This window comes from Diadema antillarum, unplaced genomic scaffold (assembly GCF_040938485.1).
Source record: "Diadema antillarum isolate AM-2024a unplaced genomic scaffold, OU_Dant_1.0 seq00000378_RagTag, whole genome shotgun sequence".
NCBI classification, from domain to species: domain Eukaryota; kingdom Metazoa; phylum Echinodermata; class Echinoidea; order Diadematoida; family Diadematidae; genus Diadema; species Diadema antillarum.
The window spans coordinates 657,284-801,462 of record NW_027271377.1 but is presented as its reverse complement, the minus strand read 5'-3'; the positions used below and the strand labels follow the sequence as shown (position 1 = coordinate 801,462).

General features: G+C 38.8%; 2 protein-coding genes and 1 pseudogene across 2 annotated transcripts; 1 reads left to right on the top strand and 2 right to left on the bottom strand.

Annotated features, from left to right (window-relative positions):
- Nucleotides 1–16,720: 16,720 nt before the first annotated feature.
- On the bottom strand, nucleotides 16,721–24,921 carry LOC139731552 (LDL receptor repeat-containing protein egg-2-like). Its single transcript, XM_071642436.1, has 4 exons — nucleotides 24,803–24,921; nucleotides 18,615–18,703; nucleotides 17,344–17,613; nucleotides 16,721–16,935 (listed from the first exon to the last, which is right to left on the bottom strand). Exons 1-4 carry the CDS (start codon nucleotides 24,919–24,921, stop codon nucleotides 16,721–16,723), a joined length of 693 nt encoding a protein of 230 aa, XP_071498537.1.
- Nucleotides 24,922–39,131: 14,210 nt separating this feature from the next.
- Nucleotides 39,132–108,377, bottom strand: LOC139731557 (TBC1 domain family member 14-like). Its single transcript, XM_071642444.1, has 12 exons — nucleotides 106,430–108,377; nucleotides 88,697–88,951; nucleotides 82,485–82,567; nucleotides 70,104–70,221; nucleotides 52,380–52,486; nucleotides 48,714–48,800; nucleotides 46,557–46,642; nucleotides 45,769–45,840; nucleotides 44,550–44,678; nucleotides 43,559–43,668; nucleotides 41,681–41,784; nucleotides 39,132–39,353 (listed from the first exon to the last, which is right to left on the bottom strand). The coding sequence occupies exons 1-12, from the start codon at nucleotides 107,983–107,985 to the stop codon at nucleotides 39,151–39,153; spliced, it is 2,910 nt and encodes a 969-aa protein (XP_071498545.1). The 5' UTR covers nucleotides 107,986–108,377; the 3' UTR covers nucleotides 39,132–39,150.
- Nucleotides 108,378–116,567: 8,190 nt separating this feature from the next.
- LOC139731551 (uncharacterized) lies at nucleotides 116,568–143,714 on the top strand (annotated as a pseudogene).
- Nucleotides 143,715–144,179: the final 465 nt, after the last annotated feature.

Below are 144,179 nucleotides of genomic sequence, written 5' to 3'. Positions count from 1 at the left end.
AACTCATAATCATTTCTTTGGGTACTCCAAATTCATTTTGATATGAGTACAAGTATGCTTACCAAACTTAGTACTGATAATTGATACATATCATACTTTATAAAATATCATAGAACACAAGAACAAGGTCAAACTCAATGACTTCGAAGATAATTGGTCAACATCACATCAAATTACTATATACTTCAGTGGAAACCCTAGAGTTACTGTTTCCAATTTTGTCCAAAATTTATACACGATGGATGACAGACATCGGATAATATGAATGATTGCAACTAGTAGCTCACTTGAGCCTTTAACTCAGATTAGTAAAAAAAAAGCGGGAGCAGTTTGCAAATTCACGGGATTGCATAAATTGTTACAGTTCTACTGGACATTCACAGTAAAAAGGCTTTTGTATTTAGCTTATTTTCATACTGGACTCACACTCAACATATGGAAGACTGAATGTGAAACCAAAAGATTTCATGAATTGGATGCATAGGTAAGAGTTACAATGTACAGTGTGTAGTATTGCAACGCTGCATACTGGCACTGGTCAGACGGTCCCTGACCAGCACAAATTCACTGGCAGACTAATAACTTTTTCTGGATGGAATGGACTTGTCAAAATGGAAAAACTGGGTACAATGTACAAGTACCTACTGATGGGTTAGTGTACAGCCCTGTGTATTGCATTTTAAATCAAAGTTACTGTTGTTCACATTTATTTATTTTTATTTTTTGCTTAATTGAGAGTTACTGCATGAAAAATGGCAGCTAGGAAATTAAGTACAGAGTCTTACGAGAAACAAAATTCCAAGCAAAAGAAAATAATTCAAGAGCCATACTATTACTGTCTGTCATCATTCTGGATATGAATACTAATGAACACAGATGCCTAGCATTGTATTACATGCCTTGTATTTCTCTGAGACGTAACAAAGTTAATATGTGACTTTGAATTTTTTTCCCTAACTTGAGAGATTTGCACTCCTACGAGCAAATGTTCTGTGCAAAGATGATACAAACACCTTTTTACACAAGTGGGTGATCTACTGCAGCCGAAAGAATCCTTCCTGGATTAGCTGATTGGCCATGTCTGTGTTACGTTCGGCAGCAATCCTCTGACGGATTCTTGCTGCCTGATCTTGATTCATGCCAGTGTGTGCAGAGTGATAGGGATTATTGGGTTGGTAGGGCTGGTAGGCAGTGTTGTACGTATTCTGGTACATCGACTGACTAGGATTTTGCCAGTATGGAGCTGGCTGGGGATTGTAGTTGGAATAGCCGCGGAATGGGTAGGACGGGTATGGTGAGTATGCATGAGGGTGGTTGTTTGTCAATGGGAGGGATTGGGAATATGAATGAGATGGCAAATGTGGTTGAGGTCGTGTGGAGGGGACCAAGGGTGTCTTGAAGCGAGTGTCGGTACTGGTTGCAGAATATGGTTGGTAACGGCTCCCAGACTTTATCACCCTGCTCTTCAGTGATGTTGGATGGCTGTTGCCTTGCGGTGGTGATGGTGACTGCTTCTGAAGGTTGCCAACATCTATTGGTGCCAACTTGATGTTATCGGGAAGACCACCTCCAATCAAGGGGTGAATCTCGGGAGAGGCTTCTTCTGATCCACTCTTCTCTTCCTTGGACCCTGCAAGAAAGCCACTTGGTTTGCTGGAAGGCTGCATGTTCTCTGCTGGGCTTTGTCTCCTTTCAGCATCTATGGACACAGCAGAGCTTGGCAAATTGGTAGTCTTCATGTTTTTGGCTTCCAGCTTCTCTGCTCCATCATCACCAGGGGGAAGACTGATGTCGGAATCTGAAGTCACAGAGTCATCTTTCATTTTCCGGACAAAGCTTCTCATAGCATGGGCATCAGATGGCTCAAAGGATTGGTTACTCCCCTCTTGACAAGATTTGCCATGTCCTTTTTGTTGAGCCTCAACCATGACTCCCTCCTTCAAGTCCTGATTCGTGGCATACCTTGGTCCACTAACAGGGATTGGTGGTTCCTTGCCCGGCATCAGTGGCTTCTGAGATATCTGTAGTGGAGAACTTGTCTTTTCAAAGTCAAAGTAGAGACTGGGGTTACTTGTATTTGATGGAGGCTGATCCCTTCTGGGTGCGGGTGATGTCCATCCTCGAGGGCAACCCACACCCCAAGACACAGCAATGTGGGCGAGGATCAGGTTGGTAATTCTGCGGTGGGCAACATAGTTCCAGTGTGTCCCATCCCCTACCTGCCGGTGCATCTGGTGCTTGAAGTAGAAATGCAGATCCAAGATGTCAATGTCATAGTACCTGGCCAGCTTGTTGGCATAATAGTTCGCCTCCAGCACATCAAGGCGGATTCTCTCACTCATGTACTCCAGCTCTGGCAGGAGGAAGCCACCCCTGATCTTTGCAGCGACTGGTAGAGCCGTGTTCCACAGAATGAGCGTCTCAAGAGGCAAGATGCTGTTCAGGCTACTGAACAACTTCTCCAGGTTTTCTTTGTAAGAGACCATACTGTCTCGTCTCTTGTAGCGGGAGATGTCCCACAGGCAAGAGTTGATGATCACCACATCAGGAACAGGATTTCCTTTCAAATCAGGGAGTATGACCTCTTCCCAGTACTTGTTGAATGCTCTTGTTACAAAGTAAAACCTGCAAGAGAGAATGGTTGAACTTGTCATTGTCCTTTAGTATTTCATGTTGGATAGCAAAGAGGTGAAGGTGCAAGTTGTACATGTATACAGATAATACACAAGGAACATTTAACACATAAAGCAAATTAGCCTCATACATCAAAAATTCCCTAAAATGGTTTACTACAATTCAGAGTAACTTCATCCAACTTGTCTATGAACATCATTATGCTTATCACATCCAAAGTTCAAGTGAACTTTGTTACCATGCTATAACAAGATAGTCAGGACTGCAAGAACTTTTTCAGTGTAAACATGATCTTGTCAAAATGAAAGCCCAGAAATTGCTAACATAAATATACACATGAAGGACTGCAGATATTTGTGACACACTACTGTATAAGTGGTTTCTTTCGCGGTGGTTTTATTTTCGCACTTTTCGCGCTTTGAGGTTGAACCGCAAATTTAACATCACGCGAAAATGTTTTGAACTCGTGGCTTGTTACAACGCTATCATTACCGACCGCGAATTTAAACACACGCGAAAAAGTCGGCACAGATGGAAACCGCGAAAGTTTCTGTACGCGAAAGAGACCACTTTTACAGTAAGTGCTGGAGTCCCAGGTAGGGGCATATGTGTGTGTCAAATACAAAGAAGTTTGAACACACACAAGAAAATACATTTCTAGCTCACTGTATCCATTATATAAAGAGACATACAGTAGTTAAAAATCTCTAGTGGGAAAATCTTCTCACACCAATGAAATGCTGTATCCTTGTTCATCACATGGAGTTTGCTCCAGATAATACTTAGATTTCCATATAGCTTTGAAATAAACAAAGTTAATCAGATTAAATCTATTAATTCACTTAAATACCATACAAATCTGGGCAAGTAGTGATGAATCAAAATAACTTGCACTCAAACCAGATACACAGATTACTGCTGAGCAAGCCATTTCATGTACTTTAATAACATGACATTGGAGCAAAAATTCTGTTCTTTCCACCTCCCTGGTTGTACCTGACAAGATGAAAATCTGTGCGATATTGCCGGACTTCTCTGTAGTTGATGCCATTCGTCATTCTGCCATGTCGTCCACCTTCAAGGAGTTCATCCTTCATAAAGGAAAGCTCCCCCTGTTTGTGTAAGAATACAGTGTACTAACAATATAAAACCAGCACACAAGACATAGCTCGCTTATAATCAATACAGAGAGCAACAAGCCAAGTGAGCTCTGCTTTAGAAAGTGTTCATTACATTTACAAGTGGTATCTTCTTATACATGATACATACATACATTTCCATGTAAAGGGAAACTCATCATAACGAGGTTGCCGGTGGGAGGGGGGTTGGCCTCCCTTCGATGTTTCGCATGATTGATTATTCTGCAACACGTGATGCTCTCGCCGCCACATTTTATGACTTTTTTCTTTCAAGTATCACGCAACTTTTGAGACCAAACTTGTTGCTCCTCGGTATACCGTTTTGAAACCACAACGACCCAAAAATTGCTCAAAAACATGGTTTTGTGTACAAATCCAATGTAGCGTTTTTGTAATTGATTCATATAAAAACAAATATTTTTACTTTCAATGGCTGATGATTTATTTTAGCCTGATTTTACTTTAAAAAGATTCTGTGACAAATTTTGACGAAAAAACAACAAAAACAAAAAGTCAAAAAAGAAATAAATAAGAAATTCAATAAACAATAAAATACATAAGATTATGAATCGTACAATTATTCATTTCCAAAAGTAGAAGCAAACATCTGACATTTATTTTAGTATTATACGGAGTCGAATATTACCGTTATTCATTTCCAAAATTAAGAGCAAACATCTGACATTTATTCTAGCATCTTATGGAGCCAATTGTTACCGCTGTTCATTTCCAAAACTGAAGGCAAACATCCGGCCTTTTTGGTGGCCCGGCGTGCGTTTTTGGTGACCCCGGTCGCAAAATTAACCATTCGCGAAAAGACTCCGCTAAATATAAGGCATAGGTCGCTACACTCGGCAGGGGCTACGTCGTCCTTTCACTAGGTCTCGTTACAAAACCAAAATCTCGTGTGAGTTCTTGCGTTTCCTATCGTTAATTTGTGCTAGGGATCGTTACTCATCGTTACTACAAACGTTAATTTTCCCGATCGTTAGTTTGCGTTACTAACGATTCAGGCGAAACCTCTTGCATTAATGAAACGTTAATGCTTATTAACGCAAAGTTTCTTTTGGTATATACTGTATGTAAACAAAAACTGGCGTCTCGTGATTTTGACAGTGATTTATTACACAATAAAATCTTATTTGACTTAGGCACATTGAATTCAATGGTTTTTCCGTGAAAGTGTTCTTGGAATTTCATCGACTTAGGCGAGTATTCGACTTAAAAAATTTGACTTGTGAGTGAATTAATACATGTATTTTAAGTCAATGGGGAAAAATCAGGACTTTTTGAAATCATCGACTTGCGCGATTATTCGACATATGCGACGTCGACTTAGGCGAGTTTAACTGTATGCTACTATGGCACAAAGTCACGACACACTGCAAGTCACAAACTTTGTTTGACATACTTTCACAGGTCTGTAATACATTCAATGTGCCTTGCCACAACGATACTGAAATTTGACACTGCATTTATACCTGCCACACTGGTACTAATGTACCAACCATACACACGATACCAAATATTTCTTGAATTTAAAGAATTTGCAGAAGACAGTTATCTTCCACTGGATGTAGACCCCACACAGAGTCTGATAGTTACCTTTGCTTTCAAGTCTTTTGTTGACAAATATTCATTCCCCTGCAGCAGTGCCACAAGATCCTTGTAAATGCCTCTCTGAACTGCAAATTAATGGAAAACATATAAATCTCTTACAAGAACTGTCCAGGCATTAATTTTCAGGGTAATTTTTGAAGGAGATGTACAGTGTTTTTGCATGTTGACTTAAATATTGTACTGCGACACAAGGCATCTTTGTTTTGTTTTTTATGGGGTCAGACAGATGTACCCCTTCAACTATGACAGACTGTCACTTTATTCATCAACTTACAACAAAGGAGAACATTTGATCTTGATTTAACCTCATCTCTTTTTCTTCATAGGAAACCTATTGGTTAATGACTTTTTGTGATAGCAAGATGTAAAAAGATAGATGGACTAGCAGCCTGAAAACAAACAAATGTGTACTAATTTCAAGTGCAACAATATACACAAAGTTGCACAGATGGAATACAAGAGTTCTTGGTAGTTGCTAAGGCCTGTAGACATAAAAAGTACAATATATTTTTATACAAACAGGGTTTGACCTACATATAGGTGCTTTTAATATAATAATCGATACATGATGATTTGTCTGTAGAGACACAATCACTTCAAGTATGTAAATCCTAAACTGAATGTTGCTTTTAAAAATAGGTAAAATGTATAAAATAAGTCTTACTTGAATCACCAATCACAACCACAAACTTGTTGTACAGCAGCTTGGTGGTATCCTCACTCAAGAACAGAGTCAGTGGTGGCATGGTTACATCACCCTAAAAGACGCCAAAATTGTTGTATCAGCAAACCAAGAATATTGTTATTTTATCGAGGACAGATTTAAGTCTAAGAAACCAAACTATCATTGACACAAGAATCCACACATCTATCTTAGGTTTGCAAACATTATCTGATTCAAAGATGCATAATGGTGAAAGTTGCCTTTTATGCATGCATTCTTAAGAATAGGATGAAAATGTACAATTTAGGCCACAATATAGACCCCCCCCCCCCCACATGGTCCTAAGGGGGGCACCGAAGAAGCCATCATGAACAAACTAGAAACTACAGTCATCAACGTAGGCTACTTATTTATAGCACTTACACTTCTGGTTCTTGAGAAGAAGATTTTTAAAGATTCCTTAATTCGGAGGGTTTGGGGACCCCCTAGGCGTGTAGGGGCTGGGGGGGGGGGGGGTCATGGTGCCCATTTGAACAAATTGAGATCCTCTGCCCTTAGGAGTGCTAACCTACCATGTTTGGTGAAGGGGTTTTAAAAGATGAAAATGTAAAATGTTTATGCATGATGGATGGTGCAAGAGACACAACACATGCTGGACGCTGAACCTCGAGTGATCGCAATAGCTCACCTGAGCCTTTGGCTCAGATGAGCTAATGAAAGGTCACATGGAGATCTACAAACTTTCTTATTGTTGCTGTTGTTAAGCCACTGTTGTGACCACTTTCTTTTCAGCTAGGTATGCTATGCAGATTATACAGCTTACATCCTTCTACAACACTTGTCATTTGATAATTGAAGAGAAGCAGGCAACCGTTCATTCATTGTATAACCATGAATTTTTAACATCCTCTAAGCATCACATCTTCAGTAGATATTAAGTTATGATGGCAAGTCCAAGATAAGATACCCTGAGAAGGCAAAAGTTCATCTTTGCTCAATATCACAATGTTTGGTATCATTTTGAAGCTTATGATTTGAAGTTTGTAATTCCATGAGGAAAATAAAATGTTTGTGTTAATTTATGCAAATATCAAGGGTTCATTTGCAGAAATGTGAGATTACAGGATTATATATGGGACAATTATTAAAAAAAAAAATCATTATTTCTTTTTTATTCAAAGCAACACACCTAACATTTGAGTCATAGTTGGCATATGGAGTTCATCATATAGTTTGACTTTGTATCTTAGGTATTATGCAATAAATTATGCAAATTAGGTCGTGTCCTGTCAGTACATAACAAAGTAAACATGCTTTTTTTTGGGGGGGGGGGTTCTGAAATTATTAAAGTTATAGTATTGTGCCATTCTAGGAAGTTGTAGGTTTTTGATTTAAACAGTTAAATACCATAGAAAGGAATAAAAGTAAATATATAAACCGACTTTTAATTAAGCAAGTAAAAAATGTGACATATGGGACAGTTGTGTTACAGATGGCTTGGGACATCCTAATATGTATTACATGTGAATGTAAATTGTATCTAGCCAGGATGGTCTCTCAGCACATGGAGGGTCAATGAGCCTGCAGCTAGCATCCAAATCTTGCAACAACTTTAGTTAGACACTTGAGACAATACTTCATTACTCCAATCCAAAGGGGGGGGGGGGGAGGGAAGTGTGGCAAATTAACACATCATCAGCATATAGCAGAGACTATAATTTACAGGGAAATGAACCCAAATGTACGTATATGAAATGAGAGAATGCAGCAGTACGGAGAAGACAGCAATATTTTGAGGAAAATCACATAATCCACTCAAAAATTCAGAGATGCCAAGTTCAAAAAATTGAGTGAAGTTTTCATGACTCGGCATCCCCACGCACTGGCATGGTAATGTAAACAGATATCGCCACACACTCTCTGTGGCCAATCGATATCATAATACCGCGCTTAGGAAATCACTGCAGTTGCTGCAGCAACAAAGATGCATGCGTGATGTATGTACATGAATATCAATTAGTTTCTCCACAGGCTCGAACCCCTGATAGTTGTATTAAAGACAATAAGAAACATTTACAAATTAATTTCTTCGCATTTAGTTAGTTTTCTGAGTCCCAGTAAGGAGCTCTGTTATTGGCTAAAACCATTCTACAGCTCCTGGCCAAGTCTAAGGTCATTGGACGTCCTAGTTTTTGCCTAAATAAGGCACCCCACAAAAGTGATGGGGAATCATGCGAATGGGTTACTGTATACATACGCAATATCTTTCGCAAGTCTAAATTTTTGCGAACCGGGACTTCCCAACAATTTCATGAGTGGTTAAATTCGCGATCGTGGAGTAATGTACTGAAAGGAGAAATGTATACGCATACGTCACATTCATATTGGCATTGGAGTCAATATTTTCGTGTGTTTTTGATTTCATGAATAGCAGCTGTCTCGCGAAATTCGCGAAAATAAAAACCTCCCAAAATATTCGGCATATACAGTAACACACATGTAGGTAAATAACAAGTCAAGGGAATGTGTACACATGCACTTTTAATTAAAATATCAAATTTTGCAGAATTTTCTCATATTTTCTTTATATCACTGTACATGAATAATGTCATGAACTGTATATATATATTTTTTTTAATCCAGCAATTTTGGCAATTTCAAAATGTATACCTTTGAATGGCTTACCAAAAGTACCCCTATCTAATTTTGTTCAATATTTGCTGATGCTTTCTTCTACTGTAACATTGCTGCAGTCTTTCAATCTGAAGACATACCCATCTTTGGTTTCATTACCCTTTAAAATATCACAGGTCTCTCCTTAAAGGGATTGTATAGTTCTGGTTGAGAATGGGATTCTGGTTTTCACATTTTACAAGATAATTTTAGCAACTTCTTATACGAAATATAAAAGAGAATACAATTCTAAGAGGAATTCAAGCTTTAGTCAAGTGACATAAATTGGTTTTGAAATGGCTGAGACATTCAGAAACACTGTGTCCAAATGAAAAGTGGGTCCCATCTTTTATTAGGACCACTTTTACTTTGTTTCACTGTGTTCATTGATATCTCAGCCATGTCAAAATGGATCCTCATCAAAAATACTTTGAATTCCTCTTAGAATTGTATGCTCTTTAATATAATTTAATGAATGTGGTTCCTAATCATCTCATAAAAAGTTAAAACAAAGGTATACCATCCTTTTAATGCTAATTTACATACATTGTGCAAAATGTATTTTACTACCCCCCTTTTTTTTTAGAATTGAATAGTCAAGTACAAGTACATGTATTGTTTCAAGTGAATTCAAAAGTGGGTGTAAAGTTGGGATGTCTTCTGCAGGATCATCAACTATTTGTGTACTGAGAGACCTTCCTAGCTTACTGTATTTCACATGCAATATAGGGTTATGGAAATGTCCCATACATAACACATTTGTCCCATATGTAACATATTTCATTGCCTAATAAAAAATACCTTTTTTTTTTGCTATTTTTTCTCTTTCTATGGTATCTAACTTTTAACAATAAATTAGAACTTCCAAGAATAGCACTCCAATAACCTCAGCAGTTTAAGAAAAAACCTAAAAAATGTCCTCAATGTGTTACGTATGGCACATCTCATGATAGGACACGAACTAATTTGCATAATTAATTGCATGATCCCTAAAATCTTAATACCAAGTCAAACTCTTTGATGAACTTCTTATGTCCACATATTAATCAAATATCATTTGCTTTCCTTTGAATAAATATGAATTTTTATAAATGTCCCATGTAACACTGTATTTCACATATGCAAATGAAGCCCTTGAAATTTGCATAAATTTACGTATGATTTTTTTTTTCTTTATGAAATTCAAAACTTCAACTCATAAGCTTCAAAATGATACCAAACATGTCAATATTGAGCAAAGATTAAATTTTACCTTCTGAGGGGACCGTATCTTGGACTTGCCCGATAATACATTGAGAAATCATACACACTGAGAAAGTCTGCCCTGCAAAACTGAGTTTCCAATTTACAAGATGTACCCGTATGCCATAATTGTCTCTCAGGGTTTAGAGAAGAGTCATTCAGCACATGAGAGAAAAAATACAACAACAAAAAAAAATGCTCCTGATATGTGGCATTTGCTTGAATAAAAGCAACAAAATAAACAGAAAGGACCAGTGTAGATTTAAAACTTGGTAGTTGCACACTTAGTGGACAAATGTCAGATGATTTTGACCAATAAAATGATGTTGATCAGCAAGTGGAAGGCACATTGTTTTGTGTATAGTTCTCCTTTGCCAAAAGCTCTTGCGCCCCAATTACATCTACATACAATTGTAGTTATAGTAAAGCTTGGTACAGTAAAATTATGTACTTGGAAATTTTCATTCATATTTCAAGTAAAACCAGAAGTATCAGTTGTTGCAATTTGGACCACTGTTGTTCAACAGCAAAATAAAAATCATTGAAGGCAACTTTCTGGACTAGTTATATGGTGATGTCAAATGAATTGAACTACATGACCAATATTGGCAGGGCACATAATGATTTGTGACTGATGTGACTTGTTTCTCATCATGACAGCTAGTGCCTATCAAGTTTTCCCCGATCTAGCAAAACGGCTGTTTGAAACTACATGTATTTCAATTTGAGACAGCCCATTGTAGTCCTGTTACAGTGTTTATGACAAGTGTGAGATCAAGCAGGCAAGTTTTTCAAATTCAACCAGGCAAATTGTCTGGGATGAGATTGTAATAAGGAAAATTTTGACTTTATTTTCAAGTTTCAAGTTTCAAGTTTATTTATTCATTTGTCTTTCTTCCAACAATAAGCAATATAACAATAACACAACAATAACATTGACACTTTCTTTAAGGAGTATATAGGAACAACAACAACTAACACTAAAATTTTTTGCAAATACATAAATATATAATTACATGTGTATGTGAAATGATAAGGGTAACAATATTTTGAGAAAGGCAAACGAGGAGACCTGAAGCATAGCTTGCAAGACAAGGTCCCTCAGGAATAAAAGAGAGAAAAAAAAAATACATGTATATATATATATGTATACATAGTGGAAGAAAAAAAAAATAACAAAAATACACAATCTCAAACGAAAACAGGGAATAGACAAGGGAGGCTATGTGCGATGGGGTGAAGGGAAATTATTTACATAAAACAAGGGTAGGAATGAAGGGAGGGGGTGGACAGAAAAGATAAAGAGAGGGTTATGTGAGACAATAAAATACATACAGTGTACACAAACACACACACTCAACAAAAACAAAACAAAACAAAATAAAAAAAAACCAAAACAAAACATAACAAAACAAAACATGACAAGAAGACAACTGGGTTTCAATAATATTATACATTGATACTTTCTTTCTTTTTTAAAGGGAAGTCTGACATAAAAGTATATGCATCTGTAATGTAACATACAGGACTTACTTTCAGTTATTGACATTAACATTGTTTTGTAAGTCAACAGCAAAATGGTCTTACAAGTCCCAATTCAAGCAATATTAGGCCTATACGTGTACATCTTTGTACTTTGTAGTGTGCTTCAAAAGATCCCAAGCAGAGGTTAAACTGGAGAAAGCAGTGCATCAGGGTGGACTTAGTTTAGGGAAAGGTATTTTAAGACAGCTGTCTTGAATTTGCCTGAATCAGTTTGAGAGATTACCCTTTGGGGAAGGCTGTTTTATGTCCTTGTAATTTGAGGGATTTACAATTTAGTACCTCAAACTGGTTCTTTCTGTAGCTTACAGTATTTGTCGCTTCATGTATAAACTTCTGGAAGTGCCTTTCTATGCAAAAGAGTGTAAATGAAACACAGGTTGACATGGCAGAGGCAGGGTGTCAGTCACCTGCTAACAAACAGAATTGATTTATAAAGTTTGGCTCCAGTATACAGTTGTACAGCTACTAATGCCACCCTCATCTAGTCACCAGTCAAGAAAAAGATGAAGGTCAAGGAGGAAAAACAAAAACAAAAACAAAAAACAGATGATTCACTTCAAAATTGTCCATTAAAATTGGCCAAAATGCTGATAATAGCACTATAACTAGCACACTCTTGAATCTGAGTGAAAAAAAAAACCACAAGATGTTAGCGACTTTCTTGACTACTACTTAATTTAGTAGTAAACTGTAGACCCATAACATTTCTAGAATAGATTATCAGGAAATGCATTGTAGGATCAACAATGAACATGGTGGGAGTGTGAGTAAAATGGCGATTCTGGATTTATACTACACAAATACTTGAAGGACAAGTTCACCTTCATAGACATGTGAATTGAGTGAATGCAGCAATATTAGTAATAGTAGAGGTACTAGAACACATTAGTGAGAGTTTGAGGAAAATCGGACAATCAGTTCAAAAGTTATGAATTTTTGAAGCTTCTGCACAGTCTCAGCAGGATGAAAAGACATAGAGCTTGTGATGTCACATGTGTACAATGATATAAAGAAAGTATTTAAGAAAATTCAACATATTTTCACTTTTCTCGCATAAAAAAAGAACACTTGACTTCTCTCTTTCAGAAGGCAGAGGGAATAACATCACCCTTGATATACATGTCAGTTAATAAGTTGAAAAAATGTGCACGTTTTTCAAAAAGTAAAGTTTATATGAAATTCTATTTTTATTTTCTTTATATCGTTGTATGCATGTGACAGCATACACTGTAGTGTTCTACTATTATTGTTGCATTCACTTGAACCTTGAACCTTGAAGAAGTAATCCCTGTTGCAGCTTTTCGTGGGAAGCTATTGGGATGGAACACGGTGACATCAACGGCCGACGGACAGAGTGTATTTACAGATGGCACTCAATCCACATATGTATATGAAGGTGGACTTGTCCTTTAAATAATAGCCTGTAGGCAATGCAGCAGTTTGCTACTTTGGGCACAAGCTCACTCAAGCCTACATACTATTGACCAAGGTCAGAGGCTGTATCATCCTAAATCAGAATGCGAAAGTCTTGTAATGAGAAAGAGCTGGCAGAGCAGCCCTCCGTTTATCTACTCTGACCGAGTCCAAGATCTGAAACACAACTTCAAGGACAAGTCCACCTTCAGAGACATGTGGACTGGGAGAATGCAGTAGGCCTACAAATAGCCCTAGTAGTAGTACTAGTAGAACCTAGAACACATCATCAGTGAGAGTTTGAGGAAAATTGGACAATCCATTCAAAAGTTATAAGAATTTTTGAAGTTTTTGCTCAGTCACTGCTGGATGAGAAGACCAGATTCTACTAACTTTGTTACAACACAGGATGTCCCTACTAAGTAGTAGGCCTACTACTTGCTACCACACTAGGTGGCTAGACTAGGTCTAAAGAAAATAAAGAAAAAATATTTAACCGTTACTACTTTTCTTGCATAATAAAAGAACATAACTTGCCGCTTTCGGAAGGGAGGGGGAATTTATTACCCTTAAAGGGTGTGTACAGTTCTGGTCGAGGTGAAGATTTAGCTGTTTACGTTTTGTGAGATATTCAGAAACCACTCTATGAGATGTCAAAGAGCATGCAGTTCTAAGGGGTATCAAAAGTTTATTCGATGAAAGTCGGTTTTGAAATGGCTGAGATATCCAAAAACAAGGTGAAACAAAGAGATACTAATAAAGTTGGGGCATGTTGCCTTTTAGCACTTTTTTGGATATCTCGGCCATTTGAAAACCAATTTTCATCAAATACAGTAAACGTTGTATCCTTCTTAAAATTACACGCTCTTTCATATTTCATAAGACTCGTTAAGAGGCTTTTCATTATCTCACTTAGGAATGTTCCAAACATGAATCCCTACCTCAACCAGTACTGTACAGTCCCTTTAACATATATTATATGCCAGTGAAAAGTCGGGGAAATGTGCACTTTTTTCAAAAAATAAGAATCAAGATTTTGTAAATTCTCCTATCCTTTTGATTGACTCCTTGTTCTACACATGTGACAGCATACACTCTAAAAAAACTAAAAGCAAAAATCAGTCTTCTCATCCAGAAGTAACTGTGCAGGTACTTCAAAGAATCCTGACTTTTGAATGATAGTCCAATTTTCTCCAAGCTTTCACTGATAGTGATACATTCTACTCATATTGCTGGAATGCTGCATTCACTCAATCCACACACACGAAGGCCCTATGAAGGTGGACAAAATCCTTTCACTCGGTCATTGCCTATTCAGACCATCTGGATCCGCTCCCGTCTGAACCACAGGCACCACTTAATTGGCCATGGCTCGTGACCTTCAGTCATAAGTAACTCACCGTTGTTCTCCATGCGACATACAGACTACAGTATCACTCATCCAAGTTTCTCTTGATGCCCAAGTTTTTCTTGATTCAAATTCCACCTGTCTCATCACATGGACAACTCTTACCAACGCAGTTTACACAGCTTCAGAACTCTACTTATCAGTACGATGCAGTCTTTCTTGCCTACTACATGTACTACCACTGCAGTTGTCAAAGCAGTTTCTAGTTGTCAACAATGTGACAACGTGACTGCCCCGTTCAGCGGATTTCATCACGTTCACATACCGGACGTCGATGATACTGTACGTAAGTTCCCTACTAGTAGCTTGTGCACAAAATGACGGTGGCATAAATGTCCTAACACCATCTGCAAATAAACTGGTGGTATCCAACTCCCCCAACCACAATCACACCCACCTGCTACGCCTAGCTACGCCTAGCTAAAAGGGAAATCAAAGACTCACATCTTATCTCATACCTCTTTCTGTGTGAATTCGAAAATGATGGCGTACTCGATCGCGGTGCCAAAACGGATTATCATCCAGGGAAGGTCGCATCCAGGGGATCGATCACACACAGAGCAAGTTTGACATCCTCGGATTTGAGATTTAACCGGAAATTCACCGCGGCGCGTGCGCAGTATCATACGGCACTGGTATTATTAGCCAATGGCATCGCGCAGAGAGAATGAATATTGGAGCGCGTAGTAGACAAAATACTCAAGTAACCTCTTATAGCCTAATTAATCGAGTCTCGTTCGTTAGAAAACATCCTGTAAGACAATGAAATCATGCTTGAATTAATCGTTCGTCTACTGGTTTTGTGCATAAATTCATATTTAAAAAAAGTTGGTTAGCGACCTGTGCGTGCACCTGCGGCCTGCCTGATAAATAGATGTGGCGTATATCGAAATTGAAGAAGAAAGAATCCATGTGATGCTTGAATGGTGGTGATGAGCACAACTTTATTCTGAACTGAAATTATCGTCATAAATCATGGTTACATAATTACCATTTAGATCTCGTTACACTTTAATAGTGTAGAAACTTCGGTTTTTTTCGCTTCACCAACTTTATACTCTTTCTATCTTTAAAAAAGAATTAATGGAATACAAATAATCATAAAGAATTTGTCTCTCGCAAGTCTATACTCTCTTCGTCATAACCATACATATACTTTTGATCCATGGTTGAGAGTCTCTGTAAATCACACATTTACAACATAAAACATATTGATACATTACAATATTACAAACTAGGTACACATGTATTTAGATTACCGTGGCTATAGTGATCTTTACAACTCAATACAGAAAAATTGAAAAGAAATGTCCCTGTAATGTGCCAATCAGTCATTGTCAGTTTAATGCATCTGTCTCAGGACTGAGGGTTGTTGATGAATAACTTAATCCCTGGAATCATATTCTTCTATACGAATTTGCTTTCAGACCTAGCTCACATATTCCATACAATGAAGCCTTGTATAAGATGGATGCTCATACAAGACTTAAATCGAACATCATTCTTTTACCAAATATGCCAAAAGATTTATGTTGAATACCATCTACACTCGCAGTTTGATTACCCCTACCCGTACTTAATTATAAGGTTGTTCAACGGTTCCTACACTATGTAGTGACCAGGAAGCTGATCCACAGTGCACTTTGAAAACATGACATGTGAATTTGCATGCCCCTGGTTATAGATAAAAAAGCAAAATCGATGACAACCATACAAACAACGGCTATATAATTATAATAATAATATGACGAGGTGGACTGAGCATATAAAAGCTGCGGCTGGATAATGTTCAATACCAAATTGCGAAAATGCAAGGGCTGTGTTTCTAAGACATGCGACAGCTTCAAATGTAGCTGTAGTACACACTTCAATGAAAATTAACAGATGCAAGAACACATTCAATGCCTCATTATGCATGCGTCACATTGTCCCAACGTAGGAATTTACGGTGGAGTTTTCTCAAGCTGCTAACAGAAGATCGAATACTTGCTTGTTAATTTCGCGCGAAATTGAAAATTCCACATTTGTATGGCCATCTCGTGTCAATTTCGGGACAGAGTGACGCCAACCCACATGCAGGCGTCACGCTGTAACGAAGTTGAGAAAAGATGGACACACACGATAAAGGAAGTTTTCAGAATCGGCTCTGATCGTATAAACATCGGGGTATTCGTGCAGGCAGCATAAAGCCATCGCCGGTGGAGTTTATCAGGCTGCTAACTAAAGATCTATACACTTGCTTTGGCTTTTGATCGTTTTTAACCAAGTTCGGGACAAACTTCGGGCAAATTTGAAAATTTCACATTTGTATGGCCATCTTGTGTCAATTTCGGGACAGTGTGACGCCACCACTTTAGTTGATGATCCCGCTGTCCTGCACGACTAGAAGTATTGGCATCCGAATGGTTTTCGTCTCATCGCTGAACAATTCTCGGCCAGCTCGTCGGCTCCGTTCGGACAGTCGACGCGCCCATCGCACATCTGACACTCGGATACGCACATGGATGACCCGATCTCGTTTTTCTTGTTGCCATAGCAATGGAACGAGTCCAAGTAGTCGCCATCGACCTCCTTCTGCAGATCGTCCTCGCAATACGCTATCGAGGAAAGAGAAAATAAAAACGAACGGAGTGTAACAAAAATCATGATGAGTCTTTGGTGGAAAGGATATATTAGATGTCGTGGGGTCTTCTTGAAAGATTGTATAGTCTTGCCATCGGTGCATAAATTTGCCGTAACAATAAGAAGTAATAGTTATTACTATAGGCCCTACTGTCCATGCAAATTCTTGGCTTGCGGTTGAACTTGCAACAATACGACAGTTCATATATTTTACTTTGCTCGTACTGGAGCGTTTATCGTTTGTGTGATGTATTGCTGGGCAGTTGATTGATTTCTTTTGTTCTTTTTGTTTTTTGATAGTTTCTTATTATCCAGCATTGTTGTTGTTGTTGTTTTATTGTTATAAAAAAGATAATTATCACTGCTTTCATCCTTGGATTTACCCTTGTGCGGAGCGACGCATTCCGGTAGGGTCTCATCCGAGCCGTCTGTGCAGTCTACCCTCGAGTCGCACACTCGACTCATCGGGTCGAAGCTCCCTGGTCGAAGTCGAAGTCGACTGTCCGCCTGACGTCCGCGCGGTACGCACTCGTCCCGGTCCGGGTAGGCAGACTTCGTACAGTGGAAGACATCGAAGCCCATGTCGATCAGGACTTTGCAATCATCTGTTAAAATGGAAATAGAATTGAATATTGGATTGGATACGTCTGGTACTGCACATGAGAAACAGCGACAACCGGGGTGGGGAGGGGGAGGGAGAGGGGCAGTAAATGTTGTGTAGCATGACATGACAAATTGTGTGAAGAGAGGTTTGGTGACACCTATTGCGTTTCAGGTTTTCAAGGGGCGGTACTATCACCACCTTTAAATTTCGCTTCTGTGGGTTCAGGTTTTGTCTACTTCAGCGATGCGAAAGCATAGTAATTATCAACATTGTTCTAACTTCATTTTACTCGGATTTTAGATTAACAGACCATGACACCCCCATCAGGCATGTCCCCCATCGTAACATCAGCTACAATGTATCACATAAAGTCACGCGGCAATCATCTTTGATTACCCATCGTTCCGCCTTCTGCAATCTCTCTAAAAAAAAATCGAGTGAAAATATTCACTCTTAAAAGAGTGAATACAAAAAAGAGTGAATTTCGAGTGAAATTGGAGTGAATTTTGAGTGAAAATGCTCATTTTCACTCATTTTGGAGTGACGTCAGGGATCACTCCAAAATCTTCGAGTGATCCCTGACGTCACTCCAAAATGAGTGAAATGAGCATTCTCACTCAAAATTCACTCCAATTTCACTCGAAATTCACTCTTTTTTGTATTCACTCTTTTTAGAGTGAAAATTTTCACTCGATTTTTTTTTAGAGAGATACGGAATTTGATTTTTCGTTCAAAAGAATCGTATCTACTAGAGAATGTCAGCAAAATTAAGAATATTTCACTCTGTAAGGTGGAAATTTAATATTTTCCTCGAAATTGCACCAATCAAGTAAACAGAATTGAGAATACAAAAGTATATGCTGCTAGCTAGTCCTCCCATCAAACCAATTTGTGAACGGCCAATATAGATTACGTTCTTATCAGCCATTCGAGTAAAGCACAACTGCTATATAGCATAGCAAAATATACAACAGAGAGAATTGAAGGGAGAAACGGAGCAAAAGGTGAGAATTTTCTCTTATTGACGATTTGTTGTTTGTCCAAACATACCGCTGATGTCCTTCGTCGTGCTTGCCCGCGAAAATTGAACGATACTCAGCGAGCAGACGACCGCACAGGCGAACCATCGCAAATCCATCCTGCACACGATAAGGCATGAAAATAAAGTGTGTTAATTCATAGGCCTACTGGTTACTTAATTGATTCGGATATCATCATATGAAGCAAAAGGGCATTCTACCTGGACAAAACTATAAACATTAGCCTCAACGGATTTACAATTGATGATGCGAGGAATGAACCACGTTGGTGTTGGGACAAGGCTTTGAATTCTACTGCAAAATGAAATCTGCTCCAATGACTATCTCCGAAAGATATGAACAAACTGATGCCGGTCACGTAATGAAATCATCGATTGCGAAGTGCCCGCGGTACGACGCAAACTAACTCTTTGTCATTTTCAGACAAAAACGCGAATACCAACAAACAGCAACCAAAATGTTTTCACTATATTATAACTGCCTTATTACATTTCTAGAGAGAATCTACAGGTGGGTGAAAATGAAACATTGATTGAGGATGATCAGTCAGCGAAGACGTAGTTACCCGTGTAGATGCGATGAACAAACACTTTCCATTAAACGGAATTACTCATGGAATATGACAGCTTATGCGCAAGAACGTGCATGTAAAACGAATGCAACGTAACTCAGAACTATACTCAAAGACAGTAATACACCCATGTAAACAAACGAAAAACAAAAAACAAACGTACACATACACTGGGTAGGTATTCATTTAATACTAAAAAGTCAGACTGACTGTCAGTGTTGTTTGTTTGTTTTTTCTCTCACGTGAATACAACACAGTCAAACCTGCTTTTGACGCCACGTGTCTGTATAGCTTTCACATTTAATATTGATAATAGATAATATTTTGCTTCTTCTTCTTCTGCTTCTTCTTCTTCTTCTTCTTCTTCTTCGTTTTGTCTATGACGATAGACATAATCCGTATATATCAGGGCAATTACCCCCCCCCCCCCCCGGACAAAATTACCCCCGGCTTAATACTGGTTCGTGATAAGGTTAGAGTAAAAATTAGGGTTAGGGTAAGGTTTAGGGTTAGAGTTTGGGTTAGGGTAAGGATTAGGTTCAGGATAAGGTTTAGGGTCAGGGGAAGGGTCTGGGGTAATTGTTCAGGGGGTAATTGCCCTAGAACCGACATAATCATAAATATGACCCAGACGATAAGGATGCAGACAAGGCAAATGATGACGTGGAAGTCTGAGAGAGGGGGAAAGGTAAGCGGGGTGGAGTGTTGAATTGAGTGATGAACAGAGAATGAGTGATTCAACAAAGTTTTAGCTCTTTGTGATGGGCACTCCACTGCTCATTATTACTTTCACAGAGTAGGCTCGAAAAAAAAATCCATTGTAAAGAAGAGTTAAGCCTTCCAATTATACCCTCTTTAATGGCTATACGCGTCGGCAGATTGGCTGAATGGGCACAATTCGCTGATCGCGATCTTCTTGACAACAGGTACAAAGAACCTTTACTGACAAGTAAATTCTAAATAATACCTGTCAAAAGGGCACTTGAGCCGAGACAATTAATCAAAGTATCTTACTGTGGGGAATCGTTAGGTCCCGCTTCATTCATGGAGTGAATAGAGTCATTGGTGTACATACAAGTAGATACTTCAAATGGGCGTGCATTGTTGGGGTCCCGACGTCCTATAGGGTAATTAAAAAATGACGACAATGATGAAACTTACAGCCAGGTGCAAGCGCAACATAACCACTATAGACAGAAATCCAATGAGGACATCACGCGAGTAACACATGCTCCTTGCCCTTTGTGTAAAGAATGACTCAGAAACAATTAGCATAATAGGTTAACGTTTACTCGTCTCGTATTGATTGCATACTTCGTCATACATACAAGGCGAACTGTAACATATAGACCAAGACAAAAGGTCTACTCCACCTGCCACGTCCCCCAAATTATTGACTGAAAAAAGTGGAGGTGGACGCTATGAACCCACGAAGGCATAAAGATGTATGTTCACAATCATTGTTACAGCTGGTATTTTCAATATTATTCATCGTTATTTCATAGTTTTATTATGGAAATGATTTTTGTTAGCATTTTGGTTATTTCCATTGTCATCGCTATAAATGTCACTTTAGAATTTCATTCGTCTTGTGATCCTCGTATACAATTAAGCATTAGTGAAAAAGTAGTAGTATGTATAGTTGTAGTAGTAGTAGTAGTAGTAGTAGTAGTAGTAGGAGCAGCAGTAGTGGTAGTAGTAGTAGTAGTAGCAGTAGTAGTAGTAGTAGTAGTAGTAGTAGTAGTATTCCTTAATCTATCCAGTATCAAAGGTCCCTAAAAGTTCGGCTTTCCTTCAGGATGTGTAATGTTGCCTTTCGGTAATTAGTGCATGTAAATCGACTCTCTTTAGTAGGCTATCTGGTTTGATGCCATGACCATTATGGCTCCGTTGAGCACTTCAACCTTTCTGTACGATAATGTACCCTGCCGCGTTAGCCGGTCACCACTTTGAATTGTACGAGATCCAGTTGTGATGATTGAGACCGCAACAGAGGCTTGTCCTTTCAGTGAAAACTTTGACTTTGCCTAATTCAACCATAGTGCGTCTGATTTTGTTGTTCGACCACTTTGTAAGACCATGATTGCCGATAAAACATGATTTAACGCACAAATGTGACTTCAAATCCATTTTGTCGCTTTAACTGTTATGTGACATGGAATCATGTGAAATTGACATCCGTGACCTCACAAAATAAGTTTGAAATTATAACACTCTTTCACAGAAATAATGAGAGAAGAGAAAACGAAGGATGGGTCAGGGGATGGGGGTGGGGTTACGTCACAAGCTCTGGTGTGCACAAGCAGAGTATAGACTATAGTAGAGTTTCATGAAAGAAGAAACAAACATGCCTACTTCAGGGCTTTCTCTTGTTGAGTGTGAAACAGCTTGTCATGACAACAAGTTTAGCTCTCAGGAACTTCTTTCTTCCCCCTTTTTTTTTCCTCATTTGTATGAAATGCGAGAAATTTATTGTCGTAGTGGAACGGGTGGATTGAAAGGTGAGAATTAAGAGCCATTGAATTAGGGAGCGGAAAGGCACAGACTGTAGTTTACTGAAGCTTGCTTACAATGAGAAGCGGTAAAGCATGAAAGTGTTCGTGAGTGACCCCCCTGTCTGTATGTTGAAGGAGTGGTTCTTTTGTTGTTGTTTTTAAATAACCTCAGTCGTTTCCCCATTTATCCTGTAGTGCTGGGATTTGTAATGCATTGGACCTATTTACCCGAGGAGTTCCGCTAACCCCCGACCTCATTATGTCGTCCCCATCTTTATGCGGGGTGTCCACTTTATTCCAGCTCTCCCATCCAGACACTATTAACTATACTCATTGTCACAGACGGACAAAGCGGACTTCATTAATACGCCTGTATGAAAGACGGTCTGTAACTTGAAAGGCATGTTCGGTGCAACTCATCTATTATCTTCTATCTCATGTTAGAAGTTGCCGATTGCTTCGTGCATGATGTCGTCGTTGACAGAATGAGTCAGCTTACACTTCAATGTCTAAGGAGAAATCTCTGCAATTTCCACCCTTTTGATCTCCTTAAAAAAAACAAGCAAATAAACAAACAAACAATGTGCTGCCCGGTGTATCATCCGAATAAATCGATCAGTTTTCTTTTTGTCTGCAGTGAAAAAGAACACAAAATTGAGGCAACTAAAGAGACAAAACCATCCAACAAAAAACAACAACAACAACAACATAAAAATACGTGTTTACCGACGCATGAGACAAGCTGCTCTCAAGTGTAGTTCTCATAATACATCAAGATGAAATAATATGCTCCGATTAAGTACTGATAACTTTGCCTCTTCGCAAAATCCGTAGAAATGAATATAAAAATATGATTTTGTATTACTATCTAATCAAAGATTATTATGTTATACCGTTTTTTTCTTAAAAAAGAATAAATTACGTTCATGCTAAAATACATTCGGCTCAAAACATCACGTTGTTAACGCACTATATGCAAAATAGTTAATTGATATCTGCGAATCAAGATCCAGCCAGTTTTCTGTTAGTGTAATGTAGCTGTCGCAGATATACAGATGTAGCTGGTTTGTCCATTCCAGAAATTTAGTTTCGCACCTCCGACCTGTTTCGGCCTTCGGCGATTCTCGGCAGCTCCTCTATAGGCCTACACATAACTAATTGATCCAATTTTGACACGGTGCCGCTAAAACCTCTTGCACCTTAAACCCAACTGCAAACACGGCTTAGTCAATAATGGTTCAGTGTTTAAAAGGTAAACGCGATGTGGACCGAAAGTGGATTCTTATTCAAATTCCCTAAACATGCCTCTTAAGCACGATGCAAGAAAGTACCTTATCCTGAGTACAACAAGCAAGCTTCGCTATATTCGAGAAACGCAGCAAGTCAAATCAAAGTGGAAGTGCGGAGACCTCCCACAAAATAATTTTAACAAAACTATGTAAATTCACCAATTTAAAATACGACATACTTTCTATTATACCCTCCGCATGAGAATAGCGTGATGCTTTGCAACTTCAAAACATTATGTTCCATTTATGAACAATAAGTTTGTGTGTTTGTTCGTTTGTTTGCTTTCTTCACAGTTGAGAACAGAAGGCATAAAAACATAAAAAAAACTAATGCTCAGTGCGTGAAACAAAGAAGTTACAATAGCGAGCATAAGACACTGTTAATAACCATCCTGCAGTCACTGTACAGTTCGGCGATCGGGCTCATGATTCCTCAAATTTGAAGACGTACGTCGAATTAGTTAAATACAGTCTTATATAGCAAAAATGGTTCCTCTTCACGTGATGTAACATTATGTGTGTGTGAGGGGGGGGGGGGAGAGGTATTCAAAAGGGTTCATGCTCATTGCCGACAATTTTCATTAATCTCAACACCTTCCCTCTTCAAGCAGTGTGGGATGTGCAGACCTACATTGTATCTTGAGGTCATCAATCTTCCAATCTTCCTATGAGTTAGTTTGCCCTGCTCGTATTTTCACATTTGAAATGATGTGAGTTCATGTGTCCTACTACTTATAGGACCTATACATGAGAAATTGTAGTCGAGCATTATAATTAGTTTGATTAGATCAGTTATACAGTGCCGAGCAGTACCAGTGTCTGAACTTACGTTTTCTCTCTTAACCAAACCATGGGGAGCTGATATCCAATCTTAAATTCATAAAACTCGCATTGGAGGGGACGAGGAAATCATTATAGCTCCTGCAGACAAAAAGTCGAAGGATCGATGACTGCTCGAGGATTTACATACGAAGCCAGGGAAACTTATACACATACAGGTAAACATATTGATATTGATATTGATATTGATATTGATATTGATATTGATATTAACACAAATATACCTGGTACATCATTATTTATTTCTCGTATTATACAAACAAACGAGCACACGCACACATGAAATTGTATAGGCTATAGGTCCATACGTATACACTCATCATTGTAAGTAAACATAATAGGCCTATGTGCAAAATACGCCTTCACCCCCAGACATTGGAGACAAACAAAACGATACTTTGGCAGACAGAGAATCAGGTTTTACAAGAACTGCAGTACGAAGTTAAAGGGATGGTATAGGCCTATAAAGTTTTGGTTAAGATGGGGATTCAGGTTTTGTATAATATCTTTTTGTGAGACAGGTCTAAATATCATGAAATATTAAAGAGCATCCGTTTCTAAGAGGAATTAAAAGTTTATTTGACGAGAATCATTTTTCAAATGGCTGATTTATGCAAAGCAAAGTGGTCCTAATAAAAGATGGGTCCCACCTTTTATCACACTTTTGTTTTACTTTGTGTTTGTAATATCTCGGCCATTTCAAAATCGGTTTTCGTCACATAAACTTTTGATTCCTCTTATGAGTCGTATGCCCTTCAATATTTCAAACAATATGGTTTCTAATCATCTCGGGGAAAAAAAAAATTAAAACCTCAATCCCCATCTAAACCCAAACAATACCAGTCCATGCCTTAAAGTGCAGAACCTCAGTTTTGAAAATCAAACAAACAAACGAACGAACAAACAAACGAACAAAGCGACAGCATTTACAGCGACATGTAGATGATAATGACAGCACGGAGAGAATCAGACTACTCATTTTCACTCACCTGTTCAACTGTACAGGTGTATGCCGAGAGCCACCGCACTGTCGCTGCCGATCCCTCCGTCGCTACCGGACGAATGAAGACTCTGATCGATACCCGCTGGGCTCACAACCGCGACAGTGTCGTCTGCTTTCATTTCTAGGTCATCCGCATGTCGCTTTTGTGACAATTTAAACAGAACACACATCATGCATTGTAATCTTAATAGCCTGGCTTCCAGACTTACTGACCTTATCATAGCAATAGCAATGAATAGGGCCTGTAGTTCTTCAAACATCATGCCGCTGTTGTTTTGTTGTTTTTACTCAGGAAGACTTTGTGTGGATGGCGTTCAATAAAAACTACATACAGTTCATTATTTTAACGCTTAATAGAACCGATGACGTTACCACTCTGTAACTTTTGATACCGGCAAGGGTGTTTTGCATTCGCCTTTTAATATTGCCATAATGGTTCTTTCTGTTTCGCTTTTGCCCTCTCTCTTAAACATTTTCGTGAACACGTGTTTTTCGGGCAACATAAACCAAGTCAAATAGGAGCCAGTAGTGTTAATCAAACTAAAGTATAACAGCTAATTATATAGGAGCATAATATTGTTATACCTTCATGGACTTTTTTTTTCGTTTGCTTCCTTCTCGTTTTGCTTTGCTATCCTTATCTAAATTGATGCTCATCTGCTTCTTCTCCTCTTTACCCTTTTCTTCCCTTCTCCTGCCCCTTGATCCATCTTCCTTCTCCGTCTTGTTTTTTTCCTCCTTCCCTTTTGCCGATTGCTCATCCCCGATTCTCCCTTCGTTTCTTCCTTCTCTTTCCTCTTCTCCTTTTCCCTGCTATTAGATGATCAGATTGATGTTTGATTTGCAATGCTAATATGCTATTTCTTTCCCGATTGAAGCGCAGCAAATCAAAACGCCCCATGCAAATTCTACTGGCGTTTCCCTCATCTATAAAATCCTTTCAAGTTGTCAAGGTCAGCGTAATTGGAACGAGAACGTGCATTTGTAATATCGCGAGTACATAGCTACCGATCTGATCGTGTGTCGGCATGTTAAACCAGTTCAAAGGAACAAAGGAGCTTTGTCACTCACGCAATTAAAAAGGCCTATACTGCGTGTAACAATACTGTATGTGAGCTGATCAATACAAAAAACGGACACCGCCCTCATTGTTCAGAGTTTTGCTTTTCTGTCTGCATTGTGATTTGTCTACCGCCTCAACCCTTCATCGCACCCCACACTCCCCTCCGACTCATCGAACAAAATAATCAAAGCATTTACAGAGCGAGGACACTCCTACCTCAATACACACTGTTATTTCTCTCTAAAAAGTAAGAATGCTGTCCATCATTATTACATCCAATTTAGGCCTGCCTTGTCCATGTGTGAGACTAGTGCTTTAACAATGGAAACGGGCTAGAATCTGAACCTGATACCAAGTGAAAAAAAAAAATCAAACACACGATTCTCTACTTGAGCTTTTGAAGACAAAAGCACATATTGCAATAGCATATATAGTTATGTAAATACATTAACCAAGTCTAGTATAATATACTGAGAGCATAATAGGTGGAACATACCTTGACAGAAAGATCCGTCTGTCCAGAGGAGTCTTTTACTTTTTTTGACGTTATCACTCTCCTCCGGATCCGTGAAGCCAAACCCAGTCTCCGCAGAACTTATCCCCGACGACCAGATACAGACCGATCTTTAGGTCAAGAACATGCCATGCATCCTTTTAAGCGACTAATTGACAACTCTACTAACCCTGCCACCATACTACTGCCACACCCTTTCCTTTGTCACCTTATCACTGGTGAGCGGCATCCTCACTATCGCTACCTCCACATACATTCAACCACAGTGACAGATTTTCTGCAATTATTGGAACACACATCACCTCATCCAGTTTGTTGATATGTATAGCTTTTACTGAATTTGTCATCAATATTCTTTTGAAAATAAGTAAAGTTTTCAAACTCCAGAACCCTCCCCTTGAGGTAGTCTGATTTCAGTGCAACTTCCATTTTTTGCTTGATCTTACTCTCTTGTATTTGAGTCAAATTGCAACAAGAAAGAATTTACATGCAACTTTGAGGAGCATCCATGGGAGGCAGAGTACAATGCTGCTGAGGTCTGGAAGGGTGGTTGAAGACTCAGAGTGGGATCTGGTGGTAGAGACTAACTCACCATTTCTATCACTGTCTCCACCACTACCTTAATCATTATCTTTGCTTATCATTATTGACATAACTAACACCACCACTGTCATCACTACAGTCCTCACTTCATCATAGCTTGGTATCATCAACATCAACAATGCTATCACCATCATCAGTCCCACCTTCACAATCAGCATCATCACTAGAACAACTCTCATGACATCTCGATCTCCATCACCTCCTACAACATCATTAACATCATCATCACCATCACTATCATCACCAACTATTCCATCACCTTCATTAACGTGGACTCCGATCTTGTGTGGCCACTTCCATTGATTCCAACTCCACCACCACCACAACCATCTCCACCACCACCACCACCATCACCATCTCCACCATCATCATCACCATCTCCACCACCACCACTACCTCCTCCACCACCACCATCACCATCTCCACCATCACCACCACCACCACCATCTCCACCACCACCACTACCTCCTCCACCACCACCACCACCATCTCCATCATCACCACCACCACCATCTCCACCACCACCACCACCTCCTCCACCACCACCACCACCTCCACCACCACCACCACCACCACCACCATTTCACCACCACCACCACCACCACAATCACAACAAGAACAAGTGGTGTCATCACAGCCATCACTGATGTCACTGTCACCATCACCAACATCTATCCACCCACAGTAGCCTCTTCATCATTAGCACAGTCTTCCAGAAGGAGCGTGCCATTACTGTAAAGTTCTCACTAATTACACTTGGATCTACAAGGACCAATGTGGGTAAAATGTTCCGTCAAAGGATGCTTGCACTAGCCGGATTTGACCTCTGACCTCCTGAATGTGAGTCCAGAGAGCCATCTGTCAATTCAACAGCATTCCCGGATCACTCCAACAAGTTCCATTACTGACTCCTCCATCCGCCATCTTCATCAACACCACTGACGTCATTGCTACAGCCATGTATGCATTGGACTTGTACTGTCGCTGCCTGGTAATTTGTACATGATATTTTATTAAACTCCTATTTTGACCATGGATGACATCTCATAGTGCTTTGTATCCAGTGGAAAAGGTGCTCTAAAAATATGAACTATTATTATTATCATCACAAGGGCATGCATCTTGACCACAACACCACACCCCAACATGAGTGTCACCATCAGTGCCAACATCTCTTCCACCTGCACCATTTTTTGTATGAAATAAACATTAAGGAGGGCTTGACACTAACTTGTTTCTCAGGTAACCTGTTCAGGATACTAAAATCTTTTACGTTGATATCTAGGTGGCTAGAAAAAGAAACATAGTGCCCCGAAATATGAAAAAATATACAAATTTATTTTGAACTTTGGCTGCCCGATCTGGCAACCCAAAAGATAGCCTTTTTTGGAAATTAAGTGACCTGATATCAATTTTAGTGTCCATCCACATATTTTCAGAGTAATGTAAGATCGCTAAATCAAAATGATGAAAGGACAATGTTTCTTCATGTTCATACAAAATATTCTTTATTTCATTACACATGCATATCAATTCAGATTTAGACACATTGAAAATAACATTCAGTTATTTCATTCACGCTCCGATACAATTTCACCACAATACTCGCTATGCCCATTTTCAAATAAATGTCACATGATAACACAAGATCACATGACACTTAGTGTCTTTTTCCTCCGCTCTTCAATCACTTTAACAAAAAATAAACATTTAACAGAACGCTATCAACAAAACTCTTCAGTCTTTGCAAAAAAAAAAAAAAAAAGCTAAAAGTTCCATTAAGAGATGTGTCAGAAAATAAATCAATCTTTTCACTTCCATGCAATACATCGGCAATTCAACTTTCTATCAACACAAAATTCATAACAAAAGTGTGAGTTCATTGTCAGATAGGGCTACAGCTATTTTTTTTTTTCAACGGAGCATCCATTACCAGTACTCGATTACAGAGATAATGAGTGCATTCATTTACAAGGGAATTTTGACGAAAATATACATTTATTAAATTACAGGCAGGCTTTATACGAGCAGTATAAAAGTAAAGTTTATCTGAGTTCTTGACATACAAGCCAAACTCGGCACCTTAATGTTGCGTGATTGAAAAGTACTTCATAATAGATTTTATGATGTATGCTATACATATTGAGCACTCACCAGTTCCTCTGTGAGTATTCATATAATAGCAGTCAGAAGGCTAAAGTAATGAGCTTGAATGGACCTGTTTCAAAAAAATAACCAAAAGGAACGAATATGTTGTGCAACATACATACATTATAAAAATCAGTGTATATCAAATGTACATAATGGCCAAAGATATGCATATGTCTTCATAAATCTAGTTCGTATATTTTTTTTTTCAATATACATGGGTATATATATTTTCATTGCTACTTACATACATATCAGTAAATATACAGTGACTTATTGCATCCCAAAATTCTTTGTGTCATAAACAAGAATATAAGTGTGCACACAAATGGCACACATGACAAAAAAGAAGAAAAGGCTCTCAAATTGGTTGGATGATATCAAGACCCTTGGGGCTCAGAATGAACCCCTTGCACCAACTTTGAAAGTATCAACTCTCAGTGCTGGGAGAAATACCCAATTCGTTGTCACAAATCTGGCAAACTCTTCTCTTTAACATCTAACAGAACTAACGTGCATCTCATTCCATCAACAACTTTGCTCTCTCATGAGTAATAAAACATTTATTGCATCCATCTTGAGGAGAATATTACTATGGCCTTAACGTGTGGCAAGAGGGCCGCTTGCTGACACTTGACCACGGCCATCTAGTTATGGATGAGAAGGTTATATAGTAACTTCTCAAAACTTGCCCTGGTGGTATGTTTGAGACAAAAGGGTGCCTCTGCAAGTTTTCACAAGTCACACTGTCTCTCTGTTTTGAGCTAAAAGAAGAACTTAGAAAAGTTTTGAGAAGTACTGTGTGCGCCATATATTTCGCGGGTATCATAGACTGCGATTGGGAGGTTGCAAGGCAACTTTGCAAGTGCTTGAATTTGCAATCCAGAATCACATTGACAGAGTGACGAAGAAGTATGATCATTTTTCAAAAGATTCTAACCTAGGATGTGATGTAATGCATTTGCACTATAGGAGGCAATAATTTATCTTTGCAAATATGGGTCAACTTGTGAAATTCACCCCCCAAAAAATCACAAAATATAACACATATCCAGCAACCTCCATGTCTTCACATCATCACACGTAGCCTGGGTGAGATTTGACAAGCCACCTTCTTGCCACGTGTTTAAGCTTCCGTTAGAGCATCCTCACTGTCGTGCAAACACAGCCATCACCCCAGAACTAATCCATTTCAACAAATGGCCATTCGTACACAGGTTGAAAGTGAAAGTACCTCCAATTGATCATAGTGGACTTTGACGAATAGCAAGAAAAAAACTAGAAATGTCGCTATGGCGACTGGTATGCCTCCGCCATAATGCATGATTCTCCTAATAGGTCTAAATAGTACATGCGGACAATGTGTGACTACATTTTCACAAAATTGGCAAAATGTTAAAATGACAAGTTTGTCACAAATGTGTTGAATGCTCACCTTCCTTGACCTAGGTCTAATTGGATGAACAGGAATGCATGTATTTGGGATTTACAGACTTTAACTTGACTTTGACCCATTCATACATTTATGCATGGAGTAATTTTCAAGGTATAAAAATGGAGAAAAAGTGCAATTTCTGTATTGAATAGTAAATTGTTACCATTTTCATCTGGCCTTTGACCCTAAAATTCATAAGATAATCAGTGTCAGGCAGAAGATGCATAGATATGTAGTACATTTCAAGATAACTTGAGCCACTTCCGAGATATGGAGGAAAAACTTAGTTCAGCACTTTCACTTGATCGTTGACCTTTTGACCTTAGAGGCAAAAACAAAAGAAAAAAAAAACTTTCCAGAGAATCTCTATTAGGTTAAACATGCATACACCTAGTGTAAAAAAAAAATCCTGCTGGCATTGCATAAACATGAGGGAAATAGTAAAATTTTGAAGTGTTGCCCTTGACCTTTGACCCTTGACCTTTGACCCTCATGAACCCTAAATTCTCTAGAAAATCACTGCCAGTCAGTACATGTATATATACTATCTTCCATGCAGAGACCTTGAACAATATCCAAGGTACAGAGAAAAAAGGTAAAGTTTGAATATTTTTGCTTGACCTTTTGACCTTTGACCTTTGACCTCATGACCCAAACTTTCACCAGAGAATCTTAATTGGTTAATACATGCATCCACTAAGTTTCAAGAAAATATCTTCAGGCATTGCAAAGATATGATGGAAATAGTGAAATTCTATGTATTTGACCTTGACCTTTTGACCTTTGACCTTGAGCATATGCACCCAAAAGTTGATAGGCACAACTTCACCCCCTAATACACATACATGCCAAGTTTCATTAGGATACCTCAAAAGGTTTTGATAGTTACCTTGTCCACAAAATTCATTACGGACGGACGGAAGGACGGACGGACGGACAACCCGAAAACATAATGCCTCCGGCACCACTTCGTGGCGGAGGCATAAAAATCACACAAAACAGAAAAATTTTACTGAAATTGGACAAATACTATGTGAACTGCAACATTCTACATCCATCTTTTTCTATGTCCAATTTTCAATCATGAAACTTTTGCCATTGTGTTTTCAATTCTTTTCCCCCTTCTGAAGTCAACTTGAGCTCTTACATAATTTGCAAGTCCCTTTTCCCTGCAGATGAAGAGCTACACACTCCCAAGCACTGAACAGCACATCGAGATAGAGGACCCCTTGTGCTCTCTTGCCTGGGTGCTAAATGGATGATTGTTGGACGGCCTTTGGGGCAAGCAAATGTATATCGATGGGCAAGTAGTGTCAATGCAATAAAAAGAAAGAACTGGCCACTAAAATATAGTCGATCTTGTGTCAGAAGCCATTTGTCTACACTGGCCAACTGATTTCTGGTGCCACTTTAATTTCCTCTGGAAAGAAATAATCTGTTAGGGACCCAAGTGATCTGTCTCCAGTGATCAGAATTAAATACTGGGAAGTGTAGCCAGACTGTACTTGAGCCTTACACACAAGCACAGTGAGTCATTGCTTTTTAAAAGACCAGCCATTTCTAACGAAACAGAGCCTGAAGTGAAATAAAAGTGACAGTTAAAACTAATGTTCTAGGAACTCATAACTTTCAAACTTTCAGCAATAAGTTATGGTTGAGACATTTCGCACTTGTTTCAAATTCTGGAATAACGAAACTTACTTCCTTTTTGGAAGAACAAACTTTCAGAACAACGAAATGTAACTGTGAAGTGATATTGGTCTGCCAAACTGTCTGCAAGTGTCATCCTTTCTGTTTCCCTTATGGCAGGGCTCCACACTAACTTTTATTTTTGGTGGCCCAAAGGCAAACATCCGACCTTTTTTGGTGGCCCGATCAGGCCACCACATTCTTCATCTCTGAAATTTTGGTGGCCCGACTTGCGTTAGGGGCCACCGGGCCACCATTAGTGTCGAGCCCTGCTTATGAGGTTGCAATGCACAGGTTTGACTGAATTCTCTCTGCCAGTAGATCTCTGAATATAAAGACGAATGCCTTGATTTTTTAAAACTTTGTCGGCCCGGCTCACTGACTAGAACTCATATGACTTTACACATCAAAGTATAATCTTGACACTGTGAGAGTGAAAGGTGAAGCTTGCAATGATGCTGTCATGCCATCAGAATGCGTGACAGACAAATATCATGCCAGAGGCATATCGTAGACCAAAAGGTTCAGGTAATACGCCACTTGAGAGACCCCAAATTCCTATGAATTCTCTCATGTACACTTTGTGCACTTATTTCTTTTTTCGGCACTCCACCAGGCAATGACTAGTTCATGACGTGCCTGTAAGCTGGAAAGTTGTGGTCTGTTTCACAAAGAGCTGAAATGAGCCTAAAATTTAGGTGGTACAGCCATTTTTCAACAACACTGTAGCTTTGGAAATGGAGGCAATAACCTTTCGAAATAGGTATGTAACATTTAACTTGTAGCACAAAACAAGCAAGCCTGCAAATCAAAAAAACAAGGCCATGCATCCAACCACTGGAATGCAATGAAGTAATGCGTTGACACGATATGGGCATGACAACACTCCCTAAACATCTTGTTAAGATGACAAAATTTCATATTTGGAGGTTACAATTGCACGCAGCACACCAGTTCTTTAACTTCTCTTTGTCTGGTGGCATTGTAGAGGCAATAATTGACAACTTGGGATTAGATTTTGTGGCTGAAATCACAGTACGACTGCAGGGCTGATTTATAACAACTTGTTTAAATCATCTCACACCAACTTGCCTACCAGGAATCGATCACTTCCTGACACAGTGGAATGTCATATCGTTGTGAATGCCGACTATTTTCTAGCAAACAGAAATCATGTCTCAGGACACGAATGCACTCAGAAGACACACACACTCTGTCTTCTGGCATTTTTTTTTTCATCTGCTTTCCTTTGTTTTTGAATAAGAGACTCATGCTATGTGTACAAAATGAACATAGCAGTCATGGTCACAGATCTTCACGACATGTAGCACAAAGCTTTTGAACGAATAGCCTGGGACAGACCGTTTCTGTATTGTATTACAATATATGGATGTTTCTTTTCCTACAGTCTATTAATGATGCATTTCATTCACCTGCTCCTTTTAGTTCCATAGGCAGGAATTCACTAGCTGCTTGTTGCTAGTTAGGGCAAGCCTCCAGCAAGCTTTGTGGTTGTTAAGGGCAACAATTGTGAACAAAGCATGCATAAACTCTGAATACATTACAGAACCAGTCTACTGGATGGTGTGCTGGTAAATTAGGTGCATAAGCCATGTTCAGACGTATTTCTAGTCGGAGTAAGAATTTATGGCATGGCAATTCAAATTCAAATTCATGCATATCTTACCACGACCCTTGTGTCCACACGATGGTCGTGGGAAGAAACTCCAACCAATTTATGTGCAAGGGTCGGTGTAACTTCCGGAAGTGGTAGCTCCGCGCCCGTCGACCATGCAATTGTTTTTTTACTAGTGGCATTTGTCTTCTCCATTCTTGTTGATGGAAATTTCTGCATGAGCGCTAGCTTCTTCGTCGCAATCGACTAGGTTAGAATTGCACTACACGCGTACGTGTAGTCGCAAAATGTCAACATTGTGATTTGACCCAGGAAGTTTTAACTAGGTCGTAAGGTATGTAAGTTCATAAATACTCCAAGGGCTTGTCCGCACGGGCAATTTACTCCGACTGGCTAGTCTAGCGAGACCGACTGGCTAGTCGTGGTAGCGAGATATACCTGAGAAAACTTAGGAGTATCTCGTTCGGAGGAAGAGGTCGTGGTAAGTTCCTCCGATCGGAGGAAGTTACCACAACCTTGTTCAGACGGGCACTACTCCGACCAAGCTTCCTCCGACCCTTCCTCCGAAGTTACTCCGACCAAAACTGCCTCCGTCTGAACACAGCTATACTCTGCTACAAATTGGAGGCCACTTTGAATTGGCTCACCTTCATGTGCACCTCTCATGGTGATCAAAGTACATAGCAGGAAGCCAGGTTGCGATCCCAGAAAATGAAAAGCATTCATCTAGGGGACCAGCATTCCGTGCTGTCGAGCTCTAGCGCCCTCTACAGCCCAATGCTTTGTTTACTCCAGTTGATGGAGCAAAAAACAGAGAGAGTGGTGCACCTGGGGGCCTTTTCCATCGAAATGCTTGCTATCATTGTAAGTCCCAATACCTGCAGTGCCTTTGGTAGAAGCTAAGAAAGAAAAACAGCCACTCAGCAACGAACAGTTTTTTGCAACTGTAACTGCAATTACTGCAACTCGAATTGACTATGAACAGTTTCACGAAAAAGTCTCCTGTTATTCAGGCAGCTATGCTGAGGGAATCCAGGAGAAAACCCAAGAAGTGCTTGATCTGCTTCTAGCATCTACATGTATATGTCAATCAGCATCTAAGATACCTGTTTGAGAGCTTTTCAGATAAATAAATATGGGGGCAAGCAGCACCACATTCTGTGTTCTAGACTTGTAGTTTCTCCTCTATATAAAGCAGAATTGACTGTGTGCTAAACAACATGCAAAAACAAAATGACTGTGCATGCCTTCCAATGAGGACTTTAAGATAAACAAGAATGATATAAATCTCTAACATAAAACAACTTAAAAACTAAACCCAAATGGGGCTGATCTTCATATAGGGCGAGAAACTAAACTTTCATATCAGAAAAAATAGAAAAGAATACATCAAATACAAGCTTCATTCAACGTAGAGCATGCCTTGGGCTGTAAATGGCACATAGAAACTACATAAAAACCCTCACAATATGGAGGCACATCTGTTGAAACATAACAGTTTTGTTTTTGTGAATGCCACAGAAATGGGTGACACCTCTGCATCTTTTCTGACACAAACATATGTCTGAAATATAGACAGCAGGGAAACATTCTGTCTAATCTAAAAGAGAGAAAAAGAAACAGAGATTAAAAAGAAAGTAACTCTACAAACATGATAGCAGCATGGCTGTTCCTCCTTACTCTTTGAGGACATTGCTTACACTGAGATTTCAAAAAAATACACAAACAAGATGGGAAAAGCTTGGCTGTTCTGGAGAATGTTAGGTTCCCATGGAAACTGTTCAAACTACCACTTCACTGTTCGCATTCCACACCATGGATTGCTCCATGCATCTTACACTCCGTCTTTGAATCCTTGGCTGTGTTTCATACAGAACTAGTACCTTCAACAAATACCTCTAACAGCAGTAGCAGTTACCATGGCAACAGCTAGGTAGCAATGAATCACTAGTAAGCATGGAATATCTGTTGCCATGGTGCCTGCAATTATGGCCACCAACAGTAATTGTACATCTCTTCACAATATGTCTGTATCTCAATGGCACTGGCATATTCACATACGATCAACCAATTCTATGAATTTCATTAACAAAAAAAGAAGAAGATAAACACTATAATAAAGATTAAAAAACAAACAAACAGATTCTATAATGATTTCAGATCAAGAAAAGAAAACTTTGAGAGCTTTTAAGTTTGTCCACAGTAACCAAAACCAAACACACACACAGACACACATACACTTAAAACAAAATGTTGACTGGCATTTGGCAGCACCATGCCACAATTGATCACATAACACCTTAATCATATCTGTGCAAATGATATTTTTTTTTCCTTCACATTCTCAAATGCATCCTTTATGTGCAGTGGCAAAACATTGCAGTTGACGGCAGAACGTTATAGGGGGAAAAAATACTGGAACTTGAAAAAGTTCAATAACTCTTCATTTCTCACTAGTTCTGTTGAGCCAACACGAACTGTGAAAAAAAAAATACAATCACAGGCAGAGGAGAATTATTTGTCATGCTACCAGGAGAATTGCACTATGCATATCCACTGAATCGATTGTCAGTAAAATAAAGTTGTAGCAACATTTTTCAAAATTGCGCCCTGGTATCCAGTGAATAAATTTCTCTATGCACCAGGGTCATTATCACCATGACACCTTTTGACATCTTAAAGATCATTATTGTAGATCTGAGAGCAGGAGGATAAACGTTTGTGCAAAGGGAGGCAGGAGGAATAGTTTTCTTTTCCTTTTTTGGAGATGCATGTGGTGAGGTAGAGCATAATCTTGTCAAGACCGATAAATCTGCCTCTTGTTCGAAGGACGGTACTACAGTGGGTCCCTCACAACAGACAGCTATCTTCCATTCACTCTGCTGTGCAGACTGCGATCTATTTGCGCACACATATACACAGGCAAGTTCAGCGGTATGAACGCCGCCACAGGGAGCAGAGTTCGAAGGCTGTAAATACCCGACAAAGCCTGACAAATGATGTATAAGAGGAAAAAATCATGAAATTGGAGAGCTTGAATAGTTCCTTGAGTATATAAAGGTATGTACTGTGTATGACAATTTTTGTGATCTTATAGATCTAGATGTAAAGATCTATGATGGAAAAAGGGATACTCTACCGTTTCTTACTTGCCATCTTGCAGTGAGTTTGCACAGCAGATTGAATGGAAGATGATCTGTTTGTTATGAGGGGCCAACCGTATTATTGACCATACAGTTAACAAGAAGCAGAATTTATCCGTCTAATCTTATCAATATCCCAAATGAAATGCAACGGCCTCCACACAAGCAAACAAACACACCAACACACACACACACACACACACACAATTATGAAGAGTACTGTTCATAAATGTCTATGTTCACTTAACACTGACAGCTGCAGTCAGCCATACCTAGACTCACACCAGCCCTCTCAGTACAGTCCGACCTCTGTTATCCTGCCATGTTGGGACCACTGCCCTACCAAATAAGCCATTTGGCCGGATATGGGAGAAACAATGTTTATGTACATGTACAAGTAGCTGCCGACCCAGTGGTAGCTAAGTAGGGAGTGCAGTACACCTCAACAGTGGTGTAATGTATACTAGCCTGTTTAAACTTCCAGTTTTATTTTTTTTTTCCAGAATTGAGACATTTTGATCTAAATATACATAACATGTTTCAGTACGGAATATTATAGGTATTGTAGGCATCTTAATAAATGAGTCTAAAATTACTTTTTTTTGCCTACACTGCGTAAACACGTCCAGATGATCGAGATGTCCAGATATGAGATTGCTGGATAGTCGAGGTCCGACTGTATATGAAAATGTCCACCTCACCATGCAATGTGATACATGTTGATAATATATAAAGTACCCTGTGCCCCTCCCAATTCCCCCTTCAGCCCAAGTGGACTGAGCCATGCTTTGGGGGTGGGGCACACAGGGAACTTCCCCATTCTTACAAAACACATTGCCCTATTCAAGATAATTTGACTCGCGGAAGACAGCCCTGGCAAAGCTTAACTCTTCTTGCCTTTACTTTCAAATCAAATTGGACATAGAGCTATGCTTTCATTAATACTATGATACCCTTCGTTAAAAAGTGGAATATTATTGATATATTCTCTTTCACATGACCCGTTACCATGATAGTTTTGCTTTGTATGTTGCCTATGCCAAATTCAAGCATTCATTCAATCATCTTATTCATTCATTTATCAATCAAATTTAATAGTAATATAACATTGTGATATCAACTAATCCTCACCAACACATCTTTCTGCCATTCTTGTCATACACTGTGACACATAACGAAGTGATCTTATGCAAATGAGCATTTACAGACCTAGTAGCATAGGAGAGAAGGGGGGGGGGGGAATATGATTGAATTGATCTCCATTCACTGCCTACCACGGTTTACATTTGATAACCACAAATTGCCCTGGCCTGTTTGAAAAAAAAAAAATGTCTGCCAGTGAATATGTGCATCAAATCATACGCTCAAAGTTAACATTTGACTTCGGTCAAAATTCTTTGGCTGTGTGATTATATACATAGAAATCAGTGATAAAGCTGTACGCAATTCGTTAAGGGGATTTATGAATATAATCCGAGTCAGGCTAGTCTTCCCAACGCATGGGTCTGGGTCTTAAATCAACTCCGTCATTACTGCCGGTTATTATACTGCCAAAAATATCATTGGTATGTAGAAGCTGTGAGTCTGAGGTGGATATTCACACCACACAAGGTACATTCACACTGCCACCATCACAAACATGCTATAGTGCGCCAATCCAGACTGTAAGGGTGATGTGACAAGGGCGAGTATAGGCAGAGGGGAAAATAGAGAGTCTAACAGCAGCATCTAGAAAATCCTTCTTTCCACCCTGATGGCATTTTTTGCCTCAGGGTTACCCAGTATCCCATCTCGCTGAATGTTCCCCATGAGTGATGCATTCCAAATGCATTCTGGGGTCATGCAAGACGTTTTGATATGCAGCGGAGCCTTTTCATAGCTCGCAGGGTACTACGGAGAGACACAGCTTAAAAACATGACACAAGCACCTCAGTCTTTGGATACATTAATCTGTCAACACTCATTCATATTGCATGCATGCTTTTCAAGGAAGCCTGATCCATCATTTCTTGGCTGATACATACATGATTTGTGCTAATTTTTTTTTGGCAGTAAAGCCTGTCCTCGTGAGTATAAATGTCTCTTTCTTCCCTTCCTTCCTTCCTTCCTCCCTTCGCTCAGGAGTTCCCCGTGTTCATGGCAAGGTTGGCCGACACATGCTGCATGAGCACCTGGCCAAATTTCTTCTGGTGCATGTCGACGTTGTCGGTGTGCTTGAAGAGGCGGTCGCTGTCGATGTCCGGCGGGATGTTGGTCAGGAACTGGGCAGCTTGGATGAAGTCCATGGTGAGAAGTGTGTCCTCGTACAAAGACAAGATACCTGGTGTCAAGTGTGATAGGAAAATGTCAGAAGAACTTGAATTAGCTTTGTATTCAGTCTATTTTTCACAAAGCTTAGAAAAATACCCCAGGCATTGGGTGAAGTTAACACTTCCTGTGAATAGAAAACAAACTGAATAATGTCAAGAATGATGAAGAAGCATCAAGAGAAATTGGGTAACCTTCATATTCACTTTAAAAAAAATAAAGCTTATATACGGCTCTAAGACTTGGATTTAGTCTGTAGTCAGACAGATATCTTAAGACAGAAACAAGATAAATTGTGTCAAGAATGATGAAATGTGTCAGGGGAGCTTGTGTTAGCTTGTGTTATTCTGTCGCTCTTCTTTTAATCTATCAAAGCTTAGAAAACACACCAAGGCTTGGATGAAGTCTAAGTTGAGATGGGTTTCATCACACAGAGACAACATGAATGATATCAAGAGTGCTGGAAAGATGTCAGCAGAACTTGTGTCAGCTTTGTATTAGTCTTTCATATCAGCTTTGTATTAGTCTTTCATATCAAAAAAGTTGAACTTATACACTAGACCAGGCCCTAAGCTAGCATGGAATACGTCACTGAAAAAAAAAAAAAATCATTGATATTTTACATGATTAATTTTTCATGCTGAGTGGCTCAAAAACATATCTGCGGGTTTTTGAATTCGTGCCGTGCACTTGTCAACCCTTTCAAATTGTGCTTATGAAATTGTGAAGATATTTTCACGAGTTTTAAATTTCGCACTAGCCAAAAGTAGCATGAAATACAGAAAAAAAAAAATCTGCATTAACAGTACTTAGTATCACGAATAAAACGAGAGATGTTGAAAGGACATTGGTTAGCTTTGTATTCAGACTGTTTTTATCTTCATCAGATAGTTAAAATCTACAATGCTATGGTCAGCTGGTCCTTGTCATATCGAGACAAGATGTATGGTGTTATGATAAGTAAGAGAACTTGTGGACAGCAATTAATAAATACAGGGTAAACTTGATTTGAATGAAGTCTAGCTTGACCAAGGTTCTTTCATACAGGAGCAGGAAGCTGAATGTTAACCCGTTGAGGACGAGTCCCGAGTATACTCGGGCAAGTGTCTATGGAAAATGCATGTTATGGCAAAATCAGTCTGTCTTCAACGGGTTAAGAGGAGCAGAGTGACACAAAGAACTCTGGCACAGTTCACATTTCTCTTGCGTTTCCTCTTTCCTCCTTTGCCCAGTGAATAACCCCACAAATAATTCAGTGGACAAGGAGAAATAATCTTGAATGAACCTCTTTATCATGGCTGTAACACAACTCAATACACTGATGGGCATGATTACTTTGTGATAATGAGTATTTGTATATACCAGTACAAGTATTCTTGGTGACAAAGAGTCCACTTTGTATGCATATCTCATATTTATCTGATGTTTGACAAGGCAGCCTCAACCTTTAGCCCCAAGAAATTGATGGGCCAAATAAACCAGCTTTGACTTATTAAACGTGGTTACATTTGACTTGAGTGCACAATACAGTGTAGATATAGATGCAGGGAACATGGCATGACTCATCTTGTGTTGCCACTGAGCTGACTACTGTATATACCACATATTTAGCAAGTCTGATTTTTCACAACTGGGACTTCCCAATATTTTAGCAAGTATGGTATGGTATGGTTTATTAAATGAAATGTTCTCGCAGCCAAAAGGCTGAATTGCAACATTTGTTCACACAATACATAGTTGATTAAAAAAAGAAAGTATTTACAATTTTCAAATCATTCATCACTATTTAAAAAATAACAATTAACATCATTTACAACATTATTCATTGTAAAATATATTACATTCACTACATTCAACACATTGTACGTGACGAATAAACATAAACTGATTAAAAGGGACCCATGTGGTTACTTCCTTTTCTTACATTGTATTCACATCTTTCCCCTCCCTCTCTCTCACAAACACACACGCACGCGCAAACACATGTACACTCATAAACACATACACACAATCATCTCTTCATCACATCCAATAAGTGACTCTCACACACATAAACAAATACAGACAATACAAATTCTCATTCTCCCACCACAAGGCATTACTGATTATAAGTGCACATTCGTCACACTTAAACTTAAACTTAAACTTAAACAAGTAGTTAAATTCGCGATCATGGAGTAAAGCAATGGATGAAGAAACGCACATGTGCATATTGCATTAATGTCAGGATCAGATTTAACATTTTCATGTCTTAAAATATCGAAATTTGTGAAAATAGAAAACCCTGCAAAATATAATAATTATGGCAGTCTGGAGCAGAGACTAAACCAGTGTACTCACCCAGAGCTACCCTGAAGAGGAATTCCTCGCCGTCCCTGAAGAAAACGTCCCACACCCGACAGGCCACGTCCAGGGGTAGGGACTTGCTGTAGAGTGTGTACATCCTGTCGGGCAAAGGAGGACATAAATGAAGGGGTGGACGGAAAAACGCAGAACATGCATGATGAGACGGGCCGGTGCGGTTCATACGCCCAAATTCATCTTCTAACCACAGAATGCCACTAATTTCATACATGACTGCTTCAAATGAAATTGCATTTTTAGATCTCATCCCCCTGGGGAAAGAAGGTCATGGGAGCATCATATTCTATTTGTGCAAAGGTTGCATTAATGTGACTGGCTTTTTTTTTTGGGGGGGGGGGGTGTGGGAACCCACAACACATCTGACATGGCTAAAAGCACATGAAATATACACATACTCAAGAACTTGAAATAAAGGTATCATTATGATGGAGCAAATACTTCTTTGCAGATGCTGGGATGCAGACCTAGGCCTCTTCACAATGAAAATGCATTTTTGATTCTCCAGATATGATAGACAGCTAGAGAGAACTCTATGCCCTTCTCTTGTTTTGTGTTTGTTTGTTTGCTTTTTTCTTTTGCTCTCAAATGAGAAACGTAACTCCTGAATGTTATGCTGACAGCCATCAGCAGTCAAACTTCTTTTTATAAGCAGAAGCAGAACAAAAAGTAGAGTGAACCTTCTCTTGCTAAAACCAGGATACTGTAAGACACTGACTGACAGAACTGAACAAGTGACACTACTACTTCATGTGGACATTAAAGGTGCATAGTCCCGGTAGTGTAGAGGGCGCTGTTGATGACACTGCCGATCACCATTAGCATTGATACGAAGATAACCGAAGTTGAGCTGTCATCAAGAGTAAAGTGTGTAGGTGTTGCTAAGTAACGTTGCCTTCGTTGTCTTCTCTGCGCATTGCGTAGTCTGTAGTAATGCCAGGGTGCGTGCATAGGTGCTTGTTATTATGACATCACAAAAGAAGTTTGCTAAAGCTGTCATCCCCCTCAGCCGAATCATGAGCCGAACTGTGATCGGACCACTGACCACAGTGGATCGGACTTCTTCAGACTCTGGGAAGTGGGCCAAAGCGTAAGTGCTAAAGAGGAGTCGATAGCGTAGGTCTCTATAGGAAACTTGCGCCGTGCACCCGCGTACGCATTTGACTAAAACACGGGGACCATGCACCTTTAACACAAAGTGAATAAAACATATGAATGGTCACATCTCCCTATCTCTCTTTTTAAAAACAGAATTAGGATGGTCTAGATATTTAAGCTGTGAGCAAATACTGAGTCATACATTTTTCTCTCTTATCTTTCCATAGTGGAAATAGATTATGTTATATTTTATATTGGTGGAAAATTGAGCAAAGGGAATCCCATTTTCTTTGCTCAATTTTCCACTAATAAATAATATTCATTATGGTCAGTTTTTCTGTTTGCGTCTGTTATATTTTATATTGCTTAAATTAGGACACAAGCACTTGAACCAATACTGTGCATACACTTTTACCGCAGTCATATCCTATGGTAGAAGACTTCAGGCCACTGCACACTACACACCTTTGCTACAAGCAACTGTTTGTATGACCTGAGCAACCAGAATTGTGACGTCACCAGCCTTGCCAGTTTCCAGTCGTGTGACTGGGTCGTAATGCCAGTCATGATGACATGACATGTCAAATTTTAACTACCGGTCGTGGACTTTCAGTCAATTACACTACAGTATATATTCTGGCGCCAGTACAGTCGTAAGCCCAGCTATGAGATCTGATCGCATAGTGTGTGGTGTCAAGTCGCGCGAATGGTCATGAGATCGGTTGGATCATGCAGTGTGTAGTGGGCTTTTAGACTCACCAGTCGATGATGTAGAGATCGGGGGAGATGCCCAGCTCGTCAAAGTGTGCATACAGCCGGGGCAGACTGTCCTGAAAGTACTCCTCAAAGGTGGAGAAGTAGGATTGCATCTGAGGAGGGGAAGAATAAGAGAGCAGAGCAGTGTCAGCGATTTGATAGGGGAAGCCAGCCATCCCCTCTGGGAGTTGGCAGCACTGAGATACTGGAATCTTTACAAGGATGTGTGATATGCACATGTTTGGTCTGTGTATATAATGTTTGTGTGTTTGTGTGTGTGTGTGTGTGTGTGTGTGTGTGTGGTGTTTTTTGTTTTGTTTGGGTTTTTTTTTTTGGGGGGGCAGTAATTCTGAAATGTAAAAATGACAGAGGAAAAAGCATGGGACCTTGGGATCAAGGGATCTTGAGGATCCTTAGGATCAACTTGAACATGGGATTAAGATTTCCTTCCTTTCTTTTAGGGGGGGGGGGGAGGAAGGGGAGGTATTTGTTCACTTCATCATGAGACCAACATTTTTTTAAAAGCAAGCAGAAAAAATCCAGTTCATTAATCACTACATCAATCCTAAAGTAATGTTTTGACATTTCCAGCATTTTATCCTGCCTGTGTATGACAGTTCAGAGTGTTTGAGAATTGTCTCCCCTCCTCCCCACCCCCCCCCCCCCCCCCCCCCCCCCCCCTTTGTATGGCAGCTTGTTACTTTCACATATTTCACAAAACTGAGAATTTTTCCCTACCTATGTTTGGTAGCTTGCACATTTCACAAGCACAATAATCATTTCACAAGCACAATAATCATTTTTGCCTGCATTTTTCAATGTAAGTCTTGCACTGTCAAATACTCAAATTAACCTGTATTTTCTTGATTCACTGCATTACTAAGCTGCTGAAAGCTATGATTCTGTTGCCTTCTTGTATGAGGTGTACCCTGATTTTTTGACATTTTCTGATGGAAAATCATGTTTTTTATTCATCAAACTTTATGATACTCACAACTGGCTGATCGAGTCTGAAGAAAGCAAGCTGGCAAGACTTGTTGAGGAGGTTGGCGAAGCAGATAAAGGTGTCTGCTACGTCCAGATAGAGGAGAAAGACGGCCGCAATGAACGACATTCCTTGCACCTGGTCAACAAAGAAAGAGAGAAAGATAGATGGTCAAGTCACTAGAGTGAGGAACTCCGTTATGTCATTTAATGTCTTTATTTGTATTCATTGTTTTTTTGTTTTTTGTTTTTTTTTTGGGGGGGGAGCTTTTGACCCCCTAGTAAGTAAAAAACATTTTATGTTAGTTAAATCTTACACAGTTACTATTTCCACCACATTGTGGTGCTCAAGCACTTCACAACATATCATATTTATATACTATCAAGTGCTATATGCTTTTCAAATATACACACTTATCTGATTATTCTAACATTTTACCTTCTACTCTTTATATATTTTCTTAGTCCTCATTAGTCTAGAAACTATCATTGAGCTGAAATGTTTATACAGCACTTACAAAAAAAAGTCAAATATTCTACAGTAGCATAGAGTGACAATGTTACAATTAGCCTCACAAAACCACTGGATATTTGTCACACTGGCGGGAAAAGGAATACACAACCTTGATTTTTCCATTTACACAGGCTGGCCCCATGCACGAGTTAGCGGAAAATGGAACTGTAATGATGACGCTTCAAAGCCTCACAACAGCAAACATCTCACAAACTGTATGCATGGCTCGACATTAGCGATGGCTCAGGGCCACCAAATATTGATGTCAGGTCATCAAATTTCCAAAAAGTCTATCTTTTGGTGGCACTTAAGATTCAAAATGGATTGTTACATTTCTGTTTGTTTCCCGCCATTACATTCCTTTTCGGGCCACCATGCAGGTTAGCGGCGAGCCCTGCTCTATGCATGCTCATTCTAATAAAATCACGGAAGGTAATGTGTAAATTGCAATGAGCTAGACCAATGGGTAAAGCCCGCCGCACACTATACAACTCACGGCTATACGACTGACAGACTTAGAATCTGAAATAAACAAGCGTGTTTATTCTGAGGTTTTTGTGATTTATTTCGGATCCAAAGTCTGTCAGTCATATAGTCGTGAGTTGTATAGTGTGCAGCGGGCTTTACAGTGAACAACATCTCTCTGTCCACACTGGGTTGGACTACAAGCAAGGCTTTGATCCAGAGTGGGAGAATGAGTGCTCATAAAACTTACATAGCCGACATCCGGTCTGTAGCATGCATACGCTCCCAGGACACTGTGGAGCAGGTCGAAGTAAGGACCTCCCTGGAATATGAAGAGAAACAAGCAAAAACATAGAACAAATATTGCATGGTCATCCAACAATATCCAGCAGAGGAACAATAGAATATACACACAAAAAAAGAATGAATGTTTTATTTACAATAGTATGAAGACAAAACTTAAACACCCGTCAAATTTTTGTCTGTAAAGGTTAAATTTGCACTCCATTTTCTTTGATCACCCATTAAATTGGTCTCAACCAAAGTGGTCACAAGTTTGTTCTTGTTTGGGGGGCCGGGGAGAAGAAGGGGGTTTAATTTTTGAATGAACAGTACACTGAGCTTGTTTTATGTGGCACCCTTCCTATACAGATTTGTTTGAATGCTTCAGCAAAATCATTGTAACGGTTACTGATACTGTCTCAGCATCAAAGATGATGGAATGTTCACTCTGTAGGATAAAGTTATTTTCAAGACAAGCAGAACCATAAAAATCCTCACTTTGACCATCTCAGAAAATATCTCAACCCCCAAGTAGTTAGAAACAAAACTTATGCATGTTATATGAAATGCATGCTTTCGAGAAAGGTAGCACCAGTTTGTTGCTCCTAAATTTGTAAAATTCACTGCCACAGTCAGCAGCTGGAAAATCATGTGCATTATTGAAAAATAGAGATTGTACAACACATGTCACTCAGGACTAAACTTCAGAATTTGTTGAACAGTAATACAGGCCATTACATTTTGAAATGATCTCACCTTCTGAAATATACATAGATGTGGGAATGTCCTTGCTACGTCCAGCTTGATGACTTCCACGCTGTTTTCTCGGCTGGCGGCGTGAACTGGAGGATGAGAGAACGTTAAGATGTGACACAATATCAAGAGAACAATATTAAAGGGTCTACATACAAACTGGTCGGTGACTGGTCATAATGCAATCGTGTGACTAATGCAGCAAGGATTGTTACATTTCCTGCAGTGATGTTACGTCAGAAAATATAATTACAGAATTTGACCGGCTGCCTCCAGGTCTAGAATGAAATGTGTATTAATGTTGACCATTTAATGTATTACAAATATTGCCCTGTCCATCACTGTAACATAATGCTTGACAACCTCCCCCCCCCCCCCCCCCGACAATATTTTCCCTCGACCTGCATGCTTCGGGAAAATACAATCTCTTAGGGAAATACATAAGTCCCGTGGGGATATCAAGTGATATGTCACACCTCTAAACAGGTAATATCTGTATAATATTGGATGGGAACTCAAAATTACAGTCATATATAACTGTGGGCAACATCCAAGTTTCAAAAAATAAAACTGTTTGACAAGATCACAATACTGAAATTGTCTGGAAATTAATCACTTGCCCTGAGGTAATGTTGATTGCGTGGGATTGTGACACTTCACCACTGTCATAAAGATAAATTGAATACAGATATATTGAATCATAACTTGCTTCAGGTGGCTGCTAAGTAAGCAATGAGTACTTGCAAGTAAGCAACCACAAGAAAAACAACTTTTAGTCCCCTCCGGAGGACTAGGCAGCAAAGGAGAAAGTGCCTTTCCTAGGATAACAACCACTGCTGCCAGGAGACTCGAACCAGGACCCTTATGACCAACAATCTGTAATCTTACACATCCACAGCCATAATAGCTCCTCTTTGGTAAAGTTGATAAAAACATTATACATGGTGAGTTCAAAAAAAAAAGTCCTATCATTTTGAAGTTGTCTTGATTGAAGTATGAACATCTCATTGTGGGTTTCATGTGTCTTGGTAGAGTTATCCTCCCAGTAATTTTGTTACCTTTCTTATTTTGATCTTTGCATGCATGACTGAATAACAGACAATAAATAGAAGACTGCAAAATCTCCCTTGCATGAAGTGGCTGGTGAAGATTAAAACAAATTTTGACATTTGACTGTTGTTGGGGTTTTTTTCTGACTCACCCTGCAGAAGTGGAAATCTTGCCTGAGGTATTCAACTATACTGACAGAGCATGACTAACTAGTTGTATAACTGACTAGTTAGAGATCAAAACATTTAAATCTCAAAGCAGTCGACTGTTTATTTTGAAATAATATTGAGGGAGTGGGCTGCATGACTACTTGTTGTGTAGATGACCCCGGCAAAGTTATGTGACTATAACTACATGTCCCGAGCTGAAATGGATTAAAGATATTTGTGACCGTGCATCACAAAACGAACAAAAAGTCGCACACACTGATTTTGTGTGAGGACTGAAAATAGGTGAAATGGGTCAACCTAGCCGATCTTGACTTTTTCATATTTTCTGAAAGAGCAAGTCTTCTTCAACATTATGCTAAAATTTGGGATCATCAAACGGGCAGGAAAGTGTGTTTTTTAGCAGTTTATCTCTAACAGTTTTTTGGTAGAATAGTGTGATTAGGTGTGCCTTTAGAGTCCCCTTTTCATTTCTTAAAAACCTTGTACACACTCTTCACTTTCAACTCTAATAACTTTTGAAAGGATGATGCTACTGCTTTGAAAGTTGGCATTAATTATGGACAGAATATGTTAATAAGGCATGCTCATTTTCAGTTTAATCTGATAATCCCTTCATTGTTGTTACTCTGGTGGTTTACATCCTGTTTTGTGTCCCATTCATCGCACAGCCAGCACGGCTTGGTAAAAATTTAGCGCTTGAATAGACACTGTACTTCAGAGCCTCTTTTTCTCAGTTCACACTTTTCCCAAGTGTGTGCTTTCTTTCCAATATCTAGATAGGTTAGGAGAGTCATTTGATTTGAGTTATACATCATTTTCAAGCTTAAAGTCTGCTCTTTCAGAACATGCTCTCAACTAAAATTTCATGTCTGGCGACTTTGTGTTCGTTTTGTGATGCAGGGTCACATTTGGAAGAAACGTCTGGTGTTGGGACACTTACTCTCCTCGAGGCCGCCCCCTTCTGATTCACTCTCACTGCACATCCTGATTCTGTCTTTGGCACGGAGAAGGAAGATTTCAAACAATTCTGTACAGAAATAAAATGAGAACATTGATTAGTTGAGAACAGAGCAATTTACAAAGCACATAAAAAGACACAAACATGCAGGCAGAGCAGCAACTAGATGAATTCACTCTGCATGGTTCATAGTTTGGAGATGTATCCATTCAAACCTAGGATCAGTCAATTGGTATCGAAAACATCAGAAGAGTCTGCAGTCATAGTTATTATCAAGCTAAAATTCTACAACATTATCCTTCTATCATCATTCTCTGGACAAGAAGCTGTGTGAACACCGAGAATATTTTTTGGAAAAAAATCCTACCTAGGGGAACTTAATACAATGGCCATACATTCCCATACATCCCCCCCCCTCCTTCTTTGACTTTTGAAATTAAGCTGGATTTTTTTCTGTGTCATTTGTTTTTCTTTTTCAGTTGGAACATTAACAGGATATTCTTGCATCAACCTTTTTAGAAAACTAACTTTCATCTTGTGGAAAAAAAAAATGAGAGTTAGAAGAAAACAACCTTGTTGCTGTGTCACAGACAGTAGCTTGCAGGTAATGACAATCCATTAATTGGTAGGATATTCCATGAACTTTTGGAGACAAATTGATTCAGGATGGACTGCATGAGCATCTGGAGAAAACAGGACAACTGTACAAACACACTAAATTTCCCCTAGTTTTCTGAGTGCACTGATTATATAGTAACCTCTCTGTGCTGGAGGCCATATCATATTGTAATTAGAGAGAAAAGTCATAGAAAACACTGTCAGATGAGAAATACATTTGTTTTACCTTCTGTCCATCCATATCTTCTAACCTCTTTATAGAGATGTAGACTCTGCATAAAGTCAAAGTCGCATGATTTGTGTATATCGCCTTAAGTCAAACATCTCTCCCAGGACTTCTTCCTTTTTCTTTTGTTTTTCACCAAGCATGAGTCAAATTTTTCTTAGTCCATTTTTTTCTCCCAGTTTCATAAAATTCAATTTCAGCAGAGTTAATTGTACATCAGATTCACTACCATATCATTCATAGCCATATTCTTCATGACCACTTTGGTTGCATGCTACTCAGTAGTTTGTTTTCCTCAAAATATGCTTTTGAAAATGATATTTTTTTTTCCTCTGGGTTTTTGGTTACTCTTTCCTTTTACTTGCATTACTTGTCCTCCTGTCTACTGCTTACAAACATTGTTAAAACCCTCAAAGATTTCATTATTAAAGCACAAGATATGAAGATGCTGTTGAAAATACTATACATGTAGGTTCAGTAGCTGTAATCTTACGTAGTTATGACATGGAAGAATAGTTTACATGGCCTGGTTGAAATATGTTTTTGTTTTGTTTTGTCACTGCTGTGAAGGACATATTTACAGTAACAATGCTGCTCTGCTCTAACATCAGAAATGTCACACTGGTTTTCATTCTGACGATTTGCCACACTTGACGTAAGCTCGTGACACGTGCAACTTAAATCTATTGGGCTTTTAGGTATTGAACAACCCCATATCTATCACATGACCTTTATGGGTATTTGCTCGCATTATGTAACAAGGGGGTGGCTAGCCGGCCATCTGATGTTTGGCGGGGCATTAGACGTGATAAGGTCGTGTGACGATCGCCTTGCCTCGTTTGTCTGCCCCGTCACAAGCATCGCAACCAGTTTGTAGAGATCTTCATCAAAGCCAACAGGACATGGGTGAAATGCCTGGGGGAGGGGATGGGTGGGTTTGGGGATTGGTGCAGAGTTCATACCTCACAGTGCTCATTCTTTACCTCCCCATTTCATGACACATCAGCATCAAAACAAAGAAAGTATTGTAAATGCACAAATTTTCGCAGTGCATTAATTTTTGTGAAATTCGCACTACTTTTGGCTAGCGTGAATTCTAAAACTAGCGAAAATATCTTCACAATATAATTTTCTCTGCACATTTTGAATGGGTTGACAATTGTGCTGCGTGAATTCAAGAACCCTCCAATATGTTTTCGAGCGGCTCAGCACGAAAATTTAATTGTGTTAAAACATGGACGTTTACAGTAAATACAAATAGAAAAAGAGGAATAAACAGCACTTGCCGTCCTCTGTGATGAACCTGTCTGTATAATGTATGTATGCCAAACACTGGATAAGTGAGGTCGAAAGGTATCTCATAAAAAGAATAAGGGGGGTGGGAGGGGAGGACACCCGAAGATGATTTGATTTCATGGGGATTTTGTCTTACTTCAAATGCTGATGAAGGGAGGGAGCATTATCAGTTGTTTGGGACTACTGCCTATTTGAAGACAAGTCTGGAGTGAACCTTCCAATATATTCACTTAACTAATTGAGAAAATGTACAGATGACTACATTCACAAAAACATTTCCTACAGGAAAAAATATGTCACAGATGTGTTACTTTTCAGAGCACGCCAGTATGGGAAATTGTAGGACTCTTCAAACAGGCTTTGTGTTTTCCTGTACCAATTTCCAATTGAAAGTTTGAACACTTCCCATTGTTTGTCTGTTTTCAAGAAAAAACAACATCCCGTTTTGCCAAAATGAAACAGGAAATGACATGGAACAAGAAATATAGTTTCAAATCTTCAAGGTTCAGCCGACACTTTTCACTTAGCACAAATTGGATGCGAGCTGGGTTTTGTTTCCACCTACACAGGCATGGACCTTCTCTATTCTTCAACATCTTCTGAGGATTGTGGGGCGTTCTCTACTCTCTGATCACAGCGAGTGTCAAGATATCTATCTCCTGTCACCAATCTTTCAAAGTGGTCCCATTCCGAACTCAGCAATTAACAGGATGAATGGAAGCTCGTGAAGGGGAATACTTGATAAAATGACACGAAACACGTTCCAAAACTGAAGAATGGCTAGAGGGTCTCGCATTGATATCGTGACAGTGGGTTTACTGATACATGTATGTGCCAAATGGTGATAAAAAAAAGAGACTACAAAAATGTTTGTATATGTTTCTTAATAATGATTAACAATAAGGGACATTTATATTGTGCAGGTACTATCATATCATACTCTACTGTGCATCACATTCTTGTCACAAGAGGCTTCAAATAGACTGACTTGTTTTCATCGATGGATGTAAATTCCTTGCGTTCCTGTGTTTCTTGATGTCATGAGAGGTAGGTGTGTACATATCTTATTAATATCCTGAATATAACAACAGCTGCAAACACTAACACTAACACTAACTTAATTCGGGTAGTAACAACATGGCAATCATACAACATTGGAAGCATGTTTCTTAAAAGTTTTCTTAAAAGTTAACATCAACTAAAAATTACGGTATGCCCTGGGTTCTCCTGCCCAGTTCGATGTAAGGTTTTCAGAATCCACTTCAAATTGCTATCGAAATTTACAGAAAATTACTTTGTCACTTATTTTATTTTGTATACTAATGGCTGCATGGAAAAGTCTCCTTATTTTTCACTTTAAGTAAGAAGTTAGAATACCATTGAAGACAAACATAGCACCCTGTAATCTTAAGTTGATCTTAACTTTGAATTCTCTGTGAAATATCCCCCTGGAGTTACCTACATCTGGTTCATTGTGATAAGTACACTGAGTTCATAGCGAAGCTCACCATGAGTTATGTTGAGTTCATTCTTGATGGCCAGCATCCAGACACGACCCCTGACACTGGGGGGAATCCCCTGCCACCACAGCTCTCTTGTCTTCTTCTGCTTCTTCCTGTATGTCAGAGACAGACAGACAGATAGACAGACAGACAGACAGGGGAGGGGGAAAAGAGAAATGGATACACAGAAGAACAAAGAAAGAGATTTTACAAAAGAGAAAGGGGGGGGGGAGAAAAGTTATTAGTTGGTATCACAACATGAATGGACACCCATTCCCGCCATTCACGTGATGTCATTTACTACAGGAAGGAGGCAATATCTCATCACGTGGGAAATTCGCACGAATAGGAACTCGCATGCCTTCACTGCATATGGCCCACAGTCTGTGTAAAACTTTGGAAAACCACAAAGGAAACATGTAGTGAAGACTTGATCCAGTTTCACAATAGCATGGCATGATGCCTATTCTGTAAAAATGTGTGAAGGGAGGTTGTGGTACAAGAACACTGCTTTGAAACTACAACATAAGGAAACAATTGAATTTCCATCACGAATATCATTTAGAACTAGGAGTAAATTGTTGTAAGAAATTGTACACACAATACCTTGACCCTTTTCTCACACACACACACACTCACACACATACATATATGCACACCACACACGCCAGATATAAACATACATCCATGTCGGTAGTTCACAGCATACACTGCCTCTGGCAATTCCTTTGCAACTTTGCTCAGTTCGTACTGGTTCCCACAGCCAATGTTGTATTGAAAGCTGTGCAGTGAACCAATCAGACCAATGTCAAGACATCAGTCTCTCTCGGAAGAAAAGTACTGTAATCTAAACTTGTGGTGAAAATTTTCACTGGGGCCTTTAATGGGATGGTATAGTATTGGCGGAGATGAGGATTGGGCTTTGAACTTTTTGTGAGATGCCAAGAAACCCCTTATGAAATAATATAGAGCATACCTTTCTGAGAGGAATTCAAAGATTATAAGATGAAAATCAGTTTTGGAATGGCTGAAACATCGAAAAACAAAGCAATCCTAATGAAAGGTGGGTCCCACCTTTTATTAGGATGGCTTTGTTTTGGATATATCTCAACCATTTCAAAACCAATTTTCATTATAAAAAAAAAAAACCAATGTTGAATCCCTACTTGGATTACATGCTCTTTCATGTTTCATAAGAGGTTTCTCATTATTTCAACAAAAAATGTTAAAAACCTGAAGTTAGGTCTCAACCAAAACTATATGATCCCTTTAACTCTATGTGGCTCCTCACAGGAGATAGAAATTACTCTCTGTGCAATTGTGACTACCAGTACCTCTGTCCAAGTGACACAAAGATGGATTGGAATCCATCTAGAGATGAAATAGAAGCGAGGGAAGAAACTTAAACCTTCCAAGGTTCATTCACATTCTCCAGGTACTACTAATTTCACCCTGATACTATGTTGTTTTGTATGAAAAGAGAAAATCAGGGAAATAGATCGGTGAAAATTTGGGAAAAAAATCAGACACACAAACTAAGTTATGACCTATTACAGTTTAAAGAGTTAGACAAATAGGCAACTCTTTGTGATGTAGGTGTTCAGCAGCTCTCTATTTTTTTTTTATACACACAATTTCACTAATTTTCATTTTTATCAAATATTTGGACACAGACATACAAAGCAACATAACATAAAAATGAACTTTCCCCTTAACCGTTGAGAACGAGTCCCGAGTATACTTGGGCAGGTGTCTATGGGAAATGCGTGTTGTAACAAAATCTGTCTGTCCTCAAGGGGTTAGAGTCAGTTGTTAGATATCACTCTTTCTCTCTAATTGCCCTGTCTCTCAAAATGGGTGTGGCACAGTGGCACATTGCATGACTTAATTGCTATAAACCTTTGTCCCTTCTTTTTTCCTTTCTGTTAGTCTATCTTTCATGCAGATATATCATGCTATGCAGCAATAATGACACTGTTCAAGGTGAAGGGTACAGTCTAGATCAAGGTTAGCATTTCAAAATATCAAGAGATTGGAGTCAAAATAGGTCAGACAAATACATACAAGCAAAAGGAGATCAGATATATAGCGATCATAACAGCAAACAGCAGAATGCTACACAGGTTTGCCATGTGAATTTTTCATGTACATCAACAGAGGTAAAAAGTTCATCTTTTTCACACAACTGTCTCACTCCTTCAGGCATTATATTGTGCACCTCTCTGCTGATTATTTCACTCCCCATGTTTTTTTATTGTATCCAAACATGTCTCTATTTTCATCTCGGATCCTTCCCTCTGTGCTGCTGCACTTGCCTATTACAGCATGACATCCAGATATTTGTATTCAGTTGAAAACCCTAAATTCTAATGACACATCATTGTGACTTAAAAAACAATAAACCTATCATCTACAACTGATCCACCCCCACACAAAAAAAAAAAAATTAAAATGTTCTCTTCTCAAAGCTTGTAGCCCATAGTCTATCTCATCAATACTAATGGGTAGAAGAATGAGGGTAGCCATCACATCCTTGTCCATGGCCAGAGATACTTGGCCTTTCAAATTCATATTTATTCCAGGCTGAGGTGGATGATTATTATTTGGAAGCTCTGCAATCTAAAAAAAAAAAGAAAAGATACTTATTTTACTCTTGGTATGTACACAAAAAAATCCACAAAAGCTATAAAAAGTATACTGCATCCACACTTCCTATCCATTTTATGATGGATGTCCCTTACTGCATAACATTTGAAAAATCTACAATCTTCAAAAATTCAGCTGAGGATGCAAACACACAAACAATAAAAAAACATGCCCCCTGATTGACCAAAGTATTCTACCTGTGACCGAGAAGTGAAGGAGATAAAAACATGTTAAATTCTGGTATGAAACAAAATTCCATCCTAGTGCCAATCAGATGGAAAAGCACTATATCACATGCCAGGAAGATATTGATCTGGGATACTGTAAAAGTGGACATTTTTTGTGGTGTGGACATTTTTATGTTTCATGTCACCAGAAACTAGTGAAAAAATAAAAGCATGCAAATATTTTTGCCCGTTATATGCAACAATACTTATTGTTTTGATTATACCAAATCAAAACACACACGCAATTCATCTCACCTGGCCGAGCACAAAAAATTATTCATGTGAAAATGTCCACTTTTATAGAACTCCCCTTTCCACAGGAATATGATGCACCGTGCATATATGCCCTTGAGCTTTATGCATGTGCACATTTGCCATAGTTCAGGGAAGGAAGTCCATGTCGCATGGGCAGAGAACTTGGCGGAAATCATGTTGTCAATACACAGGAGAAACACAACCTGTCCTTTGGTTTTTACAGTTTCAGTGTGCCTTCTTTCTTAAAGGAGAATGAAACCTAAAACTGTATCTACTACTTGAATTGAGGAAATGTAGCAATATCAGAAAAAAAAAACATTTAAAGTTTGACAAAAATCATACAATCAGTTAAGAAAAGAGTTAAAATTTTTAAAGCTTTAGTGCTGCCATCTCTGGATGAGAAGGCTATAAGACTTTGTGGTGTCATGTGGGGACAATGATAATAAGAAAATATATAGGAAATTCAATATATTTTCACCTTTCTAGCATAATGAAATGTGCCTTACCATTCACTGTTACATCAAAAATTTGTCAGAAACAAATTGCATAAAGAAGAACATGTGATGCTGTTGCAAGTGCACGTAGTAATAGCAATGAATGGTAAGGCACATAATTGTGTCTATTGCTCGCTCAAGTGTAACAAAAGGATGATATCACAGCTGGAATATGAATAAAGTTGACAAGATGAATTGGCAGATTTTTTTTTTTTTTTAAAGGTGGGGTTTAAAGGGATGGTATAGTATTGGTTGGGATGAGGATTCAGCTTTCAATGTTTTGAGAGATACTTAGAAACTACTTTATGAAATGTCAAAGAGCATACAATTCTAAGGGGCATTCACAGTTTACTTGATGAAAATCAGTTTTGAAATGGCAGAGATATCCAGAAACAAAGTAAAACAAACCAACCCTAATTAAAGGTGGGTTCGACCTTTTATTAGGATTGCTTTGTTTAGGATTTCTCAGCCATTTCAAATTGAATTTTCATAAGATAAACTTTGAATTCCTCTCTGAATTATACGCTCTTTCATATTTCATAAGAGGTTTCTCATTATCTTACAAAAACAAAAACAAAAGCTGGAAAGTAACATAAAGCCCCCATCTCAACCAAAACTATACCATCCCTTTAGCGGGTTAACAAAAAAAAATGAATAAATAAAATGTTTATGAATATATGATGCATATTGCTGGTTATGTACAGACCAAAAGGCCTAAATAAATGTCAACATACATTTGGATTGCAGGGACCCTTTAAGAGACACACCTCGGTAGGCATCGGGAGGGCACACACATATATGATACATACTTCAATTCAAGTTATCCCCTAGCCTACTTGGGGGATTTCCCTATTGATCAACATGGGAGTTCCCTGTTAAGGGCCCAGATGAATTCAATATGAGAGATGAATTCAATATGAGAGAAATCTTCCTCTGTAACACTGGCAATTACCGCCGCTGGATTAGACATGAACCACTTTATACTTATTGGTGAATTGTATGGTAAAGCCACATATTGAATATCTATGAAAGCTGGTTGCATTTAGTACATTTCTTTCTTCTCATTATAACACTATCAAAAGTATGATGCTATATCATGCTCTTCTCGGTTGAAACAAATAAAAACAACTACAATGACCATGTGCAGTACCTACCTACAACTTTACTGTAGTGGCCAAGCATTTTTTCTTTACTATTTGGACTACCTAATGGTCTTAAAAGTAACATCTTTGAAGACCCATTGTAGAAATATCAAGCGCTGTGTCCGACACATTGTTGTGTGTGATTGCATGTGTCATAGAGATAAAGTTTCAACTTGTCTACAGTTGTCCTAAGCTAACTCAGAGAACATTCCATGTTTACTGTTATGACATGAAATCATGACCCAAGTATAGGCTAATGATTATCAGGACTTTAGATAGCATCCATCTCCTTTATAATACTTGCTACATTAATGTGGTAAGGTTAAAGCATCATGCTAGACTCATTCAAGCCCCATTATACACAGTTCATTGACAGAAATATTCATTCAAAGGAAAGCTGGAAGAGTTTTGTTTGCAACACTTTCCTGTTTAACAGGAAAAAAAAGGAGAAAATGCATTTGAACTGAAAACAACAAAAGTCGCTGGATGAAGCCAGGGAGGTGAGATTTCATCTCACCTCCCTGCTGAAGCTCATACAGTGCCAGCAAGGATCTGAGTACTAAGGATATACATAATATACTAAATTATTTTCAGATAAATGAAGTACATATATGACAAGATCATCAACATTCTAAAACAGTATCTTTTCATTTTCATTATGACAAGTGTCAATTGTATGCATGATTGAAACAGAAGTAGGCCTACTTCTGTCATGTATCAAAGCATGTAGAAAGGAGGAAAGTTTTACAAGAATCTCTTTGTTTTTTTTTCCATCTGGAGGGTTTCCAAACATTTATTAAGGCTTTGATAGCCTCACTTCAACATTCATTATGGTCTACATGTGTCCTTGGAGAAAAAAAAAATGCACACACATAGCATTGCTGTGAGTCATCACTTAATATCACTCGATGCACAGAATTCCATCAGACATGATCTCCATCCCATCTCTGCAACAGACCCTTAGCTCACCAATGACGAGTAATGCCATTATAAACCCCTCCAAGAAGACTGGTAGGGATTTGGCTCCCCGCCCCTGCAAGAGATATCACAGCAGTCTGCGCAATCAACATGATAAATACACCACAATCATGCCTAATTCCATGCAAAATTGTCACTCCTGCAATCGCCTTGAGAATGTCAACAAATTTGACATGTGTCTATCATCTTTTTTTACTCTCCCTAAATCATTTAAATCTGTTTAATTCAATCCAATTTTATGTACAATTTTTTTTCCTTAAAGTGATTTAATGTTACTGCCTCAAAACACTGCATTAAGTGCTTTAGAAAAGTCCTGCTTCAACATGATCATTACAATCATCACTTGTATCTTCATCACTATAATTATGACTGCTTTCATCATTATTGCTATCACCAACTTCATCATCATTACCTGTTGCCAAGTTGTGGGATTAGGTCAGGACTATTTAGAACTACATCAATTGAACTCGCGTAAGGCTAAAGGTAAAAATATAACAGGAACTAACTAGATGATTTACCAAAGGGCATAACGGAAACATAGCAACATCCAAGAGTAGGCATGAGTCATACATAGTCCGAGTAGCTGTGAAGCCAAAGGTGGAGATCACATGACATCACAATCATTTGGGGAAGTAAAGGGATGCTTCATGTGTACGAATATGTAAATGTCGGCAACCAGTATGGTTCTGAAAAAAAAAAAAAAACTGCTGCATTTTTAGAACTTACAGAATTCTGTTTTGAATTTGACTCAAACAAAGCAATGAGCGTTATGTCAAACAAATTAATGTCATCAAAAAGATAAATGCTTCATCAAAATTTGATGAAATTAAAAATGTTATGAATTTCTTAATGTTTTATGCATGTTTATGAAAGGGGACATCTCTCATAATCACATATGTGCATTCGGCTGCAATGATGATATTATCATAATTGTTTTAAGAGCCTTTAATTGGGATGCAAACAAATCTCCAGTATCCTTTTCTGAATGAATTCAATATCTAAAGGGACTGTACAGTACTGGTTGAGGTGGGGATTCAGGTTTATAACATTCCTAAGTGAGATAACGAGAAACCTCTTATGAAATATGAAAGAGCATGTAATTTTAAGAAGGATTCAACGTTGATATGATGAAAATTGGTCTCCAAGTGGCTGAGATATTAAAAAAAAAAGTGATTATAATGAAAGGCGACAGGCCACACCTTTTATTAGGATCTCTTTGTTTCACCTTGTTTTTGGATATCTCAGCCATTTCAAAACCGATTTTCATCAAATTAACTTTTGATACCCCTTAGAATTGCATGCTCTTTGACATCTCATAGAGTGGTTTCTGAATATTTGCAAAATGTTAAAAGCTAAATCCTCACCTCCACCAGAACTGTACACACCCTTTGAGAGGAATCGTTACACATGTCTGTCGTATGAAAGAATAGTCTAGCAATATAAAATGACTTCAAGTCAAGATTTCTCAGCAGATTTTATTTCATACAGAGAAAGGGAGTGTAATAGTCATGATCTTATCTTCAAACCTATGGAAAGTTGTGAGGCAATGACATCATCACCTGGGTCACCTATTATATCACTGTATTGCATAATCATGTGAAAATGCAATACAATTCATACTTTTGTCCAATCGTTGGATCGGTACTTCTGCTGAAACCATGACTGTTCATTCGGCTCGATTCACACTCAGTTTACAGTCAACTTGAGCATGGAGAGGGCTTGCTTTTTAAAGAGAGCATGTTGTTGTATGCTCTGCAAAGATTTTTATCCACTGATAAAATTTTAGTGTCTAATCATAGTGTAACATTCTATCCATGTTCCACATTTCTGGAGAAACTGACTCAACAGTTCTTCATTACGATATTTAACCTTGACCTTTGACAACTATAAAATCTACTCCTGATATGCTCTAACTGTATACGTGAGAACTGCACTGCATACTTACATTTCAGTGCGTCTAGTTTAGACCACATAGAAATGCTTTAACCATTCTTTTAACCACTAAATCTAATCACATTTATTTCCCTCCATCCGATATTATGTGGAAAATTTTATCACATTCCTGGAGGCATTTTGCCAACAACAACCAAAAAAAAAAAAAATCAATGGATACATAAACATTTATGTGGGAACTAGGAAATACACCATACATAGCTAAGCAGCACTGTAATCAAACTATGTTGCTTTGCTATTAAAGCTAAAAGAGAAAAAGAAGGGGGGACCAATTTCACATTCTTTAACTCTTTTGTCTGATGGTTTATTGTTACTGGTTTCTTTCTCAGTTGCCAACTGCACGTTGACCATAAACACTTTTCCAAAAAAAATCTAAAAAAGAAGAAAGAAAAACACCCTCTTTTGTCACTTTTAACAATAAACTTTCAAGCTGTATTTGCACTGTAGAGTTCACATTCTTCTGGAAATTAGGTTTCTTCGAGATTAATGTGATCAATTTTTGTTTTAAACAATTGCCTGCATCCAATCTTTGATTGAAGTTTCATGGAACTTGACAAAAATGAGAGGTTTCAGGTACAGAATATACACCAGGATGAGGAAACACTACTGTGCAGTGAAAACAAAGCGTAGTGATCTCAAAGGTTACACCTTCCCTAAAGAAAATCTATCGCATCATTTGTACTGCAATTATTGCAAGAAATTTCCAGCAAAGCACATTAAAAGAAAAATAAAAAAGAAACATTCCTCTTCAGAAATGGAAATTTCTGGCTTGAAATTTTGCTAGAACATTCTTGGAAAATTTCAATCAGCACAAACTACCTCCTTCAAAAAGCATTTCCTCAGAGTTAATTTTCCAGATGATTAGTACAAAATAGAGGTTCATATCCACTGTCTGATCAATCAAATCTTTATTAAAAAATCAATTATGACTGTTTCTCTCAAAGTTAAATTTATCATTGAAATGACAATGGTATTCTGAAAGTGTTCAAAACATGTTACCCAGAGTAGTTACACCACAGAAAGGCAGTTTGCCTCTTTCTGGAGCAAGACTTTAAAGGAATGGTGTAGTTTGGGTTGAGATGGGGATTCAGGTTCCCAGCTTTTCTGTGAGATATGAAATAAGAGACTTCTTATGAAATACAAAAATCAAACAATTCTGAGAGGAAATAAAATTTATTTGATGAAAATTGGTTTTGAAATGGCTGAAATATTAAAAACTAAAGGTCCTAATAAAAGGTGGGACCCACCTTTTATTATGACCACTTTGATTTAATTTTTTTTTTGGATATCTCAGCCGTTTCAAAACCGATTGTCACCTAAAAAACTTTGAATTCCTCTTAGAATTGTATGCTCTTTATCAGATCATATGGTTTCTAAGGATCTGCCAAGAGGTTAAAATCTGAATCCCCTATCTCAACCAAAACTAAACCATCCCTTTCAGAGGGGTTTTTTCTTCTCCCTTTTACTGGTGCATAGCTTTAAGATTTTTTCCCTTTCTGTGACTCATCACCTTGCAAAGCATTTTGAACAATCATTCCCAATTCCCAAAGTTTATCACAATGTCTGGTGGGTGTATTGACCTTTGCTCACTGCTTTTATGCCCAGTCGTTTAGATAACTGAATTCCGTCATATGCATTGTTCACCCGTGCATGGAAGTGTGCACATCAATTCTTATTTGTCAAATATTTTTAGGCAATTGGCAATTGTTATACAATGAAGAACTGGTCCTATCAACAACAACAACAAAATGCACAAGCAAAGCAGGCAAACAAACAGTGCTTTAAATACAAGAATTGTTATCAACCTGAATTGATACCACCGTACACAATTCATTTGTGCTTTGATACATGTTTCAGAAGTGTAGGTGGAATTGAATCCAAGTGGCAAGTAGGCCTATTTATGAGAGGACCCATGTAAATACATTGCACAGTAGCCTTTAATATTGAGCTATTGACATGGCAACGACATAAAAATGAAAACCCTGAGTGCAGATTCATTCAAGAAATCCAAATAAACTAAAAATTCCACAAGTTTACAAATACACACAACATAAAGTGAATAGAAATGGGCCGAACAGTTTGCAATTCTTAACATGCAAAAAACCAATGCATCTATAATTCAAGAACGAGTAATGAGTACATGTGTATATTTCGGGGATGTTAACTTAAAGACATCAATTACAATTTGCAGATGAAACAAAAACCCAGCTTTATTGCTTCAAAATAGTTCTAAATTGTGAGTTAGGGATAGAAACAACTAATACATGTATTGAAATCGTTAATCAGTATAATCAATGTTAAGTATGGTTGAATATACAAAATGTGAACAACAATTATAAAATTTTTTCTAGAATACACAGCATACAGTTATGGTTTATTGAGAAAAGCAGCAATATCTACTTACATTTTAGGCTTTATTGTGAAATTTTTATATGGTAGGATGTTTTGTGATACACATATGCATCAAATGTAATAACTCGAGCATTTTTTAAATCCCTGCTCCCATTTGTGAACAATACCTTTAATATGCGTTTGCAACACAATGCGTTTTTTATCTATTGATCAAGGTACACTACAAGAGCACAGGTTGGTCATTACATTGCAGAGGCCAAAGAACACAGGTTGGCCGTTAAATCACACAGGCCATTCACACATGCAAGGTATCACATTAAAGGTCACAAACTTGAAGAAATTTTGCTCACATATTACCAATGTGGACAAACACACAAAAAGCCTGTAACAACAAAAAAAAAAACAAAAATCAACAAAAAACCAATAAGATTTTGCTCGTGGGATATCTGGCAATTTTACATTCCTTGCGAGTAATACCCCTTTCAGTAACTCTCTGGCGCGGGCCAGGCGCAGGCTAAGTCGTAAAATTTTGAGTTTATGAATGGGTCGGGCCAAAGTGGCCCGCGCCAGGAGGATGGCCAGGAGTGGGCTATTTTGGCGCTGCTGCAGCTAGCACCAGGTGCGGACCAGGCACGGGCCTGGCGCTGATCGAAGAGTTTATGAACGATAGCAGCGCCAGGCGCGGGCCAAAATTCCTTTCACGGTCAAAGGTCACAGCTTACGCTGCTCAGCTCATAAGCACGAGGCATGCACATCAAATATCACGCAAAAATGCACTTCCGCTCTGTCCATGACGTGTTCAGTTACCATGGTAGTTATCCCTTACGTGGCCGAGTTCGTGAATGGGTCATCGTAAAAGTAGCGCGGCTCTGCTGTAGTTACGGAACGCAATTTTTACTGCTTGGCACGGGCCAAATTAGCTCGGGCCAGGAGCTGGCCAGAAATGCATGAGTTACTGAAAGGGGGCTTTGAAGCATGAATTGGCTCAGATGACATGACATAATTCCTGTCGACTAGCAGGATTTCTTACTTTAGGCATGTGCATCAAGGCACGGATTTGTTTACCTGTCCTGCGCATGAATTCTAACCGGCTGCACATCTGCAGCAAGTGCACAGAATGATTCATTACCTCGTACAGGTGCAGTGCATGCCCAACAAACGAGGAGATCTTCAGGCAATCATAGAAATGATTTGTGTAATATTAGTGATTGAGAATGGCTCAAGTTAGAGAAAATATGATAAACAGCAGCCAACACAAAGAGCATGTTGCACCATTAAAATTTTGACAGTCATCAGAGCATTATGACAAGAGATTTGGGTTTTCATTATGGGTTTATAGTATCATAGAGTGAGACTTATCTCAGGGTAATATTTCAACCAGTGTCAAATCTATGAAGATTACTATAATATGAATGAGTGGAACTGAAGCATGAGAGCTCATTTAGAATTCAATGAATGTGGGTAAATGATCACCAAATGGCCATTTCAATGTTGGTAAGGCAATTTATAAGGACTTTATGGTTGTTTCAAAGCAACTGCCACAGATAAATGACTGCAATGTCTTGGATGCAAAACTACCTGCAAAGGTTTGTCAAAAGCTTGTCAATTCTTTTTAAATCTTATAAAAAAATATTTAGGCAAATGTAACACAAAGTGTCTTTTTTGTCTTTAAAGGTCCTGTTTACCATTGGGAGCAGTGATTCAAAAAATGTTCAAGATATCACATCTGATGCAAATGTGTAGGTCAGTTGCATCACAAAACATCCTACCATATATTTGCTTGCAATAAAACCTAAAATATAAGGAGATATCACTATTTTTCTCAATAAACCATAACTGTAGACGGTTTAGTCTGGACACATTTTTATTATAACCACTGTTCACATTTTGTATATCTAACAATACTTAACATTGATTATACTAATTCAAATTTTTACATTGGTTGTTTCTATCTCTAACTCACATTTTACGAACTATTTTGAGCACTAATGCTGGATTTTTATTTCATCTGCAAATGGTAAATTATGTCTTTAATATGTAGATATGCCTCATTTTAACATAATCTCCCATAATCCGTATTATCTTGATCTATATAACACTGGCAAGGCTACTGGAAATTTTTACAACAATCCTAAACTCCCCTAACACCCTTTCTTTCTATCAGTCTGTGTGTATGTCTACCATAAAAGCTGCTATTTTCATGTATAGCTATTTTGCGAATGAGGAGGTCATATATATTTTTTGCAAGATTTTGTTTTCGCAATTTTACACTGAGGATGTCATAAGTGCACAGATATACTAGCACATACCCAGCATAAGGCAATATTTTTGCCAGGTGCTAAATTCACTGTCCCAACAGTGATTTGCGCAGTTTGCGAAAAATGTACCTTTGGAAAATAACAGCTTCTACAGTATTCATCTGTCTTTCTATCATTTATCTATGCATGCATCTCTCCCTTTCTTCCCCTCTCTCTCTCCGTCTGTCTGTCTGTCTGTCTGTCTCTCATGCTGGTTTGAATTTTTCAGACATGTCTCATGCCAATCAATTTAGTGGAAATAGCCAGCAACCAGCACACCTCTTCAAGACCCCGTATAATTAGATTTCTGGGGATCTCAAAGGTACAGTGGGTATCTGTGCCTATCAAGCACACAACACACCATACCTTTGGAGACGCAGTACACATCTTCCTCCGCCGAAACCTATGGGTATGACCGTCGAGCACATATTGGGTAACATAACACATGGGAAGAGGGGCGGAAAGGAGAGGGGGAGGGACAGGTATGATCAAATTGTACCTTTTACACACAGACCTGAAGCCTATATCATGAAGGCCACTGTTGACTGTAAAACCAGAAATATTTGTGGCATGAAACTTTTGCAAATTGCCACTGGCGTTCAATGCATTGTGTATAGATGAGAATTGTTTTCACTGCATTTTATTTTCGTGAATCTTTCCTGCTTTGCAAAATTTATGAGTTTCATGCATGTGAAACTTTTTTTTGGTTTGACAGTATACTGGCTCTCTGTTTAAGTTATGCTGTAGTCACATCACCTCATCAGCTGATGTAGAACACATGCATATATAGTCAAGTTGCTTGCAAAAGTTTTTCAATTTTGTTCTATCTTTTGCTGTATTTCTTTATGCCTCCAATGTGAAGTGCACCAAAGGAATCATGTTTAAAGGTTATATTATCAAATACAAAATTTCACAATATTTTTTTTTTCCAAAAGGGATCTATTTCTATCATAATTCTATACAAAGATGTAAATAATGCAAGGTAGTACAGTCATATGCGTGTTCCACATACAGGAATGGAGCAAAAGGCTTATTTCAGAGTCTTATCTTCTAATGGCTTCTAATCCTTCTTCATCTTGATGTTTCGATGCTCTTATCCTCTTGTAATTTCAGAGCCACTGCAGTGCAATTTCTAAGCATATGCATGAAGTTTTCCATCTCTCTCTCTTTCCCCTCCCCCCTCCCCCCCTCCCCCCCCCCCCACTCTTCTTATCCTGAGAGGAACAGTACAAGTGCAGTCATTTCATAGTTGGCCTATAGGGAGAAATTCTACTGTAGCACACTCGTCAAAGCCACATACAGCAGTATGCTATTACTCCAACGTACTCGACTTGTCTGTACATGGAATGATCAGGGCAGTAAACGTCTGTGGCACCTATAAGTGGAAAGCTATTGTTATGTATAGGTTTGATTACCGGAGGAAAATATTCAATTATGCAACGTGCTGCCAATTTCATTATCCTTCAAAAAGAGATATTAGATGAAACACACTGGCTTGAAAATTAAAAAGGGCAATAAACTCAAATATGAAGGGTTACTGCACTCTTGATGTCAGTAGTGTTAACTTTGCTATTGTACTCTCTGAAACTGAGATTCTTTTTCTGAAAAAATGTTATAAATTTTTAATCAATGTAAGACAAGAATAAAAGCAAATTTGAAGGACATTTACTTTATCAATTTCAAACTACACATACAATGAAGGCCAAGCTCAAGAGCATTCTGTGTCCCAGCATGCAAAAGAAAACAATCTTTTTTTATGTGCCTGAAATTTAGCACAGTCTTTATCCCAAAAAAAAACCAACTACAAAAAATCCAACTAAGGAACAGTAACACACAAATACACACACACACACACACAATGCACACAACGAACAACACTGCTTTTAGCGTCAGTAAAAGCCAATCCTGTTCAGCCTTTCAGTACTAGTCATTCAAAAAAGCCCCCTGCCATCCCATGCAGTGAATCACAGAGTTGTAACATGTTGTTTGCAAGGCCCCACTGCAGGCCCCAGTTCTCACCATGTTCCCCTGCAGGCAGAAGAGATTTAACCCTCTGTGTGCTTTCAGTGCTGATTGGCACAGAAAACCCCATAGTATTGTACACACTGTCCAAAGTCCCAGGCACAGAAAGGGTTAACCATTCACCCACCTGTCATCTGGTGAAGCTACACGCCTACTTTTATAGGGATCCTCCCCCTTCAGGAGGGACCTTGGACCTAGACCTATGCCCCCGAGTTCAGCTTCAATTCTTGTCACAAAGGGTAACTGTCTTCTTAGAATACCCTTGGTAGCTGATTCGCTCTATCCATGTTTTGTTGCATTTTCAATGATAATGTGAGGGGTGCCTCAACAATTTTTCTGACAAAAACCTAACTGAGATTAACCATAACAAGGCCCATAAATGTGAAGATATATGGGAAAAAAAAGAAGCTGATATGATTTTATCTACTTTTTTATTAGTATGGATATTTTGTTTCCTAAAGATATCTTACTGAAAAAAAAGTTGACCTTTACTTTTACCACTACATCAACAACCTTCAGAACATGCCAAAAATATCACAGATCACAGATGAATCGATAAAGTTAAACACATGATATTGATCATTGCTAGCATGCTTACTATTTCAGAAGTCAAGTATAAGATGGGATATTATTCCACCATTACTTTGAAATGGTGTGTTGATGAGGTGACAAATTGGATGCAATTTCTGTTTGATTCCTGAATCCCCCAAATGACCATGGTGATTGATTTGATCAAAAGATCTTATGTTGTTTGTCTACAAAGAAAGTGGATTATACTGACTGACGTTCTACAATACCCATACTCACTTCTTCACTATCTTTCTCAAAAGAACACATGGAAAAGAACAATTCTAGATATATTACCCCCCCCAAAAAAAAAAAAAAAAATGACAGCTATAATTTCATACCATTCTCAGTAATCAACACAGAAGTAGACATTTTTTTTTGAAGAAGAAAAGACACAAACTAATCTGAGGATCAATTTGTGTATCTATAACATTGTTGTGGTGTCCCGCGAGCAGACCGCACCGTGCCACAATATCCATCATGCATTTACCATTGGCATGGGACACAGTATTAATGGCATCATGCGACTAAGTCGGATCGGTGTACAGATTAGTCCGTCAAAATTTGAGATTGTTTCCCTTCGTGATAAAAGGAATTTTCAGTATATCTATTGCCTGCTTACAACATCTCTGACAAAAAGTCTTCCCAATATTTCCCATGCTGTTTGCTTTCATTTTGGGGCATGTGCTTCGTTGGAAGCATATTATCATATAAAAGAAACTGATTATCATATCATCAGGAATAAATTCATATCCGTCTCCTGAGGTAAGCTCATTCCATGCCATATCTGCTGTCTGGGCTCTGTGTAATGTGTACCAGTCAATGACAGTTTCGTAGGAAGGATGTCGGGCATTGATGGCCAAGAGCTTTATTTCAGGAAGAAAACTGGGGAAAATCTAATGGGCCTCCCTTGGTGACAAAAGTAGTGTTCCACAATTTCAAAAGAGTCCCCAGTGAAAAGTTTCAGTCTTTTCTGAAATTGCTTCTCAGGTGGTTTCGCTTTGCCGGAGTCCTTAAATGTGAAACCCATACAGCTGCTTGCATTTTTCACATTACTGAGAACATACTTGAATTGCGCATTCACTTCAGGTCTGAAGTATGTCCCCCAGTGGCTCCTTGGCTTGTAAAACTATGTTTTATTCCCCACTCTACCCACTTATAGGGAGAGAATATGGTGATTTATTAGGATACTGTTACCTAAAAGCCAAAACCTGTTTGCCATCTATCAGACTGGGGAAGAGGTTTACTTTGCATTCTTGTGCTTTCATACCGTTTGGAATTTTCGCCTCGCTTTACGACATGATTTCTTTCATGTGGCACAATACGGGCATGGATATAGTCTTCCATTTTGATCAAGGTATTCCAACGTGGTTTTAATCATGTGTGTCCTCCTAGATAGAAGGAACTGAAATTTTCATATAAACTAAATGACAATAGTATTACCAGTTGAAATCTGCATGAAATCCTGAGCAAATAAGATTAAAATATTAAACACAATTGCCCAGATATGATACTTGATTTATTGACACTGTTCAGAGAGCAAATAACCCAATCTCTGTACACGGCTTTGCTCAAATTTCACTGGTCTCTATCAATTTTTTTTTGTCTGCTTTGTTTTTGTTGTCTGTTTGAGCGTTTAGATACACATGGATATGCGTATACAGTGTATGTATGTGTATGTTCACACACATCATGTGAGAATGCTGTGCTTTTGTACATGTCTATGTCTTTGTCCATCTCTCCTTTTCTATCTCAGAAGAGAATTTCATTTCCTCTCATCTATAATTCATTTCTAGATTTTATTTTTTGTTTTCCTTCCTTGCCATCACTCTCACTACGAGCCCTCTGCTAAAAGAGAAATGCTCCTGGCACTTACAGGAACTATGCAATGCAATGCATGTTGACTTGTGTGGATTCATGATACCCTCAACATCACTTATGTGGCTGAGTGAATAAATGCATGCCATGTATCTATACTATTTTTTTTTTACTTTTTTTTTTTCTGCAGATTACTCGAATATGCTCACCCAAAAAAGAAGCCTGTCCAAAACCAAGATTCTGTCAATGACATAATATGTCAATTGTTGCTGAAGTACACATATGATTAACAAAAAGACATCAGAATGCATCTTTCCCTAGACTGGGCATATCTTGCTTGTTTCCAAGACAATGCAGGGTTTGTCTGCTCATTTATTTGCAAAATAATTTGAAAGGATTTGGATGAAGTGTTCAGAAAAAGTTGATAATGACACAAGGAATAGATATACATAATATTGATAATGATTCGGATCTCTGTCTGGTACCAGGAATTGTTTTGAAGGATTCTCTGTCATTGGGGAATGGGGCCATTTTTAGCACATTTGCTTGGCAGAGGTCTGCAGTTTTCAAGTGCTTTTTTTTCTTTTTTTGTTTTGTTAAAGGACCTGTTTACCTTTGGGAGCAATGATTTAGAAAATGTTCAAAATATCACATTCGATGCATATGTGTAGGTCTGTTGTATCACAAAACATGCTACCATATGAAATTTTTGCAATAAAGCTCCAAATATAAGGAGTTGATCAGTATTTTTCTCAATAAACCACAACTGTAGATGGTTTAGTCTAGAAATATTTTTATCATAACTATTGTTCACATTTTGTGTATTTAACAATAGTTACTTACCATCAATTATACACATTCAAATTTTTACAGTGGTTGTTTCTATCCCTAACTCACATTTCAGAACTATTTTAAAGCACTAATGCTGGGGTTTTGTTCCATCGGCAATTGGTAAATTATGCCTTGAATGGACACTTACATCTCATCCCATCTTGGAAGGATCTCCTGCTGCCAGACCTGGAGGGAACTCTTGATGCCGTCCTCGTACTTCAGCTGCTGCGCCATTTTCTTTAACTTCTGCTTGTACAGCTTCAGCTCTGCAGATTGGGGAGGAGAGCAGCGAAATATGCAACATAATGACATTCGGGTATATGACTCAAACATACTTGTAACTGGCATTCATGTCAGGAGCAACTGAAACATATCACCATTCATTTTGTCTACACATTTTTGTTAATGCCCTCATTCTCTTTCTCAGCCCACCAGCTTTAAGGAAGATTTGGAATTTCATTCAGGAAACATAAAAAATATGTTAATTCAAGGTTTTGATGATCCCCACATTTTACACAGACTATTCAGAGCAAATGCACTATCTATATGGCGATTTTATTGTTAACATTACAAGGTCTAAATAAAACTAGTTTACAGTGTTGTGTTCAGGGTAATACAAACTCTGTGGTGGTTTTTTTTTTTCAAAGGTATACAAGAAAATCACAGTGCAAGCCTGTGATTTTCTACAGGCTTGCCTGACACAGCTATAATATGATATCTTACAAAAAATACAAAGACAGCAGGAAGTAGGAGACAGGGAACTGTATTCACTAAGTATTCAGGTCAAAGACTTTCATAAATTTGCTAAGAATTCCATGAACTGGTATACACAAGACAGCTTTGTTTTATTTTTTTTCGTACAACTCAAATGATTAGTCACTGCAGTTGGAGCAAGCCCTTCTCCAGTGAGATGGGCCTTCTACTGAGAGGGCATGGACATACATCTTTAACTTGTAGGCCTACCTACAAATTTCTAGTTTTGAATCTAAACAAAAAGTAGGTGTAGTGGGAGGTTCAGGTGGATGATGTTAATGAACATTTGGTATAGCTTGGGTATGTATTCAGGCATGCACTCATGTGACATTTTTTGTTGTTGTATGTTACATTTAATTGTCTGTCTGTCTGTGACTAATCAACAGACGATAAATTATGATTTTGAGTGTTCTGCACGCAGGATCCTGTTCAATCTGGAAGACATAAACTGTTTATCATAAACTTGTCTGGAATGTAAATGGCCCTCATTGAATAAAAAATAAAGACAAAGTGAAAAGCTTTACTTTTCACAGAAACATATGCAATTTCAATGTTCCATTCCTGCACACACACACACAAATTAAAGTGGAAAAAAATTTCAAGTTGCTCCTGCAAATCTTAATCTCTGACCACATTCCAATCTACCTTTCGAATCCCTGGTGGAACATAACGAGAGCAGCAGTGAAGAAAAGGAAAAAAATATATCGCGGAAAATCAATGACATGGCTCATCTTGCCTTGAAACAGCCAGCCAAACACGCGCTCACAGACAGACAGCCACAGGGGCACAGGGCCAGTCCCTTCAGCGGGCCATGTCTCTCACGACTCGCAATTCAATATATTAAAATATTCGCATGCCGATATGGAGTCTTGTACAAACAGGTTCTGCTGCGCGGAGCACTAATTCCACAAAGACTGCTCAGGTGATAGGGAAGTCGTGTCTGACAGCATCCGTGAGATGCAAATATTGGTAATTTTGTGCAGGTACCACTGTGGTCAAGATAAACTCATCTTTATGAGGTAATAAACACTTCAACATAAAGTGGAACTAAAAAAAAACCAATCAACTTACAAGTAAAGCGTATGATCGCAAAATGGACTAAGCACCATTTCAAAATATCTTAAAGTATGTCCATCATCACATAGCACAAAATAAAACCTTTCCAGCAAAGGAATATTCTTGAAATTTTGATTAAAAATACCCCATGTTTTTTTTTCTTTCTTTATTACTAAGCAGCTTTAAAAGCATGTACCTCAACTTACTGTAAAAGTGGTTTCTTTCGCGGTGGTTTTATTTTCGCGCTTTTCGCGCTTTGAGGTTGAACTGCGAATTTAACATCACGCGAAAATGTTTTGAAAAGTCTTGCGAAATTAACCACGCAAGGAAATGTTTTGGACTCGCCGCTTGTTACAACGCTATTGTGCACATGCACACACGAAGATTCCGCGCATTGAGTGCATTGATGGTCAACACCCACACAGCGATACCACACAATGTAGTTACAAGCATGTTATAAAGTACTTGAGAGACGGAATTTCAGGTAAGCCTGCATTTAATTTTAATTTCTATTTAATAAATAAAAGAATACTCAGTAATTGGATTATAGTTTGGGTTTTCATGTGCAATATAAAAGTTTTTGCCAACTGTGAATTCACAGATTTTGCCGACCGCAAATTTAAACACACGTGAAAAAGTCAGCACTGATGGAAATCGCGAAAGTATCTGTACGCAAAAGAAACCACTTTTACAGTAATTAGAATGGAGTTCACTCATTTTGCAATCAAACTCTCCAAATACAAAGAAGACATGTACAAGCTGCTGTTTGACTGATGTGCAGAAATTTCTTGAGGAGGATGGTATATCTAGATAAAGACTAGTGCTCAGTAAAGGGTATGGATGCACAAAATGTTCCATATGAAGGATTCTAAAGTCCCCTGAAGGATTTCTGGCCATGAAAAGAGCACTTTAAGAGTTATGGTTGGCAAATTCTGTATTTTACTGATAAGAAAAGTTATCATTGCTATATTACACAGGGAAAATGTAGTCAAAGTGCATAGAGAAGGCACACTTTAAACTTATCTTTTTACTTATCTTTTTTTTTTTTGGGGGGGGGGGGTTAGCTCTTTTCAGAGCACCACCACCACTACCAAGAAAGTTTACAGGATACCCTATTTCACTAAAAATTGCCTCCTCAAATCACACATTTTCCACTACATTGCAAAATATTGATCGCTTTGTATATTAAAGGCACTATAAGCAATACAAAAATGCATGTTCTGACTGATCCCACAACAAATATGTGACCATGTTGTTGCTGGTATCATTTGCCATTTGTTGGCATGCAAACGTTCTGTTCAACAAACTGTTCTGCTCAAGAATAAACACAACATACGGTTGGCTATCATGTGATCACATTTATAAAATAGACCGTTTCTCTAATGTATTACAATTCATAGTATTTCATGGATGTTTCTTTTCGCACAGCCTAGTAACAAAACGTGTCATTCACCTGCTCCATCCAATTAAATTCGTAGGCAGGAATTCGCTTACTTGTTGCTAGGTGGGGCAAACCTCTGGCAAGCTGTATGGTTATTAAGGGCAACTTTTGCAAAAAAAAGCATGCATTAAATCTGAATACAATACAGAACCGATCTATTGCTGTCTGGTATTAGACTTCCCATTTGACACAGGTATACTTGAACAGCATCACATTCAGTGATTTTGATGAATGAAAAATCATCACTTAAATTCATACAAGCACATAACTGAGGAAAGAATTTTTTTAGAAATCACACAAAAATTATAATACAGGGATTCCACACAGATACTATCTGAGATATATTATTGTATTGTACAAAAATCAATTTTCATACCCTCATTAACAGTACTAGACCTATATTTGTACATAATGCTGAGGAATCACATAATACAAAATTCGTTTGTTGCAAAAACTCAATTCTCTTAGCACTGTAGCTCCTGTGAGGGTGTCTGATGCGTTTCTTCAATATTCATGTACTAGTATATAATGTATGTGTTTTGTAATTACTGGATTCAATTTTTCCTTGTCAATATATATATATATATTTTTTTCTTTTTGTTTTTTTTTACAAGAGAAGGAAGGCTACAGTCTCTTATCTTGTCTGCACTATTGCTTGATAATAAATCTAATTCACCTTGATTTAGGGGTCATAGCTGACAATTCACTGTTCATTAAAAAAAAAGTTGGGGCAGTTGAATACTGCTGTCACTAGAGCCTTCTAAATCTGGAATAGAAGGCAAAAATGATAGAAGTCAAAGGCCACGCATAGCAAAAACATGTCTGCATGAAAGTACAAACACATGCATGTATCTCGTATTCATAAAAACTTACACGTATGCATACACACACATACACATACACATACACAGACATACATGCACACACAAACTAATTGCAGCTTGTGTGCATGCTCTAAAGCACGCTTCTGTGAGCACGCAATATTGTACACATGCACATGATAGATCCCACCATGCTGAGGTGTACACATACTGTATATCCCACACATTAGTTTTCTTGTCAGTACGCTTATTAGGCCTGGAGATGAAATTAAGCATGAACTCTCCCTCTTGTCTCCAGAGTGGAATCGACAACAACAACAACAACAACAGAGAATAAGAACTGAGCTGAGCAGGGCAATTACGACCAGGAATGACGTCACCGGCCGTGATTGTAATAGTGTCTTGGATCTTTGATAGTCTGTATGTGAACCACTAATGGACTATACTGAACGTCACATTTCAAAATCACTCTTCCCAAATAATGAAGATGACTCAGGAGCACAACCTCCTCGGTATATTAACCACTTCACCAGGTAAAACAAACAAATTTAATGGATATTGAAGTCAGGTTTGTGTAAAATGATCTCCACTTGCAGGTGTTCTGTATGGACAGAAGAATGTAAAGTACCAAGAGATCAAAAAGACTTGCTCTAGAGAATTATCAAATTGGATTCTTGATGTTTAATACAGCATCTACACTGTATACGGTCTTTAATACATTCAATCATGTTTCCGCAACTGAAATGCATTTTGATGATTATTACACGTACTATTCTTTAATAACAATTAGTAATCAGTCCTATGTGTGAATTATGTGCATTTCGTTGCCCCTACCATACAGATGGATAAAAACATCTGGAAAAAAAAAGATTGTGATAAGTATATGCCAGATATTTGCATGCAGAGGAACATGTATTTCTAGGCTAGTGTACTGGCTGCATATATACGGATGCAACGAAAATGATTTCTTGTGCAAATAACACTTAAAGGCTTCACAAATATATGTGATCATTCAGAAAAAAAAAAGCATGATTGTTTTAGAAACATCACATTTTCAGTTGTGCACAGATAATGATTTGAATCTAACAAATAGGGCACATAAATGTCCATGCACATAAAAACAAAATAGTTTTGCATAGCAAATTCAAAATACAAAGTAGACGCCTGTACTGTAAAACACAATATATTCGCGGCATGAAATTTTTTCTGCTGAGATAAAGGAAAAACACATTGCCCTTGATGCCTCGTTATCAAACAACGGGGAGAAAAAGTTTGCCAAACAAGTACCGGTAATCAGCCCTATTTCACACACTATGAAAATAAAGAGTACTGTAACTTCAGTATAAAAACAAAATTCCTCCATCCTTGTCAGGTTCCATTAGATCGTCAAGTCACAATACCACTGATTAAATGACATTGAATGGATTATAATTATTTTCAAATTGAAAATGTATGTGTTTGATTTGATCCAACCAGCTATTTCATCTGTTGCTCTGTGTTCAATGTATACATTTTTTTTTTTTGAGAAACATTCTTGTTCAGAGAATCTAACAAATACCTCATCACCCATTTTAGGTGTGTGTGTGTGAGTGTGTGTGTGTGTGTATGTGCTGTCTGTGTGTGGAACTTTTGTCACCATGTTTAATGACAACCACACACACAGGCTTACTTCCGCTGAAGCTGGAAAGTGACAAAACACGCTAATCACATTGCGATTTGTGCGGTGCTTTAAAAAACAAAAAAACAACCAAAAGCAAGAAAACTTGACAACAGCCGGAAGATACTCCAGACATGATGCAAAGAAAACAATCAGCAATGTTGTCTGACAGAGCAAACCAGATGTCAGAATGATAAGATGTGCAATTATAAGCAGCGTTGTTACCACTCACACATGCAATGGGTACAATATGATACAGGATCACATTTGTCAGGAAAATTGATTTTCATCCTATACTGATATGGATCTCTTTATATCAAACAGACATGTGATTAATTGCAACTCTATAAGACAATAATACCGGACTCTATGTCCTTCCTAAAGTCAATTTCTTTAGGGATTTCACTTTAGGTCGTTTGTTTACATTCATCATGGGAAACACAGTGCAAAGTGAGTCCTGAGCAACATTTTGATTTTGATAGCAAACATACTTGTCCTTTTTGACTCCCTGCAAAAATTACTTGGCAATTTGATTAGTAATCAAAATCTGAATACATGATTAGTCAGAAGTGTCAAGTTCTGTTGCTACTTTATGATAACTTGCACATAAGTTTTGTGGAACATTAAAATGTGTTGAATATTGTGATTCGCTGTGAATGCATTTTCTTGATACTGAATACTGACATCTCATCCCCCATAGCAGCAGCAGCAGCAACAGCAACAACAACAACAACAACAACAACAACAACAACAACAACAACAACAACAACAACAACAACAACAACAACAACAACAACAACAACAACAACAACAACAACAACAACAACAACAACAACAACAACAACAACAGAATTGCACACACATGCACACACACACATTTACTGTATACCCCATATATTTCGTGAGTCTAAATTTTCGCATATCGGAACTTCCCGATGATTTCGCGAGTGGTTAAATTCGCAATCGTAGAGTCCTGTACCGAACGGAGAAATGTACGCTTACGTCACATTCATAGCGTGATCAGAGTCAATATTTTCGCGTGTCTTTAATTTCGCGAATAGCACCTGACTCGTGAAATTCGTGAAAATAAAAACCTCGCGAAATATTCGGCATATACAGTATACACTTCCAAGGTATGATGCCTGAATGTGTAAGTTCCTTATCAAGTTGGGTCTAATGTGGAGCCTGGTGTGACAGTTTTGACTCTGTTTCAAAATTATTGTAAAAGTGGACATTTTCGCAGTGTGGAAATTTTGGCACATTTTCTGCCATTAGAAAGTAGTGCAAGAATAAAAGCACATCAATACTTTTTGCTTGTTATCTATATGCACCACTATCAAATATCCTGATTCCGCAGCATCAAAAACACACAACATTAAACTTACTTGGCCAAGCGCGAAATAACTTAAATGAAGATATCCACTTTTACAGTATTAGCCGAAAGAAAGAGAACGTTGTTTACAAAGAAGTTGTCTACTGAAATATTCTGTCGAACTGTATACATTATTCTCTAGCTCTATTCTCTTCTCTTAGCACAAAAAAAAAAACTTCATTTCAGTCAAATTTCACCCAGATGCTTTCATTCAGGTACTTGTTTGATTTTACTATGAATATACAGTCCTTGCCCAGCACTGAGAGGTCATATACTTTTAATATCATATCCCTTTCCTTTCCTCTGACTTCTAGAAACAGAGTTTTACCATTTCCTTCCAAAGAAAAATGTGGAAGATCTTCTGAAGATATCAAATTTTTGATCATCGGTCGCATGAAATGACGTGGTGTTTTGATACATTATGTGAATGTTTCTAGCATCCCGTAAAGCATTTATTAGACATCACATGTACACGTTGTAGGCCTACTATTATCATAGACTCATTAGAAGATTTGTGACTAATATATTCCCGATAACAAAAAAGAAAGAGAAAAAATATGTATATATATGCAAATAGCATAGACTATTTGATTTGAATAGATGCACAGTAGCTTGGAGAAAAAGTTGAGAAATTCCACTGAATTAGTACAAATCTAGGAGGACTGCAGAATGATCAAGGCATTATATTCTACACATATAGTAAGTGCTCGACTGCAAAGAAAAATATGCAAATAGCATAGACTATTTGATTTGAATAGATGCACAGTAGCTTGGAGAAAAAGTTGAGAAATTCCACTGAATTAGTACAAATCTAGGAGGACTGCAGAATGATCAAGGCATTATATTCTACACATATAGTAAGTGCTCGACTGCAAAGAAAGATTACATAACAGAAGTAGCATTTTACTGCTCAGTTTCTCTACAAAATCATTCTGTTCTAAACTGAAATGATCACACTCCTTTCCACTAAAAAGAAAAAAGAAAAAAAAGAGATGTACATCCCTTCAAAAAAAATAATAATCACAGTAAAAGTTATAACACATGTCATGTGATTAACAGTATAGGGACTGTATAGGGATACTAACAGGCAGGGCGCACTGTTACAGACAGTGGCATGTACCTAAAACATAATATGCACTAAAAATAACCATATAGCCTGATTTTAACAACAGCATGATATAGAATCAAGCATTGTGAAAGACATGCTTTATTTAGAGAACAGAAAGTGATGCCCAAACCAGAAATGCTGCTACTTTTTGTTTCCCCTCCTGTCCTCAGAACTGCCCCTAACTCTCTCTTGAGAACACCATGGAGACAACTTGAATTCATTGCTTGTTGCAAGACGGTGTGCAAAGTATCAAAGCTATGAGGAAATTTGATAGCTTTGCTCTTTGCATTGATTTCACTCGCATTGGGGGAGGGGATCTGAATTACGATCAGAGTTAATGCGCAGAGTTCAAGGAAAGTAGGCCTTGAAGATGATTACTTCTTCTACAAGGCCTTCTAAAGTCCACAGAATATGACCGGCAGAAGGACATTGAAAAAACAGGTCGTGATTTGTAACCTTTTCAATTAACTTGAATGTGTCTGAGATAAGCCCTAAGATACGAAATATCCTTCATGATGAATGTATGATTGAAATGTCTTCAATATGAGGAGAATTTAGTAACCCCTTCTTCTTCAATACAGTTCATTTGTGGTTTTTAAAATGCCCACCGCATACAGGATTCCAGTGGTTCTGATTCTGATGGCAATTTCATTAACTCTTTTAGGAGGTGGGTTAGACATCCTGACAGAGAATACATATATACATTAACCTGTTGAGGACGGACTGATTTTGATACAACATGCATTTCCCATAGACCCCTGCCCGAGTAGACTTGGGACTCGTCCTCAACGGGTTAATATCATTCTTCAATGCACCATGACAAACTACGTGTACACAGCTGACAACATCCAGGGCATGGCAACATTAAGCTCACATTTCATCAGGTTTTCATTATCGAGAAATTACCCATAATAGCTTATTTCTTTCTGAGAGAGAGACACCTGCAGCATTTACCTAAAAACAAAAACAGAGAGATCAAGGTAAATAAAGGGGATTATATCTTCAGCAATGGATGTTTAGGAACAGAAGCAGATGCCATCTACAATCAATATTTTATAGCATTTTTTTTTCTCTCCCATCCCCCTTTCTTCCCCCCCCCCCCCCCCCTTAATCTGTCTGGGAGTTAAAGATAATATAAAGTTTTGGTACCTCAAAAGTTTCCCTGAGTTTCCTTGTCTTAGTTTGTGTTTCAGGTTAAAGTACCTTTCATATCACTAACACTGTGAGAATTACCCGCCACAAAGTGCTCTCATGTCTTAGTAATCATGCACTAATGGTTTCGTACCAGAGCAGAGCGGGCTCTGAAAAAATTGAACGAGCCGTTAGTTTGACTCGACGCGGTACCGCGACAATCAATATACACGTATTGTACGAAACCATTATTGCATGATTACTAAGACATGAGAGCACTTTGGGGCGAGTAAGTCTCACAGTGTTAGTTATATGAAAGGTACTTTAACCTGAAACACAAACTAAGACAAGGAAACTCAGGGAAACTTTTGAGGTACCAAGACTTTATATTATCTTTAACAGTGAGTGCATTCTTTTAATCTGTAAGTTTATCAAATCTTGATTTCAGCACTACTTACATGGGCGTAAATTCTCGAAAGCACCTTGTGAAATTAACAGACCTGTGGCACACGAGTGCTGTGATGTCTGATGTACTCTGCATGGCACGCTAAACTAGAAGGTTGTTTTGTTTTTGCTCTTGTTTTGCTTTTTCCTCCTTTGATCCAGGCATTCAATATTTCCCAAAGAGAAATAAAAGTGTATACATGCACATCTACGGATCTATCTACTGCCTTTAAACACTCCTCTGTCTATCGGACATACATGTAGTTTGCCCGTGACCATGCATACCTCCTGCGAGAAAGTAGTAGCTGACGGTCACCAGAGGACAAATTCAGCATTTCTCTCCAGTTTACAATTTGATTGGGAGATGAACTGTCCGACTGGCCCCTCAGGGGCGGGGGACGGGGGTAGGGGGCAGGCTTGGTTGTCTTGAATATAAGGGAATGAAAATATGCAATACACACCTACACGGGTCACTGAGTAAACAGTACCAACTTTCCATTATGACTGGTAGTGTGAGTTTTTATGTCTGAGTCAGTGTTAAAGGGATGGTACAGTATCGGTTGAGGTGAGAATTCTGCTTTTAACTTTTTGCGAGATACTTAGAAACCATTTTATAAAATGTTTAAAAGCATACAATTCTCAGAGGAATTTAAGATTTACTTTATGAAAATCAGTTTTTTAAAATGGGTGAGATACTAAAAAACAAAGTAAAACAAAAGCGGTCCTAATAAAAGGTGGGTCCCACCTTTTATTATGATCACTTTGTTTTGGATATCTCAACCATTTAAAAACCAATTTTCATCAAATAAACTTTGAATTCCTCTGAGAATTATATGCTCTTTCATAATTTCATAAGAGGTTGGTCATTGCAACTGATTGACAAATTGCCCTACATCGACGTAAATAAATAAGCACTGAATTGATCAGTGTTTAGTAGTAGCCATGATAAAAAATCATGGGCGTACATACTCGAGCAGGATTCGAACCTACGACCTCCTGATCATTTATTTACGTCGATGTAGGGCAATTTGTCAATCAGTTGCAATGAAAACATCTCGACGGAAGAAATTCATGAATTTGAATAACAAAGCAGTACCCGCTGCATGCTATAAGGATTAGAACCAACACTTGCTTTCGGGCGAAAGCTCGGTGGTCTAGTGGAGATGACGCCTGTTCGGTGATCAGGAGGTCGTAGGTTCGAATCCTGCTCGAGTATGTACGCCCATGATTTTTTATCATGGCTACTACTAAACACTGATCAATTCAGTGCTTATTTATTTACGTCGATGTAGGGCAATTTGTCAATCAGTTGCAATGAAAACATCTCGACGGAAGAAATTCAGGTTGGTCATTATCTCAATAAATCATCACAACAAAAAAACCAAACATGGGAAACCTCACACCCCATCTCAACCATAACTGTACCACCCCTTTCATCTGGGAAAAGGGGGGAGGGGGTCTATATTGGCACACAGTGATAAAGATCAGTTGTGTTTTGGGTGATTGCAACTCAAACCAATCTAAATATTTCAATTTTGTGTTCATCCTCATTTTCTGCCCTTGTTTTTCATCAACTCCATGGCCAAGAATATGAGGATCTCCAGAAGGAATAAGCAAAGATGTAATGGCCACATTGAAAGCTAATTGCAACAGCCGACTTGTAGATTTAGGTTTAACAGGTCTTTATTGTGAACCTTCATGAATTCTGCCAGGGAGGTCACCTCCCTGATTCTGCTAACTGCCTCCAGACATTTAGCAAAATACTGTAAAAGTGGATATTTTCGAGCGACTAATTTTTCGCGCTCGGTGGGGTAAGAAGAGTTTCGCGTGTTTTTAATTCCACAGAATCAAGACATCGACTACTGGAACATATGGTAAGCAAAAATATTTGCGTGCTTTTATTTTCGCGCCAGTTTCAGGTTGCGCGAAATGCGCGAAATGCGCGAAAATTTCAACACCGTGAAAATTTCTACTTTTACAGTAAAACACTCCCATCTCTTTTGACATGCGAAATGGTTGATTTTTGTCAACATATCAGGTCATATCACACATCAGATCACATCTGTATGACTCCTCTGGTTTTCCATTTTTATTCTTTATTATTATTATTATTTTTATTACCATCATCATCATCATCATTATCATCATCTTCATCATCTTCACCGTCATCGTCATTATTACTTTTATTTTTTTATTTCTTGTAATTCTTTTTTTTTTTACAAACAATGTAAGCACATGTTTCCACCCACTGATCAAGTTTCGTGCTGTTTGCCATGTGAATTTCCTCCTCACTAAAGTGCAAGCAGGCTTGAGGATGGAAGTAACGGTTGCTTTCACTTACTTCCTCTTCCTGTTTGGAGATTCCGCACATGCCACAATGAGCAGGGAATATGCGCTTCTTAGCTGAAGGTTTTTATGGCAAGTGAATCAAACATGTTTCCCCATGGATATATTTGCCAGTGTAAGTGGTGCATTAAGAAAAATATAATGTATTTTTTGTTTCGGTTTGTTTTTATTTTGTAAAGTCACTTTCCACTCTACAAATCAGCCGAGGGACCAGACTCCCAGATGTATTACAAGGCAGATGGTTTGGAACAGACAAAAATAATGCCTTGGGCACCCTTCAGGCATGAAGGGTATGAATAAAGCATTAGCTTCCGTGATATCACATTTCATAAGTTGTAAACATCGGCAGGTGCTTGGAGAGAAGAATGATGGTACATTAAATGAAGTGTTTGAACGCTACCTTTCTTTTTCGCTTCTTTCAGCATCTGTGTGTATGCCTCCTTGTGCTTCTCCTCTTCCTCCGGATTCTTGGCCGGTAGGTTCCTGGTATTAAAAGGTGGTTAGAAAAAAACAGAAAAAACAATCACAATATACATTGTAGCAGGAAACATTTTAGCTCAGAGCATCTTACATCTCAACATCATGTGTTTCTTCTAATTCTCATGGTCGGGTACATGTCTGATATAGCCGGAGTGAAAACAAACAGCTCATCTGTCCACATGTGCGGAGGTTGAGCATGGTGATGCAGTGCATGCAAGCAGTTTATGCATCTACATGATGATACATGCAATACGTACTGTACAGCATGGCATGGGCACTCAGAATCCTCCATGTACCTTTGTTTTCTGTAATTTGTCCATTGAATTTCTCGAGACTATCAAAAATATTAAGATTGACCATATCTGACAGTTTCTGGAATTTCAAAGCCAACTACACAAGAAAACTAGATAATTTTGTCTCAAAAGTACGCCAGTCGAATCAACTGTATGGGTTTGTTTTCCCTCAGGCAACTATGGCTAAATACCCGCATGTCCGACCATGAGAATATCACTGCTAAGAAAAGCTACTGTAACACCTCAAAGTGAATGCCAATCTGGTATAGACAATAAAATCACCATGTGACAAAGTTTGATGAATGACTCACTATTTACAAGGCCAATTCTCACTGGGCAATACAGTGATATTAAAGGACAAGTTCACCTTCATAAACATAAGGATTGAGAAAATGTAGCAATATTAGTAGAGCACATCATTAAAAGTTTGAGGCAAATCGGACAATCCGTTCAAGAGTTACAATTTTTTGAAGTTTTTGTGCAGTAACCACTGGATGAGAAGACTACTGCAGTGTACGATGTCACATACGTACAACAATATAGGAAAATATAAAGACAATTTCACAAAATTTCATCTTTTGAAAAAAGTACACATTCCCTTGACTCGTTACCGACATATGTTATGGGTAATATTATTCCCCCTGCCTTTAGAAAGAGGCAAGTCAAATGCTCTTTTGTTATGTGAAAAAAATTTAAAATACGTTGAATTTTCTTTACATTTTCTTTATACTGTTGTACTCATATGACATCACAAGCTGTAGTAGTCTCCTCGTTCAGCAGTTCCAACACAAAAATTTTAAAAATTCATAACTTTTGCATCGATTGTCCAATTTTCCTCAAACTTTCACTGATGTGTTCTACTAATATTGCTGCATTCTCTCAATCCTTATGTTTATGAAGGTGAACTTGTCCTTTAAAAACAGACAGTGCTCCACCTCTCCATTCAAATTGCTATGAGAAAACAATTGTCATGTCAAGATTCACAAATTGTGAGTTTTTACCCCCCACAATGTGCACGCGCAGGTAGTGCAATAGATGTAAATGACATGTAGGAGTAGCCTGGCCGGTGACCTGCACATTTTTGTGTGGCTGCATCAGAGTCGCAGCGGTGTAATGATAATAATAATAATACTTGCATTTATATGATGCTTTATACGGGTGTAACCAAATATTGCCATTTCTTTGCAGTATTAAAGTACGGGTCGTATTGCAAAAATTGTGATACCAAACTTGTGCACAGTGCATGGTGCAATTTCTCTGTTGATGTTCGAAATGGCTTTTGGTTGACGAGCAACGTTAATGTAATGTTAAGATTTTTCTAATGGTACAACTATTTACAAAAGGGCAAATGCCCATAGCATCACCTCCTATCAAAAACAAACAAAAACAAACAAACAAACAAACAAACAAACAAACAAACAAACAAACAAACAAACAAACAAACAAACAAACAAACCTGTCATTCAACCTATCTGCATCCATGTTTGAGGTCTAGGCAGCCGGTAGTCCCAAAAATCTTGACAATGTCACATTGAAAATGACAGTATGTTGTATGATAATTTTAACTGAATTACTGAAATCCCTCCCTCCCCCCTCCCTTAAAGGATATAAAGCAGATAGCATGTAAAAACAACAACAACAACAACCCACAAACATGCGGTAAGAGTGACTCTGCAGACATTTTGTGGTTGTTTATTTTCAAGTTCATACTGTCTCTCCCATGCTATTTAAAAATAGTACACAAACCTGCACCTCCACTACACATTTAGCATACTTTACACATACACAAACACATGTATACACATACACATACATACACACATAAAATGTATTGGACACTTTACAATGGTACAAATAAATATGTACACGACTACACGACAAGTATATGATTTACAAAACTGAGAGTGGTGAAGGTTTCTTTCCATTGTTTCCTCCTCCAGTAGTTCAGGTGATACTTCAACTTTGGTACCGGTAACATCAATATACTGTAACTCTACAATGACAGCCAATGGAACATAAATCCTTTTCACAGCCACTTCATGAAGGCAATTTACCGCAGACCTGCCAATCAGTACCAATAATCACGATCACAATAGCATCATGGTTTCATGATAGATCACGATTTGAAAAATGTGAGCAGTCACTGGTGCGCACACTGGAACGCCAATCTGCAAACTCAAGTGATCTATATATGCTTCAGAAGAATATCTTTCCAAACAAATCATACACACATAGGCAGAAGAGACACCTTTACAACCAAAGCTGTTCCAATATGTCTTTTATTTTTAATCGAATATGCATTTTGTATCTAGCTGTCAAATCATTAATATTTTGGCAAAGTGTAGGAAAAGTCATACATTGTATTAAAGTTAACTCTTGTATTTTAACCCACATTCAAAGATGAAATTTGCAGACTTTAAAGAGGTACACACCATCTTTAATCTCTTGACATCATCAAAACTAGAAATGTCGCTATGGTGACTGGTATGCCTCCGCCATAATGCATGGTTTTCCAAATAGGTCTAAAGCACAATGTCTTGACAATGTGTGATGACAGTTTCACATAACTGGCAAAATATTAAAATGACAGGTTTGTCACACATGCATTGAATGTTCGCTTTCCTTGAACTAGGTTTATTTGGATTAATGGCTATACTGTCTAATAAGAGTGCAGGTATCTGGGGATTTGTACCCAACTTTTGACCCTTTTATAAGTTTAAAGCAGAAGTGAAATTTAACACTTTCACTTGACCTTTGACCTTTTGGCCTTTGACTTTTGACAAGAAACTTCCCAGAGAATCTGTATTGGGTAATAAATGCATACACTAAGTTTCAAGAAAAAATCCTGCTGGCATTGCATAGATAAGAGGGAAATAATGGCATTTTGATGAGTGGACCTTGACCTTTGACCCATGACCTTTGACCCATGACCCCTAAATTGATCACTGCCAGTCAGTGCATGCATATATACTAAGTTCCATGAAGATACCTTGAAATATCTGTGAGATATGGAGAAAAAAAGTGAAATTTTAACATTTTCACTTGACCTTTGACCCTTGACCTTTGACTTCATGACCCAAAACTCTCTCTGGGGAATCTTTATTTGATAGTTCATGTATACACCAAGTTTCAAGAAAATACCTCCAGGCATTGCAGAGATATAGGGGAAATAGTATAATTCTGAGCATTTGACCTTGACCTTTTGACCTTTGACCTCGAGCGTGTGCACCCAAAAGTTGATAGGCACAACTTCACCCACTCATACATATACATGCCAAGTTTCATTAGGATACCTCTCACAGTTTTTTAGATACGCTGTCCACAAAATTGATTACGGACGGACGGACGGACGGAAGGACGGACGGACGGACGGACGGACGGACGGACGGACGGACGGACAACCCGAAAACATAATGCCTCCGGCGACACTTCGTGGCGGAGGCATAAAAATAGAGAGAGAAAAAAAGAGTGAGAGTAGAAAGTTTCTGTAACTAATGTTTACATGGAAACAAACATTCCCAACTGAAGAAACATAAACACACAAAACCTAAAATGAAACAATGATATATGTACACTTTGTATTATTTGACTTCTTAATCTTTCAGAGATGTCACAAGTATGTCACTACCCTCCCCCCCCCCATTATTAGAAAACAAATAGATGAATGAATAGATACATGAATATACACATTAAATTGTGAAAAAAAAAGAAAATCAATCAATCAATCAATCAATCAATCTACTGTTAGTATCATGTGTCATTAAAAATCTGAATGATTTTATCAGGGTCCAGCTATAAGGCAATTAGCCTTCCTGTTGAGAATCACTTTTATAATTCTCCCTATCCTTATAATTTTCCCTTTTGTTTTTGTTTGTTCTCTGAATAGGGTTGTAAAGTAGTTCATACTAGCAGCCAGCCTGCTTTAGTTTTGTAAACCCTTACATATATGTTTTATGAAAGAGTTCAACAAAAGAACAAAATTCTAAAACTGATCTCATATTCACATTCGTGACGAAATAACTTACTGGACGACAATTTATCAACGGGTAAGACCACATACAACTACATGTACATGCAGTTCATGATCAGCACCACACAAGCATCTTCTCTCTATTGACAAATCCAGACTATGGACTCCCATTACATATTATTGCCTGAAGCTAAATATTTGCTCAGTGTTGAAACTAGAAGCATGATATACAGTATATATATCATTTTCTGTTTTTGTTGCTACTGACAATTCAAGGTTTAAACTTTTATCAGCAGACATGGGGTGAGCGTACTTTACATTACAAATCAGGATTACGGAATCAGGACATTAATTGATAGAATGTATGGCGTGCAAAAATATTTCCTTGCTTTTGTTTTCACGCTAGCTTCTGGTTGCATGAAAATATCCTCACTACAAAATTTCCACCTTTACATTAGACTAGAATATGAATGTGCTCGGAAAAACCAAATCTTTCATTTGCCTTCAAGAATACACTATGAGTTAACAGGTGAAAATTTTGTAGTTTACAGTACAAAATTGTGATGCACATAAGCCTTGACAACTCTACCTTTGACCTCTACTTTGACTGAAAGTCAATCATTAACTGAAATAACAGGAATGAGAAATATATCCAGAATGCTCTTTGAAATGTCTTCTCTGCTATCAGTATTTTCTTTTCATTTCATTCCCTATTACTGCTTCATGTTTAAAAAAGAAAAAGAAAAAGAAAAATTCTCTTGAAAACATAATACCAACACAGCTGGAAGAATGTTTTAGTCTCTGCTATACAGTGCCTCTTCACAACATTGTCATGCTTGATATGAGCATTTAAAAACAAATTTGATTACCAGGGCCACTGTAATCTATTGCACAGGTCTCTATTATACCCGTACATGTACAATTGCTTTTGAAAAACTCCACCCGCTACACAACACTTCAACAGGGTTGTAAATTTCCAGGGTAGCTCAGCTAAACCAAATCATGACAACATGAAGTGTAATCATGTCTGATTCAGTACATGAGATTCTGAGTCGGTAAGACGCACTGTTGGCGGCATTTGAAAGCACTCCCCTTTATCGTCAAATCTCCTTTCACACGGCTTTTCAGAGAAGAAATGGCTGTATTGAAAATTTTCATCTCAAACAACAAATAGGTTGAGAATTGTGGAATAAAAAAATGTTTCTTGAGCTTCATGCCACTTCATTAGGGTACTATAGGTGACAAATGAACATCCATCTTAACTAGCTGTTAGCTTATGGCCATCTAAAGGAAAGTGTGGAATTCTTTTATTTTTAATAAAGTTAGTATATATATATATAAGTAGTTGTCACATTCCTTCTTTGAACAAAACCTGATGGACATCATCAACATTTAATAAAGAGTGAAAAGATCCAAGTAAGACTTTAATAAGCGATAGAGCATAGATGGTATCTGCTCACATTCAAGCACACGGATTCATGGAAAAGCAGTTATCACCTTTTTAAAATATACAAATTTTATCTACAAGGGTGTATCACTACTGCTACTGAATACACTAGAAAGTAATTCAAGCCTACTTAAATTACCTCTCTTCCTTTAACACCCCTCCCTCATCACATAAACTCAAACAAGTCTGTACTGAGGTATGATGCCCCCCACAGAAAGGAGAAAAGAAAGACTTTTGGAAAGTTCTAACATGAATTTATAACCACAACATAAAGAAGTCAAAAATTAAGAAATGCTATCAAGATTTTGAAGGAATAAAAAGATGGCGACAAGTACTAAAAATGTTAAAACTTCGTGTGTGACAAATATGTAATATTCCAATAACAACTTCACAATGATAGAATTTGTTTGCTAGACACTCACAAGGGTCTGTTCTCGAGGATAAGTGCTGTCGTGGACGACGCCTCCTTCATCCCGGTGTGGCGCTTCTTCCAGGTCAGTGAGCTGGTAGGTGGGTGTGTCTGGCCCCGCTTCTGGAAGTCCTCTGAGATCTGCATGTGGTCCCGCTGCAGAGCGGACTCCTTGGCAGGGACACGCCCAAATAGCTTCCAGCCTGGTGGGGACAACTCTGCCCCGCCCAGCTGGGAGGACTTGCCCAGTGACTTTCGGAAGATGTTCCTGCCAAAGACAGAAGACAAATTTTAATACACTGCAGTGTGCAGGGTTGATGTTGTCACGTTCAAAGCACCATGTATTTTTACTCATTGTGTGATAATGCTCTTTTGGACAATTATGAGGAGTATGGGTTAGGGACAGGTTAGCTGCAAACTGTGTATTACTGAGAATGTTGGCCAGACAAGATAGTTGGATTCAGAGATGCATCATACAATATAATTCTTGATCCCAAGTAATTTTACATGTACAGTGTACATTCACAGCCACATGCTCTGATGGTTGGAGCAATTTCAAGGTAAAGGATAATTCCATCCTATGTTCAAGCCTACTATGATGATAAGAGTAAAATCACACAAACAGAACTGCAAATTTGTCAAACACAAGTGGACCTGCATGTTATGTCAATTTTATAGTACATAAATGCATAATTTTCATGATACAGCCACATTAGTCACTTCATATAAAGTGGATTAAAAAAGATAAAAACATCTTCCATGTGAACCCTTTGTTGTTCGTATGACTTGTTTAGGATGGTGAATTTTCAAATGTCTCTTGATTAATAAAGTAATAAACATTTCCTATAAAAATGATAATTTGGAAGATTAAAGCTGCTGTCTCTCTCTTCCTCAAATTGGCAAATTTTTGTGTTTTTTCCCCAATCTTGTGCAGATTTGATGAATTTCACCGTAACTAATTCATTCTTTCTCACATGAAAGATAAGCAGCAAATTTTGCCAATTTGATGAATAAAAGAGATGAAAATTTCTGCAGAAAAAAAATCATCCCAAGACTTTATAATGATTTATTGTAGGCACACTTTTAAGAGAACTAATGAAGCTCCTAAAAGTGGTGTATGAAACACTAAAGAGAACTAATGAAGCTCCTAAAAGTGGTGTATGAAATCAGACTATCTTGATAGGGAGTGGCTGGCAAACTCTCAGTGGGGGTCTTTCAATACACATATTATTCTCTTTTTGGGTGGTGGTGGTAGTATCGCCATCTGAAAAATCCCTCCCCCCACCCCCCAACATACACACACATGATACATACACACACTGTGGCCAATAGTTACGTTCAGACGGTAGGCCCTAACCTCGAGGTTAGGAAACCTCGAGGTTTAGCTCTTGCCCCCTAACTACGACGTGTGTCCACACGACGAATCGTAACCTCGAGGTTACGAAACTTCGAGGTTAAGCTTCTGCCCCCCCCCCCGTAACTACGAGTGGGTCCCACTCGATGTTAAAACCACAAAACCGGAAGTTTAAGCCCACATTGCTAACAAGGCGTCTATTTATTCTTTAGTCCAACCCTGTCGGACTCGCTTACAGGTACTCCTTTTCTCTGTCATGATATGCAGAGATAGCACTGCACTGATGACTTTATGCCTTTATGAAGATATTCGTCGAAAACATTTCTTTTTTAGCGTCGGAGAAGAATATAGAATACAGTAGCGAGTTCGACATGTTCAGTTTCAGAGATCAAGCGCATGGGAAGAAAAGATGATGTTGTTGTGTCGTGCGTCATAGGTTTTTCACGTGTAGTGTATTTGTGGTGTACGTTTGGGAGGTTGACCCGGAAGCAGAGGGAAATTGTGGGGGGGGGGGGCTGGAGTTTACGGCGAGGTCACTCTTAACTTCGAGTTCGTTGTTTTTTGTGTCCACACGGTGCTTAACTACGAGTGGGGACCCCCCGCGGCTCGTGGTTAGAGCGCTAACCATAAGATTTCTCGTGGCTCGAAACATCGAGCAAACCTCGAGGTTTGCTAACTACGAGTGCGTCTTCACGGTCCCTAACTACAAGCTCTAACCTCGAAGTTTCCTAACTTCGAGGTTAAGGGCTCCCGTCTGAACGTAACTAATATTACCCTGTATGCATCATAGGAATAGGATTCTTATTTTCTCTGGAAAATGCTTCTTTTTTTTTTTTTTTTTGGTTAGAACTTTGACAATATGCAATACATATACATGTAATACACATTGAGAACATTGTACAGGCAGTGCACACTCCCGTGCTATGAATTACAGTATTGACTTTACTGATGTAGACTTCCAGCATGCTAGAGTCCACAGACAATTACCGTAACCTAAACGGTGCTTGATTAGTTCCTCTGTAGAAAATTGTTACCAGTCTACACTGTACAAAAAATATTGTAGCTCTATCAGACCCGCTTGTGGGAAATCTATACATCGTCACTGATGTAAACCATATTGAATTAACTTTCGTTGAATGCTTCCAAAATTTTTTCAAGCACATTCAACTTTTATACGGATGTGTGTGAAACACATCAAAAGCATCAATAAAACTGTAGATGAAGAGACTATACACATACAGTGACACCTATGAAAGCACCAACTGTGTACTGACTTGTACAGCAACACTCCATGATTTGCAGGTACTGATATTGAACAATGTACATGTACCTGTAAAGCCATACAAAGTATCAGGAAACAAGTGAAACATACAGTACACATACAAGTATCAAGTTCTATGATTGTTTTGCCATCAATACGCATGCCAGCACAATAGTGCATTCCAGCGCGTGCTGTCATCTTTCATTTGATCTTCTCGCAGCCTACAAACTTCAGCAAGTTTCATACGCATTGTGATCTGTGTCTACGATCGATTTCATTTCATGTCTGGGCCAGATCTCTGCAACTGCATGCATACATTGTACATGTCATAATCACAGAAGTTGGAGGTTATGGAATAACCAATCAAAATTTCATTCGCTTTCTTAAATTTGAAACAGCAATCTACTGTACACTGGTCACAACGGCAATCACACAACCATATAAAGATACAGTAGTTAATACATAATCACCCCAATAGTCTCTCAGTATTAAAGTCTGCACACAAAAGCACACAAATACTTCCTTAAAGAATATTTCAAATTTTGGAAAAGATAAAACAAAAAGAGTTTATCCTTTCTATCAATTCATTCTAGAGCATATTTGTAGTAATTCAGTCATGCTGATGTATTCTGAGAGGAGTTGTCAGAGTTGTTAAATCTGGCAAAAACAGGATTTTTTTTTTTCAAAGCGTTGTGATCTAAAAATCAGAGGGAACGTACACAGTAGTCAAGACGTGACATCGATACTGTCTATCCTGCATGAAATTGTTATACAATAGAATCACCTGAGCATGACCGATATCACCATTCCAAAGACTACAACTGTATAATGAGTGACATACTTTTAACATTCTATTTACAAAAAATGTTAGTCTGATTTCTAAAAACTTCCCCGTATTGCTTACTTTGAGAATACTCCAATCATCTTCTTAAGACATTGAGTGGATTTGCCCTTTATCCTTTTGATTTACCAGTAGTATACACCATTCTGCCGACATCATGCCATTTGAAAGACATCCCAGTTTACACTAGTGCGTACAAATAATGAGAACAATTACCCCCCCAAAAAAAAAAAAATAATAATAATAAATAAAAGAAAATTAAAAAAATAGCAAGCTTAATTTCATGTTTTGAGGCCCAGTGCTACAGTGTATAAATCTACAAGGCTACTACAACATGTATTAAAGGCTACTTATAGTTTGAAAGTTTTGTTGTTGTTTATTTGCAAATTTTGTGAATTGGTGCCATTCATGAATTTAAACTCTGATCCTCACATGAAGGTGATGTGCAAGCATATATTTCTCTGTTTATTTAATGTACTTCTCTATCACGAATTTAACCACTCGCGAAAAATTGTCGTGAAGTCTTGATCTGCACAAAAATAAGACCTGCTAAATATTATGTCATACAGTGTATAATTTATTACACAGCTCCGTACTCACTCTGCTGGGAAAATGTTCTCTATGGAATACTGGTAAACTGGCTTATATTTTGTACTGTCAAGCTACTGGTACGTGGAGGTACAAGTACAGTTGTACAAGTGTACTTGTACATCATACAACATGCCTCACACATGTAGCTCATTGCAATATACTTCGTAGTTCGCAAAACATGCATTATGTGCCAGTCTGTGTTCTAAGAAATCATTTTACTCACAAGCCCAATATACTGAGGGCATACTTATCCAGGCTTGGCATCTGAAATGTTGTTTAACCCCTTCTGAACCAAACACTACTGACATTTTACATGGTCTAGTTGACATTGGGACTGACAGAGCTAATGCAATGTACTCCCCTGGCTCAATCATCCTAACGACAGCTGATTCATTCCAGCATACAGGCCTCAATTTCCCCGTCGCAGTAATTACCAACGAGGTTGTCCTACACTGCCACGGTGTTCCGAGATGAATTACACTATAGCCTACAACTACAAAATGCAATCATTGACATGTGTACAGACAGTCAGTGCATATTATGGCCATCTACATCATATGGCCAGACTTCGCAAATGAACAAAGCATCAAGTTGTCTACAGTCTGCATTGTTAAACATGAAGTACACTTATAAAGAAGGTTGTGCTCGCATCTAGCCGTATAAAGGAGTGTACAAATGTACGATTGCATGGCCTTTCGGTTCATTGGTAAGTTAGAAAAATTCTCTAGAGTATCTTTTAGAAGGTCAGTGTGAATCAGGCTTTACAAAATAGACAAATTTTTGTACTCTGAACCAAAAATGCCTAACCTTTTGACTGTGGGGGAGAGTTTGCCCTTTTGCACGTGTCACACACACCAAAAAAGAAAATTATAATCAATAATACATGTACAATGTAATAGCTTGCATTATGTGCAACTGTACAGATCCAATATCAGGAAGACAGTATCCATCATTAATGAAATCCTGTTGGCTGATTGGTCTACATGTACATAGTGTCATGTGACCAAATACAACATTACTTTGTTGAAGAAAAATGCCAATTGAGAAGAAATGTGCCATACAACATCAATATGGTAAGTGTCTATTCATTGATAGCATGTGTAGGGTGCTATCGGTATTGGCCTCATCAGGGAGGTGAGCCTCATACACCACTGTGTAAAATCAGTTCATTGCGCATGGTAATATGCTGCAGTATCATTTAAGATGTACCTGTAGACAAACAACTAAACTAGAGTGACAGTTATTGCACTTTGTGTGAAAAAAAAAATGTAATTTCTTAAACGATTTGCTTGAAGATGTAAAGCAAATAATATGTCATGCATTACTTTGAGCCCGTAGTGGAATTACAGATTCCTTGGTAACAAAGCAATACATGTATATTCTTCGGGGCTGCGCCCCTCAGACAAAAAAACAACAACAACACAGCGCTATTCCTGTCACCACATAATTGATAATTTCAACTAGATGTACACTGTAGAGGTTCTCAGTGCATGGTATGTTTGTTGAAATCATATAATACTGGTACATAGTGACTGCATCAGAGAATTAAATCAATACATTGATTGAAAAAAAAAAATGCCACTACTAATTTTGTATGTCTTCCCAGGAACATACATGTACACCAAAAAGGTCATCACTACTTGTACCTTGTCAGCATATCAATTGAATTTGAAGGTGAGTATACTGTCTGCCTTAAGAGCAGAGTACCCTCGAATGGATATTTCGATGGTGTGAGACACATTCCCTTTCCCAGCATGAATATCCTAAGATATATTACATGGCCGGCATTACTCAGAAGAACACAGCCACGATAGCTTGAATAGCTACACCTACATGTACGTTGTAGGATGTACAACCTGTAGGCCCTATATACAGTATATAGCACAAATCTTGAGATGAATCAAAACTAATAGTGCTATAAAAGGAGAGGCACCTTTCCTGAATGCAATTTGCATTTTGCAGGAGTACAAGTACCCAGTAAACACCAGAGCAAAACACAGGTATATAATGAGAGATTATGGTCATTATTTTCCTTTATTTGTACAGTATTTGCATGATCAAATATCACAGTGCATAATGATTAGTAATAAGATTAGCAAAATTGTGGTCTTACACTATTAAACTATCTTCATCTGCTTGGTATACAAGGTGTACAATGTATGTGCCATTTGTCTTGTTTTTATATTATGACTGTGACAGAAAATGAGTTTCTGTAATCTTTGTCAATATTTAGTATAAGATTCTACAATTTTGTTCTTTGTACTGCACTAGTCATACCATAACTATATTTCTGACCTTTTCTTTTCTGAGAATGGAAATGAAAAATCAGCACCAATATTACATACAATGTACATATTAACTTTTTCCTTTTTGTCTTACACAATTTTCAGACAGTTGATGGGCTTCATGTTTGTTTATTTTTTTCTTTTTCTATGGGATTTGAAACATTTTGAATATTACTTTAACCCATTAGTTTTAAAGTATCGATTTGTCATTAATTACTGTGTTTTTAAATAATGTTGTACAGTTGATTTCACTGTATTTTCACTTCTGTGAATGCCATGAGTCAACTAGCATTTCAACAGTTTGTGAAAAATATTGGCCCCTGCAACACAAATGCACTGTATAATGGATTTATCTCAAGGGTGGGAAATCAATAGGTTTTATCACTATTAAGGAAATAATATTCATTCATTCCTCATTCCATTACACTGGTTCTCAATAACAAATGCAACTACACACAAATTTGTCTGGCAAACTCCAATTAATTTGTGACATAAACCTGGCTCATGACATGGGCCTACAGTACTGGAGCAAACGTTTTCATAGATCTATAATAAAGAGCCATGTTATACAGAAATGATGGGAGAAGCAAGTTCCAGTTTGGAATCTGTAGTATACATAACAGTATGTCAGTATAGAGTTAAAGGACAAGTTCACCTTCATAAACATAAGGATTGAGAAAATGTAGCAATGTTAGTAGAACACATCATTGAAAGTTTGAGGAAAATCGGACAATCTGTTCAAAAGTTATGAATTTTTGAAGTTTTTGTGCAGTAACCACTGGATGAGAAGACTACTGCAGTGTACGATGTCACATGCGTACAACAATATAAAGAAAATATAAAGAGAATTTCACAAAATTTCATCTTTTGAAAAAAGTACACATTCCCTTGACACGTTAATGACATACGTCCTGTGTAATATTATTCCCCCTACCTTTAGAAAGAGGCAAGTCAAATGCTCTTTTATTATGCGAAAAGAATGAAAATATGTTTAATTTTCTTTACATTTTCTTTATACTGTTGTACTCATATGATATCACAAGCTGTAATGTAGTAGTCTCCTCGTCCAGCAGTTCCAACACAAAAATTTTTAAAATTCACAACTTTTGCATCGATTGTCCAATTTTCCTCAAACTTTCACTGATGTGTTCTACTAATATTGCTGCATTTTCTCAATCCTTACAATGTATGTTTATGAAGGTGAACTTGTCCTTTACGTAGGAGTGCTGGGGGGGGGGGGAGGCGTGGAGGTACTGTACAGCTGTACAATACATTGTGCAAGAATGACGGTAGAAAATGTTGCCCAGATTACCTGAGGTAGAGAATCTAGAGGTTCTCTGCAAAATCTTTAACATGAGCGTGTACATGTAGGCCTACATGGTACTGGAGCATCTAGGCACAACTGTGTTTGAATATTGTACAGTGTAAAATGTCACCCTGGTATTGCACGTACACAGTATGCACCATTACTACACATTTGTATTATCCATAAATAATGAGAAATTACATCTCAAATCCATCATCCAAAATACCACCTGCTGGCAAATTATAGCAAATAGGCCGCAGAAACACTGGTCAGTCCCCTATGAGATGACATTAATACTGTGTACCGGTAATACAGTAATGACCAATGTACATACGTATCAGCCAATAGATTACAGATTAGAAACAAACCCAACCTGATGTTTGTCAGAACACTTTTTGTTCACAGGCAGGTGCAGGCATTGTAGACACAGCATGTACTACAGTACACTGTGTACTGTAAAACATGAAATATTCGCAGCATGAAATTTTCGCGAATTGGAGCTGACAGCCTTTTTCGCGGCATGAAATTTTCGCGAATTGCCACTGGCGTTCAATGCATGTAGTGTAGACAAAAACTTTCGCGTGCATTTTAATTTCGCGAATTTTGGCGCTCGCGAAATTAAAATGCACGCGAAAATTTCTCGTTTTACAGTACCTATGGCAGGGCTGCCAACCTTGAGTGAGAGTTTGGCGTGAGACACTACGAGGGAGCGGAGCGACCTCGCTGGCTAGCACCTGGCGGCCTGCTGTGCGGCCGTACGTACGTACTACGTACACAGTCAGTGTATGTAAAGCGATGTAAAGCACACGTCATAGCCATACAATATGTACTGTAATTTGCCAAAAGTACACGCTACGCTCACGTGGTATAGGTAGAAGCCAATCGTAATCCAATAGCTCGTCTTTGCGCACGAACCGAAAACGATTATTATTGGTTAAGCTTTACACCCGCGCTGGAAAATCTCGACATTTTGGGCTTGGGCATATCGATATTCGGAATATCAGAGAATTTAGAGATATATTTATTTTTGTAGTCATGTACAGTCCATTTAGGGGGTTTAGCGTGAGATTTCGTTTATCAGAGTGAGACAGTCAAAATTGGTTGAATTGCGTGAGTCTCACGCTCAATGCGTGAGAGTTGGCAGCCCTGCTATGGCAGTCAGTTGAAATGAACTTTTGCTGGACTTTGCTAATGACCTCACTCAGACCTATGCAGAAACACCCTGAACACCTGCATACCTGTATGGAACACTGATACTGCCGAATATGTAATTCGAAGTACAGTACAATGTTTTGTACATGTACCTGTACAGTAAGTCAATACTGAGCTGAAGCAGGTTTACTGGCAAAATGAAAATGCCTGTATCCCAAAAGACCGCTCGAACAGTTTTCCTGCTGTGACAGAGCACTGTATCAACAATGTTTAATGTATGATGATTCAACTGCTATCTGAGTGCTGAGGTCTCCAGAGGTACTTTCAATCAGTTTGTTGCACACAATTAGGTACCACCAGGCTTTAAAGCACATATTGCACGAAACTAAATGTTTTCTATATAATAAATTCAAGCAAAACATAAATAGAATAGAATGAAATAAAAAACAAAACAAAATAGTACTAGTAGCACCACTACTAGTCATCATCATCATCATTGCTATTACAATAATATCAATAAGCATCATATTCACACTAAAGATATAATGACATTGACAGTTCTTATTAGCAAAATCGTCAGACCCATTCTTGAATATGAACTTGCATTTTTACAATCAATATGTTGAAACAAAATGGTGCTTGATCATTGCTTCGTGAATGTAAAATGACCAGCAAGGCACATTGTGGAGTTTAAGGTGACTCAACCAAAATATGCTGAAATCCTCGCCTCTACAGGGCTGCAACTCTGCAAAACCATGCACCATATCTTAAAGACGCCCGGTCGTCAATTTCAACGGGGATAAATTTCTGTTTGCTGATGCTGCAACACAGTTCGAAACTATGTCTTGTCGAAAGTATTTTGAGGATCAGCGAAATGTTCCTTCACAAAGGCCGAGGACTCGGCGCAAGCTCGGATGTGATTGTTCGGTTTTGCGTGTGCTGCTCATTGACTCGTATACATTTCGCGAGCTAGTGCCGTAAGTCGCTAGATCAGCACCGATATGCACATCACATGCAGTAGTAAACGTCTGTGTAGCGACTCGATCCTTGTAATAATTAGACAATGCAATTGTGTTATGTTTTTTCATTTTTGCGACGAAGAAGAATATCACGCCTAAGGGCCTACGTCTACGGCCTCAGATTGATCTAGAGCTAGAGGACATATCATTCGCAGATTTGTCTACTGCTGACATTGAAGCGGTAGATCCCACATGCTGCAAATGCTCTGGTTCGTGCTGGTGGTATAAAGACGGGGCGAAATTACTGTCCCAGCAAGAGCGGGGGCAGAGCTGCACAGCGAAGCAGCAGTTGCAGTGCTGCACTGCAAGCTGTGGTAATATAAACGGCGAGTAGCCGACCGGCTGTACCAATAGCTGTGTCAGCTTCAGTAAGTAGACCTAGGCTGTACGTACCTGTAGTATAGGCTATAGTCTAAACTTATTGATTCATCGGCCGGCATTGTTCTACCAGTCACTAGACCTAGAATATTTCGATCGCAAATTACGGTGATGTTACGAAGTGTGTAGTAGGGCCTACATACAGTCAACATACATAATTGCTTGCTACTTGTACTGACTACTACTGTGTACTCTCGCATAAACATTAGGCATGCAATCCCCATCAGTGTGGCCAGGCCAGCGTACGCATGGGCGCGCGCGTACTCGTTCGCTGAGATATGAGCAAGAGAAAGATCCCGAATGCTCCAAAACTGTAAGCCGAACGATTGAGAATGGCATCATTACGTACATTCGGCTTAGGAGAGAGCAACTTCGGCCGCTGTCGTGTATTCGGAACCGGTCTAGTTCATACGTGATACTCGATCTCTCAATAACACACAGATGAATGGGAATTTTGCACGGAATGCACGGCGTGCGCACGATTCAGAACTACCATTGCGAGCTTTTTCTCACGACGACCGGGCGTCTTTAACATGAATGCACGGCTACCAGGTTGATTTTTAATTTGAAATGATTCACCTTTCAAAAACAATATCAGGATGAATCCAAATGCCAGTTGGTCAACTAATGACTTAGTGTATTGCTCTCTTCAGAATTTTGGTCATGTGAGCTGATATATCCCTTGCAAAATACTCCATGATCTACAACTGTAAATAAGTTATCTAAATCTTTTATCATATATTTTATATGCAATATTAGTACAGTGTAGTAGCCAGTAGTTGCATAGTAGTAGTAGGAGTATGATCAGTAGTAGTAGTAATGTTACTTTCATTATCATTTAATATCACTATTGTTTTATCATCTTCATTATCGCTGTATCATACAGTATATTTGGTGACAAATATTTCCTATGAAGGCTTTTGCAAGGAATGGCATACCAAGGATTAAAGGCAAATTTCAAGACAGGGACATTGAGTTGTGCAATACAAAATCAGTACGCTGTATCTCTTTCAAGTCTGTGTGCAGATAAGAAACGGGACACTTAAAGGACAAGTTCACCTTCATAGAAATGTGGGTTGAGTGAATGCAGCAATATTAGTACAACACATCAGTGAGAATTTGAGGAAAATCAGACCATCCGTTCAATTTTTTTATGAATTTTTGAAGTTTCTAAGTTCGAAGAAATGTGCACTTTATTCAAAAAGTAAAGTTTTGTGAAATTCTCTTTTTATTTTCCTTATCGTTCTACGCATGTCACATCATACACTGTGGTAGTCTTCTCATCCAGCAGTGATTGCGCAGATACTTTAAAAATTCATAACTTTTAAACGGATTGTCGGATTTTCCTCAAACTTTCACTGATCAGTGAATATGTGTTCTACTGATATTGTTGCATTCACTCAATCCACATGTGTATGAAGGTGGACCTGTCCTTTTAATAAACACAAGCAACATCAAAGCAATGAAACAAACATGTACTCAGTATTGCCAGGTATATCATTGATAAACGAAACCATCTCCGTTGGTCACCATCTATTGGCACTCAGTCTGTTGTGATTCTAGAAATGTGCCCAGATTGTAAGCACATCTTGACTTTATCCACCACTTTGATTTTTTCAATTCCATTGAAATTCATCCTTCAATGGGGGTAGGGCCTACACGTACAATTCAGCATATGACGTATCACATTGCACATCTTTTCATGCACAAGGTTGTACATTATTTGATGATACAATGTACCTCTAAGTGCCTTCTACATGTATAAGGGCACAGAAATCTGTCCAGTCATACAGGTTCTGATTTGTTGAGCTATTGTTGTAGTAGGCCTACGGTTCTGTAAGTACATTATACAACTGTACTATCCCCTGTCCTTATCCTAGGATGGTACATTGTAGTACCAGCACTTGTACTTAATTACTGCACATTTTCAACTATTCCATGCATGCATACATTCACCATGTACATGAATATTGTAACAGTATGGTAACCATGGCATATATTGCATACACCTCTACAATGTACATTATACACTGTACTAATATGTGTACAGGTCTGATGTTCAAAACTGTTCATCCACAATGCCGGTTCAAGAGTTCACTTTCTGCATCACGCTTTGCCTTTTATACTGTATACGAGTACAGTTGTACACTGCACATGTACATGATTTCGCGACATTGAGAATGATGGACTGTGAAAAATAAAATCACAGGTGAACATTAAATGCCCTTGTAACTTGTGACCTTGCAACTGACCTTTGACCCTTGACCCTCTCAAGACACCATCTCAAAGTGCCATGGACTCACTCTGAATACAAACTACAAAGGCAAGAGGTACATGTACCATAGTGATGGTGCTATTGTAGGTGTGGAAGGTGGAGAATTGCACACCCTGACAACATACATGTAGATCCTACAATGTACATAGTGGGTTCAGAAGAAGATCCAAGATTCAAGAAGATGATGTCAGAGTCGTGTTCACATTACACTGACCCTTTCCACATAAGATCTACCATGCGTATAACGTTTGTATCAAGAATAGCATGCATGTATTATGACCTATAAATAATCCCAGTTGCCACTGGGGTCTCTCCAAGAGAGTGCACTGTAAGAGTGTATCCAGAGAAGCTCCGGAGGGACGTACAATGTACTACGGTACCTTCATTAGCAACCAACCATGATCCTTTCACATGACCGCTTCACTCCCGCTAGTATAATCTAGGACACCTCTGGCATGCGATACCATCATTCAATATACACCTGGCTGCCTAAAGAAGGCGGCAGAGAGGCCCCTTATACTTCTCTAGCCTAGCAGAAAAAAAAGACCCAAAGCAACACTGTAGTGCAGACCCCACAATTTAATCAGGACACACATACCCAATAATTTATGGAACGCTCGACTTCTTTCAATGGGGCAATATGAGGGCATCACTTTGAGACCACATGTCTAACCATCATGAATACTACAGAAGTACAATGTTAATTGTATGTTCAGTGCATTATGCACAATGTAAATCATCTGTTCGCTGAGACCAGCCTGGTTCCAACTTTGTCCCGCTGTACTAGGGGCGTAAATTTCTGACCTCTCTTAACTGGGACAAAGGTCTTACGTACTCTTGAGTCGTCATCGTAATCAAGCTGTGGCTGCTAAATTCTGTCATGCCTACAATACTTTACTAACCAATACAGGGGCCCATCTGCAATTTGACCCTTTTAGGTCAACTAAAGAAATGTACAACAGCTCAAATGGAGAAGATAACAACAAAATTCATGAATTTCGCCATGTACTGTAAAACGAGGAATGTTCGCGTGCATTTTAATTTCGCGAATTTCGCGAGCGCCAAGATCCGCAAAATCAAAATGCATGGGAAATTTCTTGTCTACACTATACATTGTATGCATTGAACGCCATCAGTGGTAATTCGCAAAGATTTCATGCCATGAAAAAGGCCGTCGGCTCCAATTCACGAAAATTTCGTGCCACGAATATATCATGTTTTACAGTACATCACTGGAAAGTACATAGAAACTTGTGGAGCACATGAGAATGAATCAATGCCTTTGAAATCTTCCTGGCATTTCACGGAACTAAACTTGTACCCCAACATTTTGCAAACCATGACCATGTCTTTGTAAACACATACTGTATACGCTATAATTTTCGCGTACATAAATTTTCGCGAATTGCCGCTGTCACACATTTTCGCGAGTGGTTAAATTCGCGATTGGGGGACCAGAGAAAATATGAAGTGGCAAAGAAAGTGTGAATTTTCAACTTACTAGCAAATAAGAATGATACTAGTTATACACTGCATGAAAAAAACTTACCAAACTCTGCGAACTAGTAAGTTAGAATTCAACATTTTTGAAGTGGATAAGTCCATCGCGCTAGATTTGTGACGAGTGGTCCCCTTGCGATAATGGATTGGCTCTCTGCAGTATTCGTAAGTAGACGTGGACGTGCTATATGCACGTAAACAAGCTTAGCCAGTATGGTCTGTTCGGTAAGCCGTGACATGGTAAACTACTCGTAGTACTGAAATTTTCGTATCATCAAGGCAAGGGATTCATTTTGGAAGGTAATATTTTCGCGTGTTGTTAATTTCGCGAATAGCTCCCGACTCGAGAAATTCGCGAAAATAAAACCCTCGCGAAATATATAGCGTATACAGTAAGTCACCACAATGCACAACTCTTGCTACACACAGGTTCCCCTTCTAATAGACTTACATCAATTGTTCAACTCATGTAGTGATTGTTGTGATACTAGTAGAGTTACTGTGTACGCAACAGTACACAACAGGCTTTCCCTTTGGTCCAACTGCTTTACACCTTCAAAGAAGCCTTACATTGTACTTTTCTACAATTTTTTTTTCTATTCTGATATATGATTTTATAGATTACCTGTGGTACTGCACACAAAAAAAATGATGGAAATTGTTTTTAATGGCTCTTTTGGTCATCCCACTTTGCGTTGAAAATCTGAGGCATGAAGGAAAATTTCAACCCATGGGCAAGTCAATTACAAAGAAGATCATCACTCATAGAAATAGACCCCGTTTACAGTGCGGGGCTGGGCCGAGCCGTGGCCGAGCCCAGTCTCAATTGCGAGGCCGAGCCCCGCAATTTTGTCCGTTTACACTGCCGGGCTCGGCCGCGCTTTTAATTCAAACCTTTCGATATTTTGTCGTAGTGGGGCTCTGCTTGTAAACAAACGCAATTTGGTACATGTATAGTCTGGTTTTCAGACCCTTTGCCAACTGGATTCTGTGGTGACAAAGTCGCCGTTCGGGCAAAGGCCTTTGCCAAAGGAAAAATCCTTTTCAGGACAAAACCACCTTAAACTATACTAGTTTACGACATTGAGGGGGTTAATATCCTGAAAAGCGAAATAGTACGGGCAGAGGGTTCGGAAGCCAGACTACAATTGGCCACGCATTTGGCCCAGTTTGCGTTTACACCAAGAAAAGGCCGAGACCACCTCCAGAGCGTGGCCAAATGCGCGGCCAATTTTGGCCTCACATTTGGCCTTTTGCGCGTTTACACTGAAATGAAGGCAGGTTCGGCTAAGCCTCGCACTGTAAACGGGGTCCTAGTCAGTAAGGTAACCATTGGCAAACTACAGTAAATGAGATTCTTTGTAAGTGCTCAATTGCCTTAGATGTCATAATGAACAGAGCATTTTACAATTTGTGAATTCTATGAGATCTCAGCTATTAATACATTCATATCACATTAATACTTACATCACATCTATCTTCAAGGGTTATCATTTCAGAATTGTGCAATAGCTACATAGAGTCAGTGCAAGCGCACATCATTGGCGCATAAGTTGTACATGCTTCAGGGACTAAAAAATCTGCTCTCCTGCATCCCCTATGGAAATCCTTCCTTCCTTCCTTCCTTCTTTCCTGCACCATAAATGTAAGGCAAACCAATTATAATTATGTCTGACTAGTGAGGCTGATTTTGATCTGGCTGTAATACTGTAACATTTCTGTGGGAATCCTGACGGCAGCCTCCACGATCAGAAAGACGATCCTTGCCGAGCCGGATGAGCTGAAATTTGCTGACTGCAATCTAAGTACAAATATGATGATTTTGCTGACAAGCTCAGCTTTAATAAAATTAAACAGAGTATTATGTTATTTTTCCCCTGGGCGAAAATGCAAAGGTACATGTCAGATCTCTGATATCTGGTACTGCTCAGTACACTGTTTGTGTCTAACTAGATTTTCAGCATACCTTGTATGTCAGCACCCTCAAAGGACAAGTTCACCTTCATAGACATGTGGATTACGTGAATGCAGCAATATTACATGTAGTAGAACACATCAGTGAGAGTTTGAGGAAAATTAGACAACCTGTTCAAAAGTTATGAATTTTTGAAGTTTCTGCTCAGTCACTGCTGGATGAGAAGACTACTTCAGCTTGTGATGTCACATGTGTACAACAGTGTAAAGAAAATATGAAGAAAATTTGACATACATCCATGTATTTTCACTTTTCTAGCATATATACACGTAAAGGAATGCTTGACTTGCCTCTTTCAGAAGGCAGGGGGATATTACCCTTAGCATACATCAGTGACAGGTTGAGGAATTGTGCACTTAAAAAAAAAATAATAATAAATTTTGTAAAATTCTCCTTATATTTTCCTTATATTGTGGTAAGCATGTGACATCATACACTGTAGTCTTCTCATCCAGCAGTGACTGCACAGATAATTGAAAAATTCATAACTTTTGAACGGATTGGTTGATTTTCACCAAATTTTTACTCTATGTTCTAATAATATTGGTTCATTCACTTAATCCACTTGTGAGGGTGAACTTGTCCTTTAATAAATTGATAAGGTTTGATTTATCCTGGTAATGTTCAATAAACCATACAGAAAATTAAATCATGGGCACTTTGAGGCTGGATGCTTCATCAGCTCGGTGAGGATGTTTTCCCTCTATCACGTACTGTAAGACAAGCTCATGAAGCATCCAGGATAGAATGTGAAACCGTTCTCCTAATTAAACAGAAAGTTGGACAATATGCAATGACTGAACTCAATACCTTTGCTAAATATGTAACTTAATGTACACCTGAAATAGTTTTGAAGAATTTAAAAGAAAAAAAAAATGAATGAATAGATAAGAAAAATCAATGGTGAGGGCAGCTTTATGAACCTATTACATTCATTGTTCAAAGACTGACCAGTAACACAGGATGAAAGGGTTGGTCTTAAACGGAATAAGGCATTTTACATCAAACATGACCTGGTATGTGCGATACAGCATACAAGATTTACGCATGTTGATAGACACGTACACAAAAAATTGGGAAGCCAGATTACTGCACAGTTGGATGGATACAATTCAGCTCATGAATACTTAATACTGACCAACTTACAAAATACTTGTACATGTACAGAATTATGATGAGGTTTCATCAAGATGTAGGAATTTTTGATGTTACATAAAATCACACGAAGACAAAAACATACGGCATGTTGCCGAACTGGGGATGACATGATTGGTACTCATTTACTTTTACTGCAGAATCTGGAGTACATACCGACTGTACATTATGTATTCACAGTGCATACACTTTTTTGTATTAGCACATCTATCATGCCATTTACCTACACTTTGTACCGGTACAGAGTATTTCACTCTATGACTTGACTGTCATTTTACAGAATTAAATACTACAATCCATCACGATATGGTGAAGACTTGTGTACATATTGTACACGTACATGTATGTACAACAGGAAGGTTGTATGTCAAGACACTGCAGAGAACATGCATCAGTTACAATTATACGTTGCACTTTCAGAAATGCAGTACGGTGCACTCCCATTTAAATAACGAACACGGTTATGCCTTGCAATTACAATGCACTCCAACACAGAAATTTGCATCATCAACATTTTTACTTCACTCTCAACCGCATGACAGATAGCCATTATTCACAAAAGCAAAGTGAAAATTAGACAAAGCAACTTAATAAAAAAATAATCAAAATGACAGCAACTGTTATTGACTTCTTTAACACAGAGCTTGGTCTTACCGTGCAAGGAATCCTCCCAGGCCCTTTTTCTTTGGTTTGGCTCCTGCTCCAACAACAGATGCACCCGGAGGATGATCACCATGCTCCAGGTTAACCTCCTCAAATTCAACTTCATCCTCTCCCAACACCAGACCATCCGCGAGGGCCTCATTGAGTTCGTCCGTCGCTATGGAAATGTTGGAGGAGAAATCGGTGCTAAGGCTGGTGGCAGTGCTAGTCCTACTCCTAATGGGAGTGCTGCCACTGTCATTCTGAAGACTAAATGTGGCGCCCTTCCCTGCGCCCGTTTCATCTTCGCATCCCCCTTCCTGTAAAGAACCCGGGTTGCTTCCTGTCAGCTTCTCGATGGGAGTTGATGACATCGATGTCGTCCTCCATGATGCAGATGATGGTGTGGACTGAGAACTTGGCTGTGAGGCTACACCTAGATTGACATCGGATAAACTCCCTTGGAAAAACTGTGGCCTGCTCAATTCTGACTGAGCATCCTCCCATACCTCTGTCACATCTATCGTGGCTGGAGAGCCATCTCCCTTGTTAAGGTTTTGGACGATTTGTAGGGGGCTTGTCGGGTGCACCGGCGTCATCTCCACATCTATGGTCGCCAGCTCTTCGCTCTCTGGTTCAAACTTTGGTGATGCTTCTGTGGCACTTGATTCACCCTCATTTACAGCATGTGGTTCTGTACCACAGGCATCATCGGTCTTCCCTTTATCTTGGCAACTTTTTTCACGAGGACAACCATTACTTTGGTTGCTGCATTGCCTAACTTCACTCTGAGAAGAATCGTGGTCTCTGCTAGTACTGAGTGCATGATCACATCCTGTGGCACCATCACTTTTTCTCACACTGCTAGAACTAGTTCTTACTTCCGCTATATTGTGTGATTGTGCACTTTCTGCTTCTTTGCTATTGGAACGAGTATTGGAAAATGCAGGAACATTTTGTGTAATTCCATCAAGGCATTCACCATCTGCAGAATCCACACCATTGTTTAAGTTGATTTCAATGTCGCACTCAGTGGAGTTTCTGTGTGAAACTAACACTGTAGCTTTCTCCGACACACCTCGCTCACTTTTTATGTGTGGAGTTTCGAATATGATTTCCCTAGACCCATCGTTGATTGAGTTGGACATGTTTCTCACATGATTAGCACAATCCTGATTTGATATTGCATCCTCATTGTGTAAATCTACTTCACAAGTATTATCCCTGATTATATTGCATGTCATGGTCGCATTTTCACCCTGGGTTTGTCCACGTTGAAAACCAATGCCCCTATCTTCTGACGTTGTTTCTCGCTGCAATACAGCAACACCCATATCTTCGCTGTGCAGCAACGGGCAGTCTCCGGCGGTTGAGGCAATACCGGTCTGCTCCGTACCTACAGATGCCGGTAACGTAACACCCGTAAATTCATGTTTATCCTGGACTACGTTGGACCGTTTTGTGACGACAGATTTTGACCTCGAATCCTCAACATACGCTTTCGATTCTCCGACATTATTCAGAACTATACTTCCAGCACGTGACTGGTCTAGAGAGGATTTGTTCATGGTTTCTTGAACGTTTCCTCATTAACTTCCGTATGCCATTGTCCCTGCGAAGTCACCTTCCTTTGAGCTGTACCGCTGTTGTGTTGTTGCGTTCTCGTTCATTGACGTACCGGTAGGTCCGAGGCGAGTGAATCTCGGTGCAGTGGTAAGGTAATATATCCACGTAATATATAATACGTTGAAGCAGCCGGTCATCCCCAAAACACAATCAAATTTTAAAGGCAATATTTCCACTCTTCCTGGCTTGGATCTCGATGATTTCTACTGCCTCAGACACGTGAATATACGGAAGGCTTTTGTGTCTCAAAACACACGTTCAAGCGTTAGCCTATGCCATAATAACACACATTTTGGTACGTTTCTGTGCCGAATCGGGGGCGTATCCGAGCGCGAGCATTCTCTCAATCAGCGATGTCAAAATAGAGAGCCGATAGAGGGCAAAGTTCAACGTGAATTTTTTCAGCGGAGAACGTGAGAGAGCGTTTGCGTAGAAATGATTCATGATTATACTGGCACAATCACGGTTTACTTGCTATAATTATTTTCACTTCACTTAAGTGTACTCTTCTCAACTTTTCTTGTATATCAATTCCCGGCTTTTTTTGTTTTCTCCTTTCACGACAGTTTGCAATTTGTTTGTATTTGTTCTATTGATTTATTCACTTTTTTCATACGTATTTATTCGTTATCTATCTATTCATTAATTGTATCATTTATTCATTTGTTTGTTTATTTAATTATTTATTCATTTATGTATCTATGTATCTAATTATTAATTCATTCATTCATCTATATATCTTTCTATCTATTCACATCTTTTTATCAGCAGGCCCTACAGTTTTGCACATGGGTCTAGTTATTCCAAAATATTATAGGCCCAAAGAACCCTCATGGGGATAGTAATTCCACATGTACTACGAGTGATTATGAAACATCCAGTTCAAAATATTTTCATTTTACTATATTTTCAAATTCAATTTCAATTTTCTTTTCGTATTTCTCGATGGAAAATATCTGGTATATAACAAAATATAATAATACAAAATGTCCAGCTTGGATATGTACATGAAGAAATAGGAATACAAAAATAATACATGACGGTCGATGTGTCATTTTCAATCAAAGTAAAGGATGCAAAGAGAAATACGATGGAACCTACTAAAAAGCAAAGCTTGTTGAGTGTAAGTCCCAACAAAAGCCTAGTGAGGGGAACAGGATGAGGAGCACGGGTACAACAGATAAGACCAAAAGTAAGGATAAACATGGAAATCGGACTTTGCATAAGCCTACATTTTCGGAATGCAGTTAGCCAAATAGTACCACAAATTATACCAGGAGCAAACGGGGGCCGCAGAAATGTTTTTTCAGGGGGGGTGCTATATGAGGGGGGGGGGGGTTCAAGGTCAAAATTAATAGGCCTATACACCCTTCGTGCTTACACTGGACTGGAAGAATCTAAATACGGAACCTTTAAAATATTCGTCAAGGGGTGTTGTGATGCACTTCCCCTCCCCGTTTCTTTCTTCTTCTTTTTTTTCTTGACAAGGCCAAAATGTTGGGGGAAGGGGGTGAGGACTGCAGCCCCCTCCCCTGTTCCACGGCTCCTGACAAATAAAGGGAATCCATACTTTTTATACAAAGTAAGATTGTGAAATTTTCTATATATTTTCTTTATATTGTTCCAATGTCACAAACTGTTGTAGTCTTCTCATCCAGTGTTAGCAGCACTGAAACTTACAAGAATCATAACTTTTGAATGGACTATATAAGTTGTCCGATTTTCTTCAAACTTCACAAATGTGTTCAACTGATATTACTGCACTGACTCACTAATTCCCGATGCATAGATATAATTCCCGATGTATATAATTCCCGATGTATTATTATAATTCCCGATGTATATAATTATGTATTTGGGTATACAATGCTGTCATTGCTTGTGTGTTTCCCTGTGAAATCTTTCCTTAGTCAAACTCTATAATAGTGAACTTATTGCATGAGTCTGCTGTGTTTTAATTGCGCGTGTGTTTTTGTTTAGTAATAGGGGTTTTTCTGTGAAAATAGTGTTAATTGCTTTGTCTTCCTGGTTTATAATTCTATTTTGCCTTTTATTTTGTATTTTGTTTGAGTGAAGTGCGCTCGAACACTCATGCAAGGTGAGTAAGGTGAGTCTATTATAAGGGGCGCTGTTCAGAACTGAACAGTCTGTGACTATGAAGTATAGAATAGCACCCGCCGACAATGTCTATTTTGGATATACACTCAGCAAAAAAAAAAAAAGTAAACACTTTTTCAAGTTTATATTTCTCGTAGAATATTTGGCTAAAAGTTATATGAAAGATTATTTAATTGGCTATCAACCTCATAGCTCAATTAAAGCGGAAGCTTTACCCATGAGCGAACACCTTTGTTTTTCTCTTCAAAGGCACAAAAGTAAAAATTGCAAAAATGAACAAATTGTCATTCATATGAGTAAGTGCTCTTTAATGAAACAATAAGAACAAAAGACAAATTTAACACGATAAAAACATGAATTAAGCTGCAAAAATAAACCTCAGTGTGATTTTTATATCTTTAAAGCCCAAAAGATCAATAGAGGCTAAAAAATACTAACGAAGAATCTTCTGTCAAATCTAAATTCAAATAAAATGAGAGAAGAAGTAATAACTAACAAAAATGGTAGGAATTTGAATTGGTTTTTCAAATTAGGAAAATTGTAAATAATATTTGAAGAGTTTGTTCGCAAAATCCGATAAATCCATTTTTGAAGATTTTGAAGTACGATATCTGTCATAAAGTACAAAATAATACCTTTTGAATGATATATTTTTCACTACATAAAGGTACATGTTTGAAGTTATGGTCAAAAGAAGCAAAAATTTTCTTATTATTCTCTTATATCTCCATTAGGCAAATATGGACTTATCGGTTTTTGCGAACAAACTCTTCGTTTGGTTCTTGAATTTGTCTCATGGATTCTTAAATTACTAAATTAAAAGAATCAAATAAAGATATTCTATTCATTTAATCGTCTTTGTTCCCTTACTCCCTATAACATGTCATGTGAAATTTGAGTTGATATGAAATTCTTATTTTCCTCCTTTAGTTTCTCACTTTGATTTTGTTTGAGGTTATAAAGAGAAAAGAGAGCGGAAACTTATTTTTACTATTTCATTCATGTCTCTCGTTGTGTTAAACTGGTCTTTTGTTATATATCCTTATCTTGAAGGGCATTTGTAAATGAAAAAGAATCAACATTTCAATTTTTGCAATATATACTTTTGTGCCAAGGAGGACAAAAATGAATGAGTTCACTCATGCGTAAAATTTCCCTTTATATTGACCCAGTAGGTTGATATCCAATTAGATTATCTTCAATATGGTATATAATACAATTATATGATTTTCATCGAAATCTTCTGAACTCAAAAAAGTGTTCACTTTCTTTTTTTTTTCTTCTTTTTTTTTTGCTGAGTGTATTTTTCTACTACTAGTACACTGTACTTGTCGAGAGAGATTTCATTTTAAAAAATCGTCACTCATTTCCCTTAAAATCAAGTTCAAATGTGTCTACATGGGGGGGGGGGGAGGGGAGTGCATGATATCAAGCCCTGTATTGACTTTGAACAATTCACAGGAATTCTGTATAAGGCGATGCACGAAATAGGCCTATCACAGTGGCGGATCCAGGGAGGACCGCAACCGGCGCACGCCCCCCCCCCCTTTATTTTTTGTTGAAACAAAAGAAATAAAAAAGAAAAAATGGGGGAGGGGTGCGTGCGCCCCCCCCCCCCTTTAATTTTGTAAACGCGCCCCCTCTTTACGGAATTCCTGGATCCGCCCCTGTATCATAATAAATGATGCATGATGTGGCAGTACGCAGAAAGTTACAATACATGTATTCAAGTATACTGTATAATTTGGGGGAAATCACGCTATGGATATAGAGGGAGCGCAGTGACCGAGCAGGCGGCGGGTGAGGGTTATAGATATTATCGCTCGTATTATACTCTATAGTTAAGACCTATTATCTAATGAAAATTATTGAAATTCAACAAAATAACCATATTGTGTAATATTTTGTGTATATCAAGTCTACATATATAATGTTTAATGAAATTGCTAGTTATGTAATTGTAAAAAAAAAAATGCCGTACAGAGTAAAATACTCAAATCAAATCAAATCAAATCAAATCAAATCAGAGGTTAGACAGTCTGTCAGCTCTTAAGCTCATGCTGAACGAATTTCGTCCACTGTATAGGCCTACATAAATGGTGAAATGAGAAAATAAACATTTGCCGCTGTATTTCATTGTATTCGTTATTCGTTATGTCATTTCGGTTGCATTAACGCTTGATGGCGCTGTTGCAGTGGATAAAAGGATAAGACTCCCAACTCCCGGACTTGAGGACCTAAGTTCAATTCCCGCCCAGCGCTTTATACGTCCTTGGACAAGATGTTTTTTACCCACTATGTCCCTCTCAACCCAGGTGTAGGCCTTATATTAAAGGTGCATGGTCCCCGTGTTTTAGTCAAATGCGTACGCGGGCGCACGGCGCAAGTTTCCTATAGAGACCTACGCTATCGACTTCTTTTGGCGCTTACGCTTTGGCCCACTTTCCCGAGTCCGAAGAAGTCCGATTCTCTGTAGTCAGTGGTCCGATCACACTTCGGCTCATGATTCGGCTGAGGGGGATGACAGCTTTAGCAAACTTCTTTTGTGATGTCATAATAAGAAGCACATATGCACGCACCCTGGCATTACTACAGACTGCGCGATGCGCAGAGAAGACAACAAAGGCAACGTTACTTAGCAACACCTACGCACTTTACTCTTGATGACAGCTCTACTTCGGTAATCTTCGGCAGTATCATCAACAGCGCCATCTACACTACCGGGACTATGCCCCTTTAAAATGGGTTTAACCTGGCAACGCTTGGGTAATGATAATGACAGGGCCCTCTGATAGAGCAGTGGCAACACTGAAGAGGCTACCCTGGATAAATGAGACCTTATTCTTTCTTCTCCTTCTTCTTCTTCTTCTTCTTTAATTCTTGTATTATTATTAGTAAGTAGTATATAGTAGTATATTATTATTATTATTGTTGTTATAATAATAATAATAATAATAATGATAATAATAATAATAATCATTATAATTATTATTATTATTATTATTATCATTATTGTTAACATAATTATACTGCATTGAATATACAAAGCACTTTTAGGCTCACATGATTTTTTAGGACCATGTCCAGTTATTTTCCCTTTGCAAAAATGTAACTTGTAAAAAAGCCGCATTTTCTAAATCAGTGATAAACTCATTCATTCTCAAATTGGTATAATAGGTGAAACTGATTCTATATTATTGTCCCCTCCCCTATACATTGTACATAAATTCATAGGCCTATACTGTATTTGTTATCCGCTATATTCTACTTCTTTTTCTTTAATTTGCAGAGTTACAGCAATTTTCTGCGAAGGCACTTGCGTTAACATTACGTTAATATTATGATGGCAAGCTGTGTGTGTGTGTGTGTGTGTGTGTGTGTTCATTTGATACATAATGGACCTCGATTTCCGATATCCGATGTCTTTTAAACTGTCTTGCAACTATATAAGTCCTGCATGTGATGGTTTGGCGTCTTACTGCGCTCACTTTGCAGCAGTGACAGAAGTGTGGTGACAGATTCCATCTCGATAATGCCACGTGTCAAAATGTTGAACAAGATGCGAGGAACTTGACAATGATTAGGAAACAAGAAAGTTATTTTCCTCAATTGGATTGTTGCGTGATTTTATAATCTATTATTTGAAAGTGCTCCCTGTCCCCCCATGCACCCCTGCATATACGGCCTTGAACCCTAGAGCCATGTATAATAGGTGTATAAAATGGATATTTCATAATTCATGAGGGACATCACACGAATATGCTTCATAATTTTTAAGAGGAAACTTGAACTTTGAACTTCTTTGTAAAACACACCTTTTGGCCCCAACTGGGCATAAAGGTTTAACATTGTATGAGATATATATACAAGACATGAGTAACAATGAACAGTATATAACATAATACATATTTACGTGACATGTGTGGATATGACATGTGACACGTGTTTGCTTCCCATTCTCTGTTGAGATAGTAGTCCAAAACTTGCAGTCAATTACTAACAATATTCTAAAAATGGTTCAAAGTAATAGCTACAACTCGAGCTCAAACTTTTAAATTCAAATCACTGAATGCCAACATTATTTTACAAAAATTAACACTGTAATTAAGACTATTTGATTTCCTATTGGCTTAAAAATAAAGTTTATATACACTTGGACTATACATTAAACATTTTCTTGTAACTTTATCATCATTAAGCCATTTTTTTATAATACAGTAATTTTAATAAATACAATAGAAAAGAATAGTTATCTTAATAACAAGGGGACCATGCACTATCAAGCTGGCAGGGGAGGGGTTGGTGGTGGGGGAGATGAGTGGAGAGGTATCAGCTATTACTACAAGTAGTGGGGTGAATCAATGTATACAAAATAATGCGGTTATGGGAAGGCACTGTATTTTCGTGGTCAAAAAGATAAACAAACAAACAAACAAAACAAAAAAGGGGGTTGACTGCTATTACAAAAAGTAGTGATGGAATGAGTCAGTGTAAGCAAAATAATGTAGTTATGGGGAGGGCACTATGTATATTCTGGTGGTCAAGGGGGGGGGGGTGTCTAGGGCGGCGTTGAGGATCTGAACTTTGCTCCAATAGCCTCAATCATTTTACAAAGATTTAGCAATTTCACCTTACTTTTACAGTTAAATAGTTTTTCGATTTTATGGGTATTTGGATTTCTTATAATAGTATCTCGGCAACAAAGCTTGTCTCAGAGTATCAAATGAACTACATTCAAATAACACATGGAATTCATCACCGATTTTGTTTGAGTTACACAGTGGGCATATCCTATCATCATTGCTGTACTTCCCTACATACTATACTGGGAGTTTAGAGTTAGCTAAACGGAATTTAGTCAAAGTACTAGCATGCCAATAGGGAGGAAGGAATTGGGAAGACTTGCAGGAGGAGGGAGGGCAAACCGGGCCTTACAAGGGAAGAAGATGAGGAATATCCCCGAAACGGGAAAGAGAAGAAACTAGTTGAGAAGAAAATTAATGTAAAGAGAAATTAGGCTAGAAAGGAGAAGAAAAAGGAAGATGATATAGGAGAGACCGAGAACTAGGGAGAGGTGAGAACAAGGGAGGAAAAGCAAGAGTAAACACTCCAGAGTCGTTGCCGATATAAATGGCCGAAGTGACTACGGGTATGTATTAAAGTACAATGGTTGGGTGTTCATCACACCGACCACCTAACGTTTTTCTATCAATAGAAACGTGAAAAATCTCACAATATGCCTGAAATTTTACTCACGTGTGGAGAAAATACTCCGGATTCACAAGCGCGCACTGAAAATGCGATCTGAGGTACGCGCTCTAGATGGCAGCTTCGAACGCGTGGGGTGTCATTTTTTCCGCACTCAGTTGCCCTGTACATTTCAACCGACCACCCTGACAATACGTATCAAGCGCACTTAAATGCGTTTTTTCGACAAGCTGCTGTTTTTTTCTAGCCGTCATTTTTTCCCCAATAATATTTGAATATATTTTGAATCCTTCGATATTACTTTTGAAGGACTATGTGATGAATTTGAATTGATTTTCATTAGGAAACTTTTCATCGTAATTGAAATAAATTAGATGAGTCGGTTTGTTTTTGCACATTATTTTTCGTTTCTGCTTCAACTCGTACGGTCGTAGCGGGCGACAAAATAATTATGTCAAGAAATGTGTAACATGTGTGTGCACGATCGTACAAGCGGCGGAGTTTGAGAGAGCGGCATATAAATGACAATTTTGCGGTCAAAATCGTCAAATTTATTACGGAAGGATACTCTACATCTAACAACGAGTCAGCAAAGGTAGGCCTAGTTATATGTAGTTACACGATAAATCTAATTCGATTTTGCCTAATTTCGGTAATTTAGAGGGAATACTTATTTATTTTCGCCTAATTTTACTCGGTAGCGTAGCCCAGTGAAGAATCGAACACCGTTGCGCGTAATCCCATGCGTACATTTTTTTTCTGTACACGCAATGCCATTATAGAGCGCGGTCGGTTGATATGGACCCGGTCGGTGTGTTGAACACCTACCATACTAGTACGATGAAGAGAAGCGCGCGATCGCGAGCTCGCTGGCTGGTTGCCTCTTCATTGCAAAAAGTCATAGTCGAGTCGTGTGGGTGGTTTGGCTGGCATTCAAAGGCGAAGGTGTCGAGCTGGCTCAAGAGGTGACGCACGAGTCGTCGTAATGTAGTGTGTGCATGTGTGTGTGTGTACTAGGCATAGCCCGACGAGTACTCGATCATGTTGTTTTTCCAGTTCTGTGACTGCTGTCTGTAGCTGTGAGCGCAGCGTAGCCGACGACCGAATCGAATTTGTAGCCGACCGACGCTCTTCTACTACAAGTGGTAACAAGGAGGTACTAGAATACTAGAATATTATCGGCAAGTTCAGGCATGCTGGACAGGAGGAAATGATCACTGCACATACTTCTGGACCGACAATCTGAACATAATCGGCAGGCTTGAAATTCGTATCAGTTATTTTCAACGCAACAGAGTGCTTTCGACTTTGAGGTACAAAAAACGGATGAGATTGATTACGGGATGTCAACAGATATTGTCTTCGTTCTTGTTCACTGGTCCAATTCTTTAAAGTTACTTTCGTAGTGCAAGTGGGTTTTGAGTCTTAGATCGCCCTATTTGGAAAGCGATGCTTTCTTTGCTCAGATTGTGACCAGCAAGCTGCGCTAAAACAGTGATGCAGAATTCACCCCAATTCTAAATAGGATCTAACGTTAGATCAAATGTTAGATCTAACTTTGTTACTCATCTAGAAACCCTAGAAACGATCTTACCGTAGAGAAAGCTGAATCAGACGTTACTTATTGTACGATTGTTCTTGGCCAAGTCAAGTGAACGTCAGGGCAGAACAGTTACTGTAGGTAGACACTCTAGACATAGACATGTCTAGTTCTAGATTGTAGACTAGATCTACGTAGATAACCCCGGGACGCTCCGTGTACACAGTTACACACTGTGGGAGACTGCGTGTTGGGGCTGGTCGCAGTTAAGATCTAGAGAGTCGGGTACTGTAACTGTTGCCATTGTGCATCATCGCATTTGAAAAACTTTGTTAATCTGCCACCTGAAATCCATTCGAAATCAAAAACATTCTCACGTTAAAAATGGTTTTGTCTCCTATTACATATGGTAAAATACATTTGGATTACAATTAAGTTAGATCTATTTGTGTTTTTATGGAGGAAAAAGGTGAATTAGGAATGTCTTTTTAGAGCGATGAAAATCCTTTGCCCCAGCTGATCTCCGATCGCGGCGCACGTTACATGTGATGTGAATGTCTGGTGACTCAAGTACTATAGATGGAGTGTAGTAGTGGCGACTTAATGGTAATCGACTTTAGTCCAAGAGACGTGATGATGTCATAATCGTCATGCTAAATACAAGCTGCACACGCTGCCTGTCTTCAATCTGGGAGGACGTGAAATCCCTCGAGGACACATTCTCGATTCTTGCGACGGACGTGCCAGAAAATCTGGAGCATGCGCAGTATCATGAAATGACGTCATGTCGCAGTCCAAGTCCTGGATGCGAAATCTAAAAGTCCCTATTCCCATGAACCACCATGCACTGCACTCGAGCAGCTTGTGAGCTTTTCTGATCGTATGGAGTGCCAATTGACAAGTTAGGACACGAAAGTCCACCTCACATTAATTTTGATTAGCGACAGCTCAGCTTATGATGCGTTTCAACGTAACACCATGAACACTGAACGATGTTGCGTGCCGTTGCTCTCCGTTGCAGGATTATCTAGCTTCACATGCCATTGTAATTTTAACCATGATGATTTTAAGCCTGCCTCACACTGCCATTTCTTGAGATGCAAATTGCAATGTCGCATTGCAAAAGATTGCCAGATGGCGCACATTTTGAGGTCTGAGATACATGTACAACAGTCTGCGATTTTTGAACATCCTCGCCAGTTACAAACAACAATCGAGTAGATATTTTTATGCCTCCTTCATTCATCCGGCAGGTGAGGTGTGTGTGTGTATGTATGAACAATTCTGTGTGTGTTTGTGTGTGTGTGCACTTACCCATGGTGGAAAATGGAGACATACATTGTACATTTGTACACACGAACTTTACATTTAAACCGAGGACACACAAAGAACCAAGGACGTCCTCGGTTTGGAGACCATTCCAGACGGTCTGTTTTTGCATTTACAAAGGTGCAAGGGTACATGTTTGTAGGTCCTCGATTAATATTACTGTAATAAGTCCTCAGTTGTATGGTAATATACGAATGAGTCCTCGGTTGACAAGATTCCTACTTACACACAGGTCCTCGCTTATGTGGTATAATTCTTGTGGGTAAAATAGGTCCTCGGTTTCCACCATAGACGCGTATGTGTGTGTGTGTGTGTGTGTGTGTGTGTGTGTGTGTGTGTGTGTACGTGTACATTTGGTGGCTGCCTGTAGATTAGGGTGATTGTCAAGTTTTTTGGATTTTTTTTTTCCAGTATTTCAAAGAATAAATGTTGCAAAGGACAGTAGAGGTTATGCCCTCTGCAATACATTAGCTAGCAATCCCCTAACTTGAGATAAGATATCCGTTCAAAAAAAAAAAATCTTATGAAGGTTTGCCATTGTTGAGCTGTGTTGAGTTCCACCAAGGAGGTACTAGTACCTCCTTGGTTCCACAGCATCCTGTGCCTGCTCACATGGTGCACTGAAGTGCATTTACAGCAAACAGCATGGTGTACCGTAAGTGCTTTCATTATACACATACACATTTACAAACACACACACACACACACACACATACACACACACACATACACACATACACACATACACACATACTGCATCTCAATACGAAGTCCCACACACATGCACATAGTACCGGAACAAGTGCTACCGGAACAAGTGCTATTGAACCCGCCGTGCCTGATAGGTACTAAACTTCACATGCACTGCTTGACAGTTTACTAGGGTAATATTGGGTACTGATATACAAAATGTAGGCCTCTAAACAGGTATGATTGCCCCCAAATTTGCGCCAAAATTGCAGGATATAGAATCCTACATACTAGCTTATTTCCAATCACTTACATAAATTTTGAACCAAGTCAGTCATGGGGAGGCAAAGATATCCACGTCGATTTTCATGTTGTCACTCAAAACAACTCACTCTTCATGAGTCTCTATTTCGCGATCAGGATGTGCGCTGCCTACACAATCAAATTTAACGACCACAGTACCACATATGACAAGTTGAATGTGAAATCTAAGCTATTAAGTGATGCCTGTAATTTTTTTTTGCGATTCGGTTTTCTTGAATTCAAGACATCTACCGGTACATGGATAGGAAAGTACATACACCTGGTGGGTGTTTCATCAACGTTTGTCAGCGCTGACAATTTCAGCAAAATCCTTGGTTTTGATTGGCTGAGATGCGCTGGTCACTGACTGTTACTATGGTGATTGTCAGCGCTGACAAGTTGTCAGCGCTGACAAATGTTGATGAAACACCCCCCAGATGTAGCACTACACTATACTTGCCTCAAGTTTTGACATGTAGACCTTATCATTTTCTCAAAAAATGCCAAGGATATCATCCTACATTAAGATCCAGATGTGATAGGAGAAAATAAATTCCATCTTGCTGACACAGGAAATACAATGTATGTGATCTACATGTAAGGCTGCTGTTGGATCTATATGATATAGTTCTGCAAAAATTGAGCAAAGCTGTTTGTGCATTTACGCACACAATTTTATAGCTCAAAGAGCTTTTTAAATAGTAGTACATATATATGTCAGTATTTTTATTAATGTACTGGTCATTCTGCTGGATTAGCGAAGTTAAGTTTCTCCCTTCGCTTGTACATGTACATATGTGCAAACTAATGTACAGAATGTAGGTCTTCTGTACATGACTGTATGGTCTATTTATAACTAATTATGAAAAATATTTTGCGAAGCACATACATGTGCAACAAGTCTATTTGAAAACGTACGCTGATTGCAAACTGACATTTCAAAAGCAAGATGGCATATGTGCTTGGGTCTGCCTGCCTGTTGAAAAATTTCATAAAATGGCTTTCAGTGGGGAAAAGTGAAATTTAATGAAATAAATATTTCAGCTTCGGAAGGAACAAACGTCTCTTGGCACAAATGTGGACTTCACAAAGCTTCCCTATCCATCCCAGTGATAGTAGAAACATTAAAGCCCTCTGTCAGTTGAATTGTACTTCTGACCAAGAGATGATATATGCTTACTGTAGGTTAGACAGAGATCTATAATTTACCATGACCTTAAGTAAATTTTTGATGCAATGAAGCATCAATTTTATCAGATTTGATTTTTTTTTTTTGCAATTGCCAGCAGGTGACAGTTTTGTTTGTTTGTTTTTGTTTGTTTTTTTAAATCTGAAGTACAGACTTGGGATCAAAGAGAAGATAGCTTTTACCATGAAGCATTATCATGGTTGTCAATGATTTTCTTGAAATTACATATTGCTCATTTTTCTTGCCTTTCATGAACGGTTTTCTTAGAGAATTTATATTCAATGCGTCTTTGCACAACTTATCAGTTAGAATCAAATGAATTCATCCACATCTGCAGATAAATCCTTTCTGTGAACACATCAGAGCTACCAGTATTGAAGAGTAGTGTTCATTTACTATCATGTTGCTAATCAAAATCTCACCCCTTCCCTATTTTGGAATGAAACATATTGCAGCTGTGAAATGATCTCATCTCATTTAGAAGATGAGCTTTATGAGTTTGTCATTATTTTACCAAAATAAATAGCAACGTGGTATGCAATGTCTTGAATTTGCATCATAGACACTATTCACCGTGAATTCTTGCTTGCAATTTTTGTGTGACATTCCCCAGAAACTACCCAAGCAACAGTCTGTTGTGTGTGTCACGTAAGTACAGTGTAATTTCAATATACTTTATATTACAGTGCATCGTGCTTTATTTATGGCTGTTGCTAATTGCAAGCTGCACACACAGGTGATTCCTAGAATGGGAGGATGCTGTTTGCATTCATGCAGTGTACCATACACGTACATACCGCAAAGATGCATGCAGGTGTGATATTTTTCATCATAACATTATATTCTGTTTCCCACCCAGGCATCCCAGCCCCCCACCATGGGTAAGAAGAGGAACCTTCGGAAGCCTGTGGCTCTGACTTTTGCGGACACCAGCAACCAGCCCACATCTGGCAGGGATGCAGAGGGAAGCTCCAGTTGGAGAGGCGGTGAAGCACCTGCCAGGGAGCACGGCAACAGGAGCCAATCTCACAACGGGCCTGAGAACAATGAGGATGAGGTGAGAATGAACACCTCCCAACTCCACTTTGGACTTTTGTTGAAACGTTCTCCTTCGAGGGTACCCCAAGGCAGCATTTGGGTTGACCAGTTGCCAACGGGCTGGCAACAATAGAATGAGAACTTTCCCAACCAAAATTTGTGATATTCAAAAGCTTGCTGCACCTAAAACAAAAACAAAATTCACCCATGCATGCGTAAAGCACACACACACTTGTACAGCAATGCTCTGTGTGATTCAAAGCAACCATGGGGTGCACATATTGTATCTTCAACACATGTCACATGCTACATGATGGCACCAATCTGTGCATTGTTCATGTAGAGGGCAACTGAACAGGTGCTCTCAAGGCAGTCAGCCAAAATTTTAAATTTGACAAATTTAGGGGCTTAAACTCAGCAGCAGCAACATCAAAATTGTCACTAGCATTGCCTAGCTTTAGAAGAATAGCTGAGGCCAAGTCTTCAGTCCAGCTTAGCTACAAGTCTGGTAGTGAAGAAAACGAAAGTGCATGGTGAATTTCCTGTTAATGCCCCTGAGTGCTTCTGGCATTATCCACTCTTACAAAGATTAAAAAGTTCAGGCTCTCATTGAAATGCAATATCTCTGAACAAAATGTCTGATATGTGTACTGTCTTGATCAACAGTACAAGCTAAGTTTGGCACATCTCTGTGTTAGGTCACCTTACTGCTTCCCCCCCCCCCCCCCCCCCCCCAAAGGAAGGGCCCTGAACTGAAGCTGTCCAATAGTCATGCAATCTTTTTAAGCAAACGGTAGTAGTTCTGGTGGGGTTTTTTTTTCTTTCTTTTTTATTTTTTCTTAATGACATTTTACTATCCAGGGGACCTTTTTTTTTTTTAAGTAAGTTCAGAATTTATCCCAAAAGAGAAAATGATGTTTAGTGAAAACTTCTTAGAAAAGTGCAAGCTTAATGTTCCAAATACCACTGTCTCATACAACCAGATAGCCACTTTCAACAATGATGTAGATTAAGCTCACTCAAATAGATCCAAAGAACATCATGATTAGAGCTCTGAATATACATTGTAAGTAAGCAGATTTTAAAAAGTCTCATAGTTGTGATGTACTCCCCATTTGTTTAATGAGATGTCTCATACATGTATTTTACTTTCTGATCAAGTGTATGTTTGCTGTTCTAATCTTTGTCAGCAACACCATTGTGCTCTGCCACTGTAGTCCAAAACTTGAGAAGCCAATGCTTTCTTTTGAAAACCCACAGGGAGGGGTGTTAGATAACACGGGAATTCAAATGGTTACATTATTGTACATCTCATTTCATTTGTCTAGTTTTCCTCAGCTCTTCGCTTATCTGCATGCCGTTATTTTGATGTGAGTTTATCAGAAATAACTTTCGCTTTCGTTTCCATTGTCTTCTCTCTTGAGCCTTGCGTCTGACATAAGGAAGTCTGCATTCCATGTAGATATTAGGAGGATGCAAGTCAAACCCTGACCCCATCCTTTAACAGTGATTAGTGTCAGTTCCCACTGAAAGAATCTACCATACTATTAACCTTACCTTCTCTGTGGGCACCTGTGCCATTCCGTAACCTGCTAGCCTGCATGGATGGAGATTTTTGGAGCTACAATGTAGCATTGACTAATGAGAATCTCTGATTGGATCTATCCATCATCTTCATTTACTGTCTGTTGTGGTTCATCTATTACAACCACTAGCTCATTGTCTTCTAGCAAATACAGCAAGCTGTCTTAACAAGAGGTTGTAGTGCATATCAAGGAGTTGTACCAGTTGACCATCTGACCCAAATTTGACCTTGTGTTTGTGTGTGTGGCGTAACAGCCTGTTGTTTCAGAGGTCTTCACAACATGACATTCCCACCTTCCTGAGACTATCTGCTGGCAGGAAGTGGAACACTCCTTGAAACTCAATATCATGTCACCTTAAAGGTGGAAAACATCCATATGATACATTGTAGAGAATTTTATTCGAAACCATTGTTTACTAGTGTAACCACATTGCCAAAGTTTCACCTAAACCAGCTGTCAGGAGTTGTCTCAAGAAGCATGGTCTTTCATTTCGTATATGAAATTTCCCTTGAGCACTCCTCAAGTGAAGGGTATTGGTAGGATGCAACAAATCTACTTGCCCACTTTCTAGTGGGGCAACCACACTTCAATACCAAGCAAGTGAAATGGTCAAATACCACTACTGGACAGCCTACAAGTGTACATGTAGATACCCCGAAATTCATCATCAGGCTAGAAATATGTTGGAATCTCTGTTGGGCTAGGCAGCAACATTTGTTCCATAACACACCATGCGTGCATTGAAAGAAAAAAGAAGAAGAATGACACAAAGTGAAATGCCTTCTGGTTGAGACAAAAACATACAATATGAAAACCCAGATGGACTGCACAGCAGGGAAAGTTGACAACATATTCTTGAACAAAGTTAACACTAGTTTTACAGTAGTAATGTTTTGTTAAATTCTTTGTTTTGCTCAGACAAGTGACTGTATACTTTGGCCGACAGTTGTATTGAGCGTGTTCAGGAGAAATTTGTTTTGTACTATCCAAGTGACCTTCCTCTGCCCTTTGACCTTGAATAAGAGTCTTATTAAATCTTCATGTGACCTTTGTGCTGTTCTCATTGCATTCAAAATAAAGCATTATTTGGGGTTCTGATAAGGATTGCGACCAAACATGTATTTCATGTGCAAAGAGACATGAAGTTGTGCAGTGTGAATGGTGACCAAAAAAAAAAAAAATCTGAAAATGTTACATCCCACAATGCATCCTTCATGTTGCTCCTTGCTATTTTTACCAGCTGTGGCAGGCCATGGTATATTGAATGGCATTGTGACATATATTTGTAGTAAGCATATCATTCATGTACATGCTTTTAAGCATACCATTCATATACATGCTTTTAAGCATACACCATTCATGTACATGCCCAGATTTTTTGTGGCATGAAATTTTGGCGAATTCGGAGCTGGCGACCTTTTCATGGCATGAAATTTTGACTTGCCACAGACATTCGATACAAATAGACATGTAGTATTGACAAGAACTTTCACACACATCTTAATTTCATGAATCATGGCTCTCACAGAATTTGCAAAATTCAAATGCACACAAAAATTTCTGGTTTTACAGTATATTGTTACGGTATTGAGATTACAGTGCATGTACAATGTATATATGTACTACATAACAATGATCTGCCTGTTTTGAGATTATCATTTAATGATGGTGATGAGAGGCTGCATTGTTTTGTGGGTTTTTTTTGCCATTGGAACATTACTTTCTTATACTTTGCCCTTTGTCAGAGTCTTCATATAGGATTTCAGAATTGACCCCCTGCACTTGGACATTTTCATTCAGAAATATGCATGGTATATTATCTCTCATCTCAGTAGCATCTAGATGTATCTAGTGATGATAGCATTGTGTAGGTCCAGGGTTCAACTTAGAGCAAACCTCATTACATGAACTGACAGAGATAGAGCTTTGAGAACAAAATAAATATGACCCTTCAAACAGTATGATATACCAGGTGCATGAACAATTGTATGATAACTTGGGTCATTACAGGAATCATATCAATGAAAAGAGTTGTCATCATAGATGACTCTTATGGATACTCTTGTATGAGAAAAAGATACACCAAGACAGAAATTACTCTTCAATGAAATAGTGTCAAGCTGTGTTTGTTATCAAATTCCATGAACAGGATTCGCTCTTTATGTTGACTAATGACCTACTAAATGGTGTTGAACAGTCTGAAAGCACCAACAAGTATTTGCAATCATTTGATAAGTTTCAAGTTGATTTCAGATATCTTTTTCATGGTAATGAAATTATCACTTTTATTTGAACTGAATGCCTCATTTCATTAACATTGAATCTGCTTCTTCAGTGCTTGTGCATGCCAATGCATTTACTTTTTTATACCCCCACCCACACATAGTGTGTATGGGAGTATATAAGAAATCATTTTATTTGTTCAATTACAAAGCCTGTGCTTAACAACTTATGTTCAAGCTTTTGTTAGTGAGCTGAGAATACCGTCCAAAAAGCAAACAAATGATAATAATGATAATAATAAATAAATAAATGCAGTTTGCTCTGACCTATTCATAGAGGACACAGTGGCAGTTGATGGCAAAATGGACGGCAGAATGTACCGGTATTAAATATTGGCTGTTCCTCTACTTTCAGGTTGAGTGTGTCGGCATGGTGAGTAGCAGTACAGCCACAGCAGAGCAGCGAAAAGCACGTCAGACAGAGAGGGAACTGCAGCGCAGGCAACAGGAGAAGGAACAAGAGCGAAGTAAGATTTTTATTTCACTCTCTTTTGCGAAATGTCACCCTAGTAATAAAAATCTATATTTCTCCATGCTGAAGTAACTAAACTCATTTCAAATTGAAACTTCAGAATGTACTTAGTTTTGATTCTGTTTTCAGTGTGAGAAAAATGTGACATTTCCAGTAGGGGCATGGTTGAAAACATGCCATTTCCAGAGATCTTTTGCAGCATTCATGGGACTGACTCATGCTGTTTATTGAGCCACATGAAACATTGACTAAAGAAACATGGCCCTTTAAAAACATGTAAAAGGCCATGTGTACATTGATGTTAAAGAGGTCTTCTGAGTAGGCTACCTCTTTTGAGTAGGTGGTCTACATATGTGACCCTGCACCTCAAAACAAACAAAAAGTCGCCAGACATGAATTTTTAGTTAAGACCATATTCTGAAAGAGCAGACTTTAAGCTTTAAAATGATGTATAACTCAAATCAAATGGACTCTCCTAACCTATCTAAATATTGGAAAGAAAGCACAAACCCAGGAAAAGTGTGAACTGAGAAAAGAGGCTCTGAAGTACAGTGTCTATTCAAGCGCTTAATCTTTACCAAACCGTGCTGGCTGTGCGATGAATGGGACAAAAAAACATGAAGTAAACCACCAGAGTAACAACAATGACGGGATTATCAGATTGAATTGAAATTAAGCATGCCTCATTAACACATTCTGTCCATACTTAATGACAACTTTCAAAGCAGTAGCACTATCCTTTCAAAAGTTATTAGAGTTGAAAGTGAAGAGTGTGGACAATGTTTTTCAGAAATGAAAAAGGGATTCTAAAGACACACCTAATCACACTATTCTACCAAAAATGTTCGAGATAAATTGCTAAAAAACACACTTTTCTACCCATTTTATGATACCAAATTTTAGCATAATGCAAAAGAAGACCCGCTCTTTCAGAAAACATGGAAAAGTCAAGTTCGGCTAGGTTGACCCATTTCACTTATTTTCAGTCCTCACACAAAATCAGTGTGTGCGACTTTATGTTCGTTTCAGACAAAGAATTCCAAAATTGACGCCTATCATATGATGTTATCCTCATCCTAATGTACTTATGACAGAAACATGTTTTGTACTTACTGGAGCCTTAAGCACAGAGATAGCTAGAATAGAGTATGTTGAAGAACCCCCCCCCCCCCAAAAAAAAAAAAAAAAAAAAAAATGAAAAAAATGAAAAAAATGAAAAAAATGAAAAAAAAGAAAAAAAAATGGAAAAAAAATGAAAAAAATGAAAAAAATGAAAAAAAATGTAGAAAACAGTGACATTTAATGCCAGGGATTATTGGTTCTGAGAATGTAAACAAGTCTGCGTATACAATGTAGGCATGGACACCTGATATATCAGTGATATTCTTTGCAAAGTGCTAGAAATTGTGGTGGAAAAGGGTGTACTATCTGCATTTGAATTCCTTGATTACGTATTTCATTGAGTACAGAAGGGAGAGTATCGCCTTTAACTTAAGCGTGTCTTTAAAAATTCAAAGTCAGTGCATTAGTCTCTTTTTTTTTTCAGAAATCTTTTTAAAGTGTTATTGAATGTGGGGAATCTGGCATTTGGTGTTAGAATAAATTATTGTAAACTCAAAAACTCATCCTTTGTTTCTTTTTCTGTTGCAGTGCTTCAACAGGAGGAGGAAGATTTGCAGGTGAATGGAACTTGACCTTTAAAGTTCAATGTTATGATCAATTACTTCTTGATCATTCTGATAAGAACACATCATTCACAGGGCAGTTGCCACTAACCTTATCTGTGTGGGAGTTGGGTTTGAGGTCCTTATCAAATTAAGTAAAGCATCAATGATTTTCTATGCAGCTGTGTTTATTTAGTATCAAGATGCATTTCTTGAAGAACTATCACTAGCTGGAACTAAGCGTATAGGGCCTGTTAAGATAACAAATACAGGAACATTCTAATAGTAAATAAATTTAAAGCAGATGTGCTCTGTTGCTATTTTGCCTCTTTCATTTCCGTCACTTGATTTCTAAATCACAGCCATTATAGCCATTCATTTGTGTATGAAAGTGCCATGCTGTGTGTTTGATTTCGAGCACAAGAGAGAATATAATACTGTAAAAGCTGTTATATTTGTGTGCAGATATTTTTGAGAAAAAGGAGGTCATAGACATTTTTGCATGATGTTTTTTTTTTGTGATATGACACTGAGGCTGTCGTATGTGGACAAAGATGCTAGTAAACTCCCTAGTGTGTGGCAATATATCTTCGACCCATTAGTGATTCATGAAATTTGCAAAAAGTTAAACCCTCATGAAAATAACAGCTCTAACAGTAGATAGGAAAATAGGTTCTGAGATGATGAACCCTTGTGTATGGCTTGTTATATGCTGAAAGTTAATGTTTGCGTGAGGCTTACATCTTCCAAATGTTTCATTTCAAATGCAGAGAGCCATCGAGTTGAGCAGACTGGAAATGCGGAATTCCAGTGCAGCCTTTCCGAACTCAACGAGCGAAGACATCCTGGACGGAGACAGCGGAGATGATCCTGGCAACCAACGTCGTGGTGGCGAGCCCTCACCCCGCGAGGAGGAAGAGCGGGTAGTGTCTGTCATTGGCGAAGCCCAGACAAGCGATCGGACGTCACCTACGCATCCTGGCAGGACTGTTGCGAATAATCTGGATGATGATGATGATGATGAGACAGACATAAGTGACATGGACAATGATGCGATAGAGCTTGGAGAAGGAGGAAGAAGAGAAGGAGGAGGGGGAGGAGGAGGAGGAGGGAGGGGACAGTCAACTCATGACATCAGTGATGATAGTGATGCCTGTTCAGTGGGCTCCTCCATCTTGCAGGAATCAGATGAGGTAGGACAGATTGAGAGTTCCGCCCCTGGGTGTCCTTCCCGTAGAGGACTCTAGGCACTGTGTGTTTTTCTGTCTGCCTGCCCATATCCTGTCTATATTATTTGCTAGAATGCTCTATCTATAGAAATATTCTATGGAGTGGAATCAGATCTGATGTAAAGATTTGGAGGCAAAATCTGACGATTTCACAAGCAGATGTCAAGAGTAGATGTTTTTGGGATATTTCTGAAATGTAATGCAGTGACATGAAAGAGAGAGAGAAAAAAAATCCAGTTGGATGTCAGCATCAAACTGTTTCTAATCAAGTAGTTCATGATCCCCCATTTCCATACAGACATAAATTACAGCTCACTAGAGGCACTTAAAACTCTTTGCCAGATATATCCCAACTTGCAATTTATCTTAGATCTTAAAACACATGTCTTTTTGGATAGAAGAACTAACTCTGTTATTTAACATGAATTATCACATTGCCGTATGTAATGCACAACATGATTTTAAACTAGTAAAACTAATATAGGAGTGCATGTTATCCTAATCTGTTCATATCTTTGCTCATTATATTTCTTGAAGGAGATTACCGCTGGACAGCCCGAGGGCCCACCCCGGTCCTCATCCAACTCACCCACTCAGTCCAGCCAAAGCAATGCTGTGACCACGGCAACCTTGACAACGTCTTGGCAACCTCAGTCAAGCTTGGACGTATTCAACATGGAAGCTTCACCAGAACTGTATGCCTTCGATGAAAACGATGGGTCGGAGAGTTCTGATAATGTAAGATGCTTAGATAATGAAGCATGATTTATATATAGAGGGGGTAAAAAGTAAGGCAGGGAGAGAGAGGGAGAAAAATAGATAGGCATGCAGATGTATACATTTTTTTTTTTTTTGGGGGGGGGGGTGGTGAAAGTTGACTTAAAGGTATTAGATATAATGATGATATTGAATGCATCCTGTTTGGTTACATTTAAAGTGCTATTCACTTCATATTCAAATTTGTTGATTAAAAAGTGTGAAATTAAACAGTGGTAGACGTTTGATTGCCTCAGACCTGAACTTATTATTATTATTTATTCGGCTTTCAATCACAAATACATTTTTCGAAATCAGAAAATTGTACATTGGAGTGGTAAGGGGGCACCAGGTTGGGCAGCCCGTAGTAGATATGGTGGTGATGCCGGTACCTTACAGCTTTTCAGTTCTTTTGTTTTTACGCAGCTGTCTTAAAAATATTAAGGTATGATAAGGTTAAGAATACATGAGGACATTATATGAAATGTTCAAAGTATTATTTTCCTGTTTATTTCCTTTAAAAAAAAAAGGGTAGGAAGTTTTAAGAATGTTTGCATGATGGTCAATGGAAGACTTTAAGGCAGTGCGAAGAAACTTGAATATTTGAAATGGACATACCCTCAAAGCAAAGACCATAGTACTCTAAAAGATATTCTATTTTGATTCAGTGGGTATTTGTGTCTCCATACATGAGATGATGCTGAAGCTTTGTTCTGAGTGGATCTGATGTGATAGGAAGGAAGGGGGGGGGGGGAGAAAGAATTTTCCAGAAATCTCTGCTGTGGCTTACTTTATTGAGGTATAGTACTTTAAATGGAAAAGATATATAAATCCTTACAAGATTATGAGAATTGATTGTGGTGTCGTTCCCTCGGTGGTAGACATCTAAATATTCTGTGTTCTCTTCTTTCAAAAGGAGCAGTATCAGCTACCTGTGACCACACCCAGTCAAGGCCTTGAAGACAGAAGGTAAGAATTGTTAAGGTACTTAGGATGTGAAATATTTCATGAGGGTTTAATTGTCCCCGCCGAACGAGTTCGAGCAGGGGACTATGAAACGGGCTCCGTACGTGTGTGTGTCCGTGTGTCTGTCTGTCCGTCCGTCCTTCTGTCTGTCTGTGCGTCCGTGTGTGATCAAAATGTTCAATTTGCTACTTCTTTGTCATTTATGAGCCAATTTTAATTCTGTTTGCTTTATATGATAGCACTACATGGGAGCTTTGAAACTTCTACACAGAATTTCAGTTGTGACCTTTGACCTTGACCTTTGACCTATATTGTACATTTTGCTTCAAAATGCTACTCCTTCGCCATTTCTAACCCGATTTCGATTCCGTTTGCTTTATGTGATGGCACTAGGTGAGGGCTTCAAAACTCCTACACAGAATTTTGACCTTTGACTTCTTTGACCTTTGACCTTGATTTTTGACCTATATTGTGCATTGGCTACAAAATGCTACTCCTTCGCCATTTCTAACCCGATTTCGATTCCGTTTGCTTTATGTGATGGCACTAGGTGAGGGCTTCAAAACTTCTACATAGAATTTTGACCTTTGACTTCTTTGACCTTTGACCTTGATTTTTGACCTATATTGTACATTGGCTACAAAATGCTACTCCTTCGCCATTTCTAACCCGATTTCGATTCCGTTTGCTTTATGTGATGGCACTAGGTGAGGGCTTCAAAACTTCTACACAGAATTTTGACCTTTGACTTCTTTGACCTTTGACCTTGATTTTTGACCTATATTGTGCATTGGCTACAAAATGCTACTCCTTCGCCATTTCTAACCCGATTTCGATTCCGTTTGCTTTATGTGATGGCACTAGGTGAGGGCTTCAAAACTTCTACACAGAATTTTGACCTTTGACTTCTTTGACCTTTGACCTTGATTTTTGACCTATATTGTACATTGGCTACAAAATGCTACTCCTTCGCCATTTCTAACCCGATTTCGATTCCGTTTGCTTTTTGTGATGGCACTAGGTGAGGGCTTCAAAACTTCTACACAGAATTTTGACCTTTGACTTCTTTGACCTTTGACCTTGATTTTTTACCGATATTGTACATTTTGCTACTAAATGCTACTTCCGGCGGGGACATATTTTACGCACCGCGTAATTTCTACTTTTCCTTGTTTTCATTACTTTCTCAAGTCCCCAAAATTGACAAATGTAACATCCCACTAAAATGCTACCCTCCTAATATGCGAGATGTAAGTATGAGTATGAGAATAATTGCTCAAATTGCCAAATATGTCTGCAATTACATGTGTATCTGAAATTCTCATTCATAATATTCAGACTTATCAGAAGATATGGTAATTAGACTGATAGCTCACTGATTTGTCATAAGCTAGTTTGGAGTTCTATTTTGCAAATGTGGAGAAAAAGGTCACTTTGACCATCATGGCATGTTGTTTTTTAAATTCACAGAAATACTAGTAAGCATCTGTGATGTAATGATTATCCAACTAATCCTTATAAATGGTGCTTGTCAGCACATCCACCTGACAGCAAAAGTGGTATTTGGTGATGTCAGTAGAAAACAATTGTTGATACAGTCGGTGCAAAATAATGACATGGATGCTTTCCCAAATGTTAATTGATGGACCATTCTGGTCATCTGGTCTGTGCAAGTTTATCCTTTGTTTGAACATGATCGATGAATTCCATAAATGTTTGTATTGGCAAACGTATGCATATGTTGCTTTGAAAGCAAATGAAGTGCCTAACCATCCGGGAAAATAGAAAGGTCATTTGTATCCATGTGCACATGAGCTAACTCTGAACAGGCTTATTGCAGTATCATTGTATAATTGCAAAAGTCTGAAGTGGGCCAAGCACAATGCAAAATACCTGGTACATTTGACTGCAGAAGTTGGACCCTCTTTGTGCCACTGAATGAAGACTTACCACAAATTCAAAGAGAACAGATGATCATTGGAAAAGCAATGAACAGTATCTTTCGTGAAGAAGACTGAGGTTTGAATGGTTATGCTGTAAGCTAGTTATGATGCAGAATTATCTTGTATTGCAGGAAATCATTGTTCCCAAGGATTGAAAGAAAGCCGGGGGCAGTGTCTTAGCAAGGCTTTGTCATTGTTTGGGAAGTTTCGGTTTTGTCTTTATAATCCATAATAGTTTTCTGATGGTTGAATTAGTTTGTTGCCATTTTAAGTGAGTCTCCTGCATCAATTTCTTGATTGTGAGACACATGCAGATTGAAGACATCAATGCAATTCATGTTGTAGTTCTGGACATGTACTGTAAATGAACGAGTGTGTACATGCCAGACAACACATTTTGCAGACTTAAGATGAATATTTGACAAATATTCATGTGGATTGAATAATTGTGAAGGCTGTAAAAGATAAGCGGTGATGGTAAGGGACAGATAGCAAAACAAACTATTCACCTTACCCTACTCTTGAAAATAAAACAATTTACAAAATTTTTGTCTTCAAAATCACACCAGCTTATTCAAAACTTAAAGATCTACATTTCTATGCAAACTTTATCATCGTCTCAGTTTTGATATGGTCTTTAAGAAGAGAATTATGTTTTATACAGCAGAGGTGCTCATATAAAATGTCTTTGTCATTGACTTTAGTATGAAACTTTGGAGTATCTTTGAATTGCCAGTATCATGGCATTATCTGGTATGTCAAAGCCTTGCTTTTGTACGCCAAGTCACGACATTGTGTGACTGAAAATACTTTCAACTTGACAGACTTAAATGTACCAGTAAGTCATCTTGATTTTTTCTCCAATCAAAGTCCCACTTTGGAAAATAGACGGACAAGACTGAGCCGCCGCAAGAGAAAGCGAGACCAGGAATCGGTGGAGGAGGAGGAGGAGGAGGAACCAGAAGGCTCTCGTCGCAGGTCTGCCAGTGGCAGCAAGAGCAAGCCTAAGGCTCCCAGACTTGGCAAGGAACAGGACAGTGAGATCGGCGGTCACTCGGGGTCGGACGTGGAGGTGCAGGTGGATGGCAGTGATGATGAGGAGGAGGAGGAAACGGGAGGTGGGGGGAGTGACAGCGGTCCATCTCAGGAGGCCGGCTTCATCGACTTCCCCAAGCGCTTTCCCGATGGTGCTGGAGCTCCGCTGGTTGACTGCAGGTGAGTGGCCTCAAGGTGCTTGCCAGCCAAATTTTGCTTCAAAAGGTTTTTAGCGTAACACTTTTGCCGTCATACCCACTCTTTGCCTATCCTCTATTTGAATTTTGATGATGATGCAGATATTAGAAACATACTGTAAAACATGATATATTTGCGACGTGAAATTTTCGCTAATTGGAGCCGACGGCCTTTCTTGTAGCATGAAATTTTCGCGAATTGCCACTGGCGTTCAATGCATATAGTGTGCACAAGAACTTTTGTGTGCATTTTAATTTTGGGAATATTTGCGCTCGCAAAATTAGCGAAATTAATATGCACGCGAACATTCCTCGTTTTACAGTAATTGAAAAAGACGATGATGATGATAGTGAATGTATGAATTTAGCAGACCCAAGATTTTGATAAAAATCAGGCAGACAAACAAACAAACCTTTTTGTTGCTTGCTTTCTTCTATGTTCCATTGGCTGCTGTCGTCTTGGCTTCATGCTGTGAGCAGGAAGGTGAGTGCAGTGTCCTTTTTTTTTGTAATTTACAGGCAGTTGACAATGTCACAGATGGGTTGTCCTTTGTATTCATGCCTTGTTGTGAATTAGTTCCAATTGCACTATTTTAGGATAATCACATTTTGTTATCATGTATAGAAATTACATGTCAACATGTTTAGCTCTCAACTGCATGCATAAGAACACAGACATAAGTGCATGAGTGTGCTTTTAATATTCATAAATGAATACTATAGATTCTTTACCCTATTTTATAAGGACCGGACAGTAACTACATGTACAACCTGCAACAGTTGCAGATACCCCTGCAGGAGCTGAGCAACAACCAATTAGCTCTGAAGCATTAGAGTGGTTCCTGTGGTAAATCATACTGCAATTGTAGTGATTTCAGTTCTCTTTTTTAAATCAGCCCTAATTGTTTGCCAAGCTGTTTTTTGTAGGATCAGAATTTATCTATTTTATGTTTGAGAATGCAGCTGTGTGAAAAAAAACCTCTTAAGCACCTGCACAAGTATTCATTCTTTGTTAATGTCTGTATTAGGCACATTCTTGTTACCTGAATGTAATGAGCTATGGATGATTACACATTTTTTGCCCTCAAAATTTGTAGTACTTAGTGAAGTCGCAAATGATATCAATCTCATCATCCCCCCTTCCAGCCAACTCACAAAAGCCCTTTCTTGCTACCACCTGGGGTCCTGCCAAGTTCCTACACCTCAGTCATATTGAAACTGTTCTGCCAATACAAGCTGAGACTCCTCAAGGCCCAGGCCCTACAGAGGCGCAGGATTGACTTTGCGAAACCAGTGATCACGGGACCACACGTGAAAGACACCATCGTGCATCGAAAGCGGGGACAGAAAATTTTCAAGTGGCAATATTCAGACGAAGAGGACAATGGTAGCGGTCTGGAGGAAGTGCCAAAGGGTTCTGATCAAAGAAACACTCGCGGAGTTCTTGCCAAACCCAAGCCCAAGCCCACAAACTGGGCCATCCCCATGGAAGCGGAGTGCTCGACTGTGGCTGCCACAGCCAGCACCCCTTGTGTGGAGCTGAGAAATGTTACGTCCAAGATGAGTATAGCGGATGGAAGATTCAAGAGTGTAGGTGGTGATGTGAATGGAATCGGTGAAAATGACTCCAGTGCCGTGAGGTTAGGTGATGAGGTGACCAGCTCCAGGATGTTGGTTAGTAAAGTGAAGCCCTTGGGGAACACCAGTGGCTCTCCGGCGGGAGGGGGATGGCGCAGCAAGGCCAACATGGCTGCCAGGAGAGAGAACAGGAGAAGACAATCAGCGTCGGATGACAGTGATACCGATGTGGAGTTGGTGGTTGAAAACACAAGCCCAAGGACTCCGCTCACGGCAGCTGTCTCACCAAGGGTCTCCCATAGTGAAGCCTTGTCGGGGGACTCCTCCAGATCACCTGTGTTTGGGGGGCAGTCCAGCAGCAGACTGGTGAGGCAGCTGTCGGTGCCCGTGAGAAAGATTGGCCTCTGCTCGCCCCGCACCATCCACAACCGGGACAAGATGGAAAGTCCACAGCCATCATCTCCGAGGCTGAGGCCCGAGGATCCGGGGATGGCTGAAGCAGCGACAGAGAGTGCTTCTGGTGTTTCATCTACTGTGCCTGACAGGGAAGTTAAGCTTGAGGCAACTGTCAGCAGGTTAGATAGGGGGGTGTCCACATCTGGGACCCGCCCATCAAATGAACCCTCTGTGGAATTTAGTGCAGACACAGTGGCCAGTGAAGCTAGAAATCATGCCACCTCTACAAACCATATTGAACAGGGCAGTGACACGGGAAGCCGTGCCAACGCTACACCTCTGGAGAGCGAGAGCTTTGAGGAGAGCCGAATGTCCTATTACAGATCTAGGCTAAAGAGATTTGGCAATGATGGAGACGGAAACGGCATTGCTGAAGTGGGGAGCAGCAGTGTGAACAGGTTGCCTGAGGCTAGTGCCAATGGCAGGACTGCTGCAGCCAGTGATGATGAGGATGAAGGATCGGTGGGTAACAGTGGACCAGTCAACGGTAGTGATCGGTTGGATGAGACCAGTGATGCTAGAGAGGAAAGAGTCGTTGATCTGACTCCTCCAGAAGGCAATCAAGAAGAGAGGCAAGATGACGAGGAGGAAGCAGATAACAGCCAGCCACTTCTCTCATCTAGAAGTAATGAAGCAGCAGGAGGAACGCCGTCTCAAGAACTTGCAGACAATGTAAGTGTTAATGCCACCATCTTTTGGGCCGATAGAGATGTTGCCTTTCCCTCATTAGCCCTTCCCATGCATCAGTCTAGATTGCCGAGTTTTAAAGGACAAGTTCACCTTCATAAACATTAGGATTGAGAAAATGTAGCAATATTAGTGGAACACATCATTGAAAGTTTGAGGAAAATTGGACAATCCGTTCAAAAGTTATGAATTTTTGAAGTTTTTGTGCAGTAACCGCTGGATGAGAAGACTACTGCAGTGTAAGATGTCACATACGTACAACAATATAAGGAAAATATAAAGAGAATTTCACAAAATTTCATCTTTTGAAAAAGGTACACATTCCCTTGACTCATTACCGACATATGCTATGGGTAATATTATTCCCCCTGCCTTTAGAAAGAGGCAAGTCAAATGCTCTTTTGTTGTGCAAAAAAAGGAAAAATATGTCGAATTTTCGTTACATTTTCTTTATACTGTTGTACTCATATGATATCACAAGCTGTAGTAGTCTCCTCGTCCAGCAGTTCCAACACAAAAATTTCAAAAATTCATAACTTTTGCATCGATTGTCCAATTTTCCTCAAACTTTCACTGATGTGTTCTACTAATATTGCTGCATTCTCTCAATCCTTATGTTTATGAAGGTGAACTTGTCCTTTAAGTTCCTGTAATGTATTCCTGCATAATGCAGTAGGGGACTCTATCTTATTTAGTCAAGAACTTTAATTACTTTGACAGACAGTAAGGGACCAAAAACATGAGATTTAAAAACAAACAAACAAACAAACAAACTTTCCCAGTCTTGGTAATAAAGCGAATGAGTGAAAATAATTGTTTTGCATACAAGATTGAGATTTTTTTAAAATTTCTTAACCCGAAATCCCCCCCCCCAAAAAAAAAAAACAAAAAAAAAACAAAAAAAACACACACACAAAGCAAAACAGACAAACTAAACACAACAAAACAAAGCAATTAAAAAAAAAATTAATTCAAAAATTTCTAGCTTTGTTGCTTGTTTGTTTATTGCCACTTTAGATGTGTAGGGGCAGGGCAGGGAAACATATTTTTGAGTAATGGAGTAAGACATCCCATTTTATTAAAGAACATGAAATATGTTAAGCAAATATGTTGTTTTAATTGGATTGATGTTGAAAAGGGTGGCCTCTTCCAACTATTGCATACTCAGCCAGTTTATCGATGCAGAGTAAAAGATCTTTTGATACCCAGTTGTAGATGTTGAGCAATGATTTTACTAAACCAGAAGTCTGGGAAGGCTGTACACAGTACATGTCACCTTCAACTTACAAGGAAAAAAATGTGTGATGCAGCTGCATGTCGGGTGATGAACCTGTGCCTTTGAAACCTTCAGGAGGCAGATGATGGCCCGTCTGGTACTGGAGGCAATCCCCTGATCACTGAAGAGAGGGACCAACAACAACAGCAGCAACAGCAGCAGCAGCAGCAGCCCCAGCAGGGAGAGGAGAGGGCTGGCGATCAGAGGGAGGGGACTGAGACAGAGGAGCGAGACGTAGAGGCCGATGGGGAGGAAGGCGATGTAGCTGGAGCTGCCGAGGAGGCGGATGCCGAGATGGAGGAGGAGGAGGACGTGGTGGAGGAGAGGGAGGAGAGAGAGGGAGAGGCAGTCAGTAGGGATACAGAGACTGGGAGTGGTGGCATCCCTTGTCCCCTCTGCGGCGACACGTTCCCACTGAACGTCATAGAGGTGCATGCATCAGGGTGCGAAGGCCCCGTCCAAAATACAGGTACTCATCTTACCAGAACACAAAACATGGTGGTAGATCTCTTGGAGACATGCCTGCTTTGAATTTCTGAAGACATTTTATAGCAGAGCATAGGTGTCATGTCGTAGCAATAAAAGTAGAAGTACAGAAAATCATGTGAATTTATCAGAAAGGAGTAGTAAGTATTCATGCAGATTGCGTGTGAATGTGTAATTGACTATTTTGATGGCCATGTGAGATTTGTGGATATTAGAAGAAAGAGAAAAGCTTGTGTATGTCTGTTGTTCTATAAAGTTGTCGGAGACAAAGTAATTCACCAATCTTGCAGGGATCACCATTGATAATCTCAATATTGAGCCTGTGCAAGGAATGAGATAGCACATCTGGATTTACAGTTCTTTGAATTTACAATGTATAGAGATATTTTGTTTGATTATACAGAGTCATGCAAATTAATACCTACGTACATTCACTTGATAGTCAACCAGGCAGAATAACTTTCTCTTTTTAATTGCCTTTATGTTACCCACATTCATTGAGGCTTGTATTCAATGTTGTACTGTGAAAGGGGAACAAACATAGAAGGAAAACACTCTTTAGGAAGATCGGGTTGGCCTCTAGTGCAGTGCAAGTCAGCAAAGATGGATTAATGGCTACAAGCAATTTGATCTTCCTCTGTCGTACCAGAGACTCCGCCCAGAGGGGCTCCATCAACCGGAGGGGCGAGGAGTGCCACCTCTCGCCCCCGGGACTCCAAGGAGGAGATGGCAGCGAGGATGGAGATGCTGGACCGGACATCTTCGGAGGACGAGGATGGTGGGGAGAAAGTGACCGTCACTGAGATGAGGCCAGGCGGAAGTGGACACCAGTACCGGTTAGAATGAGTTTCTATAAGATGCCTAGCAGCATATTCCCAGTCTTTGCACATATTGGAGGCATTTCTGTTTGTTTGTCTATTCATTTGTTTGTTTTGTGTGTGTTCAATATCTGAGAGGCTGGATTTGAGCTGATAGGACATCCCTGAAGAAACAAACAAACATACAAACAAAATAGAGGTCATGTGTCTGTTAAGTTTTGATAGAGATTGTTTGCAAATCAAGCTATGAATCAGATTGAGAAATATAACGAGAAGTTTCATGTCCTGTTCAAATATATTGCCCAATCATACTAGGTTATGAAATGTCCCCAATCATGTCAATAGGCCATGGTTATCGGCGCAAATATTTCTTTTACCAGAATTTCCACAATAAAACAGTCATCATCTTAAAAAAAAAATGATGTTTTTTATTTCCTCTGCCGTGAATGGTGCCTTAGGTCCCACAGCTCTTTTTCTTTTCTCTCTCTCTCTCAATTCCTACAAATGTGCCTAACTACTATGTTTCATTTTGGAAAATTTATCCTCAGCAGGTTTCTGTAGATGTCTTCATGTATGCCTGCCTTACAAAGTCCCACTGTAAACAGGGATTTGTATTTACTGTACAATCAATCCTTCCGAACAAATTATTGATAGTTTTGTCAGTATAACCACCCCCCCCCCAAAAAAAAAAAAGAGAAGAAGAAATGTTCTTTTAATTACACAAATTATTTTGAGTGTTTTAAATCTATTTTCCAGCACGGCAAGGAAGCGCACATTCCCCAGCTCAGAAGGCACAAGTGACAGCCCCACTTCAAGTGTCGGCAGTATGAGCCACTTTGACAATACCGTCTACGAGATGTTGCGCAAAAACGAGATCAAAATGAGTTCCTTCCCACCTTCCAGAACATCCAATAGGGGTCACCTGGCTGCAAAACGGGCAAAGCTGCCAAACAAGAGGTATGCTGTAGAACTTCACTATCACTCAGTGAGTTTACAGTTGTCTTCATGGTTGTATATCGTTTTAGTGCTCCGAAAAACCAACAGTTAACATGTGGTGATGTAATCCTGTTTACATTAGCTATACCATTGTTTTAAGTTCATGTTTTCAGCAAAGACAGTACTATACTAGTTGATCTTATTTTCATGTTTCACATTGTTGAACTGTTGGGATGTATCTTGTATACAGCATATCCTGGGTGGTTACTGGAAGGGATGGTATTCAGATGTATTAGATAATTATTGGGATATGCTGCACATTGTTTAACACATTCCAGTGGAAAGACCCTCTAGATCTTCGAGAAAGTCAGCTTCATGTCAAGTAAGGTGGACAAACTTATTCACCTGTAATCTCTCCAAAAGCCGGAATCTTGCTCAAAAAATAAACTTGTGTAATGCCTATCAGGTTCAAATGCCAATAAAGGACTTGACCTTCAGCTGAATGATGATTATTTGGGTTGGTTTCTTTTTTGTCAAAAAGCAGTGACACAGGAGGGACAGCATTTTGTGGTGAACTAGGTGGAGACACTGTGATACGTATGGTATAGTTCTCTCTCCTGTTTGCTGTATAAATTGATTGGAAACATTTTGCTTTTTGTAATTAAAATGTTGTATATATGATTTGGAATTCATCAGCCACTCCAAGGATGATGAGACCATCAACATCAATGACGACGATGACGACGATGAGGCGGAGGAGGAGGAGAAGTGTTTCATTTGCAGCAATTTCATCCCCAAGTCGCTTTACCAGACCCACGTCCAGAATGAGCTGGACCGCATGGAAAACGAGAACAGCCTGGTGGAGTCCAGCAGCGGCAGTGGGGCCACCAGGACGAGGAGGCAGACGTCGTCGGCCGAGGCAGAGAGAGACGGGGAGGCCATCTCCAACTCGGCTTCCACGTCGTCGCTGGTGGCAGGCACGAGGCACACCGCGGGTCCGGGGCCCAGGGCACGGAGAGGCCGCCCACTGGGAGTGAGGCAGGAGAGCGCCTCTCGTGGCAGTGGCGGTGGCGGTGGCAGAGGTGTGTTGGGAGAAGAGAGTGAAGGAGAAAGACTCTAGAGGGATGGATACCTGGGGGAAAGGACCATGCCATGCACTCTCCAGGGTTAGCAAGAGTCTCATTTCGAGGATGGAACCAAAATAAGAAAAAATAAGATTTGCAAGCATGTTGCTCAGCTCCTGTCTTGATTGTCACTCATGAAAAAAAAGAAAAGAAAAAAAAAAACTTTGCATGCATTGTGATACAAGTTTGGTGTTGGAATGTTTGTGTCACAAACTATATCTTGCCAACATTTGCCACTGAAAACTGGATTTGGGCATGAGATTGTTACAGTAGTAGATGCTGAAGATCCTAGTAACCAAAGTAACCATGCCATTGTACAGACCTCTCTGTCATTTTAGAACTTATAATGTTTTTCCAGGTAGTTGCAAGTGTCATTTCTTGCTGTTGTTGTAGTTGCAGCATAAAATGGGACATTCATGTTGATCAGATTGTGATCAAACTAAAAGACCTTACTTTTCCTGTACCGTATGTCCCCCCAAAAAGTGGCAACGGACTCTCTGCAACAATAACTTTGAAAATTGTGAATCAATCCAAATACAATTTCAGGGTATGAAACTATAACTTATTACCCACATCTTATAGAAAACCCCATCCAATTTGCTTCAGTGGTCAGAGAAAAATGAGGATTTTTGTAGAGCATTTCAGGAATCCCTTCCCTCCAAATTCTGTCCATTGTTCTTACACATTAATATGCAGTTCCAACAGCATCCAAGGGCTAAACTTGGAAGAATCAGACCCATGACATGCTTTACAACAATCCACATCTCTCTGTGACCTGTTAACCAAATTGAATGGGGTTTACTGCAAAATATAGGTAAGATGTTATATTTTTAGACCCTGAAATATTATTCAGACAGTTTAATCAAATTGGAAGTTATCAATGCGAAAATCCGATTGTAGTTTTTTTTTTTTTTTTTTTTTTTTTTTTGGGGGGGGGACATACTGTATAGTGTTCACAAAACTTAGCATATTTGTCAACTTGGCAACTGCATTTGCATCACACACCTCTCCCTGATATCTTATTGTGGCATGTCATTGCAGTTGTTCATACTTGTCTTTGTTTGTGCGCGCACACAGACACACACAAAAATCTTCTTGTGATCATAGCCACAGCTTTCTGACTCTGAATGATGCAAAATTAGGAATGTGGTGTTAATTTGAAAAGAAAAGGAAAAACATTCATTAGTGTTGCTGGCGTAACGAGGGCAATGTAGACATTCATATGCAACCTGCGTACACTGTATGAGTGAGATACATTATCTATGTGACAGTCTGTGTCAAAAGGATCTCACGTTTTAATTGTAGTAAGTTGTTGTAGTGCGTGGTACAATTATTTCTTCCATGAAAGTATTTTACTAGTGAGTGCTGTCAATTGTACTTTAGCATTTCCAAGGCAGCTTGTGTCTTTTGGCTTTTGTTGAGTTCCAGAATTTTTGTGCTTGCCTTGCTTTGTATTTGTTGTTGTGTTGGTATTTGCTGGAATTCATTTTTTTAAAATCAATTTTGTGATGTTACTGTAGTCTTTGCCCTGTTAATTAAACAATTATTTCTTTCCACAGTGCACTCCTGTTGTAACGAACACAGTTGTAACAAAATTTCGATATATTGAAGTAAAAATTTATGTCCCCAAATTATCATCTATTTTTCATTATGTACTTTACTGTTCAGCTAAAACAAAATTTCAATTTAACGAAAGAAAATCGCTGGTCCCGAGGACTTTGTTATAACGGGAGTGCACTGTACTTACATCCTCTGCACTTTACATGAAAATGCATGAACAGAAAAAAAATGAGTAAACGAAAATGAATTGCTAACATTAAAATATGATTGGAGACAGAGAGTATAGAAATGCAAAAATCCTGTCAAAAATGTAGTGACATCAAAATGTGTGTATTTCACACGCACCATGACGTGAACTTTGTCAATAGTGATGGTTCATTTACATTGAATCACACTTTGTATGCCATCCTATTGACTGTGGATTTCCTTATATTTTCTACTTTTAAAAAAATTGTCATGTAATGTGTGTGGTGTTGTTTAGTATTCTTGCACTAATACCTCTTGCTTTCTGTCCCCATGTATGGATAAATTCCCATCCCAAACAGAATGTTACCGGTACTCGCCCCATTTTTGGCCTATCCACCCAGAAGTAAATGGTAACCCCTCCAGCATGCTGATGTTTGAAGATGGATTCAACCAGTCTCACAAAGATTATTCATATTATTTAGTCTCTGCCTCATTTGTTTGTTTGTTTGTTTTTGTTTGGTTTTGTTTGCATTGCAGGTAAATCTTCTGCCAATGGGAGGAATGAGGCCACCTCAACTACTATGACTATCTCGTCCTCTGATGAAGCAGTCAGCGGACCGAATTCTCCAAGTGCCCTCGACGAATATCTCTTGGACTCTGATGATGATGATGATGATAATGATGGGCAGGAGTATGATGAAGATGATGAGGATGACCCTTTTGATGCTGGTGAAGGAGGAGGAGGAGGAGGTGGGCGTGATGTCTCCAACATCGCCATCAGCAACTCCCCCATCAAGGCATTCAGAAGCCTCAAGCAGAACCCGCCGTGTCTGATCGACTTCAAGAACCAGTTCAAGGAGGCAGAGCTGGGGCAGACTCCCAGGCGGGCCAGCGGGAGGGGAAAGGCTGGGCAGGGAGGTGGTAATCGGGGGCGTGGCAGGGGCAGGGGCAAATCACGTGGCAAATGGAAGTCGGGTAAAAAGTGGGGCAAGAAGCGGTAGACAATAAACGGATTAGTATCCAATCTTGAAGAAGGTACTTCTGTTTCAGAGCTCATATCAATGGTAGACGATTGGAAAAGACAAATGATAGAATCAATTGCTTGTGTTTTCTTCACAGATAGTGAACAGAAACTCACAATCCAGAATAAACAGATAAGGGCCAAATAGAAATATGTCAGCATGTGGGTTATTTAATTTTTTATACAACTGTGTATATCCATGTCATAAGGATTTTTTTTAACGCTTGAATCAAACATGAAACCAGACCTGTGTGATACATAGATGATATGATTTTCACCTCGAGATCCCACGTTTCAAACTTATGTCCAATCAGCATGTTGATTCTCCTGCAAGTTCCTAATGCTTAGGGGTGTTGCTGTCAAGTTGTGTTTGAGGATATACTTTGGGAGATGAATGCCTTAACACAGAAAATGATATGAATGAAGATTCACTCAGATATACCTTTCAGTAAATTCAGAAATA

What these genes read in the sequence shown, in the direction of transcription:
- LOC139731552 (XM_071642436.1), bottom strand. Translation starts at nt 24,921, where the DNA reads ATGAAAGCAGACGACACTGTCGCGGTTGTGAGCCCAGCGGGTATCGAT. An exon ending in GTGGCTCTCGGCATACACCT is followed by an intron (nt 18,704 to 24,802) that starts GTACAGTTGAAC and finishes TATCGTGTGCAG; the next exon opens with GATGGATTTGCGATGGTTCG. An exon ending in CACGACGAAGGACATCAGCG is followed by an intron (nt 17,614 to 18,614) that starts GTATGTTTGGAC and finishes TCTCATGTGCAG; the next exon opens with TACCAGACGTATCCAATCCA.
- LOC139731557 (XM_071642444.1), bottom strand. Translation starts at nt 107,985, where the DNA reads ATGAACAAATCCTCTCTAGACCAGTCACGTGCTGGAAGTATAGTTCTG. An exon ending in CTTCCAAGATGGGATGAGAT is followed by an intron (nt 52,487 to 70,103) that starts GTAAGTGTCCAT and finishes TCTGACATACAG; the next exon opens with GAAGAAGCAGAAGAAGACAA. An exon ending in ATCTATGTATATTTCAGAAG is followed by an intron (nt 45,841 to 46,556) that starts GTGAGATCATTT and finishes TTCATATTCCAG; the next exon opens with GGAGGTCCTTACTTCGACCT.